This window comes from Schistocerca serialis, chromosome 1 (assembly GCF_023864345.2).
Source record: "Schistocerca serialis cubense isolate TAMUIC-IGC-003099 chromosome 1, iqSchSeri2.2, whole genome shotgun sequence".
NCBI lineage: Eukaryota > Metazoa > Arthropoda > Insecta > Orthoptera > Acrididae > Schistocerca > Schistocerca serialis.
Genome location: NC_064638.1, coordinates 649,754,620 through 649,898,798, shown reverse-complemented (window position 1 = coordinate 649,898,798; position 144,179 = coordinate 649,754,620).

The following is a 144,179-nucleotide window of genomic DNA, read 5'->3' as shown; positions in this document are numbered from 1 at the left end:
GGGCATGCGGGAGGCCGGGTGGACGTACCGACGAATTGCTCAACACGTGGGGCGTGAGGTCTCCACAGTACATCGATGTTGTCGCCAGTGGTCGGCGGAAGGTGCACGTGCCCGTCGACCTGGGACCGGACCGCAGCGACGCACGGATGCACGCCAAGACCATAGGATCCTACGCAGTGCCGTAGGGGACCGCACCGCCACTTCCCAGCAAATTAGGGACACTGTTGCTCCTGGGGTATCGGCGAGGACCATTCGCAACCGTCTCCATGAAGCTGGGCTACGGTCCCGCACACCGTTAGGCCGTCTTCCGCTCACGCCCCAACATCGTGCAGCCCGCCTCCAGTGGTGTCGCGACAGGCGTGAATGGAAGGACGAATGGAGACGTGTCGTCTTCAGCGATGAGAGTCGCTTCTGCCTTGGTGCCAATGATGGTCGTATGCGTGTTTGGCGCCGTGCAGGTGAGCGCCACAATCAGGACTGCATACGACCGAGGCACACAGGGCCAACACCCGGCATCATGGTGTGGGGAGCGATCTCCTACACTGGCCGTACACCACTGGTGATCGTCGAGGGGACACTGAATAGTGCACGGTACATCCAAACCGTCATCGAACCCATCGTTCTACCATTCCTAGACCGGCAAGGGAACTTGCTGTTCCAACAGGACAATGCACGTCCACATGCATCCCGTGCCACCCAACGTGCTCTAGAAGGTGTAAGTCAACTACCCTGGTCAGCAAGATCTCCAGATCTGTCCCCCATTGAGCATGTTTGGGACTGGATGAAGCGTCGTCTCACGCGGTCTGCACGTCCAGCACGAACGCTGATCCAACTGAGGCGCCAGGTGGAAATGGCATGCAAGCCGTTCCACAGGACTACATCCAGCATCTCTACGATCGTCTCCTTGGGAGAATAGCAGCCTGCATTGCTGCGAAAGGTGGATATACACTGTACTAGTGCCGACATTGTGCATGCTCTGTTGCCTGTGTCTATGTGCCTGTGGTTCTGACAGTGTGATCATGTGATGTATCTGACCCCAGGAATGTGTCAATAAAGTTTCCCCTTCCTGGGACAATGAATTCATGGTGTTCTTATTTCAATTTCCAGGAGTGTATTTGTAAATTATATCCTGGTTCCAAACCATATCGTACGCTGCCTTAAAGTTTACAAATGCAACTGAGGTTTTGAGTCTTTTTTGGTAACACGCCTCAATGAACGTTGTAAGAGTCAAAACCTGATCGCAGAATGGTGTGTAAAGATAATTCAGCTGCTTGTGGCGGACTCTCAGTATCGCTAAATGAACTAGCGCCATTGGCGGCCAAACAGTCTTCAATATCTCCTGACCAGGAAAGGAAGTGACATCGACATATTGAAGCCAGAGACCTTATTTTGTTAACAGACTATCTGTGGAAGCTTTCTTACAGGTTACAGGGACTCGATATGTGCTTCTCGACTCATTGGGCAAATGTCGAGACGATATTGATACTCTTCCCAAATCTTGGGCAAATTGTCGGTCGTGATAGAATCTATCAGAGTTACGATTCGCTGCCGTAACTATGGCAGTGGTTATGGCAGGTATGGAACAAACATTTCCACATAACCCCATAAAAATCCCCAGTGGTTAAGTCCGCCGATTATGGTGGTCATCTGTACCACCCATCATCATCAGCACTCGCCCAGCAAAGCCATCGTCCAGATAAATGTGTATTTATGATTCCCATACAGCCAAGCGGAAGTGAGGAGGTGGTGCTCGATCTTATCGCAAGATGAAGGTGTTGGAGTCTACTTGCAATTGAGGTAAAAGCTACAAAGAAAGCTTGTTGAGGTAGCAAATTTCTGCGACGAATTTTCCTATGAGAAAGAAGGGCCCGTAAATCTTCTCTCGTAACAATGCGCAGAAAACATTGACCTTGCGCGATTTTCTGTCATGTTCGATGGAGAAATGAGTGTTTTTTGTGCCCAAACGCGAACATTGTGGCGATTAATTTTATCATTAGGATGAAACTTTGTTTCATCTCTAAAAATCAGCCTATTTGACGTGTCGTTGTGTTTGTCCATCCTTGTCAACGTCTTGGTGCAAAAGTCATATTCTGCATAATCCAGTGGTGTTGAGATCATGGAGCAACTGCAATTTGTACAGCTTCAGGAACAAGCATTTACGCAATGTTTCGAAAACGGTTGTTTGTGGGGTCTTACGCCCACGAATTGCTCGACATCTTAATTTCTATGCGGTTCGCTGGAATGCTGCTCGTACCCAATTACCATTTTGGTACGACACAGGAGGCTGACTAGGACTTTCGCCTTTGTAAAAGCAGCCCTCTTTTTAAAACTGTTTGTACCAGGTATGAATATAGACACTGCTGCATGGGTCCTGATGAAAGCGTGCACGATGTTCTCGTTGAACAACAGTAACAGACTTCCTTTTTGCTAACTGAAGGACATACCAACGTTACTTTTGTATTCTTTAGTAGTGCAGTTGCCATTTGTTACACAAGCATTCATTGGTGACGGCCCACAACAAAATAATTGCGCAAATACGTAGAAAACACCCAGAGATACGAACTCTATTAACAAGTTTAGGTCTGAAGCACAATAGACATGAATAGATGCAGCTGATCAGACAGAATGCTTACGTATATATCATCGGCCTCAGTTGTATCTAGACGTATGAGGGATCCCATAACACTCCAACTGCACACGCACCACGCCATTACAGAACCTCCGTCAACTTGAACAGTCACCTGCTAACATGCGTGGTCCACGGATTCATGAGGTTGTCTCCAGAACCGTAGATGTCCATCCGCTCGATACAATTTGAAACGAGACTCGTCCGACCAGTCACGTTTCCAGTCATCAAAAACTCAACGTCGGAGTTGTCGAGCCCAGGCGATGCGTAAAGCTTTGTGTCGGGCAGTAATCAAGACTACACGAGTGGTCCTTCGGCTCCGAAGGCCCATATCGATAATGTTTCGTTGAACGGTTCTCACTCTGACACTTGTTGATGCCCAGCATTGAAATCTGCAGCAATTTGCGGAAGGATTGCACTTCTGTAACGTTGAAGGATTCTCTTCAGTCGTCGTCGTTGATCCCGTTCTTGCAGGCTCTTTTTCCACCCACAGCGATGCCGGAGATTGACGCTTTACCGGATTGCTGAAACTCACGGTACACTCGTGAAACGGTCGTACGGAAAAATCCTTATTTCGTCGCTACCACGGAGGCACTGTGTCCCAACGCTCATGCGCGGACTGTAACATCACGTTCAAACTCGTTTAAATCTTGATGAACTGCCATTGTAGCAGCAGTAACCGATCTAACAACTGTGTCAGACACTTGTTGTCTTATATAGGTGTTGCAGACTGCAGCGCCGTGTTCTGCCTGTTTACATATCTCTGTATTTGAATAAGTATGCCTATACCAGTTTCTTTATCGCTTCAGTGTAGTGCAGACCAGGGACATATTTAGGATCTACGTTATCTGATCAAAATTATCCGGACCGACTTATGTAATGGCAGTTCAGGAGAGGTGGGGCCGGCAGTATTAAGGGAGGCACGGAATGTTGTATCGTCAGTAGAGAAGAAGTAACAGCAGACTGGGTCAGTGAGGAGAACTCGTTGCATTCAGACGTCAACTGGTCACTGGATGCAACCTGAGTAACAGATCCATCATGAACTTTCCAACCATTCCATATCTACCCAAGTCGACTGTTGGTGCTGTGATTCTGAAGTGTAAACGCGAAGGAACCACCACAATTGAACGAAGCCCAGGAAGACCTCATGTACTGGCGGGCAGAGACCATCTAGAGTAGTTAGAGGGTGGTTGTAAAATATCGTATGAAATAAGCGGAAGAAATCACCCGTGAGCTCCGAAGTTCTGCCAGCAATCTAGCTAGTGTAGGGGGCTAAAAAGAATGGCTCCTCGTAAGCCTCATATGCTAATCGACATTTGAAGTGGTAGAAACAACGTTACCACTGGACACTGGATGACTGTAAACGAGGGATTTAGAGTGAAGAACCCCACTATACCCTATGGCAATCCCAGTTTGTGTTTGGTGAGTGCCTAGAGAACGTTACCTGTCATCATGTATAAGGCGGGGGAGGTGGTGTTCAGTATAGGGTATGTTTCGTGGTGAAAGTGTGGCACCCCTATCGTGCTTACGAAAACGCTAAATGCGAAAGGATATGATCACATTTTTCACTATTGTATACGGCCCAGAGTAGATGGACAGGTCGGAGCATAAAACAGCAACTGTGAGGCAATAGTTTGGGACAATGACATTAATGATATCTACTGGCCTGGTGAGAATTCCCATGGAACCGAGTGGAACACCGTTGGGATAAATTACATCGTCGCCTTGGCTCCAGTCCCCAGCATCCGACATCACCATCTTCCCTGGCTCTCTGGCTTGGGGAGGAATGAGGAAGGATGGACTGCCGTTCCTTCACAGACGTTTAGACGTCTCACTGTAGGTGTCTCTAGCCGCGCTCAAGCCGTCATAAAGGCAAAGGGTGAGCACACTTCATATAGCTGTTCGGATACATTTGATTAGCTAATGTATAGATCATAAGGCTAAACCTGGATGCAGGCACTACCAATGGAAGTTATTTTAATAACTAATTTTCAAAAATAGTATTTTACAGAAAGTTTCGAAATAAAACACAGCAACTAACGTTTATTATTTAATAGTGGAAGATTTTGGTACATATTATAATGTAATGAATTGATATTTGAATATAAATTAGAACGATTAAAATAATAACTATTAACAACGATTAACTCTGCGAACAGCTATATTTAAAAAATAAGAAAAATTGAAGTCTAACTCAACTCACATTATTTCATTTTAAAAAATAACATATTGTTAACTTCATGTTGACATGTTTGTTCGGCAAATGCAAGCAAACAAATACTCGCTATTGCCGACATATTTATCTCAAGAAGGCTCAGTAACTGTACTAATATATTAAACATCCTTACTTCGTTTGTTTTGCGTCTCAGTTGCACATTTAATTTGCATTATGACTGGTTTTGATCAAAGTTGATCATCTTCACATCTACGTAGGTGCTGTCGTGTCCGTACATGAACTACACATCGGAATACAGTCACGATACAAAAAAAATTGGAAGAAGAAGAGATATTTAATAAAAAGCAAATTTTAATTGTATTTAATTTGCTAACAATAACAATACGTTTTCAAACAGTCACTCTTAAAATGAATGTTTCAAGTAATCTTATTGGCTAATTGGTTTACGCCTGCACTTCATACTAATGAAGCTACTGACATGGCCCCGCAGGCGTTAGTTGGGATAAATACCGGGGAAAACATCAGACAATGCCCAAAGGCCAGTACCTTGAGTACGTGGAAGCTGCGGGGGGTACGGGTAGGCACAGTTCCTCTAGTAAAAGGTTTTTTTTTTTAACCTTTAAAATTTTACGACTTAAGTTAAAAAATTCAAATGGCTCTGAGCACTATGGGACTTAACTCTGTGGTCATCAGTCCCCTAAAACTTAAAACTACTTAAACCTAACTAACCTAAGACATCACACACATCCATGCCCGAGGCATGAGTCGAACCTGCGGCCGTAGCGGTCGCGCGGTTCCAGACTGTAGCGCCTAGAACCGCTTGGCCACTCCGGACGGCACGACTGAAGTAACTTGATTTTAAAATAGTAAGTGAGCATTAGGTATCACGAACAACAAGATCCTCAATATAGTTTCTTAATGAAAGTTCCTGAAGCATTATACAACCAACAGTCTCTTGAATAACAACAAATCAAAGAACAGCTCTCATAATCAATTTACTACGCATAAAACTCAAAATTCCTTTTTAAGCAAAGGAAAAAAATTCAAATTGCATAATTCATGGTTAAATAAAAGATTCTAACACCACACGGCTATACCAAAATTTTCCTAGATATCACCTGTGATCTCTAAATGCAATAAAATATTGATCACTAAATGTTAGTTAAAACAACAACTAAAATGCAATAAAATCTGTTACTATCAACGTACACTCAAACCCCGTTGCCTTTACGATGCGCACCGTATCACAAAATATTTTCCTCCCTTTTAAAAAATTTACACCATAAACCTCCCTACATGTGATGTATACTACACCCAACGAATTGTGACAAATAATTAAGCATAGATGATATAATTAACCAGATACTTAATTCTTTTCGTTTCAAAATAAATAAAAAATCACACAAATCAACTCTTAATCTCAATGAATACATTTTTTAAAAAAATTCAATACATATCTTTTGATTTCGTCGTGGTCATGGGCTGATGTGTACCGTGCTCTACTTCAGGATCACATGCGGAACGGGAATGATTTTCCACGACGCACAAAACGTTAACAGGGCGCAACCAACTTACACAAATTGCATACTGAGATTATTCGTCGTTATAGGTGCGGCTCGCAAATATTAAAACAGGTGAGGGAGAAGATGCGGTACTACTGAACATTTCGACTATACCGCACCGCACCAAACAGCAGTACGGTGGAGCCGGCCGCTGTGATCGAGCGGTACTAGGCGCTTCAGTCCGGAACCGCGCTGCTGCTACGGTCGTAGGTTCGAATCCTGCCTCGGGCATGGATGTGTGTGATGTCGTTATGTTAGTTAGGTTTAAGTAGTTCTAAGTCTAGAGGACTGATGACCTCAGATGTTAAGTCCCATAGTGCTTAGACCCATATGAACCATTTGAGCAGTACGGATGGGTTTGGCAAGAGACAAATCAACATGAGTTTCAAGGCAACCTCAGCAAACGCAGTAAGAAAATATCTAGGGCTTTAAACTCTTGGGAGGGCCACACCAAACCACATAATGACATCCAAAGCTAAACTATGAAACTACTATCGGCGATTTCGCCACGACAAGTTGAACCGTAATATACCATAATAAGTGAACTGCAATTAACACGACTGATAAGCTCCACAGTCACTCTTTACATTACTACAGACACTTAACAGTACCTCCAAAGACATTACCAGAGTGCCAAATTACTTGTTACAACTGCAGATAACAGAGTTTAACACGCTGGGGGCCGATTTAGGTTTCGTAAAAAGACAAGCAATGATTCAGTCCCTCACTTGGATCCACCTTCGATCGAAAACAGTCATTTACTTTAAAGCAGCTAAATACATGACAGTCAACGCTCTCCTCCCAAGCAGCGCTGTAACTGGAGACTGCAAGCTTACACCACTCAAAAGTCTGATAATCGCGCCACCAACGCGCATCTTTTTAGAATTCTTATGTTCTCATACACCAAACTTACCGTAATTATTTGTCGGAATTCAAGTGCAGAAGCAAGAAGTCACTTCTAAGCCCTTAATGACCACACGATGGTCGCCATCGGGACAACACCGGCCCTCCACAATAGGATCTTCGAACCCACGGCGTTCAATCGCCAAACGACTGCTTCCGCTAGGCCCAGCGACCAAGCGGCCTTGCCCTCCGACACCGACACAGTCCAGAGCTCAATCCCAGCAACCCCCTTCTTCCTCGTTCTCTCGCCTGGCGGCGCGCGGGAAGCCAACTCACTAAAGATATACGGCGACCAGAGACTCCAACACGATCTCGATATTGGCAACGCGGCGAGTACTGGGAAGGCGTTGATTTCAACACAAAAAATAAATAAATAACTAAATAGCGAGCAGTACCGGCTCAGCTACTTACACTGAAGTGCCAAAGAAATTGGTATAGACATGCGTATTCAAATACAGAGATGCGCAAACAGAAAGAATACGTAGCTGTTGTTGGCAACGCCTATATAGGACAGCAAGTATCTGGCGCAGCTTTTAGATCGGTTACTGCCGCTACAAAGGCAGCTTAGCAAGATTTAAGTGTGGCTGAACGTGGTGATATAGTCGGCGCGCGAGCGATGGGACACAGCATCTCCGGGGTAACCATGAAGGAAGGACTTTCCGTACGACCGTTTCACGAGTGTACCGTGAGTATTAGCAATCCGGTGAAACGTCAAATCTCCGGAATCGCTGCGGACGGAAAAAGATCCTGCAAGAACGGGACCTACGACGACTGAAGAGAATCCTTCAACGTGACAGAAGTGCAACCCTTCTGCAAACTGCTGCAGATTTAAATGCTGGGCCATCAACAACTGACAGCGTGCGAGCCATTCAACGAAACATCATCGATATGTGCTTTCGGAGCCCAGGGTCCACTCACGTACGCTTGATGACTGCACGACACAAAGCTCTACGCCTCGCCTGGGCCCGACAACATCGACATTGGGCTGTTGATGGCTGGAAGCATGTTGCGTGGTCACACGAGTCTCGTTTCAAATTGTATCGAGCTGGATGGACGTTTACGGCTATGGAGACGACCTCATGAATCCATGGACCCTGCACGTTCAAGCTGGTGGAGTCTCTGTAATGGTGTGGGGCACGTGCAGTTGGAGTGATGTGGGACCCCTGATACGTCTGGATACGACAGGTGACACGTTCGTGAGCATTCTGTCTGATCACTTGCATCCATTCAGGTTCATTGTGGATTCCGACGGACTTGGGAAATTAGAGCAGGGTAATGTGGCACCCCACACGTCCAAAATTGCTACCGAGTGACTCCAGAAACACTCTGCTAAGTTTAAACACTTCCACTGGCCACCAAACTCCCCAGACATGAACATTATTGAGCAAATCTGGGATGCCTTGCAACGTGCTGTTCTGAAGAGATCTCCACCGCCACGTACTCTTACGGATTTATTGACAGCCCTGCAGCATTCATGGTGTCAGTTTCCTCCAGCACCATTCGCCTCCAGCACTACTTCAGACGTTAGTCGAGTCCATGCCACGTCGTGTTGCGGCACTTCTGCGTGCTCGCGGGGGCCCCACACGATATTAGGCATTTGTACCAGTTTCTTTGGCTCTTCAGTGTGTAATATCTGTGTGTAAGGAGTGACAAAGGTTTCTGTTCGAAGGCCACGCATCCCCTTACCCACTTGTCAGTGCTTACGTACCACATCGGAGTCGCGTTTTGTTGCACATAAGCTGCAGCAAAGCCTTCGAACGGAAGCTCTTTAGTCGCCCTTACAACTCAGTTGTGGTCGCTTGTTCTTGTTATGTCGACACTAGTCAGTAATCTATCTGTGAGACGATGTTGACCTTAAGACATCTTGTACTTTTTGCTGAGTATGTCCTTAACGAATAAAGTTATCTGAAAACGTTTTCTCCTGATTCAAGAGCTCAAGAATCCATGTCTGGCGAAAGGAAGTGAAAAATTTCGATGCTGATTTATATAAAATGACATATGGAAGGAATCGGCTTTCCACGAAAGCGAACACATTTCAAACCGGCGAAAATCCATTAACCGCTCTCTTCAAAGTCTTTGCAGTTTTGCCAGCTGAAGTTCTACGATTTCGGCCAGACACCATTGGGAATTTGCCGCTAGGGAATGTGAGGTTTAAGAAGTGAATGCTGACGTAATTTGTATCAGCTGCGCACTGAGAACTTAAGCCGAATACGCTCATACAAAACAATTACATTCATATATTGTACAAATCTAAGAGGGCTCTCACCACAGAGCTAAAACAAAGGCATTAATTATTTTCGGTTTTTGCGGTGTTTTCTTCTTGTTGGTGCGAGTCACCAGGCTACAGCGTAAACAGGTTGCACGCAAAAGTGGCCCTGGTTTAGATAACGATTCAAGTTCAAAGTTCACAGCGTGTCATCACCATAATCATAACCATAATCATCATCATCATCAGTATTAGCCAGTTAGATCTCTTGGTGGCGTACCCTCTTTGAGTCGGCGTGCAGCATAGGACCCCTGCAGGTTCTTCCTTTTTTGCTGATCTCTAGCTTCCCGTTTCCCGTTCAGTACGGCTGTCTTTTTTAAGTCTCTGTCCCATCCGTCCGGTGGTCTTCCCCTTGGTTTTTCTTGGCAAATTGGGCTCCAATCCAGTACTTGTTTTGATTAGCTGCCATCTTTTCTACAAACAACATGACCAACTCATCGCCATTTGAAGGTATTCGTTTTTTGCATAATGTCACTGATCTTTGTTGTCTATCTCGTACCAAATGCTTTCTTTCTGTCTTTCTTTGTGAAGCCCAACATTGATATTCCTATTCCTCTTCGGGCTACTATTAGTCTTCTGATAATGAACTCATTTAATTCCAGTTTCACAGGCGTAACTATATATTGCTCAAAAACTGCATTTGTTAGTGCACAATTGTCAATAGAGGTCTCGCAGCTAATCAGTGCTGCGCACACCGCGGAATCGAAAACCGGCAACGCTTGTGGCGCGAAGTCGCTACGCATTGGTGGGCGCCTCACTTTGTCTGGCGGGCAGCTGCTGCGGGGCATTCATTCGGCCCCTTTCGCAGAGCTGGGAAGGCTGAGCTCACAAAGGGAGCGGCCACACGGAGGGCTAATTGCCGCGTAATGCCCTGGATTGCGCTCATCACCGCCTCCCACCTACCTGCGCCGAGAGGGGGATGCAATCCGCAAATGGAACTGTCTGCGCCAAGCGCGCCGAGCGCCACGCGCGGCGCAGTGCGAAACTAATTCCGCAGAGCAGATTCAATAGCACGGCTGCATTTAAAAAGGGACCTCCGTCTTTTGATACAGCATTACGGTAACGTGGAAGCTGATGGCCGATCGTTCCGAATTTGGAAACCAAAGGGGGTACCGCAATCGGATTAACTGTATCAGTTTTTTTTTTTTTTTTTTTTTTTTTTTTTTTTTTTTTTTTTTTTGAAAAGGAGATATTGTTTTACGAAACGGTCTTTCATTTCCTAATTCAGCATTACATCAGGCCGACATGTATAATGAATACATCGACAACGAGGCCATTAGAGACGAGCGTCTGATGTAGCCTTCAAATGTTCGTTAAACCACACATACAAGAAGCGCTCGCGCACGCGTTTATGTATCTGTATGTGCTTTGTTGCGTTGTTGTTAGTGCGGTAGGGCACTGACAAAAGATAGTAGGAAAAAAGTAGAATGATGCACTCAAGTTGCATGAAGTGGGCTGCTTCTATTTCTTAGGTTTCTTTTATTCACGTCAAAACTATTTTGACATATTAAATACTCTTTATCGCCTTTTTAGACCTAACTGGTGTTAATATTTTCATTTAGTCATATTTACTACACTCAACAATCGCAATAATATGGTTTACATCTCTGTGTCAAACCATGTAGTTTTTCTTTTCTATTTTTTCTAGCAAAGTTAAATTGACTATTTCTTGATGCTCTAATAAGTATTCCTTTAAAATTAACTTCCGCAGATGGGGCCTTCCAGTCATTAATACCACGCGATCATTTCATCTTCTTCTTCTTCTCCTTCTCTTATTTTCAGCCTTTTCTTGGCTCAAATGGCTCTGAGCACTATGGGACTTAACTTCTGAGGTCGTCTCAGTCCTCTAGAAGTTAGAACTACTTAAACCTAACTAACCTAAGGACATCACACACATCCATGCCCGAGGCAGGATTCGAACCTGCGACTGTAGCGGTCGCGCGGTTCCAGACCGAAGCGCCTAGAACCTTTTCTTTCTGCTAATGTTTCCTTACGTACGTTACCAGATGACCAATTTTTCCATCGTCCTTCCGCACCATCATATTTCAAATATTCATAGTTCACGTTTCACTAAAGACATGTGCTAAATCTACAGAGGGAGAACCAGCTCGTTTTACCAACTTTTTGTTTATTAAGGAAACTAAAATAAACCACCAATAGTAACATACTCTTAAAAAAAAATAAGGATCCTCTCTGCGAGTCAAGCAAATAACTAGTTCCTATAATCAGAGTTCCCTTCGACTCTATACTCGTAAAACGTCGAAGTCGGCTGTTAGTAGCTGGTAGATAGACTAACAAGACGGACGCGACGTTTCGCAATCGTTGCGGAAGAGAGGATGGTCAAGGTGGCAAACTGCTGGACAGGTTAACCTTCTCCGCACTCAGCGAGTCGAGAACTGCCCGCTGAAAGGCCGGGCGCCGGCTTATCTATCCCCGGGCGGAAGGATACTTCTGGGACTATTTGCACACACGTGATCACCAGGAAATAGTTCGTTGATCGTCGTACCCCGTTCCTCTGTTGCTGCTTGATGCCCTCTGATGGACGTTGGCCACACGTATGTGTTTGTTGTCAATAATGGTACTTGCTTGTAAACACTCTTGCGTTGGCCAGACTTCGCAGCGGATTCGGCAACCCGCATCGCTGCTCTGTCTGCGGCATTGCTGCAGCAGTAGGCGTCTGTGGTGACTGCAGCAAGGTGTGTTTCTAGTAAATCTTCCCCATGATCACTGAAGTTTTTTTGTTGCTTTCATGGGCTATGACCATACGACCTGGAAGATTCACCTGCAACGAAGACAACAGGTCATGAAAGGCTTCATTGTACGAGTAAGAGAGCAGTGGTCCAGATGCCTGAAAAACTTATTCTTTGATTCCATGCTAGTATTTGGTATCAGCAGAGCTGTCACTGAGGAAATATTTCCTCAACTGCTCCTATTTCCTGTTGATGCCTTCACTGTTTGAATACCCTTGCTTCTTTTAATATTGTGTTCTATGTAGGAGAATTAGTTCATTCGTTCTTCTATTCTTTCACGAATTTTTATGTTTTGAAAATTGACATGATTCTTTGCTTTACAACTGTGACCTAGTGATAGGTATCACTCTACTGACTTGGAGGTTCTGAGTTCGTTTTCAATGATAACCTTGGATTTCTCTCGAAATGGAATGAGGGGACGACTTGGCCTTGTGAAGGCAACTGTGAAACTCATTGAATAACTCAACAATATCAAGAGCATCACTTTTATACAGCTAAATTAAAAAATCTGGACACATCATTATAATGTACAACAGATTTGAACAAGTTATTCATATCATTAACATAAATATCACATGTACATTTCCGGTAATATGCTTGAAATTATTAATAAAGAAAGACTGTTAAGAGCGCTATGGTCGCAGGTTCAAATCCTAACTCGGGCATGGATGTGTGTGATGTCCTTAGGTCAGTTAGGTTTAAGTAGTTCTAAGTTTTAGGGGACTGATGACCTCAGAAGTTAAGTCCTATAGTGCTCAGAACCATTTGAACCATTTGACCCATCAGCCACGGAAGTATCTCAAAAGGTAAACATCCCTCTAGGTGGCGAATCGTGCTGTTTTATCACTTTCGACATGATTGTGGCTATTCAGTGTTTAGTTGTTTGACATTCTGTCCAGCGATCCTTTCATTATTGTCAAACAGAAGTCGAAGATAAAGATTTGCACTGGTAAGCGTTTGATGGAGTTCGTGCCCTGAAAACTTGTTTTATCTCCTTCATTGTTTCTTCGATATGTAGTCAAAGTTGCCAATAAGCTGCATTCCTGTTTTAATACTTAATGTGCACAAATATTTTTTGATTTTTCATTTTTACTACAAATGTAAGTTACGTATCTGTCACTGTATCCCCATTCTTTTGTGGTTTTCGAAATATTTTAATCCATTTAGTGAATGGTTATTATTACGGTGTGAAATTTAGAACAGTTCTCTCTTTTCCTTTTTTCTTCCTTCGCTTCTCTTCTCTTGCAGATTTTACATGACATCAACAACAATAATTGTATCCGTAGCGAACCGATTTAGGCAAAGATGGCGAAATGCATTTTTCGTGACCCCACATGAAAGTATTTCAGACACATGTTTGGAGTAAAGTGGCAAATGGCTGAGAATGTTAATCTCGACTTTCGAACCAATACCTAAACGTAGCTGTAACGGGCTGTACTTCTGTAGTCACGCTTGTTGAGTTTACAGACCGGTATTCATGGCAAGGCGTCATAATTCGATGAAACACTAGATAATTAACTTAGATGGCTGTGTTATTACGCAGAGAATATATTCATCAAATATTGATCTGAAAAGTCAGAGCTCTGTTTGTGAATGAGAAAATGAAGACCTCATTGTTTTACACTAGAGTTAGAGGCCATAGCTTATACGAATTTGAAAGGGGTGAATTTTAGAATGTACATTGTCAGACAATATGCTCCGTCGTGGGGGTAATGCCGCTTACAGCATAGCCATTCATTCTTTTCCTCTGAGTCGTATTGTCTGTGGTTACAAGTAGGTGTGTGTGTGTGTGTGTGTGTGTGAGAGAGAGAGAGAGAGAGAGAGAGAGAGAGAGGGAATAGAGTAGCACGGGAGATTTAGTGATCAGTAAATCAACACGAGATTTACGGTTTGTTTTGTGCCCGAGGTTAACTTTCTAGAGAATATATAGGCTCGCTGATCTCGCTCTTTTGAAGAACAGCAGCTGCTGCCTATGTCTAAATACTAACCAACATACTCAGGATTGTTTAAAGGGCGTTATTTCTCGATTACAGCTGCAGAAATTCTTATTCTAGTACTCTAATTTCGCGTTTACCCATTGTCAAGTATCGACAAACATTATATACATCGTATCAGGAAAACAGAATGAGGAAACAGCAATAGCGTGAATGACAAACTCAAAAATCTGTTAACATGGGCGAGCTTACAAAAGTTCGATGCCATGCCACGATGTAAACATAAGTAACCGTAGCCTTGTGACGGTGTGTTCCATTTTATAGCCTGTTAAGAAATCACAGGTACGTTTGTTATAAGTCATGCTACGGACTGCATGTTGTCACGAAGGGTGTCATGGCAGAATACTTACAGAGGAGTCAACTGTCGTCACTGATGCAAGTGACTTAATGCCTATACTTGGGCTGTTCGCATACTGGTTGCTGCTGTACGAAGTGAGTGAACGTAAATAAGAGATAAAACATGGGACATAAGCACCTCACAGTTTTTCAGGATATTTTTGTTCTGTCGTTGCAACTACAAAAATGCGTGATTTTTTCATGAGACGCGTTTCTCTTTATTGAGGTAAAGCATCATCAGTGTTGGTTCATTTCGCTTGATTTCTGCTTACATCGAGAAATGCCATTTGCTAGCACATCGCTGATGTTTTCTGCATTAGACACTGATAATCTTGGTCTAATTTTCAGTTGTTCTGCAGCACTATGAATTTCTTGTGTTTTTCAAAGCACACTTTTACAAAACCACCCACGCACATGTGCACAAAAAATTCAATTAAATGATTCGCATCTCGCTTTCGATGAAACCTCATCGACTGTTGTCAGCTTTCACTGTCCGCGGTGAAATGGGAATTGGAGTGCTTTATTTCCTGTTTCACTAACGCAGACTACGGCGAGAGAAAATGACACTCGTCTTGTAAGGGAAGAATTATTCGAAGCACAAAATAAAAAGAAGCTCTGTATCCTCTTTAGTGCTGTTGGGAATAAGAGAAAAGACAATGCCATTTTAGACATGTGAAGAAAGTTGCGAAGAGAATTTTGAACCATTTCAGTCACAGACGTATTTTTCTGAGCTGTATTTGTGACTTAGGTACGCTCCACTACAGATTCGAGAGATAGGGAGCAACTCCAGTGTAACTTGGTACTGTGACATTCCCACGAATTCTCGACGGGTTTGTATGTGACGTCATGACCGTCGTGAGCTCAGCAACACAAATCCGGTTTTACCCAAGAAAATTCTGGGGAATAAATACTTATCTTTGTTCCTGTTGATTTCATTGATTAGAGTGTACAGTACGTATTCCATCCTTGCGTGAAGGAATTTTGTAAAACAATTAGAAATACTTTTCAAATCACCGCTAGTTTCAGTCAGAAACATTTTCATTATTTATTTCTGACATTTTATTCCACTTGTACACTGTGTACATCATTAATCAGACGTGAGTCATGGTACTACGCACCACGCTAATTTAAAGCGAGAGAATTTATTAGTCCGTCCAATAACATGGCTAACACGTGTCGCGCTTTCACGGAGTCACTATACCGTTCATATGCAAACTCGCTTATTAACTTAACTGATAGCCAACCGTAAACAAAGTTACAGGATAACTTTACTATTTCACTGGAATTTTCTCTGTTTCTGCACAATCACCGCTTTGTGCTTCAAATTAATTTAGCCTTGCTTTTTCCAGTAATGTACATAATTTGATTAGTTGTTACTGAAACCATTTCATTGGAAATTGCAGCTTACTGTTTTCATTTGGAAAATGATATTTTAAGTATATTATTTTGTTTCGGTGCCACAAAAATACAAAAGTGAAGGGAAAACTAGTATTTGTATGACTGAGCTTATTTCGAGATGTTATTACAAAATTTAAGATTTGGATTCTAATCAGTCTTTACAGTTTTGAAATAGTCTGTAATGCATTATACACTGAAGACCCAAAGAAACTGATAACCCCGCCTAATATCATGTAGGGCCCTCGCGGGCACATAGAAGAGCCGCAACACGACGTGGCATGGACTCGACTAGTGTCTGAAGTAGTTCTGGAACGATGAATCCTGCTGGGCTGTCCATAAATACGTAGGAGTACGAAGGGGTGGAGATCTCTTCTGAACAGCACGTTGCAAGGCATCCCTGATTTGCTCAATAACTGTTATGTCTTGGGAGTTTGGTGGCCAGCGGAAGTGTTTAAGCTTGGAAGAGTGTTCCTGGAGCCACTCTGTAGCAATTATGGACGTGTGTGGGGTCTCATTGTCCTGTTGGAATTGCCGAAGTCCATCAGAATGCACAACGAACATGAACGGATGCAGGTGATCAGACAGGATGCTCACGAACGTGTCACCTGTCAGAGCTGTATCTAGACGTATCAGGGATCCCATATCACTCCAACTGCACATGCCCCACACTATTACAGAGCTTGAACAGTCCCCTGCTGACATGCAGGGTCCATGGACTCATGAGGTTGTCTCCATACGCGTACTTGTCCATCCGCTCGATACAATTTGAAACGAGACTCGTCCGATTAGGCATCATGATTCTGATCTTCAACAGTCCAATGTCGATGTTGACGGGACCATGCGAGGCGTAGAGCTTTGTGTCCTGCAGTCATCAAGGGCACACGAGTGGACATTAAGCTCCGAAAGCCTATATCGATAATGTTTCGTTGAATGGTTCGCACGATGTCACTTGTTGATGGCCTAGCATTTAAATCTGCAGCAGTTTGTGGAAGGGTTGCACTTCTGTCACGATGAACGATTCTCTTCAGTCGTCGTTGGTACCGTTCTTGCAGGATCTTTTCCCGGCCGCAGCTGTGTCGGAGATTTGATGTCTTGCCAGATTCCTGATATTCACGGTTTTTTTTTTTGGTCATCAGTCTACTGACTGGTTTGATGCGGCCCGCCACGAATTCCTTTCCTGTGCTAACCTCTTCATCTCAGAGTAGCACTTGCAACCTACGTCCTCAATTATTTGCTTGACGTATTCCAATCTCTGTCTTCCTCTACAGTTTTTGCCCTCTACAGCTCCCTCTAGTACCATGGAAGTCATTCCCTCATGTCTTAGCAGATGTCCTATCATCCTGTCCCTTCTCTTTATCTGTGTTTTCCACATATTCCTTTCCTCTCCGATTCTGCGTAGAGCCTCCTCATTCCTTACCTTATCAGTCCACCTAATTTTCAACATTCGTCTATAGCACCACATCTCAAATGCTTCGATTCTCTTCTGTTCCAGTTTTCCCACAGTCCATGTTTCACTACCATACAATGCTGTACTCCAGACGTACATCCTCAGAAATTTCTTCCTCAAATTAAGGCCGGTATTTGATATTAGTAGACTTCTCTTGGCCAGAAATGCCTTTTTTGCCATAGCTAGTCTTCTTTTGATGTCCTCCTTTCTCCGTCCGTCATTGGTTATTTTACTGCCTACGTAGCAGAATTCCTTAACTTCATTGACTTCGTGACCATCAATCCTGATGTTAAGTTTCTCGCTGTTCTCATTTCTACTACTTCTCATTACCTTCGTCTTTCTCCGATTTACTCTCAAACCATACTGTGTACTCATTAGACTGTTCATTCCGTTCAGCAGATCATTTAATTCTTCTTCACTTTCACTCAGGATAGCAATGTCATCAGCGAATCGTTCATTGATATCCTTTCACCTTGTATTTTAATTCCACTCCTGAATCTTTCTTTTATTTCCATCACTGCTTCCTCGATGTACAGATTGAAGAGTAGGGGCAAAAGGCTACAGCCTTGTCTTACACCCTTCTTAATTCGAGCACTTCGTTCTTGATCGTCCACTCTTATTATTCCCTGTTGGTTGTTGTACATATTGTATATGACCCTATAGCTTACCCCTACTCTTTTCAGAATCTCGACCAGCTTGCACCGTTTTACATTGTCGAACGCTTTTTCCATGTCGACAAATCCTATGAAAGTGTCTTGATTTTTCTTTAGCCTTGCTTCCATTATTAGCCGTAACGTCAGAATTGCCTCTCTCGTCCCTTTACTTTTCCTAAAGCCAAACTGATCGTCACCTAGCGCATTCTCAATTTTCTTTTCCATTCTTCAGTATATTAAACTTGTAAGCAGCTTCGATGCATGAGCTGTTAAGCTGATTGTGCGATAATTCTCGCACTTGTCAGCTCTTGCCGTCTTCGGAATTGTGTGGATGATGCTTTCCCGAAAGTCAGATGGTATGTCGCCAGACTCATATATTCTACACACCAACGTGAATAGTCGTTTTGTTGCCACTTCCCCCAATGATTTTAGAAATCCTGATGGAATGTTATCTATCCCTTCTGCCTTATTTGACCGTAAGTCCTCCAAAGCTCTTTTAAATTCCGATTCTAATACTGGATCCCCTATCTCTTCTAAATCGACTCCTGTTTCTTCTTCTAGCACATCAGACAAATCTGCACCCTCATAGAGGCTTTCAGTGTATTCTTTCCACCTATCTGCTCTCTCCTCCGCATTTAACAGTGGAATTCCCGTTGCACTCTTAATGTTACCACCGTTGCTTTTAACGTCACCAAAGGTTGTTTTGACTTTCCTGTATGCTGAGTCTGTCCTTCCGACAATCATATCTTTTTCGATGTCTTCACATTTTTCCTGCAGGCATTTCGTCTTAGCTTCCCTGCACTTCCTATTTATTTCATTCCTCAGCGACTCGTATTTCTGTATTCCTGATTTTCCCGGAACATGTTTGTACTTCCTCCTTTCATCAATCAACTGAAGTATTTCTTCTGTTACCCATGGTTTCTTCGCAGCTACCTTCTTTGTACCTATGTTTTCCTTCCCAACTTCTATGATGGCTCTTCTTAGAGATATCCATTCCTCTTCAACTGTACTGCATACTACGCTATTCCTTATTGCTGTATCTATAGCGTTAGAGAACTTCAAACGTATCTCGTCATTCATTAGTACTTCCGTATCCCATTTCTTTGCGTATTGATTCTTCCTGACTAATGTCTTGAACTTCAGCGTACTCTTCATCACTACTATATTGTGATCTGAGTCTATATCTGCTCCTGGGTACGCCTTACAATCCAGTATCTGATTTCGGAATCTCTGTCTGACCATGATGTAATCTAATTGAAATCTTCCCGTATCTCCCGGCCTTTTCCAAGTATACCTCCTCCTCTTGTGGTTCTTGAACAGGGTATTCGCTATTACTAGCTGAAACTTGTTACAGAAGTCAATTAGTCGTTCTCCTCTTTCATTCCTTGTCCCAAGCCCATATTCTCCTGTAACCTTTTCTTCTACTCCTTCCCCTACAACTGCATTCCAGTCGCCCATGACTATTAGATTTTCGTCCCCCTTTACATACTGCATTATCCTTTCAATATCCACATACACTTTCTCTATCTGTTCATCTTCAGCTTGCGACGTCGGCATGTATACCTGAACTATCGTTGTCGATGTTGGTCTGCTGTCGATTCTGATTAGAACAACCCGGTCACTGAACTGTTCACAGTAACACACCCTCTGCCCTACCTTCCTATTCATAACGAATCCCACACCTGTTATACCATTTTCTGCTGCTGTTGATATTACCCGATACTCATCTGACCAGAAATCCTTGTCTTCCTTCCACTTCACTTCACTGGCCCCCTACTATATCTAGATTGAGCCTTTGTATTTCCCTTTTCAGATTTTCTAGTTTCCCTACCACGTTCAAGCTTCTGACATTCCACGCCCCGACTCGTAGAACGTTATCCTTTCGTTGATTATTCAATCTTTTTCTCATGGTAACCTCCCCCTTGGCAGTCCCCTCCCGGAGATCCGAATGGGGGACTATTCCGGAATTTTTTGCCAATGGAGAGATCATCATGACACTTCTTCAAATACAGGCCACATGTCCTGTGGATACACGTTACGTGTCTTTAATGCAGTGGTTTCCATTGCCTTCTGCATCCTCATGTCGTTGATCATTGCTGATTCTTCCGCCTTTAGGGGCAATTTCCCACCCCTAGGACAAGAGAGTGCCCTGAACCTCTATCTGCTCCTCCGCCCTCTTTGACAAGGCCGTTGGCAGAATGAGGCTGACTTCTCATGCCAGAAGTCTTCGGCCGCCAATGCTGATTATTTATCAAAATTCAAGCAGTGGCAGGGATCGAACCCGGGACCAAAGACGTTTTGGTAGCCTCTTTGATTCATAATATATACATATATATATATAATATATATATATATATTTTTTTTTTCACGGTACACTCGTGAAATGGTCGTAAGGGAAAGTCCCCTCTTGATTGCTACCTCGGAGATTCTTTGTCCCATTGCTCGGGCGCCGCCTATAACACCACGTTCAAACTCACTTATATCTTGATTACGTGCCATTGTGGCAGCAGTAGCCGATCTAACAGCTGCGCCAGACACTTGTTGTCTTATATAGACGTGGCCGACCGCAGTGCCGTACACTTTAAAGGTAACTGATTTGGACTATCTAATAAACATACATTAGATTCTAATTGATTGAGAATATTGGCTAAATTTAGTGTACTAACAACATTTATTCTCCCAAACAAGACATAAATTATACTAAACAAATTATAAATTGAATACCCTGAACAACTAACAGGTGATGTATTACCCCACTGGTTGGATCCTGGTTGGCAAAGACAGTTTAACTAGGTGATCAGCAAGTCCTCTGGCCCTAAAAATGTGGATAACGCAAGCTGAATTGATCTGACGCTGAGGAGACTTTGACTGATCAAATCTACTGAAGTTTCTCTACATAGGTGCAGCTGAGAGTAAATGGCGACTGAGATATGTAGGCCCTCACAATGCGGGAGCGGCAGTACTTTATCCTGATTACTTCGTGTGGCGATGTGACTTCCAGCTGGCGAGATGTGTGTGGCAGAGGAGGTGAGACGTGGAGGCGGCACCTGTGAATCGATCATGACCACGAAAGAAATGCAAAAATCTCACGGTCTAGCGATCAGGCAGACAGATCGCAATTCACTCTCTACCAGAGCCCTGAAATCACAGTAGATTTCAATGTGTGGCACACCCATTCACTGGGTGTCCCAAGGACCAATTTGGCTCACTTATACAACAGAGTGCACAAGTATACCAAACGTCAATACTGGTAAACTAAAAACGAATAAATGTGCCCTCGGCAAACGAGTAGTCCGAGACATTTGAAGTCACACTGTCGGTACTGTAAGAACTTTACCACAGAATCCTCAATGTAAACTACTCGCAAGTGAAGTCAGTCTCAGGACGGGTCCCAAGTACCAACCACATGTGCCAGACCTTCGACCACAAGTCCGGCACCAGACCAAAGTCCCTCACCCACAGTGCTTCGCACCTTTCCCGCAAAGTGCACGAACAACACCGCCTTCAACCCATCTTGAACCAATTACAAGGCTGTGGAGGCGCTAAATCTCCCCTCCCACACAATAGCACAAACTCATGTCGAACCAGGGTAAGAGTTAAGAAACCTGTGTCTCTAAAAAAAAAAAAAAAAAAGAATTGCCAATAACTGGCTTTGTTTAAGTTTTCGCAGAGGGGGAAGAGATGATTTTCTCCAAAGTCGTGGTGCTTCCCATGGCAACAAGCGAACAATACAATCTCAAAGATCTTTATCTAAATCGCTTGTGTCTTGGAACTTGCTAGTAATAGCTATGAGGTGAAATAAAGATTCTATCTCTAAACATTTCTCAGATGTTGGGATTTTCTTATACAACAGAGGTGTCCGAGGGAAGTCATTCACTGGCCTACTTGCACTATTGGCAAACATGAAAACATGTGAATTTTTATTACACGTGGCTCTGCACATAATGCCTGATTTACAACTCCACTGTGTAGGCATGTTCCTTTAGACTGTCGCCCCTGCCCAGCCTTCTGCTGGCACTGTGGCAGGTATCGCGGCATTGTTCTGCTGCAGCCCTGTCTTGTGGAGGGGCTGTCCTGTCTGCTCTGTACGGTTGTGGATCTGTGTGGCAAGATTTACTGAGGGATGGGCTCACCGCCAATTGCTTTCAACTCCCAAAAAGCCGCTTCTACAAGCTATGATTCCATAAACATACCTCCTGCTTTTAGCGCCCTACCAGCCTCCATGAACGTCTGCTATGGCCGTTAACTTTCTGGAGCCTCGCTCAAGATGCGTCAAGTTGTAATAAAATATTTAATAATTTTCTGTATGCGAAAAATAGGTGAGAGGGTAACTTGTAATTTGTCCTGTCTCATTCTGCCTGTTTACATATCTCTTATTTGAATACGCATGCCTACACCAGTTTCTTTGGCGCTTCAGTGTATATGCCCTGCATTGCAAGGTTTTCAGTGATTTATTGATTATGGAAAGACAACAATTCTTTTAAACACAGATTATTAAAAAGTGTGTTTCGAAAATGCATCTGTTTGTATTCCCTGCCGGCCGGAGTGGCTGAGTGGTTCTAGGCGCTTCAGTTTGGAACCGCGCGACCGCTACGGTCGCAGGTTCGAATCCTGTCTCGGGCATGGATGTGTGTGATGTCCTTAGGTTAGTTAGGTTTAAGTAGTTCTAAGTTCTAGGGGACTGATGACCTCAGCTGTTAAGTCTCATAGTGCACAGAGCCATTTGAACCATTTATAGGCCCTACGAATCTGATAAACGATTCACAAATAAATAAGTTTTCAAGATGTGATACTTAATTATATTTGTGTTGGAAGCGTGGCTGCTACTACTATGGGTAAGAAATATATCTGTGTTTCACAAATGTACGAAAACACATAACATCCTAAGAGCACGAATTTTAAGGATAGTGTTCCGAGAAATATCCATTTATAATTGGCTTTCGTCTGTCGGCATACGAGCACAGAAAACTGTGCTACATTATCCGATACTTGGACCACGGTGTAAGATTTGCCGAAGTTAGGTTGTATTTATTTATTTGATTTTTCGAGTCCAGGACATAAGATAATAGGTTAACTTATTTAAACTCGGCTCTATTTCTGAGGGAAGACGCTGTCGACCCAGATTGCAAACTGGTAAAAGAATTGTAGTGAACAGCTGACTCAGGGAAATGGTGAACTGGAAAAGACGTAAGTGCCGGCGGCGGTGCCGTATAATAGCGTTCCGCTGGCGGCGCCCTGGAACGCGCTGCCGGAGTGCGGGCCAAGTCTAGCGCTGGAGAACCGGCCGCAGAGACAATCTGGCTGTCCGCCGCAACTATGTGTCGCCTCGGAGTTTGGGGCCGGCTGCGCTTCAGCAGTTTATTTGCATTTCAGAGTGTGCGCGGTTTGTCTTCTTGATGGTACTTGGGCTGTATTTCCAGCAGCGCCCTCCGCCGCTGCTGAGGAATGCGCCCCCCACAGCAGATCCACTGTGCGCGCCGCGGCGGCGGCCGACGTATGGCGGCGCCTGACCCGCCCCCAGCCGCGCTCGTTTACCTGAATACCCGATGAGAGCGATCGAATCAGGGGGCTCGAGATCGCTCCAGACGTCAATGGGAGGCTCCCCTTCCAGCTACTGCCCTGGCCTTCTGCGCGCGTAGCCCACGGTACGATACGGTACAGCTGCCGTGTTCAAATAGTTTTCCATGCATTCGTTAATATTTTCTTCTTATCAGTCATGATCAATACGAATAATCCAATAGAGTATTATACAGAACCATTCCTAAAAAACTTAAAACCCCGACTCTTCCAGTACTGTGTGTATAAGAATGTACGTTATCTGAAACCGCACAAGAAATGTTGAGTATCACTTTAGCGGCCTTTTCGTCCCACATGCGTTCAACAATGTCTTTTACACAAGTCTTGATAACCTTTCAGCGACTTAAGGAACTCTATAACTTACCAAGTAAGATGCCATCAATGCCTTTTCTTTGATTGTTTTTGAATTGTATGATATGCTTTTCTGGACTTGTATAAGTTCAGTATATTTCGTTCTAAAAATTCTTGTAAGAATGGTGATACCTTCTTTTTAAAGTTTTGGTAGCTGTGGAAGTGACCTCGGCGTAAGTAGAGCTACGTAACCCGTTGAATATTTCAGGAAGCCGTGTTGCATTGACTGTCACTGACTCCTCCGAAAAACAATCCTATTAGTCGTAGTAACATCTCTGTGTACTCCTCCACTACAATTAAACAGTAATATTAACAAAACCAATAACTGAATAATGCATACCTCTTAGGCGTTGCTGCTTGCATGTCTATTTCAAATGACTTGGCACAAGTTTTGACGTTTTTTAATGTCCCAGTTTTCCGCCAGCGATCCGTTGAAACATTTCAGTATAATCCCATGATACAAATAGATCAAGAAGTAAGGTCTTATAAATTACAAGCGTACCTGGCAACCTTCAAAAACCAAAAATCAGAAGATTCAGTTTTGAGAATCAGGAGACATGAATGACCAAAAACCCGCGGCTCACTTTTGCATGAATCCAAGGTAACTGACTCGAGTCTTTCTCTCTGACGTCAAAAGCTATATAATGGGTGTAAAAACTCAAATAAAATAATGAAAGGGGGCAAATACCTAGCTATATACAGGTCGTGAGCGGCCGGCCGCGGTGGTCTAGCGGTTCTAGGCGCTCAGTCCGGAACCACGCGACTGCTACGGTCACAGGTTCGAATCCTGCCTCGGGCATGGATGTGTGTGATGTTCTTAGGTTAGTTAGGTTTAAGTAGTTCTAAGTTCTAGGGGACTGATGACCACAGCAGTTAAGTCCCATAGTGCTCAGAGCCATTAGAACCATTTGAACAGGTCGTGAGCGACTGCCTGTTTTCTATATACTTCGAAATATATATCGATAAAAATCGACTAATGGCAAACGAATTCCGATCATTGACAAAAAAAATTGGAGTGGCTGGTTCCCAAACAAATATATTAGGCTAGACGATAATTAGTAAAAATCGGGTGAGCTAATGGAATAATCAGGGGGCGGGAGACAAAGTTGAAATTCGGGAATCTCCCCACTTTTTTGTCGGTTCCGGAGTGTTTCTCAATGTCTCGCCTGTGTGTTTGCTGGGAGACAGACACACAAGCGACACATTGAGTCTGACCTCTGTGTCAGTCTGGCAGCGGGACGTATTGTCTGTATGTACTATGTATTGTTCGATATTTTAGTTCCCAGGAGCCGATGGGCGAAAATGTTAAACGGAACGCCAACTAGTCCCTGTACCGTTTCTGTTTCGCACAAAAGGTGCTAAATAGTTTTCTCTACTCTAACCTACCCGATACTTTTCCACCCGCAGCTCAAGGGTGAAAATAATCGCTATATTGAGCTCTTTGCCCCATCTATTTCTTAAAAATCAAAAAATAATAATCTTAATAAAAGAATTCTCACCTTTTCGTGGAGCACATGGAATTGTTTCGAGGAGCAACAAGTGGTCCAGAGCACAGTTTGAGAAACTTTGCTACAGAATATCATTAAATATTATATGTCATGCAAAATTATTCAGAAATAGTAGTTTTCGCCATAATAATTTCATTAATAAATCAGTCATTACGGCAAACTTCCTATATATGTGTATTCCATTTGTTACAAAACACCCTGGGCAGAGAATTAAAGGTTGACTTTCTCGGAACTCCGTAATCCCCACCCGCTGCGCCGCTTAAGTTACAAGTTGCTTACAACCTTCCTCTGTAACGGTGCAAAAGCGTGGCTTCAAGTGACGTCACCCTCGGGCTCGACGACGCTTCAGACAAAAAGGTGTCGACACATGCGACGTGTAAGGTGGGATAATGAGGTCACGTAGACACCAAACTTCATCGCAATTCCGCCCAACGCTACCATGGACGTGTCACACGAGCTGAATATTGTCGTAGCCCCTCTTACTCAAATGTCACTCTTTCCTTTTTGTTGCCTCAGCGATGGAGATCAGAGCCGCGACGCACAGAGTTGAAATCACCCAGTTTTTTGAATGAGATTTTCACTCTGCAGTGGAGTGTGCACTGATATGAAATTTCCTGGCAGATTAAAACTGTGTGCCGGACCGAGACTCGAACTCGAGTTTTATCCACGGATGTACATGTGTCAATGTCGCACTCCCTCCCTCCCCCCCTACACCGCCCCTCCCCCATGCTAATCATACAGGAGGACACGAAATAGGAGAGATGAAAAAGCATCAAATTTCGTTTAATAGTGTTGATGTCCTGGTGATTCCACCCTTCAGATGAGAGCAAAAGGTCGCGTTCGCGCTGCTCTCTAAAGGGATGAGATCACGTTTAATAGGGATGCAGCGGCACAGTGCCCTTAGAGAAGGGCTGAAACGTCAGAGGGAGTGTCAAAGGTGGTCAAAAGCAACTTCCAGTCGCTCATCGCCGTTTTCGACCGCGAGATGTGTGGAAATCAACGCTCCAGGGAAAGGGGTGGTTGCAAGAATACACTGATCATGTGGATTGATTTTGAAAGCTACAGGTGACTGTAAATTTACGCCTTGACAGCAGTCACTTTAACTTGTAAGCCTTACACTTGTCTACCTGGCCATGCATGTCTGAAATTGGTTCTTTCCTCTGACAGTGGTTTTTGTTGCTAGCGTGCATTGGAGGTTATCACTTTTATCAGAATTTAAATAAAACTTGAATGCTGAAATAATTTGATGCAATGGTAGCGCTGTCATTATTGTAGCCAATTATCGCTGGATGGTTAATACATCAACATGGGATTAATCTTTTATAAAAAATTATTGCACAAAATTTATTGATCACAAAATAGGACAAATAACACATGTTAAGCAAGGTGAGAAATAAATCATGAACAGTTGACAACACAAATAGTCACAACAGATATTTAGCACTCCACTGGGTGAGTAGCCACTGGTTAGCAAAGGTTAAGGGTTGTCTGATTAATCTACTTACCCCGGCTCAAAAACTTGGATAACACAATCTGAAATCATCTAACACTGAATAGATTTTGATGGATTTATTCTACGCGGAAGTTATACTACATTGTTGCGCCGGAGAACGAGTGTTGAGACTGTGATTCTGTTTCCCCTAGCCAGCTGGAGCAGCAATACTATACCCCTTTCTCGATGCATAGCACTGTCTCAGGTGACGATTGTTGTGCAAGCGCCTGCAGTGAGGCGATGTACAACACCTATAATTCGTTATCAATGACGCGAAACATGTAAAGATGCAGGCTGTTAGACAAATTGCAGCTACTCCCTGATGTAGCCCAAAATCTCGGCAGATTCCTGTTTGCCGATCATACCATGGACCAATCTGAGTCCCTTATATGGCAGTGCACACAAATAGATCAAATGTCAATGCGGCAGACCTGATATGAATAACATTGCCTCCAGCACAGCGAGCTGTCTGAGATGACTGTCTAAACTGAAGGCACAGATAAGACTTCACTAAAGGCTACCCAGTGAAGACAAATGCCATTGTGAAGTCACACTCAGGTTGTGTGTCCCAAGAGCAACCCACTCATAACAAGACCAGAATCTCTTCTCCAGACCAGAGACTGAATCAGAGGACCCTGTTTCTCCTCTCCTCTCCTTCCAACAAATCTTGGTAAATTAGCAAGAGACACCCATACAATTGCCCTCACAAAGGTTTCATGCCAATCACAAGACTCCACAAGCTCCATGTCTCCCTTCTAATTAGTCTACTATATCCCTTGGACAATCCTAACCAACGTCACTAATATTTCTTTCCCTCGCTGGAGAAACACACAATTCCTAACTCATAAATTCCCTCACAGGGAGGAGAAGACGTTATGCTGGCACTTTATGCAGCATGTTTTGAGTTCCACTTAGGCCTGAACTGAAGAACACATTTTTCACAGAGATCATATCTAGATGGGCCAAACATTACAACGGCTAAAATAAGGGAAGTGCTTTTGTGTCCTAACACAGACCACTTCAGAACCGCCATAAATGTTACATTCCATTCTAAATTTCTTCTGAAGGTATGAGGCATTCCAAAAAACTCGACAGGCAGACAAACGACACCAATCTAACGGCTCCCTCAGTAGCATCCAGTCCATGGTGGACTTCGACCCTTTACACAATGAGCGTTTACGACACTTGGCCAGCGACCTACTTCTCTCATGTGACCCTGCCCCTGCTGTGGCCAGAGGCGGCTAACACGTCGATCCACGTAGGCAGTTTTTTCGCCTCTTCGTCTGAAAGCATTTTCGGCACACTGGTCCGAGAAATTGTTGGTACCAGTATTTTGACCCTGGTAAGTGCTTCGAGATGTTCCTCTCCCTAAAAGTTGCACATGGATTCTAAACCCCCACATATCCATTGCAAGATTTACTATTAAATAACCAACTTGCCTGGTTATTCTCAACCCCAGAAGATAGTATTTGAAGGAGAGCCACCATAAAGATCCCGCTCCCATCAGTGCTTACTCATGTTGATAAAGTCCTATCATCTCACAAAAATTATGTGTTGGTGTAATAACAACATTAAAGAGTGAAATTAGAATTATATTAATACCTTCAGCAGCCAACGGGTGTTGATATATATCAACGGGGACAGGTGAAAATGTGTGCCCCGACCAGGACTCGAACCCAGGATCTCCTGCCGACAGGGCAGCCGCTCGATCCATCTGAGCCAGCAATGCCACAGAGGATAGCGGGACTGCAGGGACTATCTCGCGCACTCCTCCCGCGAGACCCACATTCTCACCTTGTATGTCCACACACTACATTTGTAGTGTCCCACCCCAACACACTCATTACTCGTGAAAGACATTCTTACCAAGTCCTGTAAGAGTTCGGGGAATATGTGTGCATCAGCAAAGAAGAAGAAGGTCATGGCCGGTGTTGACAGAACTATATACTTATATATATATATGGTGTCTGTTCTTTCGGACATGTAATTTTACTGCAGCAGACAGATTCGAGGAAGGTGACTCGTTTAGAGATATGAGAGTGCGTGAAATTTCATTGATTTGTGGGTGTGAGCCTACGCAAGTATGTGTATGAATGGACGTATTTTCTAACATATAGCGTAAGGCCAGAGATCTGAGAAGTTAGTGTATATTTTTCTTCTTAGGACCTCAATGAGCACATCATCTACTACTACTGTCTGTCATCGCCTATAACTCAGCGGATATATAGCGGAACGTCTGATATGGTCTAGAGACAGAATGCGTTGCAAAAATTAATGAATTATGTTGTTGCGAGCGGCGTGATGGAGTCGCAAATAGCACTTGCATACCATGTTCCTTAGCCGAATCACTTTCAAAGTTCATTGAGTTTATCGCGAGGTTGCATCGTTGGCTCTTAATACACACATTTCTATGATCACCGTCAGTGTATTTGTCCGGAAAACACCACCTCATTCAGAGGTAATATCGTATCTCGATTCGTTAAGTGGTTATAGGTTTTGGCATGGATACTTGGGTGCATCTGTAGAAAGAAGAGCGCTTGTGAGAGTAACATGCAGTAGTTGTTGGGATCGGGATTTTTTCTTTAACATCTGCTCGATTACGTCTATGGCATGGTGGTATGACTCGCAGCAAGAACATAAGAGACATGCACACTCGTCGTTGATTTTCGGTCATTATTATTTGGTATCGTATGCATCCAGTTATTGAGGAGGTAATATTATATTTAGTATTAGTGTTGGATGTGTGATATGTTCGCATTTGAGCATCAAGTTTATAAAGTATATCTGTTTGTGTAAAGGAAATGTCTATGTGCTGTTGTAGGGAGGGTATGGATTTGAATTGGAGTTCTGTGATAGCGAAGGGAAGAGTATGTCTAGTGGTAAGGAGGGTACAGGTATTTCCAGAGCCACAGCAGTCAACAGAGTCTATTACCGATACTTCGCTCATTCCCGAATACCGTTCAGTTGAGACCGCGATCGTAAAATTTAATTGTAAGTATAATGATAGAAGATATATGTGAGGGGTTTTCTAGATTGTGTCCGTGTATGCGAAGTCTGTGGTGGTATTGATTTGGGGTTCCCATGTTAATGGTAGCAGTCTTCCGAATGCAGAGGCCTGTTGGAGTGTAGGAATGTAAAAGAGTTAACTTTACCATCTTCTATACGACCGAACAGCGAATTAATAATTAGTATGTGCTGAGCGGCTTTCGTGATCAGGTGTAACTTTGAGAAGATGGTGCACTTACGGTGGAGCGTTATTCCCTCCCATGTAAATTGTTTGGTCGTTTGCTTCTGCACATTTGGTGCCTTTATTTAGTTGAGGAAAGATCGATTGTGGTGTGTTGGACACACGGTTGCCTGTTCTCTAGACGTGTGAAAGACCCTAGTTGGTTTTTAAACAATATTGATCATGTGGAATCTGTTAGATGACCGACTTCGGTATTCGAGAGTGCAAATATCAGTTTACTCTATTTTTTTCCAGTTAGTCAATGGTTTACAGGACGCTACACCTCGCAAGAGTTTGGTGTTTGTGGAGAACTAATTTACAGTCTATATCTTGTGCATTATGTTGCGTTAGCGATCGGGAGGCTACTGCTTTGTCATTGATATCGAGAAGTACGGCGAAAATTGTATAATATTATGGCGAAAATATGGTTGTTCTTTTAATCTACGAGTCTAGAGGTGCCTGCAGAAGCCTGTAGAAATGCGAGCAAGAAAGCGGAAACAGTAACGCGTTTGTGCCGGGGGGGGGGGGGGGAGGGGGGGGACGAGTCTATCTTTGCATATCAGTTCTGAGAGAGTGACTTCAGTTCGCTGATGTAAAGGGGATGATTTGGTATGGCAGAGGATATGAATTGCATGCTTACTAGATCGAGATAGTACTTGATGACATATTGCCTGGTTGGAGATTGGTTTGATGCTCCAATATTCTTGTGAGTGTGGTATGTATTTGATGACCTGTAGACAACTTTGCAATGTTTAGTTGTTGGTGCAAAATGGTGATCAGCGTAAAATAGTTTATTAGCACTGAGTGTAGCGTCTGTAGAAAGAAAGAACAGGTTGGGGGTATATAGATTGACGGAATTGTTGGCAATTTAGCATTCTTTGCAAAATAATGACAGACACCCCCACAGAGAAAATGCTCGATTGATTCAAAAATGTTCAAATATGTGTGAAATCTTATAGGACTTAACTGCTAAGGTCATCAGTCCTAAGCTTATACACTACTTAACCTAAATTATCCTAAGGACAAACACACACACCCATGCCCGAGGGAGGACTCGAACCTCCGCTGGGACCAGCTCGTTTGATTGTAGTGAGATATAGGTGCGGTGAGAACATTTGCGTAGTCCGGAACCGCGTTACAGCTACGGTCGCAGGTTCGAATCCTGCCTCGGGCATGGATGTGTGTGATGTCCTTAGTTAGTTAGGTTTGGGTAGTTCTAAGTTCTAGGGGACTGATGACCACAGCTGTTAAGTCCCATGGTGCTCAGAGCCATTTGAACCATTTTTGAACATTTGCGTATGCTGAGAGCAGTAAGGCTATCACGTTATGTCCAGGAGGAAGACTGGATTCGACGATATTTTGGTAAACAGGTTCTGTTAGGGTAGGAATTTTGGAGCATTCAAGCTGAGACAACAATAAAGCGAGTGTTAACTATTTCTGGTGCATTATAAAATTACGGAAAGCTGGACTTGGATGATTTTTTTTTTCCGCAAAGCCATGTGAGGTAAGAATAACATTGACAATGTTTTAGATGGTGTTGTGTCAGTCACACTGGGGCGGGTACGTGCAGTTGAACTCGTGTGTCAACATGCTGTGTGCCATTCTGCCTTCAGTGGTAAAGACAAGTGGCGCCTGGAGATGCCTCGAATATGAGACTGGCATGAACACGCTTTGGAATGCTATGACAGTACAACGGTGACTGTATAGAGGCATGCAAGTTTCATCGGTGTTCGACGATGCTGGCTCGGAGACTGTGATAGAGCATGCGGGACCCCAAACTGCGGCTGCCTCACTTCGCGGGGGTTGTGGCACACGCGGTCCTAAATGAACGTCTGTGAATGATTTGACAGCTGATGGCCAGGTCGACCGTACGCGCGATCGCATCATCATCGGTGTCTAGTGGATAAGAATTTCTTAGGTATTACGTATGAATGGGGGTGCTGCCACCTCATGCTTGCGGAAGCCGAGCAGGGGCCTGTGCGTGTTTGACATTTGACTGATGCGTCACTTATTGCTACCTCCTGTATACTCTACTGGACAGGGGGCAGTGGACTGTGCTTGCGCACGTTGATTGCATTATTTTGTGAGCGGCTCTGTAGGCCATGGCCGGGCGGTGTGGCCGTGCGGTTCTAAGCGCTTCAGTTTGGAACCGCGTGACCGCTACGGTCGCAGGTTCGAATCCTGCCTCGGGCATGGATGTGTGTGATGTCCTTAGGTTAGTTAGGTTTAAGTAGTTCTAAGTTCTAGGGGACTGATGACCTGAGTAGTTAAATCCCATAGTGCTCAGAGACATTTGAACCATTTTTTTGTAGGCCATGCCATGCGCTATTTGGACAGATTACGAGTACTGAGCGTGTCTGCACATCAGTGTGAAGAATTATTTAGGAGCAGTTTGCTATTGTGTAATGAAATTAAGAGTTAGTTGTGTGTCTGTGGGCTGTGCGACGTGGCCCCAGGAACATCAGGGTGGATCTTTTGTACCAGTGTGATAGATATACTCTATCGTTAAATAAGTTGTTTCAAAATAAATAGAGTGCAGTCAGTCCTAACTCTCCCCCAGAGCAGGCTTAGTCGTTTAGTCACCATTTTCCCATACCATCTTGGTTTACATCAGGAAACGAGGGACAGTGTCCTCTGCTCGTGATACTGAGTACTAGACCTCGTGGAGAACATACTGTTTGCTGGCATAATGGATAACTGTACTTCAATCATCAGTTGGTGTCATGCTGACGTCCTCTGGTGGCGACGAAACGTACTAAGCCAGTTGGGGTCTGGAGCTCGTGGTGAACCCACTAGGTGGCGCCATCTTAAATTACGGTACTTGCGTCGTCACCTGATGTCACTACAGTGTCCTCTAGCGCCATCGATATGAACTGAGTCAGCTGGGCTATGGACTCAGTGGCGAATAAACTTGGTGATGGTAGTGGCTCTAATTGTTTAAATAAAGACTGGTGTATGATTTCGACAGTTGACGATTAACAAGCAGAGTGTTTTAGATGGATTATTATTTTGACAATTTCGGATTTGGCTATTTGGACGTAAATTTGTTTCATTGTTTATGAGTGCTTCACTAGCCTGTAGGTTGCGCAATTCGTTATTTTTGACGGTTTACAATTAGCAAGTGTGTGTGTAGAGCCTTATACACGAGTTATGTAGGAGTAGTTTGCAGGTCTGTATGCTGTGGGGCATGTCAGAGTTTGTGTTCTATGACACATACACCCCATACCTAAATAAATTGCTCTCAAATAAATAAAGTACACTCCTTCCCCCCTCCATCAGCCTAGTGCAGGCTGAGCCCTTTTACCAGCAACCCCTAGGAAGAGGTTGCGCCCTGGAGGCTTAGGTTAGTGGTGCTGAGCTTTGATAGCAACAATTTCCTTAGGTTGGTAGTGAAAGCCCAAGTGATCATTCTTTACTGCCAGAATTGAAACTCGGCGCCAGTTCCTAGGACCTTGAAAAGTAGTTGAAACTAGGTAGTTGAAAGTATAGTGAACACCTTTTCCTACCTATATGAAGTCGAATCACGTGACTAATGCAGTAGCCAATAGGAGTACAGCATTCTAGGGGTGGGGGGTGCTAGGTCATGAATGAACACCACGCTGATAGTGGGAAAATGTGGAACTTCTCATTTTATCATTGAATATTGAAATTGTAAATTGAATTATTGAATATGATTAAAATTGAAATAGAATTAAATACTTAGGTAATTGATAGGTTATATGCGCGATGTGGGTGTTACTTTAGTTAGCAAATTTACAGAAGACTATGTCCAGCATATGCATCGAAGTGGCGGCCGAGGGTGTGTGACGTAAGCGGTCGGACGCCCATGGGCCGGTGGCGGGGCACGTGTCCGGTTATAACGCATGTGCGTGAGAGAGAGCAGACGATCTTGTGTCATCACGCGACTTCATGGTAGCGCACTCTGGTGGGCACGACATGAACAAAGTCTGTTGGGCTATGGAGCTCGCGGTGAACACACTGGGTGCTGTCATCTTGAATATTGGTACTTGCTTCATGATCTGATGTCAGGAGAACGCCCTCCGGTGGCGCTGATATGAACTAAGCCAGTTGGGTACTGAAGCTCGCGGTGAACACACTGGGTGCAGCCATTTTGAATGACGGTACTTGCGTCATCAGCTGACATCAGGAGAGTGCCCTCTGGTGGCACTGATATGAACTAAGCCAGTTGGAGTCCAGAACCAGTGGAGAACACAGTTGCTTGAAATTGGTTAAATAATAAAGATATGTCCTTTTTCCCGCCATTTTCTTTGCTTAGTATAGATAACTGGGGTGTGATGCATTATCATGTTGGAATTTGACCTTAGCGCCACTTTTACTGGGGTGGGCGTTAGGTTAAGGGAGGTAGCCCAGTTGACCTCCTTCCCGCCAAAATTTAAATTTCCCGCCAAAATCAGACATCTTGGATGACGTCATCGCACTATCTTGGATGATGTCATCACCGCCAACTTGGATAACGGTACTTTGGGGCACAATTGGTGTTGCTCCAATACTACAGACACCTGCTCGGATCACTTTTCAGACGCTTTTATTCCCAAAACAATTGATGGTTGGAGTGCTGACACCACAATTACAGATAGACTGGGTAAACCAGTTATGTCGGTCCCCGATGGAGTGTATATATGCATCGTGATAACCCCTTCAGCATCATCTACGGCCTGAATATGGCTCATTGAAGTGCTGAAACTGGTAGCTACACAATAAATAAGATCATAAGAACAGCTGTAGGCTTACATTAAAAAACTCAAAACCCGCCTCGATTTCGAAAAAAGCACCTAGTGTTAAGTGTTGACACAGGTTTCGGCGTAGCTAACTACACCTTCTTCAGAACAACAATAAAACCCACAAGTGCCTAAGAAGACCTTTGTCAATGATTAAAAGAACACCATAGCTATACATTTATAAACGAACAAGGAAAGGAAAACACAAACAGTACATATGTACAAAGTCAAAACCACTACTTAACCTAATGGTGCACGCTCCACCTCACACCAGCCTATGTTCGATGGGCCATGACCCGCCATAAAATGCAACTACAAATGGTTGCTCACTTACAAGCCTGACCCGCTATCTCTGCACATGCGCAAGACAAGGGAAGTTACTTGAATGCACGTGCGCTAGGAATACGAGAAAGTTTATACATGGGTTGGGGCTAAATATCCCAATATTCCCAACCGTGGATCAACGTATATCAAAAAATGGAATGGATAGAACAAGAGACGAGCTAAGTAGGAGATGAAACCTAAAAATAACCGCACACGGTTTGTTGCTTTCCTACCTCCCTTTAGTGATAGGTTAGATATTTTGGGATAGGCATTGACAGGTGCTAGTGCCTGAAGAGATGCAGTACTTTTTATTCTTAGGACACAAGTGGCGATGGCAAGTAGATCTGTTTTTTTGTAGTTTCCCTTTCCTGTCCAGGAAAAAAAGGTGTAGCGCCTTTGATTAGTAATCAAAATGTTCTCGGTCTCGAGTTCGCAACTTGCGACTGCTTAAAGTTTGAATAAAAATAACCAGCAAGGAGTCACCCTCATTCAGCCGACAGCTTTGTCAAAGAGGACGGAGGAATGGATAGAGGTTCAGAGTACTCTCCTGCCGTTGGGGTGGGAAACTGCTCCTAAAGGTGGAAGAATTAGCAGTGATCAAGGCATGAGGATGCAGAAAGCAATGGAAACAACTGCATTAAAGATACAATATGCATCCACGGGACATGTGGCTTGTAGTTAAGAAAGTGTCATGATGACCTCTCCAATGGTGAAACATTCCAGAACAGTCCTCCATTCGTATCTACGGGATGGGACTGCCAAAGCAGAGATGATCATAAGAAGAAGACTGAATAACCAACGAAGGGATAATGTTATACGGTTCGGGGCATGGAATATCAGAAGTTTGAAAGTGGTAGGGAAGCTATAAAATCTGAAAAGGCTCAGTCTAGACATAGTGGCCACCAGTGAGGTGAAATGAAAGAAGACAAAGATTTCTGGTCAGACGAGTATAGGGTAATAGCAGAAAATGGTATAACGGGAGTGGGATTCGTTATGAATGGGAAGATAGGACAGAGGATGAGTTCTTTGAACAGTTCAGTGATAGGGTTGTCCTCTTCATAACTGACAGCAAACCAACACCAACAACAATAGTTCTGGTATACACGTCGATCTCGCAACAGAAGACGAACTGACAGAGAAAGTATATGAGCATACTGAACGGGTAATTCAGTACGTAAAGTCAGATGAAAACCTAATAGTCATGTGGGATTGGAATTCGGTTGTAGGAGAGGGAGTAGAAGAAAGGGTTGTGGTAGAATATGGTCTTGGTATTAGGAACGAAAGAGGAGAAAAACTAATTGAGTTTTACAATAAATATCAGTTAGTAATAGCGAATACTCTGTTTAAGAATCACTGGAGGAAGAGGTATACTTGCAAAAGGGCGGGAGATACGGTAAGATTTCAGTTAGATTACATTATGGTCAGGTAGAGATTCCGAAATCAGATATTGGATTGTAAGGCGTTCCCAGGAACAGCAAGAGACTCAAAGTAATGAGACTAGTCAGGAAGAATCAGTCCGCAAAGAAGTGGGACACGGAAATACTATGGAATGAAGAGAGACGTTTGAAGTTCACTGAGGCTATACACAAAGCGATCAGTAGGCGGTACAGTTGAAGAGGAATGGACATCCCTAAAGAGAGCAATCTGTGAAGTTCAGAAGAAAACAGTAGGTACAAGGAAAACAACTGCGAAGAATCAGTGGATGTCAGATCGAAGTACAAAAGTGTTCAGCGAAATTCAGGAACGAGGTAAATAGGAACTGCAGGGAAGCTAAGGCGAAATGGTTACATGAAAAATGAGAAGAAATCAAAAACGAGATGATTGTCGGAAGGAAAGATTCAGAAATATTCAAAGCAAGAGCCGTAACATTAAGAGTTCAATCGGAATTCCGATACTAAAAGCAGAGGAGAGAGCGGATGGGTGGAAAGAGTACATTGAACGCCTCTATGAGCGGGAAGACTTGTCTGATGACGTAATAGAAGGAGAAACAGGAGTCGTCAGAGAAGAGATGGAGGATCCAGTATTAGAATCAGAATTAAAAGACCTTTGGAAGACTTAAGATCAAATAAGGCAGAAAGGATAGATAACATTCCATCGGAATTTCTAAAATCATTTGGGGACGTAGCAACAAAACGACTATTCTCGTTTGTGTGTGGAATTTATGAGACTGACCATATACTGTCGGACTTTCGGAGAAACATCATCTACACAATTCCGTAAACAGAAGAACTGACTAGTGTGAGATTTACCACACAATCAGTTTAACAGCTCATGCATCCAAGTTGCTACAAGAATAATATGCAGAAACACGGAAAAGAAAATCGTGGTTCTGTTAGTTGACGATCAATTTGGCTTTAGGGAAGGTTAAGGCACCAGAGAGGCAGTTCTGATGTTGCGGTTGATAATGGAAGCAAGACTGAAGAAAAATAGATACACGTTAAAAGGATTTGTCGATCTGTAAAAAGCGTTAGACAATGTAAAATGGTGCAAAGTTTTCGAATATTACGAGGAAAATAGGGGTAAGCTATAGTGAAAGAGGGTAATACACAATATGTACAAGAGGGAAGAATAAGAGTGGACGACCAAGAACGAAGGCTCGGATTAAGAGGGATGTAAGACAGGGATGTAGTCTTTCGCTGTTCAATATATACATGAAAGAAGCAATGACGGAAATAGAAGGACGGTTCAAGAGTGAAATTAAAATTCGAGGTGGAAGGATATCAGTGATAAGAACCGCTGATAAGATTGGTATCCTTAGTGAAAGTGAACGAGAATCACAGGATCTGCTGCATGGAATGAACAGTGTACAGAATATGGGTTGAGAGAAAATCGAAGAAAGACGAAAGTAATGAGAAGTAGCAAAAATGAGAACAGCGAGAAACTTGACATTGCAAATGGGGATTAGGAACTAGAAATAGTTAAGGAATTCTGCTACCTCGGCAGCAAAATAAACAATGACGGATGAGCAAGGAGGACATCAAAAGCAGACTAGCCCTGGCAAAAAGGGCATTCCTGGCCAAGAGAAGTCTACTATTACCTAAATAGGCCTTAATATGAGGAAGAAATATCTGAGAATATGCTTTTGGAGCACAGCATTGTATGATAGTGAGACATGGACTGTGGGGCAACGGTAACTGAAGAGAATCGAAGCCTTTGAGATGTGGTGCTACAGAAGGATGCTGAAATTTAGGTGGACTGATAAGATAAGGAATGGGCAGGCTCTCCGTAGAATTGGTGAGGAAAGGAACGTGTGGAAAACAGCGACAAGAAGAAGGGACAGGATGACAGGACATTTGTTAAAGCATCAGGGAATAAGTTCCATGGTGTAGAAAGACCTGTAGAGGAAGACAGAGACTGGAATATATCCAGCAAATAGTTTGGCACAGGAGAGAAATTCGAGGCGGGCCGCATCAAACCAATCAGAGTAGTGATGACTAAAAAAAAAAAAAAAAATTACAATCCTTTCCCAATAAGCATGTATATACCGTTCTCTTATCCCCTACTCCTCCGTTCTGCCCCTTTGTAAACTATACCTTGCCTGTTTCCTTAAAGATGATGGAGGACAAATGTACCAATTTCAGATAAGGCATCTTGGGTGGGAAATGACGCCTTTAACTCCGAGAGCGAAACAGTGTAACCTACAGTTCGTTGTGTGTAAGATGTACTGTAATAAACTGATTTACTGCTGTGAACGTAGTTGCTAACATTGTAGCTTAGGCAGAACCCACGAACGTGTCTGCTTGTACCTGTTGCATCACAATCAAAAGCTGATACTGACACACGTTGAAGTATTCGGTAATAGAAACATCGACGTTCCAGTAAACATCGATCCTCAAACGAGAAGTTGTAGGTCTTTTAGTCTACAAGATTTATATTTCTTTTCTAAAGCGCTGTTCATCCCGGTAGCACAAGTAACAGTGTTTTGATGAAGTCGTAGGACGAGTAGAAACTACTAAAATACTTTCGACAAAAAATTTTCACTTTCAATAGCTTTCCTCAACTATGTTAATGTAGAACATGTTCCAATTTGAATTCCTAAAACTGACCTCGGCAACTCTAGTTTCATGTTTAAAATGCATTTCACCTAAAAACATAGGACCTACTTTACTCGAGGTAAAGGTGTGGTATGTTAGGTCTGAGAGAGACTGTATTGCAAAATATTGTTGTAAAGTTGCAGCTGTCTGTGCCTCTTTTGTTAATTGAATCATGTTACGCTGATTTTACATTTACTTTGTAAGGGGGGATGGAAAAAAAGTAATGATAATTTTATATATACAAGTTTTGTTTATTATTACCCCTTCTCTGCAAATTATAAAATTATCTATCACAGTTAATGTCCCTATCCTTAATTAACGAGTTTGGACTAGTAAAATGATTTTATAAAAATATTCGTCCTTATAAAATGTTGCGCACTGGAATCTGACTGCATTTCGACAATGTGAATCACAATGATATTAGTGAGGAAGCTACCCAAATCCACTCTAAAACCGACAGCTTCCAATACAGCTAAAGGAGAATGAAACTCGACGTATTTACTTGAATTATGTCCCTAGTCTGCCGTGTAGAGATATCACCGTTTAAGTTGCAATTGTGTATGAGAACGGCTGGCGCATGCAGTCTGGTTGCGGCTGCGCCAGTGCCTGTCGCTGCCGTCACCAGTCTGCCCTACTCAATTGAACTGAAGATTGTCCTGTAAAGCCGGCCGGGGTGGCCGAGCGGTTCTAGGCGCTGCAGTCTGGAAATGCGTGACCGCTACGGTCGCAGGTTCGAATCCTGACTCGGGCATGGATGTGTGTGATGTTCGTAGGTTAGTTAGGTTCAATTAGTTCTAAGTTCTCGGGGACTGATGTCCTTAGAAGTTAAGTCCCATAGTGCTCAGAGCCATTTGAACCATTATTTTTTGTCCTGTAAAACTCTTCTCACGAACTACTCTTGTATCCTTCTGTACGCGAGCGAGATCTACTGCTTGCCCACAGGCCAGATAAAGACTGATTCACTGCGAGTCCTTTGAATGCATCAACTGCTCGTGCAGCTTATTAAATTCGTCACTCTCCACACTGACTGACGAATGAATACCTCTCTGAGACACGCTGGTACATCCGCTAAAATTCAGAGTCAGTTATGGCTGTAATTTGCGCAGCCTGGGACACCACAGAGCCAGAGTTCCTTCTCACTCGGAGAGGACCCAACCCTTACTGCCGCTCGCTTCTGCCCCCAGAGCAAGACCAGGCCCCACGCTCTAAGCTATAGGGTGGAGCTTACTTTAACCGTCCAACAACAGCTCTTGTCTCTGAAATCAGTATCTCCCTCCTACATCACGCCAGACAATCGGCGTCCACGTTATTTATCTGTGCTGTGAAAAATTTCCAACTCAGCTGCTAGTTTTGCGATCGAGCAAGGGCGAGCGGCGTTTTTATATTCAAGCCAGATTCATGTCTCCTCTGTCTCTATCCCTGTCGTCCAGACGCTCTCTCTGTCGCTGCCTCACTCCACTATTGCGTCAGCCCCAAAGGTCACTTCGCTCTGAGCGGGGCGCCGGATCGCCTGTAGCGCCGTGGTCCGCCCAGGTGGCCTACCTAGGCTACGCCTGCTCGGATATGCAGAAAAATTGCTCTCTCTCCTTCGCTCTCCTAGCCTCCAGGCCGCTTCTCGTGTCATTTCAAAACTTTCAGCTCTATTCTGCGCTGCTTATTACCTTATCATGCATTACTGAAGATCACCAATGCCATCCTCATTATCAGTACGTAAATAATTCTCTCATTTCGTTTCGGTCATGAAAATATGCAAATTGATTCTGCTGTTATTAATTTATGCAAGAGTCCATTAAAAACTGTCTTCTTGCAACGTGTAAACAAATTTTGTTTCTTCATGCATGGATGTTATTGCTTCCAAATGCTAACATGTGGTTGGCTTTCAATATGAAAGGAATGTTGAATTAATCTGCGAATATAATGCACAATGTCTCTGATACAAAAAGATTAGAAATGAAAGGATCCGCATGTAAAATGATCTGAATTTCTTAGTTGTATGTCTGTACAAATTATGTGCAATATTCCTTTGCATATCTCACGGTTAGGACAAGAGATGATCACACAAACGATAGTAACTCAAGAGTCTTGATAAAATAAGCTTGCAACAGAGTACCAATTTTTATTTACCAAATTACCATGGGTTCATATATTCTTATGCAGGTCATATGCAGGGCTCCCAGTATGAGAGGCAGGTACTTCCATTGAGTCATTAAAAACTTTCGTCCCAGGTCATAGAACTTTCCAAGAGATGGTTTATACGTGCTTCCAAGATCTACAAGCGGTTGTTAAAATCATTCTGTCCCAAGCATCAGGTGGTCAAATTGGAGTAATAATTGTGATGTACTTCCTTTTTATCTTCCGGTACCTATTTCAGTCCAATAAGTTGGGATCCCCACGAGAAAGGCAGCTACCGGCAAATTAGGGTGATAAACGAACTGCATATATTTTTTATATAAGAATCCACTGGGTTCGCATAAGGGTTTGTATAATTATTTCAAATTTACTACAATATAACCGTTAACTAACAAAATTTATCAAAACACCTCCTTATTATGATCTTCAGCTAACCCCAATCCCTTCAAACCCTATTTATAAACACATTTGTATATGTATGCATGTACGTGTGCGTATACAAGGTTATTCACTTCTCCGGCGTCTCAGAAGACGACTGCACCAAAACTATAAGCCTCACAGAAAAATGCCACAACCCAGTCGATGGAGCATCTCTCCATGCTGCACATAGCAGTTGCCGCATCGGGTTCGAACAGTGAACCAATGCACTTTTAACCAATTCTTTATAATGTGATGGCTCGTCAGTGTTCATCGGAAAGTACGATGGACCAGTATAAAATCCAGCGGAACATTATATTTGATTGATTTTGATTCTGAGTGTCAATTGCTTTGCGGTCGAAGTGAAACTGAAATACACTGCTTCCTGTCACACACGTAAAACAGTGCTATGTCTAGAATTCTAAAATATTTTACCTTTTGCACGTGGATATGATGCTTAAAATAGTCATAAATTCTGGCTACCTGAAAAAAAAGCCCAGTCGTTCTAACCTCTGATTTATTGATTGTAGTGTATCCTCCATCTAGCTAAATGTAGCTTGTTCAGCTGTCAGTCCTTTTTGGGATCCAAGCTGTTTGATCCGAGAATGTTTCTTGGTTCAAATGGCTCTGAGCACTGTGGGACTTAACATCTATGGTCATCAGTCCCCTAGAACTTAGAACTACTTAAACCTAACTAACCTAAGGACATCACACACATCCATGCCCGAGGCAGGATTCGAACCTGCGACCGTAGCAGTCGCGCGGTTCCGGACTGAGCGCCTAGAACCGCTACACCACCGCGGCCGGCAGAATATTTTTTCTGATAAACATTTGTAGATTCTGTTGCATATGAAAATATTTGGCATTAAACAGACATGGTAGTATGTTTGTGTATGTGTAGTTTATCGAGTTTTTGACAACGGCATATATGTCATTCGGGGAGGGGGGGGGGGGGAATACAACTATAAACAGATTCGTTACGTAAGTAAATTAGTGTGTTGAAAAGTTCAGGTTAATTTTTGCTGCTTCACCCACTTTTTACTTATTAACACGACTCGTTGTCTGGCCTGGATGCATGCAGTGATTAGACTGAGGAGGATGCGACAAAGCCGTTGTATTCTTTCCTGTGGAACGCTGGCTCACAACTGCAATAACTCATTCTCGATACCATGGGGACGGAGGTGACGTCCGAGCTAATACCAGACATGTTCTGCCACGGACAGACCTATGGATCTTGCTAGCCACGAGAGTACATCAGCATTATGCAGTCTGTTTATGGAGACACGCGCCATATGTGGACGAGCATTGTTCTATTGAAAAATGGCACCACAATACTGTCGCATGAGAAGTACCACCTGAACAAACAGGTCGGCTGCACGCTAGCCGATGACGATCATCCGCGGTAGTGCAGTGCCGCAGTTCATCGCTGAACACAGTAGGACGCCTTCATCAGCAGTCCATGCTTCATGTTAAGGGCAGCACTGCAAAGGAAGCTGTTTTTGTTGTGGCGTTAATGGCAGCCTACACATGGGACAGTAATTCCCTGATCCGGGTGCTGCTACTATCTGGCCCACGGTGCAGGAGGACACATACCGTTACAGTGAATCTATTGCCGGTTCTCGGGTGGCAGGCGCAGATGCGAAGGTGTTACAATGTGTGTGGTGCACAGTACGGTGGTGCTCCCTTGTGGTAGACAACACCGACCGGAACTTCGACGAAGAGTATGGCTGACCTCACGTTCCTATGAGTGCAACACTGGGTTACTTTCACATCCGAATGACCCACGGATCTTGATATTGCACAATTCGATCAGCCGCCCAAATGATGCTGTCTCTCCCAGTCTAGCATACGTACATAGTAGAACATGTAGGCTAAACTTGGAGAGGCTTCTGAGAGGGTAGAACGAACACACAATTCTGTACCACACGAGCAACTAAGGTCAATCAATAATAGCCACCCTCACTACGATACTGGCCACCAATTACAGGATATCACAAGTGATCATACATTTACGTGCAGTGGATAGGTGACACCAAATGCAGTTTTATGAAGAATTAAAAATTTTCGTTTATGATGCTGTACATGGTACCAGGCTGCTAAGTGTTAAGTATGAAAGTAAAAATGTAAGCTTCTTCAAAAAATTCCCCATTGTGGTATGCTTGTTTTATCAGTATAAAGGTTAACAGAGAAAAATATTGTCTTAACATATTTGGATAACCAAGAGCGAACATATAATCGTACTATTTATGTGCCATGAAATAAATATGCTTATATAAGAATATTATCGTTTTATTGTTTCTATTATCTTAGCAATTGAAGTAAGTTTGTCTTTGAAATGTAAACATCTGAATGTGAAAGTGCTAGGTGATGATGCGATTATTACAGCCCTTTGTGTGCCAGACAAAACAGTTTCTGACAAAAATATAATTAAATACATTAAAAGGTGCCCACCTGTCTTTTTATTAACTGAGTGACAGGATTTAATGTTTATTCCGACCTTAAGCAGTATTGTGTGGAATAGATCTTCTGTATATCAAATAGCGTTGATGAAGCTCTTGTGCTTCCTATCAAGAGTAGGCAGTGCCTCTATATTGCTAAATTCCATTGAGTGCAACGTCGCCTGAAGTCGGCAAGGAAGCACTGTAATATCTGCCCGTTTGATATATCTGATAATGCCCAACGGAATCTGACTAAATGATTACAGTTCAACTAATGAGGGAATAAAATTATCCGAAGATTTAAAACAACATGTCTCAATCAAGGATAGGCGGAAAGACTAGCAAATCATTTATTAAAACGAGGTATCCTCTCCTCGAAGTTTAGCAATAATTTAACGAGCAAGATTCACCTTAACATTATGGTTCCTTTTTAATAACTTCTACGGGCATTATTCTGTCAGCAAAGGATTGTGCTATCAGAGAGATCGGACACAGTTGCTCTTGTGAACACATTTAAAAATTGAAGTTCTCACTACAGCAGTGGGAGGAAAACTCTGGAAGATAAGTTCTTCAACAATTCCTACGAACTGCATGCGCTTGCCATCAAACCTGACTTGGGACCATTCATTCTGCAAAATCTGTAGAACACAGTCATGAAATACTAACGGGGTGGCTAACAAAAAGATTAAGTCGCCCTTTCAAAAACTAATTCGAGAACAAATAAAAATGTACACGCCAGGATGTGGCTACGTAACTCCCTGGATAATTCAAATTAATTACTGCACGGATTACGAACATTACGAAATGAAAACGACTGACCGCACTTTTTTCCTAAGTGTGCTCGGAAGCAGAACACGTTACTCACTGCAGAGTCAGACCTCAGCTTACTGTTACCAACTAATTTCTAAAACGTCCCAGACTCTCTTATCTGGTGCAGCATCTGAGAATGGGGACGGCCATCACCCAGCCGTCACAAGAAATGATCCCGTAGCGACATACGCTTTGCACAGTCAGGCGGAAACTAAATACGCCAGTGCTCGTTACTCAGCCTTCTTGTTGCTGATATTTTAAATTTATGCAGCTTTGGCTATTGAAACGGATTTTTGTGATTACTGAACAGTAGTGATGGCATTCATGATTTCGTTATATACGCACTATGGTAGTTCTGGTGCCGTAGCGTGATTACACAGAGTTCATATTACATTTTCTAGCGTCAGATGAAAGTTCTTCTAGCTTATGTACTACGTGTGTACGTAATCGCTCAAACTGCTAGTCAGAGACTTGTCCTTTATCTGGCATATGTTTTAAAATACCTGTCAGTGATTTGTTCATTATCTGGTACATGCAATCTGAATGTACTTGGCAGTTGTAGTCTTCATGACCAGTCAGTTACCATAACTTTCATTTTGCATTGATAATCGCTTGCGTCACTAATTCAAAGCAAATTACCATCCTCCACACTCAGCTAGACTTTGGACTATGTTGAAAACCACTCTGTCACCACACCCAAGGTTTCGTGGTGATGGTGGTGGTGGGGGGGGGGGGGGGGTTCGGGATCCAATATCACCTTTAATACGTGCTTGGTAATTCATTCACATTTTGGAATAAAGTCGTTGTATCTGCTGCGTTACAGTGGAATGTGTATTGCTTATTCATAATTGTACCCTTATTCAGGACGAAGAACTCATATAGGCAAAGAGGGATATGCAGTGGCTTTGGCCACCTTTGCGAAGGATATGCTTGCGAACACAGCTGGACGTGCAAAAGGAGCAACAAAAATGATAAATTTTGGGCTTATTCAACATGTGAATATTAAACTATGTACTGAAAAACTTGTGGCTAGTCTTTTTAGAGATTGGCACATGATTAAAAACCGAGCGAGGTGGTGCAGTGGTTGCACACTGGACTTACATTCGGGAGGACGACGGTTCAGTTCCGCGTCCGGCCATCCAGATTTGGTTTTCCACGATTTCCCTAAATCACTCCAGGCAAATGCCGGGATAGTTCCTTTGAAAGGGTAGGGTCGACTTCCTTCCCCATCCTTCCCTAATCCGATGAGACTGATGACCTCGCTGTAATCACTTCAGCATTTGTTTATAAACAAGGTACCATTGTAAGTACAGTGAAACAGCACTAATTTCATTGAACTTTCTTACATGTCATCAGAAGAATTTGGAAGGGACAAGCAGTGGGAGGAGAAGATGCTAGAAAATATACAGGCAAAGCATTCAGAAGACACAAGTCAAATGGTGACCACTTTCCTAAGTGGTCTTCAATCAATTTATGGTAGAGACACCCAATCGCAGTTCTTGTCTTACCCCCAATTCTTTCTACAGTCTTGTTTCTTACCACCAAGATCTCCTAATCCAGCTAAGCAGTTCCCCTTCCCCATTAATTTCCAGTGTACCATCCACATCCAGTCTCCCACCCACAACCTATCTCTCATCCATAAATCATCTCCCATCCACAGACCTTCTCCCATCCACAGACCTTCTCCATTCACAGACCTTCTCCCCTCCACATCGAGTCTCCCACCCACATCCAGTGTCCCACCCACTTCCAGTCTCGCATCCACGTCCAGTCTCCCATCCACATCGAGTCTCCCATCCACATCCAATCACCCATCCACATCGAGTCTCCTGTCCACATCCAGTCTCCCGTCCACAACGAGTCTCCTGTCCACATCCAGTCTCCCGTCCACATCCAGCATCCTGTGTGAATCAGTCTCCCATGCACATCCAGTCTCCTGTAAACATCCCAGTTTCAAACCAAAAATTTAAAATTATTGGGTATAAGATCTGCATTTTATGCGAAACACTGTTTGTCTGTTACTCAGACATCTTTCATTGCCTCTGTGCCATCACCAGTGGGTTTGCTTTTTTTATGCTTGATTTTACAAGTTTACACTATTCCAATATACTTTGTCATATTTTGCCTCAGTGTGTCCTCTTTCTTTTGCATTTTCATGAACCACACACAGATAATACACGTTATGATGTTTCTTGTTGTCAAAAATACTTTCAACTTTGCAAAAGAAACTGTGTAAGCACTGTTACTTGGTATCAGAATTTTAATTGTAATATTAAATATAGTACTTTTTGAAAAACTATTTTATTTTATTTAATAGCTGTCCCAAATTTGATCTTATTTACAGGTTGTTAGTACATATTACTTTCAGAGTATAGACTGTAATTTTTAAAATTTTTATCTAGATCTCCTTAATGGATAATTGGTTGCACGATATGTTTTTAGACAGTCTATAATCCTTTCTGCATCATGGTCAGCTTCTGTGCAGGTGTGTTCATTTGGTTTCTGGAACATTTCATTTCCCATTTCCATGTCATTTAGCCACTTTTCAATTAAGTGGTCTTTGTGTGTTTCAATGATGTTGTGTGGTACACAACATACAGAAATAACTTTAGATACATTTGGCAAGGCGCCTCCATTCTCCACAACAATTCTGATAGAGCTCCAAGTAAACATCGAAACTTTCTTCTTCAGCGGAAAGTGTACCTGTATATGGTTTCATAAGCCACGGTAGCATCTCCAGGCAGCAGTAAACAATATTGCGATACTGTTGATTTTCTTTTTTGAGAACCATAAATAAGCAATAACTTAGAGGATAACTGAAATTATCGTGTGTTTGCTTATGAAAAAGAACTGCTTGGCATATACTGACTTATGATTTATTGCTTCCATCTGGAATATGCATATTGTTGGTTTTATACAGTATACTTGAGAAAATGGCTGGTCTACACTGAAATGTTTTTAGTTATATCTCTACAAGGTGTCCCAGCTTACGCACACAGAAGATTCCTAAATTAGTATAACCTTGTTTCCTTGTATGATGATGACATTTACACTAATGATATCTGGAACTGCAAGTGCGTGACATGTAACAAAAACTGTTTGTGTATTCGAGTTTACTATAGGAAGCAAATACACTCCTTGGAAATGGAAAAAAGAACACATTGACACCGGTGTGTCAGACCCACCATACTTGCTCCGGACACTGCGAGAGGGCTGTACAAGCAATGATCACACGCACGGCACAGCGGACACACCAGGAACCGCGGTGTTGGCCGTCGAATGGCGCTAGCTGCGCAGCATTTGTGCACCGCCGCCGTCAGTGTCAGCCAGTTTGCCGTGGCATACGGAGCTCCATCGCAGTCTTTAACACTGGTAGCATGCCGCGACAGCGTGGACGCGAACCGTATGTGCAGTTGACGGACTTTGAGCGAGGGCGTGTAGTGGGCACGCGGGAGGCCGGGTGGACGTACCGCCGAATTGCTCAACACGTGGGGCGTGAGGTCTCCACAGTACATCGATGTTGTCGCCAGTGGTCGGCGGAAGGTGCACGTGCCCGTCGACCTGGGACCGGACCGCAGCGACGCACGGATGCACGCCAAGACCGTAGGATCCTACGCAGTGCCGTAGGGGACCGCACCGCCACTTCCCAGCAAATTAGGGACACTGTTGCTCCTGGGGTATCGGCGACGACCATTCGCAACCGTCTCCATGAAGCTGGGCTACGGTCCCGCACACCGTTAGGCCGTCTTCCGCTCACGCCCCAACATCGTGCAGCCCGCCTCCAGTGGTGTCGCGACAGGTGTGAATGGAGGGACGAATGGAGACGTGTCGTCTTCAGCGATGAGAGTCGCTTCTGCCTTGGTGCCAATGATGGTCGTATGCGTGTTTGGCGCCGTGCAGGTGAGCGCCACAATCAGGACTGCATACGACCGAGGCACACAGGGCCAACACCCGGCATCATGGTGTGGGGAGCGATCTCCTACACTGGCCGTACACCACTGGTGATCGTCGAGGGGACACTGAATAGTGCACGGTACATCCAAACCGTCATCGAACCCATCGTTCTACCATTCCTAGACCGGCAAGGGAACTTGCTGTTCCAACAGGACAATGCACGTCCGCATGTATCCCGTGCCACCCAACGTGCTCTAGAAGGTGTAAGTCAACTACCCTGGCCAGCAAGATCTCCGGATCTGTCCCCCATTGAGCATGTTTGGGACTGGATGAAGCGTAGTCTCACGCGGTCTGCACGTCCAGCACAAACGCTGGTCCAACTGAGGCGCCGGGTGGAAATGGCATGGCAAGCTGTTCCACAGGACTACATCCAGCATCTCTACGATCGTCTCCATGGGAGAATAGCAGCCTGCATTGCTGCGAAAGGTGGATATACACTGTACTAGTGCCGACATTGTGCATGCTCTGTTGCCTGTGTCTATGTGCCTGTGGTTCTGTCAGTGTGATCATGTGATGTATCTGACCCCAGGAATGTGTCAATAAAGTTTCCCCTTCCTGGGACAATGAATTCACGGTGTTCTTATTTCAATTTCCAGGAGTGTAGTTATCTTTATGAGAAACTTGCGTTCCTTTTGGTATTGTAATTTTGAAACAAGCTCTCCTGATATGTGGTTTGGGCAGGTGTCACTTACAGCATTTGTGTAGTCTGCAATACGTGTAACTACACAGGTTTTTACTTAGTATGGGATTTTTTTTATTTTTGAAGACAAAAAATTCATGAAGAGGTGATATTTATGTACTTTTTTGACAACATGGTAGAGGCGATCCTTCTCAGTTTACTGGACAAATGTTGCTATCGAATGAGTGTATGAAACCGCATGTTATAGCCACTCAGAAAACCATATTTATTACATTCAATATTGGGAGCCTAAGAAGCTGCATCTTACGTTTTGCGTTAGCCTGATAGCTATTTTGCAGAGTTCTGAATCTTTCAATACTGTTACATCATGAACATTTCCGTGTGGCTGATGTTAATATTCCTGAAAGTGAGAAATGGGAAATGTATTTATTTCTTTTGGCCAACTGTACTATCACTGTAAATGTGTAAGAAAATATTTCAGATGGCAATAATGACAGTCAACTATTGCCTGAAGAACAATTGATGTCCACCTCTTTCTGTTGATAAAATCTTCATATCCCTCCTGAGCAACTAATAGTGCCATGTATTGCTCTTATGAACTGTGGGAAACCTGTCGTGCTGGAGAACTCATTGCTGATACTCTCTGCTTCCTCAGTGTTTGGCATTTTTATACATTTCATCAGCAATACAGTAGTCACAGCCTTCACGACTGAACACAGACATCTGTGCACAGATCCTTTACGCACACCATACTGATTAGCAATTACTCTGTTCTCTGCGCAGCTCGCCAATTTATAAGGGGCTATTGCCAATCTCTTCTGCCGGCCGGAGTGGCCGAGCGGTTCTGGGCGCTACAGTCTAGAACCGCGCGACCGCTATGGTCACAGGTTCGAATCCTGCCTCGGGCATGGACGTGTGTGATGTCCTTAGGTTAGTTAGATTTAAGCAGTTCTAAGTTCTAGGGGACTGATGACCTAAGAAGTTAAGTCCCATAGTGCTCAGAGCCAATCTCTTCTCTAATGTCAGCGGCTCTCAAATGAAATACATTGTGTGGACATGATGAGGAGGCATCGCTTTTTAAATAAGCTCTCCTGCTCCGCACGAGTTCAGGCACAGTCCATTGATATTCATATTTTCTCTTTATCAGAAACACCACAGAAGCGCCGATTAAATCATTCACCTGCGCTGAAGCTGGCATCTGGCTGATTACAAACAGGAACTGCAACAGCCGATTGTCAGAGGCAATTCGTATAAAACAAGTGACGATCGGAAAACAGATTTTCGATAGGGCCCGCAAAATCGATTAACGCATAACTTGTAAACACGATACGGAAAAACGGTTTACCAAATCCGGTTTTCGTCTTCCGGAAGATGTGTCGCATGTAAAAGTAGTGAACTACAGCCCACTCTGGACCTGCGTGGGTAGGCGCACTTTAATTATAACCACCGTGCACAGTTCACTTAAGGGGTCATAAATGAAACTTTATCTACGGGGTTAAGCTTCGGTACATAACGTCACTGGCGCACCCGGCGAATAATCTTCATCACTCTTCATATTAATGTACGAATAACTGTAATGCAGCTGATGATGGCAGTGTTGTGCTAATAAAGATCAGGAAAAAAGTGACTGAAGTAGTACACTTTCGTTCCTTAAGACTAATTGTTTCGGCCAGCAATGACCATCTTCAGACCTGTTTTACAACATGTTGTAAAATAATGAAGCTATAGTGGCATCGTCTCACAATTATACTACCGATTTATTCGAAACCGTATTGGGACTGGTACGTGGTAATTAGAGAATGCACTAGTCAGTGAAGTGGCCTCTATCCTCTAGGAGCCTGTGCAGACAGCGGGCTGCCGGCTGTTGCGGGTTAAGCTGCAGAGCACAGTGGCTGCCGAGTTACGGCCGCCCCGGAAGCCGAGGCACTGCCTGGCCCCGCCGTGGTTCAGCGGGGCGCAGACGGTGTAAACTGCCGCCCTTGTCGGGCGGCTTCCGCCCTCGCAGCGCTGCCGAGCTGCTGCGTCTCCACAGCATGTGGCAGGGGGAAGGGAGGGAGGGAGGGTAACGATGTGCAGGCAGCAGGCTGCTTGCGCTACGCGTAGCGGAGCGCCCCTGGTGGTCGTCCGGCATAGTCTTGTTGACTTTTCAGAGGCTCTGCTCGCACGCTTGCAAATTCCACTTGTGCCATCACGACAGGGCAGGACCGTATACAGATGAAAGAATGGCACGGAACGTCAGTTGCAAATAATGAAGTGACACCGAAACAGCGCACGTCTGGACACACATATAGCAGGATCAACAATTTTTTTTAAATATTAGCGGGAGTTACAAGTTAACTTTTATCGCAGGCATCATCTCGCTTTGCAGTAATTGCCGCGGACAAGTCTATATATATATATATATATATATATATATATATATATGAAGGCGATAACTAATAAAGCTTGATATGACTAATTCAAGCACTGCATTGTCTTTCACCAGTGGTAACTCACTTACCAGCAAATAGAACCGAGTCTCTTCGGTCGCTGACTAGTAGAAATTTATTTTAAACTACTACAATTCACGCTAAAAAGTGAAATGCCTTGTATTATCTATGCTACTACGTAAGGACAAGTAGTTGTTTAAAGTTGTTACCAAAAATCTCGTAAAGTTCTTTATTGGATTTGCTCCAAATTTTTATGCGATGCTCCAATGAACATTCTGACGGACGTAGGCTACATATACTTTTAATATACATGGTAATAAATATCTATAAAGAGGAACCCTTGTTATCAAAAAATTTCGAGATGGTCTTGATCTGTTTGCCTCAAATTTTTACATGCATTCCAACAGACGTTATGTCGGACATGGCCTATATACGTTTTTAATATGCGTGGTGCATAAATATATATATAGATGGTACGTAAGTGGCGAACGTTGTCAGGAAAAACCTCGAAACGTTCTCATAAGATTACCTCAAATTTTTACGCCATATCCGAGTAATAGTTCGGACAGACATAGGCTAGATACGTTTTAATATATACAATACGCATTAAATATAATACATAAAGGGGACAAGTTGACGGAAAAAACTAAAAAATTTATTGACCAATTTCCTTGGATTTCTTTGGGGATGGGCATAGCCTACGTATTTTTTAATATACGTCGTATATAAATGTATATATCTGTACTACTGTATAAACCTAAGTCCTTGTTTAACATTGTTACTAAATGATTTCGAAAGGTACTTGACCGATTTAATTCAGATTCTTGCAAGATACTCTAATAAACACTCGGATGGAAATAAGCTATAATTTTTTTAAACAAGAATGGACGGGTTTCCCGTTATTACGGACTGCCAGAACGAAAACGCTGTACTGTACTCTAATGTGAAAATATGCAGTCTTTCTTTCTTTCTTATAGACAGTTTTAAATAGAAGGCATTACATTTTTAAACAAAGCTGTATACACAACAATACAGGGTTATTACAAATGATTGAAGCGATTTCACAGCTCTACAATAACTTTATTATTTGAGATATTTTCACAATGCTTTGCACACACATACAAAAACTCAAAAAGTTTTTTTAGGCATTCACAAATGTTCGATATGTGCCCCTTTAGTGATTCGGGGCAGACATCAAGCCGATAATCAAGTTCCTCCCACACTCGGCGCAGCATGTCCTCATCAATGAGTTCGAAAGCATCGTTGATTCGAGCTCGCAGTTCTGGCGCGTTTCTTGGTAGAGGAGGTTTAAACACTGAATCTTTCACATAACCCCACAGAAAGAAATCGCATGGGGTTAAGTCGGGAGAGCGTGGAGGCCATGACTTGAATTGTTGATCATGATCTCCACCACGACCGATCCATCGGTTTTCCAATCTCCTGTTTAAGAAACGCTTCTGCTTTAGCCTTTTCCGTAAGATTTTCCAAACCGTCGGCTGTGGTACGTTTAGCTCCCTGCTTGCTTTATTCGTCGACTTCCGCGGGCTATGCGTGAAACTTGCCCGCACGCGTTCAACCGTTTCTTCGCTCACTGCAGGCCGACCCGTTGATTTCCCCTTACAGAGGCATCCAGAAGCTTTAAACTGCGCATACCATCGCCGAATGCAGTTAGCAGTTGGTGGATCTTTGTTGAACTTCGTCCTGAAGTGTCGTTGCACTGTTATGATTGACTGATGTGAGTGCATTTCAAGCACGACATACGCTTTCTCGGCTCCTGTCGCCATTTTGTCTCACTGCGCTCTCGAGCGCTCTGGCGGCAGAAACCTGAAGTGCGGCTTCAGCCGAACAAAACTTTATGAGTTTTTCTACGTATCTGTAGTGTGTCGTGACCATATGTCAATGAATGGAGCTACAGTGAATTTATGAAATCGCTTCAATCATTTGTAATAGCCCTGTATGTTGTTTTGTTTTCTTCCTTGCAGTCGGAATTCACAGAAAACCAGGTCTAATATCAGAAGGAAGGAGGAAGAGGGCCTGGACAGAGGGCGGGGGGAGTGGGAATGGACATAGAGAGGTGAATTGAGAAAAAAAATGGAAATGAGCGTTTGGCGTCATTGGCAGGGAGGCCCCTTGCGGGACAGGTCTGGCCACCTTGGTACAGGTCTTATTACATTAGACGCCACATTGGGCGACCTGCCCGCCGGGTGGGGATAAAATGATGATGAAGGCACTACGACACCCAGTCCCTAAGCGGCGAAAATCTCCGGCCCAGCCGGGAATCGAACCCGGGCCCGTAGGACGGCAAGCTGTCACGTTGACCACTTTTGTTTTTTTTGCATTTTGTTCGTTGTTAATCGTTGTTGGTCGTTGCGAACGTCACATGACATCCGTTCAAGTTCGTTTGTTGATCCTTCCAGTCAGTTTTTTTATTACAGATGCCAACCAGCTCTCTGACCGAAGACTCTGAGCTACCGTGCCGGCGGCCACTCAGCTATCGGGGCACAAGTGGTTGGAGAAGATGGATGCAAAAGGTGGGGGGGGGGGGGGGGGGCGCAGGAGGGCGTAGAGAGAGGGGGAGGAGAAAATGGATAGAGAGAGATGAGAGGACGTGATGAACAGTGAGAGGTGGGCGTATGAGGAGGTGGACAAAGAGTGGCGAGAAGGTGATGGACAGATACAGGGAAGAGGATGAAGAGTTGGAAAAAGAGAAGGGGAGCAGGTGTTCGATAGAGGGAGAGAGGGGGGGGGGAGAGAGAGAAGGAGACTAAGACGAATGTGCAGTTCCCGCACATATTTAGCAAACTTCGCGGCGCACTTCATAGGACTACACCATACAGTAAAACGCCGCGACGAGCGCCGTACCGAAGGGATACCGGGTCTCCTCCCACCATCTCCCCTCCAAGATGGGAAGCAAAAATTGGCAAAAATGTAAATAAACAAAATAATAAAAAAATCAGCTTACGAATTAAAGGGAGACATACGATAAGAATCGTTTTCCTCGGCCCGCAACTCTTAACTCACGCTTTTCTCACAGTACCATTTCCACAGCGTCATTTCGTCCTAGTAGCATGACAAATAATTGACTACTAGCGAATTGCTGAATTGGTTTATGCGACAACGATGCGCTTGGTTCACATAGCTGCCGCTTATACAACTCACTTGACAACACTGCAGAAACTTGTAATATGGAATAAGCAAAACGTGCAACATAAAACACAGAGAAATAGTTCCCCAGTTCCGCAAAACCGCCACGATGTGTTAGGCGTCAGTACGGGAACAGCTCAGCTTGGCACCGTTGCGCCGATCTTCCAATGCATTCAATGAACCCATACACGAATTGCGTATCGGCCAAATCTTCACAACGTCTGAAAATTTGTCGGTGAAGTTCTCTTTCATCCAGCATATTAAAAAAAAATCTATTGAACCACCCCTGTGTTATTTCGAAGGCTGCACGATCATACACGGATAATATATGTTGTTGTGGTCTTCAGTCCAGAGACTGGTTTGATGCAGCTCTCCACGCCACTCTATCCTGTGCAGGCCTCTTCATCTCCCAGTACCTACTGCAATCTACATCCTTCTGAATCTGTTTAGTGTATTCATCTATTGGTCTGCCTCTACGATTTTTACCCTCCACGCTGTCCTCCAATACTAAATTGGTGATCCATTGATGCCTCAGAATATGTCCTATCAACCGACCCCTTGTTCTAGTCAAGTTGTGCCACAAATGTCTCTTCTCTCCAATCCTATTTAATACCTCCTCATTAGTTATGTGATCTACCCATCTAATCTTAAGCATTCTTCTGTAGCACCGCATTTCGAAAGCTTCTGTTCTCCTCTCGTCTAGACTATTTATCGTCCATGTTTCTCTTCCATACATGGCTACACTCCATACAAATACTTTCAGAAACGACTTCCTGACACTCAAATCTATACTCGATGTTAACAAATTTCTCTTCTTCAGAAACGCTTTCCTTGCCATTGCCAGTCTACATTTTATATCCTCTCTACTTCAACCATCATCAGTTATTTTGGTTCCCAAATAGCAAAACTCCTTTACTACTTTAAGTGTTTCAGTTCCTAAACTAATTCCCGCAGCATCACCCGATTTAATTCGACTACATTCCATTATCCTCGTTTTGCTTTTGTTGTTCATATTATATCCTCCTTTCAAGACACTGTCCATTCTGTTCAGCTGCTCTTCCAGGTCCTTTGTTGTCTCTGACAGAATTACAATGTCATCGGCGAAACTCAAAGTTTTTATTTCTTCTCCATGGATTTTAATTCCTACTCCGAATTATCCTTTTGTTTCCTTTACTTCTTGCTCAATATACAGATTGAATAACATCGGGGATAGGCTACAAGTCTTCCCTTCCAAACCCCTGCTTCCCTTTCACGCCCCTCGACTCTTATAACTGCCTTGTGGTTTCTGTACAAATTGTAAATAGCCTTTCGCTCTCTGTATTTTACCCCTGCCACCTTCATGATTTGAAAGAGAGTATTCCAGTCAAATTTGTCAAAAGCTTTCTCCAAGTCTACAAATGTTAGAAACGTAGGTTTTCCTTTCCTTAATTATTTTTCCAAGATAAGTCGTAAGGTCAGTGTTGCCTCACGTGCTCCAATATTTCTACGGAATCCAAGCTGATCTTCCCCGAGGTCAACTTCTACCAGTTTTTCCATTCGTCTATACAGAATTCGCGTTAGTATTTTGCAGATGTGACTTATTAAACTGATAGTTGGGTAATTTTCACATCTGTCAACACCTGCTTTCTTTGGGATTGGAATTATTATATTGTTCTTGAAGTCTGAGGGTATTTCGCCTGTCTCACACACTCAGACATCTTGCTCACTAGATGGTAGAGTTTTGTTAGGCCTGGCTCTCCCAAGTCTGTCAGTAGTTCTAATGGAATGTTGTCTACTCTCGGGGCCTTGTTTCGACTTAGGTCTTTCTGTGCTCTGTCAAACTCTTCACACAGTATCATATCTCCTATTTCATCTTCATCTACATTCTCTTCCATTTCTATAATATTGTCCTCAAGTACATCGCCCTTGTATAAACCCTCTATATACTCCTTCCACCTTTCTGCATTCCCTTCTTTGCTTAGAACAGGGTTTCCATCTGAGTGCTTTATATTCATGCAAGAGGTTCTGTTTTCTCCAAAGGTCTCTTTAATTTTCCTGTAGGGAGTATCTATCTTACCCCTAGTGATATGCACATCTACATCCTTACATTTGTCCTCTAGCCATCCCTGCTTAGCTATTTTGCACTTCCTGTCGATCTCATTTTTGAGACGTTTGTATTCCTTTTTGCCTGCTTCATTTACTGCGTTTTTATATTTTCTCCTTTCCTCAAGTTAATTTAATATATCTTCCGTTACCCAAGGATTTCTATTAGCCCTTGTCTTTTTACCTACTTGATCCTCTGCTTCCTTCACTATTTCGTCTCTCAAAGCTACCCATTCTTCTTATACTGTATTTCTTTCTCCCATTCTTGTCAATCGATCCCTAATGCTCTCCCTGAAGCTCTCTAAAATCTCTGGTTCTTTCAGTTTATCCAGGTCCCATCTTCTGAAAGTCCCACCTTTTTGCAGTTTCTTCAGTTTTAATCTACTCTTCATAACCAATATATTGTGGTCAGAGTCCATATCTGCCCATGGAAATGTCTTACAATTTAAAACCCGGTTCCTAAATCTCTGTCTTACCATTATATAATCCACCTGATACCTTCTAGTATCTCCAGGCTTCTTCCATGTATACAGCCTTCTTTCATGATTCTTGAACGAAGTGTTAGCTATGATTAAGTTATGCTCTGTGCAAAATTCTACCAGGCGGCTTCCTCTTTCATTTCTTCCCCCCAATCCATATTCACCTGCTACGCTTCCTTTTCTCCCTTTTCCTACTATCGAATTCCAGTCACCCATGACTATTAAAGTTTCGTCTCCCTACACTATCTGAATAATTTCATTTATCTCATCATACATTTCATCAATCTCATCATCATCTGCAGAGCTAGTTGGCATATAAACTTGTACTGCTGTAGTAGGCATGGGCTTCGTATCTATCTTGGCCACAATAATGCGTTCACTATGCTGCTTGTAGTAGCTTACCCACATTCCTATTTTTTTATTCATTATTAAACCAACTCCTACCCCTATTTGATTTTGTATTTATAACCCTGACCAGAAGTCTTGTTCCTCCTGCCACCGAACTTCACTAATTCCCTCTATATCTAACTTTAACCTATCCATTTCCCTTTTTAAATTTTCTAACCTACCTGCCCGATAAAGGGATCTGACATTCCACGCTCCGATCTGTAGAACGCCAGTTTTCTTTCTCCTGAAAACAACGTCCTCCTGTGTAGTTCCCGCCTGGAGATCCGAATGGGGGAGTATTTTACCTCCGGAATATTTTACCCAAGAGGACGCCATCATCATTTAACCATACAGTAAAGCTGCATGCCCTCGGGAAAAATTACGGCTGTAGTTTCCCCTTGCTTTCGACCGTTCGCAGTACCAGCACAGCAAAGCCGTTTTGGTTAGGGTTACAAGGCCAGATCAGTCAATCATCCAGACTGTTGCCCCTGCAACTACTGAAAAGGCTGCTGCCCTCTTCAGGAACCATACGTTTGTCTGGCCTCTGAACAGAACCCCCCCCCCCCCCGCCCCTCCCCCCCACTGTGGTTGCACCTACGGTACGCGTATCTATATTGCTGAGGCACACAAGCCTCCCCACCAACGGCACGGTCCATGGTTCATGGGGATATATACATATATCCCATACATATTAGAGACGTATGCATTCTGTGTTCTTATTTTCCGTTGAAGCAGAGTGAACCACAGAAGAGCACTGCCAGGTACAGGTAGTTGAAAATTATTATATATACATATACATACATACACACACACACACACACACACACATATATATATATATATATATATATATATATATATATATATATATATATATATATATATATATATATATATACCAGCGCTTTTCTGTGGTTCAGTCTGCTTCAATGGAAAAGAAAGAAGAGAGAAAGCATACGTCTCTAACATGTATGGGAACGGATGTACAGTCGCGGACAAAACGAGCGAGACCCCTCGCCTTTTCGTTATGCTGATCCGCACAGCTTTAAAGTCTGCTACACAGCATAACAGGCAAGGCGACGAAGTGCTACCAACATACTATGCACAGGCGTGAAATTGAAAAACTATCCGAAATTTGTCAGACTGTTTTCAATCATGTGTAAGACTATATTAATGCTAATTAGTGTGTTAACCACAACACCTAAATATAAGGTATAAATGAAAGAAGAAACGCTAATTAGTATGAACTGCACTAATAAAAATGAATTTCAGCTTATGGTGATAACATAACTGTTTTAGTAAGACAAAGTACCCCAGATTGTTACGAATTAGCGAAATACTATGCGCATTCGGCCGCGAAATGGTCTGTGTCAACGTTCAGAGAAGTCATACTGGATTACCGTTGCTGACCAACCATGAAAGTGTGCAAATTTAGCAATGCTTGAAGATTCATAACGAAATTCAGTTAAAAATCATGCAGTGCCACATTGAAGTCAATTCAGTTATTGACAGAAGCGGAAAAAGTAGACAGTAACAAGTATGAAATTCTACAAGAATTTCATATCGACATCCACAGGGGCGCCGGTACAGAATAAAGGTAGCAATAAAAAGTATTGGGGGCGCGAGAATTTCTTAAAATTCCTTTACTGATAGACTACCTGCCTCCATAGAGATTAGAACAGAAAACAAACCAGAGCTCCCTTGCAGTAGCAAACACCTTTCACTACGCTAGCAGACAACCCAGGCAGACAGCCCTCTGTTATTACCCCGGACATGAATAAGCCAGCAATTTCGCAATGAAAATGGCAAAATGATCTGCAGTTTTTGTTGCACAGAGCTTTCTGGACTCAAAAACATGAATTGTCTACCTTTATGTCACCGCTTATGTGACAATAATTCGGAATGTTTATCGAAATAACAAAAAACTATTATTAGCGAGTAAATTTAGTAGGATAATTCCTCACCGCCCCAGGAAATAAACGGCGACGTAGTTGCCAAACGTATTCTACAATCTTTCGAATTCTCCATTAGACATGCCACAGCCAGAAAACGTTCATTAGCCGAAGTGTTCCTTAAGGTAGCTAGCAGTGGGAAAGCTCGCACATCTAAAACGCTGTGGCATTAATAGTGGGATCTGAATTACCACGTGTATAGGCAAATGGATTTTATTTGCATTTCTGTAAACGTGATTTTTATCGAAAGCGTAGCTATGAAAAATATGCTGATGTATCGATTGCAACTGGAACATTTCGAATAAAGTGTAGAGGAAATTATTATGCGGCCCTCATTTTCAGTAACTGATTTCGTTTTTAGGATTTCGTCACTTAAATCGGTAAAAATTAAACCCTACTAGTCTCACGTTCTTGACCGTCTATCTGTCTACCCAACCCTTAAAACCCGTTTACCTCGAGTACGGGTGGACATAATAAGCGGAAATGTATCGCACTTCCTGCGGTATACGGTCCCTTGGTGGTGTAAAAAAGTGAGCTATGTCAACGCAATCTAAAGATACGGCCGTTTATGTAAAGAAAATTAACGCGAAAGGTCAAAAAATGGCTGTAAGAACTATGCCACCAAACTGCTTAGGTCATCAGTCCCCTAGATCTAGAAGTACTTCAACCTACTTAAAGTAACACACATCCACGCCCGGGGAAGGATTCGAACTGACGGCGCAAGGAGCCGCGCTGTCCGTGATATGACGCCGTTGAGCGCACGGCTAACCCGCTCCGGCAAGCTGTTAATATCATCTGGTGTTACCAAAAAGTTATTCACTTCTGGTGAATGATTTTCTTGCGCAGTTCATTTAAGAAAGAATAACTAAAATATATTTGATGTTACGGAAGAGGAAAGAAGCCTAATTCATTTCCACTTGTCTTTATTCATGATGTTTGTTTCGCAATCTGAGCATACGTACTATCCATAACACACTTTGGATCCAAGTCATAGTCACAGATATGCGAATACAACACATTGGCTTATACTGGAGGTATTTCGTTTCCCACGAAGTGGTGGCAGACGATGATGTGGCGTCTTTGAAGCGCGAGTTTCGCCAGTGCTAGCTATCTCAGCACATCAGCTGAGCGAAGTTGCATAGCAAGTTGGTAGCACTTCGTCGCCTTGCCTGTTATGCTGTGTAGCAGACTTTAAAGCTGTGCAGATCACCATAACGAAAAGGCGAGGGGTCTCGCTCGTTTTGTCCACGACTGTACGTCCTAATATTCTTGTCTCCCCTGTCTCTGTCCATTTCCCCCTTTGTTCCTCTCCCCCTCCTTCCCCCTCTCTTTGCCTATAACCTCCTCTCCCTCTGTGTCTCCATCTTATCCTCTCCCTTTATTTCTCTCCATATCCTGCTGATCTCTCTTTCTCCCTTTTCTCAGTCAGTCACCCTCCTCCCCATTTCTCCGTCCATCTTCTCCCCCCCCCCCCCCAACCCTTCATCTATTCCCGCCCACTCTCTCTGTCCACCTCCTCCTTTTCGTTTTCTATGTCCATTTCATTCCACCCCTCTGTCCCTCTCCTCTTCCCTCGTCTCTCCGACCTTGAGCCTTGTTCGTTGTTGCTGAAACTTCAGATTCTAGATTCTAATCATAAATCAATAAATGATAAATACAACTTTCCTGCTTGAAGTGTATAGTCTGTATGTATCGTGTAAGTAAATCGGAAAGGTACATTTTGAATTTTTTGATAACAAAGCTTCCCCTTTATATATATTATCTGTATTTATAAAATATACATATATTGAAGAAATAAACAGCTAAAAACATGCCCGTATTAGAAATCAAAGTTGTGTCAAAATTTCAAAACAGTTGGTCAAGAACTTCCTGAGATTAACGATTTTGAACAAACCAACATTCACATTTTTATAACGTTTCCCCTTTTATATACTAGATGGGGTTCCTGTAGATATAAAAATACTCGTGAATATTCGAATGTAATGTGGTGTAAAAATTTCAAAGCAATCCATGAAGAATTTTCAGAGATTTGAGATTCTGAAGAAACGGATATCTACTTTTGTACTTATATATAAACTGTAATTGTTCCTAATCGGAAATCTTCGAACACTTTTGACCGAATACTATGAAATTTTGATACATTGGAACACGTTTGTGTTTTATATACCTTTTTTAACCATATGTAATATATAACTATTTATGAACTTAGTAATAGGCAAACGTTGTTACAAAAACTCTCAAAAAGTTATATATATATATATATATATATATATATATATATATCGATCAATAACTTTCGGAGATACAAGATTTTGAACAAAAGAACATTTACATTTTGATTTATATAGATTCAAGGAGGGTTATTTATCAATTTTTCACGAGAAAACTGGGCAGTACGAGTGTGACGCCACTGACAGCGCGGGGCCCTTACTGCGTGGCACATACTCTGTGTTGATAAACTGGCTCTGAACATTCAATGGAAGCTGTAAAACTTTGCGTCACTTCGAAATCTTTTCAAGATCCAACTGATGTGAATATAAAATTTTCCCGGCGAACTTAGTGTTGAACGAAATATCGAAATCATTGTTCTATCATATTCCACTGAATGTACGGTGGAGATACAGCGTTCGGCAATAGTGAGCTTGTTTGGTTGCAAAAGGCAAGTGCAACGTTGATGATCAGTGGACCATTCTTTCACAAAGCTCGAGATCTTTCCTGTGTACGGCACACGACACTCACAAGGTACTTTGTAAAACAATAATAAGTCGCCTTTCATTGACCCCAAAAGGTCTGCAATCTTAGATGGTCAACGGAAAACAATTTTCAGTTGCAATTTACGGAGAATTCTTGGTATTTTAAAGGAAATGTCGCCCACAAAAGGAAGAAAAGCTAAAGATTTTGCTGGCGTGTCCTCCTCTTTATTCACTTCCTGATTCTTGGTTTTAACTGACAATGTCCTGTTAATATGCTGGGTGGAATATCCACTTTTTTCTGAACACTGTGTTTAGGTGGGCGAGCTCTTCAGATAAACTGTCTAGATCTGAGACAGTGTGAGCTTTGTGTTCGAGTGTTTTAAGCATGCCCGTAGTCTGCAACAGATGATGACAACTTGACGCTTATAAATCCAAATCAACATGAGTGAGGTTACGATACACTGAATGCTCTAGAGGCCCATGATTTTTTCGTGTATTCAAGACATCCAAAGAAGGAAGACAATCATCTTTCTCTATTTCCATACCGAATCGAATGTTATTATGAATGGAGCTGAGATGGTGAAGAAATTCTATCACTTTGTCTTCTCTATGAGGCTACATTGTGGAAGTATCGTCCATATACCACGAAAATATAGTTGGTTTAAGCGCAGCTGATTCAAGTTCTTTCCTCATCTTCCATAAAATGATTGGCCACCAAGGGAGACAAGGGCTGCCCATGATGCTGTCAGTCTGGTCAAAATACTCTTGATTGGACATAAAATAGGTTGAGGATACATTGTGCCGAAAGAAAGCAGTAATATCCATACGAAACCTTTTGCTAGTTAGTGTCCTCCGTAAATTTGAGGTGAATGTGACTTTCCGTCCACCATCTCAGACGGCAGACCTTTTGGGATCAGTGAAGGACGACTTGATATTGTGGAATGTACGAAATACTTTGTCAATGTGGTATGGCTTACATAGGATAGACCATACGCACTGTGAAAGAACATTGCACTGAAAATCGACGTTACACTCGCCTTTTGCAACCAAGGAAGTACACTATTGCCGAACACTGTATTTCCACTGGACAGTTTACGGAGTATGATACAACTGTGATTCTGACCACAGCAACATCTTTTGGGGAGTGCATTACTAATGAACCCTTAGAAATACGCTTAATGAACCGTGATAGCGGCTACCAGTTGGACAGTGTATAGAATGCCATCGTCTACTTGATCTGTTCTACTCAAAGACGACAAAGTGCGCCAACGGCCTCGAAGAGCGGTAATGCAGAGGACAACTGAGTTCCGCGGTTCCACCAGCGAGGGTGCTGCCGCCGTGAAGTGTAGTGCGCCTGTGAGTTTGATTCTAATGCTTGGGCGGAATACTCGCTGCGCACTATATATTGCGTCAGTTCTCCCACGTTGTTCATCGAAACGGCGCAACCTGCCTTGACACGACGCACCCTCCTTCCCCCGCCGCGACCGGATATGGTCGATTTCGCACTACTGAAGGGCATCGAACAGTTCACGAACACCGAAACGTGGAACGTCCAATCATCCGACCATGTCCCAGTCATCTATGAAATGGACGTGATCGGCGCGTTCCTTTCGGATCAGCGCCCAAGTTACAGAAACTTCGACTGCGGAAATGCTAGAGTCTCTAGAAGGCGCGGCTAACCCCGAAATAGTCGGGGCTGACAGAGCCCTAGTTTTCCTCATCCGAAGGATACTACGAGCAGCAAACTCAGCCGTCCCGAGACGACCGAGCGACCACGAGACTTCCCGCGGCAATTACCGGCACAGATCCTGACAGCTATCACCGAGAAGAATCGATTGTTCCGTGAACGGCAGTTCACACGGCAACGCGACACCAAACGTCACGTCAACCGCATGCGACGGGAGATAAAGGCGACAGTCGAAGAACGTAGGAACAGAGAGGGGGCAGACGAGTCCACGCTCAACTCAGACGACGGCAGCGCCTGGATAATCGTGAAGAGCTTCCTGGGGCGCCGACAGCGCGTGCCACTGCTAAAGTCGGCAACAAATATTTCAGAGAGCCAGATGCAAAGCAGGCCGCTGTGGTCGAGCGGTTCTAGGCGCTTCAGTCCGCAACCACGCGGCTGCTACGGTCGCAAGTTCGAATCCTGCCTCGGGCATGGAAGTATGTTATGTCCTTAGATTAGTTAGGTTTAAGTAGTTCTAAGTTCTACGCGACTGATGACCTTAGATATTAAGTCCCATAGTGCTTAGAGCCATTTGAACCATTTGAATCAGATGCAAAAACCATCGTGCTGGCCGACGCATTCGCCTCAAACTTCATCCCAGTGGCCGACGTCGTCGGCGAGGCACACAGCCGTCGGGTCGACGAGCAAGTCCCGAGTTTCCTTGCAGCCAAGAACGAAGAAAACTTAATCGAGCCTATTACAGAGGTAGAAGTTGCGGAGCAAATTTGTTCCCTGAACAGCAGAAATGCAGGAGGCAGCGACGGAGTAAACAACCAACTGCTGAAGACTCTCTCACCAGGAGCACACCATTATTTAGCTGACGTGTTCAACGAGATACTTTGCACAGGCAGCTACCCGGCAACGTAGAAACACGTTTTAGTTGTGGCCATCCCGAAGACCGGCAAAAGATTCATGCCAGCTCACCAGCTACCGACCCATCAGCCTACTCCCGTCCCTGTCGAAAGTTTTCGAGAGGCTGTGCGCGAAAAGGCTGATGGAACACGTCACCCAGGAGGGTGTTATTCCAGACGAGCAGTTTGGTTTTCGTAGCGGTCATTCTACCTCTCACCAGCTTCTGAGATTGGTAGATCCGGCGATAAGAGCACTGGAAACAAGAGAATTCCTTGAGGCAGTGTTCCTCGACATGTCCTGAGCGTTCGATTGCATCTGACACGACGGTCTCGTGTAAAAACTCCTTGTAATCTGGATACCGGAATCACAGGCAGTCCCATACCCTACCTAACGGAGCGAAATTCCTCGTCAGGGCAGACGACGGTACGTCCACAGATTGACAGACACGTTTTGGGATGCCACAGGGGTCGGTGTTCGGCCCCTTCCTGTACTCACTGCACACTGCCGACAGAGCGCGGGTGACACGCGTCGAATTGGCTCTCTACGCCGATGACACAGCGCTGAACACCCGCAGCTTGAACGCCCACGCGATGCAATCCCGTCTTCAACTCGAGTGCGGCGCCCTGGGTTCGTAGGCAACGAAACGGCGGCTGAAATTCAACGAAACGAAGAGTCAGGCTGTGATCTTCACCCGAAGAATGCTGCTGTCAGATTTTCCGCCCGTCGAAATCCTGGGAGCACCTATCCCATGGAGCAAGACGGTGAATTACCTAGGTGGCACCCGAGACCAAAGACTCTCCTGAGCGCCCCATATCCGAGACTCAGAAGCAGAGCCATAGGGCGCCTTCGCGCTCTTTACCCGCTGCTAAATCTGCAGTAGACACTGCCGCCGCAACACGGTATCACGCTGTACCTAACACTGGTCCGAACAGTGTTAGAACACGCAGCTGTGGTGTGTGGAAATGCCGCAGATTCGCTTATCGCAACGCTGCTAAGGATCCATAATAGAGCTCTGAAGACCGCTCTGCGTCTTCCAAGGGAATATTCCACTTGTCTGCTGCACGAGGACACAGGCCTCCCGTTCCTGCAGGACAGATTCAGAATCATCGTGAGATCCTTCTATGAGAAGGCGAAACTATCTCGTAACCGGCTCGTCCGTGGCCTGGGCCACCAACCACACCACAGGCCAACAACACGTTGGTCTGACATGCTGCGAGAATAATTTTTGTCGCAGCAGACACAGGATATCATCACCACATCATCTGGGGACAATTCGTATGGATAAGGTTCTTTTTTTCCATTCCCCCAGGAACAGCAGAAACAACATCTTTATATTTGCACTGCTCAGAATGTCGAGCAAGGAAAGCTCGCCAACGGAGTGACAACGACAGCGACACTCTTCGTCAGCCTTCGATGGCTCACCTGAAGACAACTGGTAGTTACCCAACTGAAATATTTATTGGGTGTATTAAATACCGACCATCTCCAAGCCAGAAATTTGTTTGAACAAGATCTGCTGAATACCTTGTAAGGTGGCTATAATTTCGCACCTTACAAGCACTCATCCACATACTTTGCTGTGAACTACTACCACAATTAGGTATCATTTGATAGGCTGTACATCGTATATATGAATATTTAAAGGAGACTGACATTGTCATGTACGTCTTGAAAATAACTGTTAACGCTTATTGCATGAAAGGTGACGGATTGTCTTTATTATCGGAGCGGGGTAATGAACGATTGCCTATACTAACAGAGGTTGGAACGCCAGTGGAGATGGAACGGCAGGCAGAACTCAAGCTCTGGGTGGACGCCCTGCACAGGTGTTGGTTGTGCTTAAACACAGGAAGTAGCTAGACGGACGTCGTGGCACCTGAGCTCTGGAGCACAGTAGGGTGATGGCCGGCCGCTATTGTAGCAGGACCGGAGGGATAACTGGCAACTCTGCAAATCTTGGACGCAAGTGAGAGGAACAAAGAAGCGGCACCTCGGAAACCATGCAGGCTGGGTTATTTCCAAGGATTTTACTCAGACGCGTACCATCGTACGAGTATAGGTTTTTTCTGGCAAACTTTCCGCGCTGGACGACAAAAGACTAAAATATGACTGGTCGGCATTCGGAAGAACCTGTAGAGAGGGAGAATATTCCGTGGTTTCGGGAATGTGATTCGTTTTCGGAATTACGAGGGTTGGGAGCCGAGCCTTGCTGGGAAGCCAGCGGTGGAGAGACGACGTCTTCCGTTGTGAGCGCCTGTCTGTGACGGTTGCTCGGTATCAGCTTTGTTGGTACACACGGACTTGCTGTCTTTACTCTCGGGAGAGTCTACAGTTAGAACAGTTGGGCACTCTACTGTTGCGAACCTATACGATCCTGGACTTCTCCTCTGGGGTGGAAGTCATCGTTGAGTACTCAGCGTTCAGTAATTGAGAGCACTTCTTCTGCCTACACTTACGTTGAGATGTTATTTGACCTCCGTCCTTGTGGCTGAGAGTTCTCGTTTGTCGTCTGTATAACACAGAGAAGGGAAGACAGTGTTAGAGTATATTAGTCAGAGGACCGCCTTCTGCCGTCCTAGTGTTTGAAAGCGTTTGTTTGTGGCTGGAGTTGTTCCATCGTCGCAGACGAGTGCGAGAACCATCACTTCGGCGCACCGGACGGAGTAAATACGGTGATATCGCAAATTACTTCGGCTTATTAGGGCTATAAAGCTAAACAGCTGTGATCACGTTAGTTTATTTCCACTGAGGTTCCACACCACCGTAGATCATCTTTGAAAGTAGTTTCTTCTAGTGTTTGGTACGTAGATGATGTCAGTCATTTCGCGGTAGTGATATTAGACCGCGCAGTCATAATAAGGGGCTGAGTTTGACAATTGATTAATAATTTTAGTTAGGAAATATAGACAATTGTACTTAAAGGGTTGATTTTAATCTATAATAAATATATATTGAACAACAACGTTTATCATTTAGTACTATTAGTTGCCTTCATCATTCATTTATGTTTAGATTGCAATTTATATGTTAAAAAGAGCACTAAGAGATCCTAAGAGCTGCTTCAGGGGGAAGTTAGACACGGCCAAATCATAATTTTAGCGTTTATTATTTTCCGTTGCGCACATTCATTTTTGCACCCGTCTTGAGTAGCATCATGGAACTTGAACATCGTTTTTTAGACAGTACTTCGTTGCAGATGATTGGATTATCTGCGAAATGTCTGAGGCTACTGTTAATATGTCTGCAAGGTCTTTAATATACGATATGAAAAGCAAGTGTCAGACTACACCTCCCTGGAGCGCACCCGAATTCACTTGTGGTACATCGGTCGATAATTCTCCATCCAAGACAACATGTTGCGTCCTCCCCAACACGAAATCCTCAATCTAGTCACGAATTTCGCTTGATACCCCATATGGTCGCATCTTTGATAATAAGCATAGATATCGTATTGAGTCAAATGCTTTTCTTAAATCTACGTCACTGCTTTGTTACATGAGTTTCAGGATGGCATGTGAGAAAGTGCGAAACGAGTTTCACATGATCGATGTTTCCGGAATTCATGCTGGTGACATGGAATAGGTCACACTGCTCGATTCATATCACTGCGTCTGAGGTCAGAATATGTTCTAACATTGTACAAGAAACAAATGTCAAGGATATTGGACGGTTAGTTTTGTGGGTAACTTCTGCCAGCCTTCCAATAGCCGAGTGTGACCTCAGCTTTCTTCCAGCTAATGGGCACAGGTTTTTTTCGAGGAATCTACCGTAGATTATTCTCAGCCGAAAATTCAGTTCAGTGCTGGAGTTTTGCTGAGTTATAGCGATTTCAGCTGTTTTTCAACATCGCTTCACTAATATCTCTGTCACTCATTTTTGCAGAGATGCGAGAATTGAATTGGGGCAATATCGCTGGATTTGCATTTGTAATGGAACGTTTGATAACAGAGTTCAGCGTTTCTGAGTTAGCTTTGCTACCTCAGTTTCAGTCTCTGTTTCGTTCGTGAGTATCTGGACACTATTTTTGGTGCTTCTAACAGCCATTACATACGCCTAAAAGTTCTCTGGATTGAGAGATGCTTCGATAATATTCCCCTACATTATTCGTTGAGTGCTTCTTGCATTGCCCTCTTGAGAGCCAAACACGTTTTGGTCAGTATTTGAAATGCATCAAGATTAAAAAAAATTAGCTGCTCATCCGATTTCAGTTATATACTCAACAGATTTTTATAGATGATGCTATTATACTGCAAACCAAACAATAATAAGTGATATTTACGTTTACATTTGTATTGTTAAGATTGGTTTCTGTCATGTTTGAAAGTACACCTGTGATGTGGTATGCGTTTAAAAAACAGTACTTCTTTCTTATAAAATTGGCCAGATTCCACTCATTTACATGAGTAGTTTTCAATTATAGTTCCAAAACGCATTTCATCAGAGTAAAGGCACCACCTATCAGTAGCATAGGACCTGTATTAAGGGAAATAATAATTATTATCATTTCACAGATAGTTGTACCCATTATTATTAAATGTGAGGCAGGTAGAAATTGTATTTACTAAGTCATCAAAAGCTATCCCTCTTTATACAGAAGATAAAATTTTATAGTAAAATAGTCAAGGAGGGGGAGAGATAAAACTGTTTCTCTAAATAGAGGATAAAATTTATATCTAAAATAACATTTACTGCACAATAAATGACTACTGAATAATAAAATACTCTTTGTCAAGAAACATGTTTAATGTAAATGAATATTTACTATGATCATAGATGAAATTAGCCTTGATGAATTCAGCATCATGATTACTATGGAGGATGTTACCACGATTTTTCTGATAGGTAAAGTAAAATATGTGGTGAGAATGAATGTGTAGCAGCAGTGCCCTGCAACCTTTACTTCGAATATAAGTTTCTTCATAATGAGCTTTGCAGATCAATGATTTGTTAGTATGAGGTTAAGAGTTACTCATATATTTTGTTGATATCGTAAATATATCAAACTTCCTACAGTCATTAGCAACCACAATTAATAAATTTATAGTCTGAATATTATATGCATATGGAAAACAATTTTGTGTATTTACTGACTTCTATGATAGGGTTTTGGCTGAATGTTCATACTCAAATGTTTTCATTCGAGTTTATTTCGTACAGTAACAATAACAATGACTGTTATAAAAACAATAAAAAAACGAGGGCATCAATAGGGAGATCAACCAGGAGAAGTTAAAGCATACGAAGTAAAAAGATAATTTTTAAAAAAATGTTCTTACTATCATAGTGAGATGTATACGAGCAAATGTAAGATAAAAAATTCAGAAAAATAAGTAAAAATAGTGATTCACAGAATTAAAAAATTTTTCAAATAACTTTACCGATATTTGAGGAGAACCTACTATCAGTTGTTAAAGCAGAGATTTCCTAGGGAAGAAGCTTCTTTTCGTTTAACATACTTTCGCTTCTTCCTTTGCCTAAGACGGTTGTAGGTATGTGTGCAAATCTTGTCATTTGATTTATTCTGAATAATAATCAGTTATTTGAAAAACATGCCTACAATTAATATAGTCTGCTATAGATTTCTCACATATGTTTTCATGTTATGTATTTTCTGTACTATAAAAGATGTTTAATAGAGGCAAAGCGGTGGCTATTTTCTTTTTAAGAGGCAAAGCGGTGGCTATTTTCTTTTTAAGAAAACAAGTCATTAACTTACAGAATAATTAAATAATTCAAGTGTGGATTTAAATTCAGTACGACACGCCATCGCTTTTGTGATGCATCCTTTACACGGCAAACCTTTACTTATGCACTGCACACTGTTTAGCGGATTCAGTATCTTCTTCGTTTTCATTTACTCTTTGCTGCCAGACAAACGATAGATTAAATGGTGCAGAACTTTAAGCGTAGCAAAACACGGGTGTGCACTCTCTCTCTCTCTCTCTCTCTCTCTCTTTCTCTTTCTCTCTCTCTCTCTCTCTCTCTCACACACACACATTTACGTAAGTACGTAACGTACATATACTGTGAGCTGTCGGACCAAAATTCTCTGATGTTTCGGCAGATATTTGCAGATTCGATTTTGCGATGGACAGTTTGAGTCAGCCTGTACAAATAGCACGCATCGCATGTTTTACGCAACGTCCGGCGTCAACGGGAAACGTTTGTTTGTCTGTTGATCACAAACAAGACGTCTTTAAAGTGAAGTTTATGTTGCCGTTGGATAGAACGGTCACACATTACACTAGTGCAATTTTCTGTTTAACGGTGTGGGCCAACAGGGGTACAAAAACGTGACAAATACCCGGTACTCCAGTATTGACTGGCTTGTGCCTCTTGTGACTTTAGCAGACAACGCGGCTCGAGCTACCATACGAAACCCGGCGGTCGCGCAAAGAACAGTGGCAAATACGTGTACCGATGTTTCAGTGTCAGTCGTCGTTATCGAATGCATAAGAAAGTGAACTAGAGCTAACCGCGAAGCCACAAATACGACCACCTACATTATCTCTCTCAAGATATCTTTGCAGAATGATGTAGTACTTTTTTGTTTCCATACTCCTAACAAGATAACATCTCCTGCATTTTGCCATACTTTGAAATAGAATAAAAACGTTTATTTGCAATGTTCTCTGGCATCATAGCTAACAGTGCACTTAGCCGCTCAATCGCTGCTGACGTACTTCTTATTCTTCGTGTTTTGCTGTCCCTGTTAACACGTACCACTAAATCGAACTTCGCAATAGACTGACTTTGGGACCGCGGGTATACTCGTTGTTGCTGTCAATACTTTTTAACAGCAGCTAACAGTCAAAATTTGTTGAACTCCTTAATTAAGAGGTCCAGCCACATTAATGTCATAACCGCCTATGTTCGACGTCACCATGCAATAACTACTCACAGGCGGCAGGTGGCAGCACTGGATGTGGAGGGTATAAAATTCGTGTCAGGGGCAGGGAGGGATTGAGGGGGGGGGGGCGAGAAAATAGAGGAGTGTTGTCGTAACACAGAAACTGAGCGAATTATCTAACGTCGAAAAGGGTATGATCATTGGCTTTCGGGCCAAGGGTGGAAGCTTTTCCGAAACGGCTAACTTTGTAAACTGTTCGCGTGCCGTCTCGGTTAAGGTATATCGTACATGCCAAAATAATGCTATCCAAAACCGGCGCCCATGCAACTGGTGCACCACAGGCAGTAGATAACAGGGGCGAACGACGGCTGCGGGGAAGTGTACGGGCGAATAGACGCGCAACTGTTCAGCAGGTGACCACCTAGATGAAGCAAGGGGTTGCGAACAGTCTCTCCTCAACGAACGATCAGCGAACATCGTTGTGTACAAGCCTCTTCAGCAGGGATGTTCCTAGGAAATCTCTCTAATCTTAGCTTAGGTGTCAGATCTAAAATCTGGGTTCACGTGATGAATTTTACATACTCAGTGTCACATGTCAAATGGAAGCCATTTCGAGATGATAGGAAAGTACGGTGTTAGAAATGAAACCCTGGCACCGGCCGGCCACCTCAGACTCGAGGTCCGAGTCGTTTACTTACTGTGGCCAACATTCCCGGCTGCCCCTCAGAATTCTAAGTTCGACATTATGGAGGATCTCGAAACACTGTTGGTTGCGGAAACGTGCGCTGGAACTTCTGGTAGTCTATTGGAGGTGTTATGGAACCGCGTCTGCTTGTGGTGTAGTGGTAAACTTTGTGCCTTCTGAACATAAAATCGCTCATTCCAGTCCACTCTACTCCCTAGTTTCTTTAAATCGCATGTGGAATATCCACTAAAGTTAACAGTCCCTTGGAACCTCATACACAATTGGTTTCATTTTCTTATCCACCTGCAACAGCAAAAAGTTATAGAAGCATTTCCGCCAAACAGCTCGTGGCTGCGTCGAGATCCGAACAGTTTACGCTCGAGAGTTTCCTTCGCCCCGCAGCAGCTGTCGGCTGCTGCTCATACGCTGCCTGCCGCCATCGTCAGGCGGCTCCAACTAGGTGGACGTAGCGCGGCGCTATGAGTGTATTTATCAACGTTCATTTCCTTACTGGAATTTCTCGCATTTATCTCGCAGTTACGAACTGGATTTTGCATTCCTGTAACATATGAATGTTATTCAACTGTGACGAAATATAGCCGCAAGTGGAAAAGGGGCTAACATTTCCGACATATTATTCGCTTTGGGTTTCGTAGAGGGGTGAAAGCAACAGAGGTAGCTCTAAACCTGGCTCTGTGTGTGGGGTGAGTACTTTTGGGCAAAGCATGTCAGAGAAAGACTTCTTGCTTCAAGAAACTTCGTTCTGGAACGAATCATTTTGCACATTCAGGAAGCCTCTATAACAGATATACGTGATGGAGTGCGACTATGTAAGTGTTGTGTGATATTTGCGTTCAATAGTCAAAGTTCAAAAGTTGGGAGCAGTAGCACTGCAAGTTCTAATTTAGAACAACAAGAATCAAAATGGTGACTATTCATGCATTTTTGCTTGATTGTCATCAGTTAGCTCATTGAGCATTCCAATGCAGAATTCTTACTGGCGACTAGTTATGATGTCCTTATATTAAATCCTTAAGAAGAATGAATATTTTGTCTATGGTGGCTCAGAAAGACTGTTGTGCTTTACGAAAATCTTCCTAGAGGAGAGTATACCGCAGCTGCCATTTTTTTCCAACAACTAAGACTAGTTTCGGTCGCAGTATAAGAAAAACAACCTAAAAACTTCATCACGTAATGCTACTATACAATAATGCATTCCCCCCATTTCACTAACAAAACTTTTGTAGAATTTGAAGAGTCATGCATCACGCACTTCTTCTTGTCAACTTACGCACTCAAATGTTTACATTTCACGCTCCTTATCGAAAATCAGTCAAAAAATTCATCTCTGGACGAAAATGCTTTCAAACTTGATTTGACGATTTCTTTAACTGAGATCCAGTAGGTTCCTGCAGGCGTGGAATCCGTATACTATCATGATCGTTGGCAGACTGTTTTAGATAATGTGAGAGAATATACTGTGAATTTCTCTGACTTATACTGTTGTGTTCAATAACATTACGGACGACGCTATTAAAATACGCAGTGTACTAATTCAAATGAAATTCAGATTACCTTGTAACGACATTCTGTTTTGTTGGAACACAACATTTCTGTAACTTGAGCGAGCCTACATCAGCACAAATTAGTAATAAAATATTTCACTTAAAACTGTCTTGACCGTATAAATATTTTATTTAAACTGGTGACAACTTTCGATCTATTGTACTTAGATCATATGCAGACACTGTACTCTACAAAGAGAGTAGTAAAGCAGTATAGAGGTGACAAAGTCATTATAATAATGAAAAGAAATAGTAATAAATCATAATTACTACGAACAGTACATCCATGACGGTGACAGGTGCTGGACTGGTTGAGCAGTCTGCTCTAGAGAGATGTGATCAACCGATGACTGTAGCCCAGCTGCTCGTGATGAAATAATGATAGCCCCCTCTGCCTCCAGCATGGTGTCAATACTGGTCAGTGATTACGACTCGTCAATATAAGTAATAAAAACTACTTCTAACGCACACTACTTTTGTCTATTGACTGAAAAACGAGAACAGTTACTCACTTTAAACTAAAACTTCATATATAACAGTTATAATGTGGATAAAATGTGCGTATTTATATCGTTGGTATGACATACAATTAAGATACAGAGTACATTGCCAGGGAAAGAGCTGCGTGTACAAACAACATACACTAACGTCAGTTATTACGTAAAAGGTCCCTACGTGACGACGAAAAAATAAAAAAACAGCTGGCTAAAATGTATTCTAGTGCAGATAGTGAAAACGGCGAGAAGCAATTTGCCTAACGTATTTTAATCATAGTAGTGTTGCGGAATAAATACAGAATCCCAGTAACTTGTTTACATGCTACCTGCTTAATTTTCATTGTTTCTGTAGGCGTTGTTAAGAACAGTCGATGTAAAATGCGTAGAATTGCAGTGATTACCTAGCCACTATAGGCCTGAGTAAAAACACAAGCATTACTACTGCGATACAGGCATACAACTGAAACCATACTTGACATGAATAAAAAAGTTGCAAAACAATCTGTAACTTCTAACAACTATAGACAGAGGCTGTAGTAATTACATTTAAATCTGAGTATGTATTCGCTTAAGTCAAATAATGATCCTTCTGCACAAGGGAAGTTGGAAGATGACCACTGAGAACGGGGAGAGTTGTGGATATTTCAGAGTAGTTCATCGAATAAATCTATCAAAAATTATTCTCTATAATCCAACTGTTCGTTAAGAAGCGCTTTCGGCTCCTTTATTCGATCAGTGTAGTTTCAAGTTCCTATAAAGTATTAAGCAGAATACCTTTCGAGCTGTGTGCAGAATTTTGAGGTATTTTCGATGGTTCCCTCGGAATACTTGTTCTGAATAATATGTTGACTAAAGACAGATTTACTACTAGACGTTACAGCAGTATGCTCATGATATCTAATTCGGAAATTCCTTCCTGTTTGGCCCATATGATGATTGTCACATCGATCACAGATTATTTCGTAAACCCCAGAGCTTAGATATTTACTATTATAGTTAGCAATAGTGTGTCGTAATTAATTTTACAGACAGATATTTGTTAAAAAGGGCTAAAACTTCTTTAATCTTATCAGAAATATTACCTAGATAGGTTAATTCTGCAAATCTATATTTACCTTGATATGTGGCTTGACCTGAATTTTGCTAACCATTTTTTATTTCAGTGATTAAAGCATCAACATATTGACTGTAGCTGTCTCAACATGTCAAGTTCTTTCTGAACTGCATCCGTTTCTAATGGAAACATTAGAATCCTGTAAATCATTCACTGAAAAAATGCCTTTGTATCTATTTGGATGGCAAGATATTGCGCTAATAATAACATAGGAACTTGTTGGCATTCTAAAGACATCGAACTGATGTTTGCCGTTATTATTAGTAACAGTAATATCCAGAAAACCGATGCTTTTATGAACCTCATGTTCACCTGTAAAAGCCAAATTAGGGTGCGTAGTATTCAACTTAACTGACAGAGAATCAATTTCTTCTTGAGAGCCATTGAAAAGGAATAGCGTATCATCTACGTATCTTTTGTGGTAGATGGCATTACTACCATAATAGGTTTACCTTTAGAAAGTTCTGTTTCAATGTGATTAACGAAAATATCCGCAACTGGATCTGCTCGGGTGTTGGCCATGGCAAGACTATATCTCTGTAGGAAAATTTTACAGTTAAACGAAAGCAGTTGAAGGAAAGACTATTCTCGAGTAATTCAGTGAATTCAGAAATTTCCTCAATATTCATGGTTTTGTGTTTGATGAGATTGTCTTTTATGTTATCTATAGTTTCTGCAACAGGAATGTTTGTGTAGTGGTTGGCAATATCCAAAGATGGAAACCTTGCACCATATATGTGGCTTGTGGCTAGACAGTGAAAATTTGCTAAGATAAATGAAACGTGTACTTAACACTGAAATTTTCTTCGTAGATGTAAAACTTTTTTTAAAAAAGCATTTCATTTCGTATTTCATTTATATGATGGACAAAGTCTGTTATTATCTATAGGATGTACAGGTAAGTTTTCTTTGTGTACCTTTACCTGAGACCTTAATTTAGGTAACTGAGGATTCATGACCTTGAGACAACTTTTCTCATTGGGCTGGAGTTAAGTATTTTAGAGATGTTTGCGAGTTAGGCATTGGATCTTTATTGACCTTTGTAATATTATTGTCGTAAAAAATTTAAAGTTTTGGAAATATAAGTCTGTTCATCTATTATAATTAAGGTGTTTCCTTTGTCAGCCTATACAACTATAGCATTATTCGTCACCAATTTTTCATTAATTCCTTGAAGTATTTTCAATTCAAGGTTTATTTTATGTTCGTTTTTGTGTTTCTCATTTATAATGAGATCTTTGACTTTAAGTGCTATCCTACAAGTTTATTTGATGAGGTGCTCTGAAATATCCTCAATTCTTCCTGTTCTTAGTGATGATCGTCCATTTTCTCTTATACAGAGGGATTATTATTTTACTCAGGCCAATACATATTTAAACCTAAATGCAATTGATACTGCTATTGTCTGTATTTGTTAATATCTTAGAAGTTACGGATTGTTTTGCAACTTTTTTCTCCATATCCATTATGCTTTTAGTTATATACTAAATGCTTGTGTGGTAATGCTTGTGTTTCTACTCAGGCCTGTACTGGTAAGATAATCATTGCAATTCCAGGCATCGTGCATCAATTGCTCTCAACAACACGTACAGAAACTATGGAAATAAGAAGACAGCATTTAAATAAGCTTCTGGGATTATGTATCTATTCTCTTATACTAGTACGTTTAAAATGCACTAAGCAAATTGCTTCTCTTCGTTTTCACAGTCTACTCTAGAATACATTTTAGGCAGCTGTTTTGTTATTTTTTCGTCGTCACGTAGCGACTTTTTATGTAATAACTGATGTTAGTGTATGTTGTTCGTATACGCAGCTCTTTTACTGGCATTGTACTCTGTATTTTAATTTTATTTCGCTTGAACAATGTAAACGCGCATGTTTTGCCCACATTTTAATAGTTATGTATGCAGCTGTTTTGTCATCTTATTCGTCGTTATTCAGCGACCTTTTATGTAATAAATGATGTTAGTGTTTGTAAGTGCATGTCATTTACTGGAAATGTACTCAGTACTTTAATTTTAATTTTTGTTTTAACCATGTAATTATACATATTTTATGACAGAGCCAGTACATAATTTCACGCGTATAACCGCATTTTGGCTACGTATTACAGCATGTTCTTTAAATTTAATGAATGATGCATGTTCGATGGATTCTTATATCGTCTTCATGGTTACTGTATGGTGTCCTTTGCAACATCTTCATCTCCATCTATGTCTACACTGTGCGACCACCGTGAGGTCTGACAGAAGGTGCATCCTATTGTACCAATTATTAGGTTTCTTCCTGTTCCACTCACGTGTTGAGCGTGGAAAGAGTGATTGTTTGAATGCCTCTGTGCGCAATTATTCTAATCTTATCCTCACGATCCCTGTGTGAGTGATACGTATTATACCGCTAGAGTAATCATTTAAAGCCGGTTCTTGAAACTTTCTTAATAGACTTTCTCGGGATAGTTTACGTCTGTCTTCAAGAGCCTGCCATTTCAGTTCCTTCAGTATCTCTTTGACACTCTCTCACGTATTAAACAAACCTGTGACCATTCGTGCTGTCCTTCTCTGTATACGTTCAATATCTTCTGTTATTCCTATTTGGTACGGTTCTCACACACTTGAGAAATATTCTAGGATGGGTCGCACGAGTGATTAGTAAGCGCGCTCTGTTATAGACTGACTGCACTTCCCCGGTAATCTACCAATAAACCGAAGTCTACCACCTGCTTTACCCACGACTGAACCTATGTGTTCCTTCCATTTCATATCCCTACAGAGTGTTACATCCAGTTATTTGCATGAGTTGGCCGATTACAACAGTGACGCATTGATATTATGGTCAAAGGATGCGACGATTTTCGTTTTGTGAAGTTCATAATTTTCATTTCTGAACATTTAGAGCAAGTTGCCTGTCTCTGCATCATGTTGAAAACTTATCAGGATCTGACTGAATATTTACGCGGCTTCTCTCAGATAATACTTCATCATAGACAATTGTGTCATCTGCAAAAAGCCTGATTTTACTATTAATATTGCCTGCAAGGTCATTAATACACAACAAGAACATCAAGAGTCAGAACACACTTCCGTGGTGCTCGCCCGAAGTTACTTCTACATCTGATGATGACTCTCCGTCCATGCTGTGTCCTCCCTACCAAAAAGTCCTCAGTTCAGTTACAAATTTCACTTGATAATATGTGATCGTACTGATGACCATCAGTGTAAGTGTCATACTGAGTCAACTGCTTTTCGGAAATGATGAAACAGTGCACCTACCTGGTTGCCTTGATCCAGAGCTTTCACTATGTCATATGAGAAAAGTGCGTTTTGGGTTTCACATGATCGATGTTTTCGAAAACCATGCTGGGTGGCACTTAGGTCATTCTGTTAAAGATACCTCATTATGTTTGAGCTCAGAGTGTGTTCTAAGATTCTACAACAAATCGATGCCAAAGACACTGGGCGGTAATGATGTGGACCACTTCTAGTACCCGTCTTGTGGACGGGTGTGTCCTGTGCCTTTTTCCAAGCATTGGGAATGGTTTTTTGTTCGAGGGATCTACGACAGGCTATAGGTAGAAAAGGGGCTAACTAAGCCAAAAATTCAGTATAGAATCTTACAGGGATTCCATCGAGATATGGAGCTTTGCTCAGTTTTAGCGATTTCAGCTGTTTCTCATCACCACTAACGCTAATATCTCATTCATCTTTTCAGTGGCACGGGGATTAAATTGGGGCAATTCTCCTGTGTGTTTTCTCCTGGGTTTTCCTTTGTAAAGGAACATTTGAAAACGGAGTTAAGCATTTAGCTTTTGCTTTGCTATCCTCAATTTCAGTTCCTGTCTCATTCACTAGGCACTGGATATTAAAATTAGTGCCACCAACGATCTTTATATACGACCAGAATTTCTTTGGATTTTGTGAAATGTCATAGACAATTATCTGCTACGGTAGTCATTGAAGGCATCATACATTGGTCTCTGACAGCCAAGAACGTTTCTTTCAGTATCTCTCTATCTGTAGCCCTATGCTTTGTTCCACACCTGTTATGCAGTGACCTCTGTTTCTTTAGAAGATTCTTTACAGTGGCTGTATATAATGGAGGTTCCCTCCTATTATGAACTGTTCTACAGTGCACATATTTATCCAGTGCGTGGTTAACTATTCATTTAAACTTGAGCCAGAGTTCCTTTACAAGCTCCTGCCCTATACTGGAAGCTTCAAGCTCCTCATTGAGATATGACAACACTGTTTTTTATCTAGTTTACTGAATATATATCTATATCTTTCTGCTTGTTTTACTTGTCCTTTGTACTTTGATAATCATCGTTGTCACAACCGTTACATGGTTATTGATATCAGTTCTGGGGTGGACATCCTCAAAGAGGTCAGGTCTATTTGTTGCCATTAGATCTAATATATTTACAACATGAGTGGGGCTCCTAACTATGTGTTTAAGGCAGTTTATAGAGAATTCATTTAGTAATATTTTACAGGTTGTGTTATCACGTTCACCAGTATAAAACTGTAATTTTCCCAATTAGTTGTTGGATTATTAAAGTCTGCCCCGATGATTACAGTATGACTGGGGAAATTACGCACAAGTGAATTGCGGTTTTCTCTGAAGTTTTCGTTTTATGTCCACCCCTGATACTCAGTCCTGCCCAAACAATCTCACATGCAGCTTTAATTTCTATCTCGGTGGATTTGAGTTTTTTGTCTAATGCGGCAAATGCACCACCTCCAATTCTCGTTTGCCTATCCTTTCGATATACACTTATACTTTCGCCAAAATCTCCCTGCTACTGATCTGAGGCTTCAACCGGCTTTCTGTTCCTTGCATTATGTGAGCTTCATTGCTTTTAATGAGCGCTTCAAACTCTGGCACTTTGTTGCGAATGCTTCGGTAGTTTACCGTTGGGATTCGAACACTCTCACCTGTGGGAGGTATTTATTTCGATCTTACATTGATGCCTCTACGTTTGCTACAGCTATTGTTATCTGGATTGGATCGAGAATCGCCTAATCTAAAAGCCCTTTGTGTGCACCCCACACTCAGCCAGCTACTTGAGTATCAGTCTCTGATGTGTAGTGAACACCTGAACTATTTAGGGAGACCGTAAAGTTCTCAACCCTATGGAGCAAGTCCTGTCACAGAACTTTCGAAGTGTCTGGTTCAATCCTTCCACTCGATTCGGAACCAAGGGGAAACGATTAGTTCTGAGAACAATGCTACAGACTGTGAGCTTCATTGAAACTCCACATGCAAGGCTGGTCTTCTCAACCTCTCTGCCAGTCGCTGGAATGACCCAAGAACGACTTCGGAGCCCAGACGACAGGTATATTTGTTCCGACGTGCACCACAATCTGCAGTTGGTTGCACCCTGTTCCCTCAGTGGCTTCTGAAATAACCTCTTCAACATGTTGAATGAGGCTCTCAGGCATACACACTGAGTGCACTTGCTGTCCTTTCCTGTCCCTTGCTGCATTTCCGTAAGGGGTGCCACCATTTGGCAGCGTTTGAATTCCCGACGATTAAGGGACCCACTACCCTTTTGCGTTTGTCTCCTCCTGAGAACGGACAAAACAGGTTTCCCCAAAACAGGTGAAGTTGGTCCCACTGGATCAGTTTCAGTTTCAGTGAAATACAGCATCTCAAACATGTTGGTTATGGGGATCGGTACAACACCCTGAGTCGTCCCTGGTCCGCGTCTACCCTGTTCACTGTGCACAGGACACCTAGACCTACCACTGACACTCCACTCGCAGTCAAGTGGTTGAATAATGACAGATACTGTCCTTTCTGCAGAGGGGACAGGATCCACAGTAGATAATAGTACTTGAGACACATCTAGTACAAGTACACGACTCTCGGGAGATCTTCCAACACACGGATTCACAACAGTTGTCAATCGTTTGACAGTCGTCAATGCGATTTCCAGCTGCTTACGAACGTCAATCAACTCATCCAATGTTCGAGAACAGCTTCACAATGGGGCTGCATTTTGGCTGGCGGTATGTATTACAAGCAACGAATAAATGACTTTAAATTAAACCGGCTGATTATCTTTTAATCTGTTGAGCTAAGGCCAAACAATTGTACCATAAGAATTGAAGCAGAAAGATAAAAGAGATTTCTATTAAGGCAACACAAAAATCTTTGGTAAGAATTACTAATTTTCTAATACGTTTTTATGTTAATTAGAGTTGCAAATACACTTCTTGTGTTTGCTGCCGAATCGTATTGTGTAACTCGCACACTATTTCATCGATGCAACTGCTCGACATCATCAGGTGGTGGTAGCTGCTGCTGTCACTGCTGCAAGACGCGACTGATGATAATCGCGCGGCGGCGTCGAAATTTATCATGCCGGGAGCAGGCAATACGCGTGCGGGGGAAGAAGCTCGTAGTTGGAGAAAAGCGGTGCCATCGGCGCGTGCGCTATGGGCAATGACTTTGCTGCCGGACTCTCCTGCGGTTAAAGGCTGAACTAAATCTCAGTTGCGCGTTGCGTCACTTGATGAATCGGAAGTTCTTCTTTTCCCTGTTTTGGTTTAATGGCAGCCAGTGCTGGTTTCCAGGCGGCGCTTAGTTGAAAACTTGCATCCCTGTTGATGAGATTGTCCGTCTTATGGATATGTATGGCCTCCTTAACAACACAGTCCCAGAAAGGTGACGCTGAGAATAAAATTTCCATCTGTTCGTAAAGCATACGATGTCCCGTGCCCAGGCAATTATAGTTGTTAGCAACGCCGAAAATCGACTTAATTTACTATAAATGCAGATAAGGCCTATTCTTCTTTAAGGGAAAACTAGATGTAACACAAAATATTAGTTAGAAAATCTGCTACGGTAATGAAATCACAAGAAACCCAGATTTGTTACAAATTGCTCGTAAATTATGCAATGGACAATGGCAGCTTCCGAAAATGATCAAAAACGCCCTTTTATTTGCGTTGATGTACAATGAAATTCAGGGGTTGCATATTTCGGCTGAAATGACATGAGAACCACAAACGCTGCTTTGCTACGAATTAAATTACATTCCAAGACGTTCATACCAATAACTTACGAAAGCATAGTTTTGTAAGCTTCCGAAAATCCTGAAACTAAATTTTTTCTCACGTAATTATACACTGAAATTAGAGAAAGATTGTTTTGAACTAGGATAGACCTACTGTCATTAAAAATTTTTAAAGAGCACAATTTAGTTCAAGTCTTAAACTGAAGATAACAATACTAGATAACAATACTAGTTTATCGCGGCACTCGAGAGTGTTTGAAATTTTAAAATAAATCACAATACAAAAGTATACTGGTACAACCAACGGAAGATTACGCAGAAGAAAGCACTGAACAGTAAAATATGCGAATATAGAACTTTAAATTGACTCACGGTCTTGTATAACCGGTCTCACAGAAAGGAAAATTTAGCCGGCTTTTATAAAATGTTCAAATGTGAGTGAAATCTTATGGAACTTAACTGCTAAGGTCATCAGTCCCTAAGCTTACACACTACTTAACCTAAATTATCCTAAGGACAAACACACATACCCACGCCCGAGGGAGGACTCGAACCTCCGCCGGGACCAGCCGCACAGTCCGTGACTGCAGCGCCAATGACCGCTCGGCTAATCCCGCGCGGCCCGGCTTTTATATATACATAAAAGTGCGTATTGCCCGGAATTTCACATAGATGATTCTGTACACACTCCGACACTGGTGTGCTAGAGAAGACAGCTGCAGCGTAAGTTTATCTCGATGAAAATCACTAAAATGTGCAGCACCAATAAAGCACGTCTTCTGCCTGTTGCAGCTAACATTGCTAACTGAAGACAATGGTTATGAATCACCAGTATAAGTAATGCAAGGTACTCCTAAAATACACTGATTTCGTCCATTGGAGTAAACAACGAGAACAGTTATTCATTTTAAACTAAAACTTCTCAACATCTTTGAGAGGAATCGGTGTAAACTGCCGTTTTCGTAGTTACTAAGCTGTCGTCCCACCATCTTACCAAGTTGTCGTCCCACCATCTTTCTGTCACCTGCAGAGGGTAGCCAACGCTCGCACAACCAGTATCATGGTTAACGAAGTTTTTATCCACATTTTAACTGTTAAATATGAAGTTTTAGTAGTAGTTTAAAATGAATAACTGCTCTTATTTTTTATTTCAATGGACGAAATCAGCGTATGTTAGGAGTAGCTTTTATTACTTACAATGGCGATTCATAGACACTGGCCAGTAATGAAGCCATGCTGGAGGCAGGGGAGAGGGCTATCACTATTTAACCACGAGCAACTGAGCCACAGTCATCAGCTGATCACATCTCTCTAGAGCAGCCTGGTCACGCAGCCCATCTCCTGTGACCATCATGGGTATACTATTCGTAGTAATTGTATTTTATAACTATTATACTGATTTTGTTGCCTCTAAACTGGTTTACTAGTCTCTTTGCAGAGTACGGGGTCTAAAGATAATCTAAATACAATAGATAAAAACAGATCACCAGAATAAATAAAATATTTATCCAGTCAAGACTGTTTTTAAGAAAAATAAAATTACTTTTATACCTGAAATCGCTCTTACCTAAGCCAGTGTTTCAGAAAATACAAATTAATAAGACTTCGAAGCCTGTCCGATGGGCCGTGCGGTCTAATGCACGGCTTTCCGGGCGGGAAGGAGCGCCGGTCTCCGGCACGAATCCGCCCTGCAGATTTGTGTCGAGGTCCGGTGAGCCGGCCAGTCTGTGGATGGTTTTTAGGCGGTTTTCCATCTGCCTCGGCAAATGCGAGCTGGTCCCCCTTATTCCGCCTCAGCTTCACTATGTCGGCGATTGCTGCGCAAACAAGTTCTCCATGTACGCGTACAACGCAACGGAGCCTCTCCGTCGCTTCTAGGTCCCCGGTTAACATAACATAACATAAGACTTCGAAACAGTCTGTGTTTACCTGTTGCTGTGTCACAATGAAGCAGTAAGGAAATATGACATTTCTTAAACAAAATAAATAAAATTTCCTTATTCTGTGACACAACGGCTAAAAATAAATCCTTTATCGAGACAGTAACTGGGAACCAAAACATCCCTCTCTTCACATACAACGACGTTACCTCACAGCTAGTGAAACACTGCAGTGTTGTGTTCTCCCTTATTGCTCCAGTGTTCGCTAGGAAAGATAAGCTCACGATGTATAAGACGAGATTAATTGCAGTTTCCACGTCAAATGACCTTCCTGCGCTCAAAACAATAAATTGATAACTTCATTTCACACCTTATGTGAAAGTCACTCGGATTATTTAATGGGTATGCTACGAATATATCAAGCGAATTTTGTAGGGCAATGCTGTGTCATCCAGCAAGTAACTTGTCGGTCACAGGGTTGTCAAACATGTCCTGCATTGTTATAATTCCAGCAGGAAATACCATCCTTGAGCAGTCTACGAAGTGTCTACAGTTAGTGTCTCAAGGACGTGGCAGAGGAGCGCCGAAATACCCAAAGTATATGCCAATGAGCCTTATTTGCGTTTCTGTGACTGAGTTTAGGGACTACAGCATTGTCACTAATATTCAGATACGCCGGATGTAAAGTAAACAACAGAAATCATTAACTGTCACAAATATTTATGTATTTCAGTCTTAAGCATATTGAAACTAAAAAGCACTTTTCAAAAATTTTTCACATTTTTAGAGCATCTTGAGTAATTGTAACGTAAATGTTATGAGTAGGCAACACCTCTTTTTATGATAATAGACTTGGAAAATATTTTTCTTGAGATCGATGTTAACGGTACTATTCATAAAAGTCAAGCACACAAATGAATAGACAGGTTCACATGATCGATTGCAGAACGTAACATCCACAGGGAGACTTCATAAGCTAGGAATAAAATGAAGTTACAGATGATCTGTGCAGGAAACTGTAAGAAGTGACAGAAAATGCAGGTTTAAGATCTCGTTGAAAAGTAAACTTTTGGATGTACGCGAATAATATGCAGTGAAACTTCGAGTCCAGCTTCTGCTAACGCGAAAAGAGAAGAGTTGTTATCAGAATATGGAAAAAGGAACACAAAACGCTGATAGTAGTATCTAAAATAAGTCATCCTCGAATAAACTGTCATCGAGTTCATAAGTACTAAAAGAAAGGTAAGTATCGTCTATTCGCTATGATTAAAATGTATCGGCTGCTGATGCATTGTCAATAAAAGCGAAAGCGCCTATGTTGAAGAGCTTTTCAACGCGCAGAGAACCCGAAATAACAACACATTCATCAAGCAGAGCGTGATGCTGAGATTCTATGAATCGTTTGCGCAGAGTGTTATTGTTTTAGCCCCTAACATTTCAATATTAACGAAGCCTCTTGGCTACCACAATAGTCATACGAGAATTATCGAGTTCTTTTGCGGCGGCACAGATAGGCAGACAGTTTTAGAATTTGCAGAAAGTATCCATAAGCTGCTGAATTATAATGCCATACTATCACTACATCAGATTATAGGCCATACTTAATTTCTCCCTTTGAAAGAAGTGCTCAAGAGAGCGCGAATAGCATCAACACCACTAACCCCTTACCCTGCACGTAGCACACTCCCGGTACAGGTAAGTCCATCACTGGATAATGCTCCAGGCTCACATCGTTCTGCCAACGACGTAATTTCCATCGCAAGCCTGTCACCCCTTTACCGAGGCGATAAACAAGTTTTACGGTCTACCACACCATCGTTCACGCCCACTCTTTCTCCCCGCCCACCACACCCATTTTGGATGTCTCATAAATTATGACACCAAACACAGATTACACCTAAATCAACCAGCATCTTATCTACTTTTGAAACTGGGTATTCTGCCGTTGATCTGAAGAGAAATACTGAATATAAATACGAATATTTTATATGGCAATCATCCAATGTTTCCGGTCTCCCAGACCCATTATTCGAAAAACTGTGAAAACAAACGACAGAGAGGCATCTACGAATTAATAAGTAATAATCAGTGATATGTGGCACACTCCCTGAGTCATATGATGATTATGAAAAACTAGTTTTCTACCTACACGGCACTATAGTGCAAACTTAAAAATTTCATGGGAATCTTTTACTTAAATTTTTTGCTGTCTTTATTAAGACAGAGGAGGAGGAAAAAGTCTGTCTTTAAATATACTATTCAAGCGATGTTTGAGACTATGGCTACAGTTCTAATAGCACTCAGCTACTGAGGAATCTAGAATATGAAGAACATTCTCTCATTAGTATAGTACAGGTTAAGGCAGAGAGACGCGGTTTAATTATTTATTTTATGATTAATGTAACATATTACAGTGCACTTCAAGCATGTTTTGCTCATCTTCAGGTGCTTATGCATACAGTAAACTATTACGTAAAGATAAGTTGTCTTCATATAACATAACATAGAACTGTTTTGTTCACTGTTCGCTCCTGGAGCGGGGGGAGGGGGAGGGGGAGGGGGGGGGGCAGAAATCAACGTCCAGAGGTGTCTGTTGCTGGCGTGGAGCTCTGTATCTCGTTGTAACTGTCACCATAGCAACCACAGCCTCTGTGGGAAACATAGTTTTGCAGCAGTTATTGTGGTGCGGTGTCGTGTGATATACGTTTTATAAGTCAGTTGTTCGCTTACGATTTAGGCTTCCCAAAATTCATTTACTTTTTTGTTGCTCTAATGGAGATGTGTTATAACATTACACTGTTTGCAGTGCTTAATCGGACACTGATTTGGACGTAATTATTCCACAGATTCCCGGATCCTAAACGTAGCAAGCGTGGCAACAGTTAACGAAGAAAGCAGCAGGTTTCTCACAATGTAACTGACGGGAGCCGTTGTAATTTTCCCGTTAAATAACCGTCTTGCCGTCCAAAACTTAAAATTTCCAGCCCATGTTACGTATTACGCACGAATTGTTCAGAAAATCGCATCAAAATTACAAGTAAATATCTGGTGAACTGATCAGGATAATTTAGTTCCAATCCTAGAAGACCATCGACTGTCACTGATGGGTCAAAAATTTTTCGTGTGGCGTTTTATATGTAACTATTTTTGCTATTTAACAGCATACTTTCCTTAATCACTATTTTGTGTTGACGCTAGAATATATGTGATCCAGAGTATACCGACTATCTATTCAGATAACAAATGGTTAGTATATTTAAGAATGCAACATCGCAGCAAGATGATTATTCAGCTAACTGTAACACATAGAACCTGTGTAGTGGCTGTCATTTCATTTGCATAGCAGACGGCAGTATTGGGACAATGGCGGTATCAGCGCACTCTACATTGTTACCAGATGTATCCAAGATGGCGGCGATGACATCATCCAAGACAACAGCATGTAGACTTGGCAACAGCGCACGACATCATCCAATATGGAGGACATGACGTCACTGATGATGCAAGTACCATTACCCAAGATGGTGGCTATATGCGGGAAAGTGCCGCGCCCCCTCCCCCAGAAAAATAGCGGGAAGTTAAAATTCCAACAAGATAATGCATCACACCACGGTTATCTCTACTAACCTAAGAAAATCGCCAGAAGATAGGTCACTTGGACTACCCACACTAACCTAAGTCACCCGACCGCCACCTCTTCGTAGGAACTGACGCCAAGTTTGAATTTTGACAATACAGAAAGGTCACTAGGGGTTTCTCTACCAACCTAATAAAATTGTGGGAAACAAAGCTCACCTCCACTAACCTAAGTCACCTGACCGCCACCTCTTCCAAGGGATTGGTGGGAAATGGACTCATCCTGCACTTGGCTGCTGGAGAGAGGAAGGAGTGTACTTTATTTATTTTGGAACAATTTATTTATCGATGGAGTATATTTATCACAGTGATACAGAACACACGCCCTGACATGCCACACAGCATACAGACCTGCAAACTACTCCTAAATAACTCATGTATAACGCTGTACGCACGTGCTTGCTAATTGTAAGCTGTCAAAATAACGCATTGCACAGCTCACAGACATGCAAACCACTCGTAAGTAATGCAATACATTTATGTCCAGAGAGCCAAACAATTTTTTTTTTTGGTCATCAGTCTACTGACTGGTTTGATGCGGCCCGCCACGAATTCCGTTCCTGTGCTAACCTCTTCATCTCAGAGTAGCACTTGCAACCTACGTCCCCAATTATTTGCTTGACGTATTCCAATCTCTGTCTTCCTCTACAGTTTTTGCCCTCTACAGCTCCCTCTAGTACCATGGAAGTCATTCCATCATGTCTTAGCAGATGTCCTATCATCCTGTCCCTTCTCTTTATCAGTGTTTTCCACATATACCTTTCCTCTCCGATTCTGCGTAGAACCTCCTCATTCCTTACCTTATCAGTCCACCTAATTTTCAACATTCGTCTGTAGCACCACATCTCAAATGCTTCGATTCTCTTCTGTTCCGGTTTTCCCACAGTCCATGTTTCACTACCATACAATGCTGTACTCCAGACGTACATCCTCAGAAATTTCTTCCTCAAATTAAGGCCGGTATTTGATATTAGTAGACTTCTCTTGGCCAGAAATGCCTTTTTTGCCATAGCTAGTCTTCTTTTGATGTCCTCCTTGCTCCGTCCGTCATTGGTTATTTTACTGCCTAGGTAGCAGAATTCCTTAACTTCATTGACTTCGTGACCATCAATCCTGATGTTAAGTTTCTCGCTGTTCTCATTTCTACTACTTCTCATTACCTTCGTCTTTCTCCGATTTACTCTCAAACCATACTGTGTACTCATTAGACTGTTCATTCTGTTCAGCAGATCATTTAATTCTTCTTCACTTTCACTCAGGATAGCCATGTCATCAGCGAATCGTACCATTGATATCCTTTCACCTTGTATTTTAATTCCACCCTGAACCTTTCTTTTATTTCCATCATTGCTTCCTCGATGTACAGATTGAAGAGTAGGGGCGAAAGGCTACAGCCTTGTCTTACACCCTTCTTAATACGAGCGCTTCGTTCTTGATCGTCCACTCTCATTATTCCCTCTTGGTTGTTGTACATATTGTATATGACCCGTCTCTCCCTATAGCTTACCCCTACTTTTTTCAGAATCTCGAACAGCTTGCACCATTTTATATTGTCGATCGCTTTTTCCAGGTCGACAAATCCTATGAAAGTGTCTTGATTTTTCTTTAGCCTTGCTTCCATTATTAGCCGTAACGTCAGAATTGCCTCTCTCGTCTCTTTACTTTTCCTAAAGCCAAACTGATCGTCACCTAGCGCATTCTCAATTTTGTTTTCCATTCTTCTGTATATTATTCTTGTAAGCTGCTTCGATGCATGAGCTGTTAAGCTGATTGTGCGATAATTCTCGCACTTGTCAGCTCTTGCCGTCTTCGGAATTGTGTGGATGATGCTTTTCCGAAAGTCAGATGGTATGTCGCCAGACTCATATATTCTACACACCAATGTGAATAGTCGTTTTGTTGCCACTTCCCCCAGTGATTTTAGAAATTCTGATGGAATGTTATCTATTCCTTCTGCCTTATAGTCATCCAAAGCTCTTTTAAATTCCGATTCTAATACTGGATCCCCTATCTCTTCTAAATCGACTCCTGTTTCCTCTTCTATCACATCAGACAAATCTTCACCTTCAAAGAGGCTTTCAATGTATTCTTTCCACCTATCTGCTCTCTCCTCTGCATTTAACAGTGGAATTCCCGTTGCACTCTTAATGTTACCACCGTTGCTTTTAATGTCACCAAAGGTTGTTTTGACTTCCCTGTATGCTGAGTCTGTCCTTCCGACAATCATATCTTTTTCGATGTCTTCACATTTTTCCTGCAGCCATTTCGTCTTAGCTTCCCTGCACTTCCTATTTATTTCATTCCTCAGCGACTTGTATTTCTGTATTCCTGATTTTCCCGGAACATGTTTGTACTTCCTCCTATCATCAATCAACTGAAGTATTTCTTCTGTAGCCGGCCGGAGTGGCCGAGCGGTTAAAGGCGCTACAGTCTGGAACCGCACGACCGCTACGGTCGCAGGTTCGAATCCTGCCTCGGGCATGGATGTGTGTGATGTCCTTAGGTTAGTTAGGTTTAAGTAGTTCTAAGTTCTAGGGGACTTATGACCACAGCAGTTGAGTCCCATAGTGCTCAGAGCCATATTTCTTCTGTTACCCATGGTTTCTTCGCAGCTACCTTCTTTGTACCTATGTTTTCCTTCCCAACTTTTGTGATTGCCCTTTTTACTAATGTCCATTCCTCTTCAACTGTACTGCCTACTGCGCTATTCCTTATTGCTGTATCTACAGCGTTAGAGAACTTCAAACGTATCTCGTCATTCATTAGTACTTCCGTATCCCACTTCTGTGCGTATTGATTCTTCCTGACTAATGTCTTGAACTTCAGCCTACTCTTCATCACTACTATATTGTGATCTGAGTCTATATCTGCTCCTGGGTACGCCTTACAGTCCAGTATCTGATTTCGGAATCTCTGTCTGACCACGATGTAATCTAATTGAAATCTTCCCGTATCTCCCGGCCTTTTCCAAGTATACCTCCTCCTCCTGCGATTCTTGAACAGGGTATTCGCTATTACTAGCTGAAACTTGTTACAGAACTCAATTAGTCTTTCTCCTCTTTCATTCCTTGTCCCAAGCCCATATTCTCCTGTAACCTTTTCTTCTACTCCTTCCCCTACAACTGCATTCCAGTCGCCCATGACTATTAGATTTTCGTCCCACTTTACATACTGCATTACCCTTTCAGCATCCTCATACACTTTCTCTATCTGTTCATCTTCAGCTTGCGATATCGGTATGTATACCTGAACTATCGTTGTCGGTGTTGGTCTGCTGTCGATTCTGATTAGAACAACCCGGTCACTGAACTATTCACAGTAACACACCCTCTGCCCTACCTTCCTATTCATAACTAATCCTACGCCTGTTATACCATTTTCTGCTGCTGTTGATATTACCCGATACTCATCTGACCAGAAATCCTTGTCTTCCTTCCACTTCACTTCACTGACCCCTACTATATCTAGATTGAGCCTTTGCATTTCCCTTTTCAGATTTCCTAGTTTCCCTACCACGTTCAAGCTTCTGACATTCCACGCCCCGACTCGTAGAACGTTATCCTTATTGAATCTTTTTCTCATGGTAACCTCCCCCTTGGCAGTCCCCTCCCGGAGATCTGAATGGGGGACTATTCCGGAATCTTTTGCCAATGGAGAGATCATCACGACACTTCTTCAATTACAGGCCACATGTCCTGTGGATACACGTTACGTGTCTTTAATGCAGTGGTTTCCATTGGCTTCTGCATCCTCATGTCGTTGATCATTGCTGATTCTTCCGCCTTTAGGGACAATTTCCCACCCCTAGGACAAGAGAGTGCCCTCTTTGACAAGGCCGTTGGCAGAATGAGGCTGACTTCTTATGCCGGAAGTCTTCGGCCGCCAATGCTGATTATTTATCAAAATTTGGGCAGTGGCGGGGATAGAACCCGGGACTGAAGACGTTTTGATTATGAATCAAAGACGCTACCCCTAGACCAAGGGTACATGCCCCAAACAACTTGTGAAATGTAAAAATAATAATCCATCTAAAATACTCTGCAAACATGCTTGCTAATTGTCAACTATCAAAATCATACACCAGTCTCTATTTAAACAATTGGAGACAGCACCACCATCCAGTGTGTTCGCAAGGAGGTCTGCACTCCAACTAACCTAGTACACACAACCACCAGAAGAGGGTGCTGTCGTCCAAGATGACAGCCATGACATCATCTGATGATGCAAGTACAGTTATCCAAGATGGCTTCAAACAGTGTGTTCACCACAAGGTCTGGACCTAGTACACAGTACCACTACCAGAGATCGCTGTTGTCCGTTTCATGACATAACCCAAGATGGTGAGGGTAAATGGTGGGAAAACGACTCTGCCTGTGCTGGACATGAGTCTTTATTTTGCAGGCAATGTCTCCACCACGAGATCTACACTCCAACTCACCTAGTACACATTACTGACACCAGAGGGTACTATCATCTCTCCTGTGACCTAATCCCAGATGTTCTCTGGAGGGGGAAAATGGCGCGAAAGTGACTCAGCCTGAGCTGGGCTGCTTGGGAAAGTAAGGATCGAGTATATTTATCACACTGGTACAAAACACATGCTGAGGTCACGCCACACAGACCACAGACCTGTAAACTACTCCTAAATAACGCTCTGCAAACACGCAAACAACTCCAAATTTTCTGAAAAAAATTTCAGTACAGACCTACAAACTGCTCCTAAATAATGCAGCACAGTGATGTGTAGACACGCTCGGTACTCGTAAACTGTCCAGATAGTGCATGGCACACCCTAGAGTCCCGCTCGCAAAATAATGCTATCAACACGCGCAAGCACCCCCCTCCCCTCCTCACCCTGTTCAATGGACCGGACAGGAGGTTAGCAGCTTCAACCGCGAAGGAATGCCATTGTCAGGTGTGAAAACATGCAAGGATGCCTGCATGCATGAGGTGGGGACATCCCTTTCATTCTTGATTTCTGAGAAATTCCTATCCAAATACATGTCCACCTAGACGTAAGTGCTGATGTGATCGGGTGGGAGCGCAGCCGCGAGCCGCAACTGAACGGATGTGTAACTTGCATCTATTTTCAGGTATACAGCCACTGTTATTCTGATGTCAAAGAACTCCAAGGCGCAGCCTCCATATGCGAGACTTCAGCATCATAACTAAGTTAGTGATAGAAGCTTGTGAGGCACTGCAATCCCCGTGTATACCTTTGCCTGGCAATGTGTTGTTTATAGAGTTAGTGGTGGAATGAGTTGTAATTTTCACGTCTCGGACACTGCTGCTATGCGTTTATCTGTTTCCTTGTAGGATGTATCCCCCACTACTAACGATCATTTTATATAGGCCTGATGCAGGCATCGTATAATTTGTGAATGGTGATCGGATGTGAACAGTGGACACTATACGTCTCTGGAAAGCTATATTGTGCTCGTATCACGCAGAGCAAGTGTTTTACGGAAGTAATTTTTAAGTAATTTTTTCCATTTTTATGAGCGGTCTTCTTCTCGTCGGTTGCAGATAAATTCACTAACAGTGCTGCAGGGCGGGTAGGTCAATGGCAGTGTGAGGAGGGTCTTTCACTCCCTAATTTTACCCTAAGACAGCGAGAATGCTCTGTGACTCCCATACGCAGAGAGATAAGTCGTAAATAAAACACTATGTACGAGGTGATAGAAATATGTGGAGCGCTGTCTAGTGTACTTTCATGATTTATGTATTCGAGAATTAACACTGAATGGACGTACTGCACAGTCATCTATCCATGTTCACAATAATGCTCGCAAAGTGGAGAGGGGGTGGTTTAGCTGACATACTGAAAATGGAGAAACATGCTGTCACATTGGCCGGTGTTGAAGTTACTGCAAAATCGGTAAAAAATTGCTCACGCTATCAGCTGTGATGCCCATTATTAGAGTACATAGGTGGTATCTTTTCCATCCCATCCATGCACTGGCACGCTGTTGGTCACCACATAATGACTGACTGACATCGCTTGTTTGAGTTGGAGAGAAAGTTTTGGTGGATGGACAGCACCTTCTGGGGTGGATAGCACCGAAACACTGATCGCGTACATGAGTTCAATATGAGGAATCAGTCGCAACGGAACATAGAGTTATCAACTGGTCTGTCAGTGTGAGAGACGAGTCTAAATGTAGAGCTCTTGAATCACATTCGGACTGTAGTTTGGAAACTCTACACAGCAAGAACAAACTCTTCCAGTTTCCTTATATTGTAAGTGTGTTTTATTTAAAATCAGCCGATGTGTTGCGTGTTATGGTATCCGCCGTAAGAACAAAAATTACACTGTGCAACGTCTAGTTTCCAGCGAAAGGCCGTTGATCAGAACTTCTTAATGTCAGTTTAGAACCTGGCACAGTCCTCGAAGTTGTGGCAGAAAAACGAAGTGTTTGACATTGTACAAAAGCGTGTTAGAAAACAGTGTTTCAAACAACTAAACAGGACCAGAGGGAGCGTCTTTTGCGTCTTAGTATAGTCTGTGGTATACGATCATTCGCCTAGAGTATAGGTGATCAAACTTTAAAGTGGCCTCTGCAGTGCCTGTATATTTAATAGGATCGTGCCACACAGGAGGCAGTAGCAGCAGCAGTCTTAGGTGTAATTTCGGCGATGGACTATGTATACCGTTAGGAATGCTTGGATGGCTGCATGCTACGCTATTCTGGGGAGCATTGCGAAATTTCTTTCTCTGTGCTGGAGCCCCACCGCTATTTAGCATCATCGTGCCACCATCGATGCCTAGGTGACTTCTGTGTCGGATGAAGTTAGTTGAGCTTTTATAGTTCGCAATTTTTCTCTGTTGGGGGGGGGGGGGGGTAGAAAATTACGATGATAGCTTGTTGGGCTGACTGATTTGAAAGGACACGGATCTGCTTCGGGCTGTAGTATCTATATCTAGTTTGGAGACGTACCACATTGCGCATTTCCACCGAATGGTCAAAAAACGGTCCTGTTGCAGTAACTCAGGTCGTTCTGTTTCTACTTGGGTTGCTGAAGGTGGTGGATATGTCTTTCTCCGACTTCTGCTCAGTTCCGACTTAAATTGGAACAATTACATGCGGAAATCTGTAGAAATGGGAGCAGTTGCAAGATGCGTAGGGGGTGACTGAAACCACGTTGGAGTTTTACTGTGGTAGCTAGGTTTGGGAAAGGTGAATCGTTTCGAGATATGAGAGTGCCAGAAATATGATTGAGTAGTCGTTGTAATCATTAAAGGAATTGTCAATAGGATCCAACTCATGTATGTGATTGAATGAAAAGACCTGATTCCAAATCATGGATATCATTTCTAGCGAATAGCGTAAAAGTAGAGATCTGAGAAGTTAGTGTACATTTTCTTACGAACTCAATTGGCATATCATCTACTACTACTACAGTTTGTGTTCCTTCTCAATCAGCCATCGCCTATAACTCAGTGGATAAATCGCAAAACCTCTGATATGCTCTCGAGACAGAATGCCCTAAAAAATACTATAGAATTATCTAGGTGGTGGCGGTTTGAGGGAGTCGCAAATACCGCTTACATACCACGTTCCTTGGCCGAATCACTTTCAAAGTTCAGTGATTTTATCACGAGGTTGCATTGTGGGCTGATAATACACATTCCTATGATCACCATCATGGTATTTGTCCAAAAAAACCCACCTCATTCAGAGGTAATGTCATACCTCGATTCGTAAAGCGGGTATAGATTTTAACATGTATAGTTGTGTGCACCTGTAGAACCAAGACCGCTTGTGACAGTAACATGCAGTAGTTGTCGGGATCGTTTTTTTTTAACATCTCCCAGATTACGTCTAAGAAAAACATATGAGACATGCACACCCATCGTTGATTTTCGGTCAGTATTATTTCGTATCATAGGCAATCAGTTATTGACAAAGTATTATACTTAGTAATAGTGGTGAGTGCGTGATATGTTCGCATTTGAGCATTAGGTTTATAAAGTATGTGTTTGTGGAATGGAAATGACTATGTCCAGTCGTAAGGAAGGTACATATATTTCCATTTAAAGAGCCACAGCCTTCAGCAGGGTGTATTTTCGATACTTCGCTCATTGTCGAATGCCACGATTGTAACATTTAGTTGTAAGTATAATGATAAAAGATATATGTGACCGGTTTTCTAGAATGATTCCGTGTATGTATGGTCTGTGCTGGGAATGATTCACGATTCCTGTTAACGGCAGCATCCGAAGGCCTGTTGGATTGTAGGAATGTATTTGAGCTAACTTTGTCATCCTCTAGACGACCGAACAGCGAACTATTAATTAGTATGTGTTGGATAGCTTTCGTGATCAAGTGGAAATTTTCGTATGAATATGGAGGTGCGATTGCATTGGACTGTTATTCCCTCTCATGTGAATTGTTCGGTTGACTACTTCTGCACATTTTGCGCCTTTATTTAGTTGAGAGAAGATCGATTGTGGGATGTGCATCTAGCAAGTGAAAGAGACGTTTCCTTGTTCGCTGGAGATGAGAAACACCTTCGTTGGCTTGTAAATTATATGTATGATTTGGAATCTCTTTCATCAACGAGGTCGGTATTCGCAGGTGGAAATATCATTTTTCATATGTTTGTTTCTAGTTACTCAGTGGTAAACGATGCAAAAATACTTGTGTTCTTGTATTCAAGGTCCTGTCATCAGTGGGAGAGCAGTGTAATTGAGTAAGACTCTTTACGTATTTGACGATGTGTATGACACTTTGCGAGGCTTAGTTATCGCTGCAATATGGCAATCAGTGTAAAATAGTTTATTGCTGCTCAAAGTCTTGTCTGTAGAAAGAAAGAAAAGGTGGATGGTGCTTCCCTAGGGCTGAGGAGCATGGTGACGTATAGCCGGTGTGATTTTGGGTATACCATAATTTTGTTGGGTGCTGTGCAAATATAAAAGATAACTGCACTGTTTGTGTAATATATGTGTATATTGCATTGTAAAGTTATTGTGGCTTATGTTGTGGCATGACTAGAGAGGATGACTGTGTCTCCTAATGTGAGGGACGTATAGATTCAGCACAGCGATAACTGCGAGAGATTTCTTACATGGAAAATTATGTGGGCTATAGATACTGAGATTCATTGCAAAAGCACAGACGTCAAGAGCAGACATTACCTGTACATGGATCGGTGTCAGTCTGTAGCAATTGTAATATTTAATTGTAGTTACACTGGTAAATATGTTCCTGGCTTCCAATATCGTTGTGAGTCTCATATGTATTTGATGATCTATAGACAACTTTAAGGGTTTAACCGTCAATGCACTTCAGCGATCTGTGTAAAATAATTTTACCGCTGAAAGTCCAGTCTGCAGAAAGAAGGAAAAGGTGGATGGCGCTTCGATACCGATGACAACAGTAATTCGGCGGGTAAATTCGATAAGAGCCAATCATAATGCTCGATTCATTCAGATTCTTTGTGCTGGGATATAGAAGTCTCTACATAGTGCTGAGAACATATGCGTATGTTGAGAGCAGGAAGGGTAGCACGTGATAGCGTGGGTACCACGTTAGGCCCACGAGGATGACTGCATTCGATGTTATTCTGCGTTATTTTCGTAAACAGGTTCTGTTGGGGCAGGAATTTTTATGCATACAAGCTGAGACATCAAGAAAGCGACCATTAACTTTTTCTGGGACACTATACAATTTCCGCGAGGTTGACTCAGTTCTTGTTTTTTACATAGTCACGTGACATGAGTATAAGATTGAGAACGTTGTTAGATGGGTTTATGAAGATTTGTAGCTACTCTGTCATCAATGGTAAAGACAAGTGCTGTCCGGAGGTGCCTCGCATATGGGGTCTGCGCCTTGTTGTTCTGTGACATTAGTGTAACAGTGGCTGTATACCTGAAAATAGATGCAACTTTCACCTGCGTTCAGCGGCGGCTCGTGGCTGCGCTCCTGCCTGATCACATCAGCACCTGTGTCTAGGTGAACACGTATTTGGATAGGAATTTCTCAGAAATCAAGAATGAAAGGGACGTCCCCGCCTCATGCATGCAGTCATCTGTGCGTGGTTTGACATCTGACGACGGCGTTACTTCGCAGAGGATGCCGCTAGTGCACTTTGATTGCACTATTTTGTGAGCGGCACTCTAGGCTGTGCCATGTGCTATTTCGACAGTTTATGAGTGCTGAGCATGTCTACACGTCACTGTGCTGCATTATTTAGGAGAAGTTTGCTGGTCTGTACTGAAATTATTTCAGGAAATTATGAGTTGTTTGCGTGGCTGCAGGCGTTGTTTAGGAGTAGTTTACAGGTCTGTGGGCTGTGTGGCGTGACCCCAGCATGTGTTTTGTACCAGTGTGATAAATAAACTTTTTCCCACCATTTACCCCCACCATCACGGGTTACATCATGAAACGGACGACAATGCTCTCTGGTAGTGGTACTGAGCGCTAGGTTATAGCGTCCCCAGTGCTATATTACGAAAAGACTTAAAAAACAGTATTTATAAAGAAGAGACATTTAAAAATTGAATAATATATTTTTATCATGTAGCTGTAAAATAGTAATTTCTCTATATAGGTTTCGAGTGCAAAGAATTATAACTAAATGATCTAAAGAGACGACAAGATACACTCTTTTGTTAATTTTTTAGTCCTTTTCACTTCTTCTCTTGTCTTGATTGCGTGTAGACGGACATCTTTCGAGTGCTGGCAAATGTAAGCATATTTGTATGAATTAAGCAGATAATTCATTGATTTAATATCATTGTGCACTTTAGTTTGTAAGAGGTGATCCCGATTTCATGTCCGCCTTCCTTGAATTAACCTGCATTCGAGTAATTTACAGTTTACCAATCGCAGCGGCCGATGTAGCCAACGACGCCATTACGTGGCGATATTAACTTATGAAAAATTAGCGGAAGCGAAATACTCGCCCGCCATTAACATAATATTAATTTTTCTCCACAGCCGCATGAAGTTGCAGAAATACGTAGCTTTAAGATTCTTATTTTCAGTACCATAGCCGACAGTCAGAGCCAGGACTCCGACTACAATGCAATGGTTAACGGAAGTAAGAAAAAATACTCTCGCGCGTGTGTGGGCCGCAATTGTAATTAATAACTAAAGATCTTTTGCTTTAAAGTGAACTGACTAGCCGAGGAAATTAATATGAAAAGTTTATTCCAATGTTCAACATGTATGCTCATGTCTTAAGATTCAGCGAGTCTAACATTCATTAATGTAACAAATAATTTAAGATTAATATTGTTAAAAAGGAGAACTTCAGGAAAGCATTTAACCGTAAATCAAAATTGAATGAAATATCATTTTTATTAAGGCCCACCACGTAAGTCGGCAACAATCAAAATAATAATAATAACAATAATAATATATTAAATTACGACAGCCAACGGATGCGAGAAGGTCCAGAACTTGTGGTGAACACACTGTAGAAGCCATTTTGGATAACTGTACTTGCATCATCAGATGATGTCATGGCTGTCATCTTGGACGACAGCACCCTCTGCTGGTGGTTGTGTGTACTAGGTTAGTTGGAGTGCGGACCTCCTGGTGAACACACTGGATGGTGGTGCTGTCTCTAATTTTTAAAGAGAGACTGGTGTATGATTTTGATAGCTGACAATTAGTAAGCATGTTTGTAGAGTATTTTAGATGGATTATTATTTTTACGTTTCACGAGTTGTTTGGCTCTCTGTACATAAATGTATCGCATTATTTACGAGTGGTTTGCATGTCTGTGAGCTGTAAAATGCGTTATTTTGACAGTTTACAAATAGCAAGCGTGGGTGTACAGCACTATACACGAGTTATTTAGGAGTAGTTTGCAGGTCTGTATGCTGTGAGGTATGTCAGTGCATGTATCACTGTGGTAATTATACTCCATCGATAAATAAATTGTTCCAAAATAAATGAAGTACACTCCTTCCTCTCTCCAGCAGCCAAGTGCAGGCTGAGTCGATTTCCCACCAGTTCCTGGGAAGAAGTGGCTGTCGGGTGACTTATGTTAGTGGAGGTGAACTTTGTTTCCCATAATTTTATTAGGTTGGTAGAGAAAATCCAAGTGACCTTTCTTTACCAGCAAAATTCAAACTTGGCATCAGTTTCTAGGAAGAGGTTGCAGTCGGTTGACTTATGTTAGTGCGGGTAGCCCAAGTGACCTATCTTCTGTCGATTTTCTTGGGTTAATACAGATAACCGTGGTGTGATGCATTATCCTGTTGGAATTTGAACTTACCACCGTTTTTCTGGTGGAGGGGGGGGGTGGCACTTTCCCGCCAAAAGCCGCCATCTTGGATAATGGTACTTGCGACATCAGTGACGTCGTGGCCGCCATATTTTATGATATCGTGCGCTGTTACCAAGTCTACACACAGTCATCTTAGATGATATCATCGCCGCCGTCTTGGATACATCTGGCAACAATGTAGAGTGTGTTGATACCATCCTTGTCCCAATACTGACTGTTGTTTCTTTAGCAAATATTTGCAGAATTTATGTACTTACCACAAGAATCAATTCTGTGCCTTCTTGGTGCTAATGAGATAGGTGCTAGTATATTAGATTGAGCAGATTGACAGGTGTTTCCCTTCTAATGGTAGGAGTTTTTCGTAGCTGCTTGTTCTTGAGGATAACATGAAACGGCATATCAGCGAAGATGTTCGCAGTCACATATCAGTGCATAGTCTATGCTAGCTTGCGGAGCAGGAAGATGTAGGCAGAGCTTAATCAGAGTTATTGGTCATAGGAAGCTACAACAGCTCCACACCATGTTTTGTTACGTAGGCAGCGTTGGATTAAGTGCACAACAACTAATGTCATTCAGAACAGTGGACCGCAGACCCTTGCCACATCTTCTGAGCGCCCATACCATTCTTATCATACAGTTGTAACTACCATCTACGGCTTTCGAATGAGAATTTCCACTTGCAAAACGCCTTGAGTTCTTAGACTTTGATTTTAGTTAATGCCTGATAGTTTCACACACTAACTGGTCCTTTCGGCCGTGAGAATAATCGTATGGGAATTATCAAAGTGTAATTGCTGGAACATGCGACTACCTTCAGTAATATTCCATTATCAGTTGAATATGACACGGAAAGCGGCGTTAATTTGACTTACTCTCCTAACGACTTACTGAAATATGTCTGGAATGCTCTGATAATGGTGTTCCCTGTCGCATCAGTTCTGTAAAGGGTTGTGACAGCTGTCAGTCAGTGCTGAATGCAGACATACACAAATATCTTCACTGCTGCAGGAGCTACTCTCCTGTCCTACGTGTTCCCTATACCGTAAATAGTAACATAACATAGGACTGATCCTGCTACAAAACTTTCTGTCCGCAAGTCCATCAATAGGAATCTGAGATTTATAGTAATGCGTGAAAGAAAGGAGATTATCGACTTTTGTGACACTTCAGGTAAGGCATTATGATAAGTACCTCGTGTCACATTACGTGTCATAATCCTAAAATATTTATTTTCTCATTTCATGTTAAAATACGTACAGTGACGTGAGAGGCAGAAATGAATTGTATGCCTCTGAGAAAAAGTGTTTATTATCTACTACTACCAAGTGCAGGAAAATTCCTTAGTTCTTTTTCTGTATTGGATAAATTTTGGTGTCGACTCACCTTACTTGTAAGAAGGTTCTGTTTTTCTTGGGAACAAAAGAGAGTGGCCATCATCGCTCGTTAATTTTCTGATGTCAGATGAGATGATACTGGTTTCACTTGCTCCGTTGCATATGCGAATAGAGTTTTACTGTGGCTACTTGAAGAACGAGGAGAATTCTGTGGGAAACCTGATTCTTTCTTCATCAATTGTTGCAACGCTTGCTCAGTTTAGAAACCAGGACCCTGTGGAATAATTATGTCCAAATTAGTGTCATATTAAGCAGTGTAATGTTGCAACACAACTCCTCCAGAGTACCAAAAAAACAAATGAAGTTTGGGGAGCCTAAATCGTAAGTGAACAACTGACGTATAAAAAGTGTATCACAAGATATCGTGCCGCAAAACCATGTTTCCCACAGAGGGTGTGGTGTCAGTTGCAACGAGATACAGCTGCACGCCAGCACAAGGCAGCACCACTGAACGTTGATATCTGACCCATCTCCCCGTGCTCCAGGAGCAAATAGCAAACAAAACAGTTCTATGTTGAATTAGATTAAGATAAATTATCTATGTGTAATGGTTTTCAGTATGCATAAGCACCTGATGATGAGCAAAACATGCTTGAAGTGCAGTGCATTATGTTAAATTAAACAGAAAATAAATAATTAAACCACATCTCTCTGCCTTGGACTGTAAACGCTAATGAGAGAATGTTATTCACATTCTAGATTGCTCAACAGCTGAGTGCTACTGGAACTGTAGCCATAGACTTAAATCCCGCTGGAATAATATATTTAAAGATAGAGTTTCTCCTCTTCCTCTATTTTTATTGATAAAGACCGCAAAGAGTTTAAAGATTTCTATGAAAGTTTTCTATGAAGTTTGTACTGCAGTACCGCGTAGGTCAAAAAATAGTTTTTCATAATCGTCAGATGACTGATGGAGTATGCCACATTTAATGCCGGCGTCCACGTTCTGATAACAACTGCTTCTCCTTTTCCGTCAGCAGAAGCTGGAATCGAAGTTCCGCTGCATACATACAGTAGTTTAATTTTCAACCGACCTTGAGACTGCGTTTTCTGTCATTTCTACGGTTTCCTGCGTAGCACCCTTTTTTGATCTGGAACGTCACATTATTTGTAGCTTACGATATTGATATTACGTTTTGCAATCGATGCTTTGTTGTTGTCTCTTCATTTGTGTGCTTCTCTTTCATGGACAGTGCCGTTAACATCGATCTCAAGAAAAATATTTTCCAAGTCATGTTATTATAAAAGATGTGTTACTTACTCATAACATTTACAGTATAACTACTGAAGAAGTTTTAAAAATGTGAAAAGCGTCTGGCAATGAGATTTTTAGTTTCAGCATGCTTGAGACTGAAAAACATAAATATTTGTGACAGTTAATGATTTGTGTTGTTTAGTTTGCAATCGGCGCATCTGAGTATTATTAGTGACGACACTGCAGTCCGTAAACCCAGTTACGCAAACATAATGACACTCACTGATAATATACTGTCGCTATTTCGGTGCTTGGCGACCACGTCTTTGCTACACAAACTGTAGTCACTTCGTAGACCACTGATTGCTGGTATTTCCTGCTGGAGTATAACTGAACCTTGGCAACAACGCAGGATGTGTTCGGAAAATATGTGACCAACGAATTAGTTATTGGATGATACAGAATTAGCCTACAAAAGTCCCCTCATATATTCATATCATTTCCACTAAATAGTCTGAGTGATTTTCACATGAGGTGTAAAATATAGTCATAAATTTATAATTTTGAGTCCAGGAAAGTAATTCGAGGTGGAAACCGCAATTAATCTCGTATTTTACCTTTCGTGTTCTAGCCAGAACTGGAGAAATAAAGGAGAAGACAACGCCGCAGTATTCTGGTAATTGTGAGGTAATGTAATTTCCTGTGAAGTCTGGGCTGCTTTGATTCTTGGTTCCAGTCTCACTAATAGACAGAGATGACCGAGCTGCAAGCAGATCGAAAATTTTATTTATTTTATTTATGAAATGTCACATTTCCATAAAGACAAAAAATTCTCCATACAGGAGAGCAAGTAAACACAGAGCATTTCGAAATCTAGAATGAGCAATAGCCTACTAATTTGTACTGATATAGGGTCGCTCTTGTTAGAGATACTTTATGTTCCGTTAAAACAGAATGTCATTGTAAGGATATCGTGGTAACCTGAATTTCATTTGAATTAGTACAGTGCATGCTTAAATAGCATTGTGCATAATTTTAGTGACACAACAGTATACATAAGAGAAATTCACGGTATATTCTCTCCCATTATCTAAAACAGTCTGACAACGATCATTATAGTTTACCGATTCCATGCCTGTAGAAACCTACTGGATCTGAGTTAAAGATATCGTCATATCAGGTTTGAAGTGCATTTTCGTCCAGAGAGGAATTTTTTGTCTGATTTTCGATAAGGAGCTTGAAAGGTAAACATCTGAGGGCATGAGTCGAGAAGAAGAAGTGCGTGATAGATGACTTTTCAAATTCCTAAAAAAAAAAAAAATGGTTCAAATGGCCCTGAGCGGTATGGGACTTAACATGTGAGGTCATCAGTCCCCTAGAACTTAGAACTACTTAAACCTAACTAACCTAAGGACATCACACACATCCATGCCAGAGGCAGGATTCGAACCTGCGACCATAGCGGTCGCGCAATTCCAGACTGAAGCGCTTAGAGCCGCTCGTCCACCACGACCGGCTCAAATTCCTCGATAGTTCTGTTAGTGAAATCGGCAGAATGCTTTATCGAATCGTATCATTAAGTGATAAAGTTTTTTAGGTTGTTTTTCTTATAATGCGACCGAAACGAGTGTTAGTTGTTGGAAAAAAATACCAGCTGCGGTATATTCTTCCGAGGGGAAATTTTCGTAATGCACAACACTCTTTCCGAGCCACCATAGACAAAATACACTCCTGGAAATTGAAATAAGAACACCGTGAATTCATTGTCCCAGGAAGGGGAAACTTTATTGACACATTCCTGGGGTCAGATACATCACATGATCACACTGACAGAACCACAGGCACATAGACACAGGCAACAGAGCATACACAATGTCGGCACTAGTACAGTGTATATCCACCTTTCGCAGCAATGTAGGCTGCTATTCTCCCATGTAGACGATCGTAGAGATGCTGGATGTAGTCCTGTGGAACAGCTTGACATGCCATTTCCACCTGGCGCCTCAGTTAGACCAGCGTTCGTGCTGGACGTGCAGACCGCGTGAGACGACGCTTCATCCAGTCCCAAACATGCTCAATAGGGGACAGATCCGGAAATCTTGCTGGCCAGGGTAGTTGACGTACACCTTCTAGAGCACGTTGTGTGGCACGGGATACATGCGGACGTGCATTGTCCTGTTGGAACAGCAAGTTCCCTTGCCGGTCTAGGAATGGTAGAACGATGGGTTCGATGACGGTTTGGATGTACCGTGCACTATTCAGTGTCCCCTCGACGATCACCAGTGGTGTACGGCCAGTGTAGGAGATCGCTCCCCACACCATGATGCCGGGTGTTGGCCCTGTGTGCCTCGGTCGTATGCAGTCCTGATTGTGGCGCTCACCTGCACGGCGCCAAACACGCATACGACCATCATTGGCACCAAGGCAGAAGCGACTCTCATCGCTGAAGACGGCACGTCTTCATTCGTCCCTCCATTCACGCCTGTCGCGACACCACTGGAGGCGGGCTGCACGATGTTGGGGCGTGAGCGGAAGACGGCCTAACGGTGTGCGGGACCGTAGCCCAGCTTCATGGAGACGGTTGTGAATGGTCTTCGCCGATACCCCAGGAGCAACAGTGTCCCTAATTTGCTGGGAAGTGGCGGTGCGGTCCCCTACGGCACTGCGTAGGATCCTACGGTCTTGGCGTGCATCCGTGCGTCGCTGCGGTCCGGTCCCAGGTCGACGGGCACGTGCACCTTCCACCGACCACTGGCGACAACATCGATGTACTGTGGAGACCTCACGCCCCACGTGTTGAGCAATTCGGCGGTACGTCCACCACTATACGCCCTCGCTCAAAGTCCGTCAACTGCATATACGGTTCACGTCCACGCTGTCGCGGCATGCTACCAGTGTTAAAGACTGCGATGGAGCTCCGTATGCCACGACAAACTGGCTGACACTGACGGCGGCGGTGCACAAATGCTGCGCAGCTAGCGCCATTCGACGGCCAACACCGCGGTTTCTGGTGTGTCCGCTGTGCCGTGCGTGTGATCATTGCTTGTACAGCCCTCTCGCAGTGTCCGGAGCAAGTATGGTGGGTCTGACACACCGGTGTCAATGTGTTCTTTTTTCCATTTCCAGGAGTGTATTATGTTCATAATGCCCTTCGCTCGATTACATTTCTTTTATTAGAGCCCAGCTATTCATTCTTCTTAAGAAGTTAGTATAAAGACATCATAATTAGTCACCAGTAGGAATATTGGACTGGAATTCTCAATGAGCTAACTGGTGACGATCAAGCAAAACTGCATTAATAGTTACAACTTTGATTCTTGTTGCTTTAAATTAGAACTTGCAGTACTAGTGTTTCCAACTTCGGAACCTTGACTATTGAATGCATCAATACAAACAATATTATGACAAATATACTGATACTCGCAAACTCACTCGTCAGTACCTATAGGTTACTTGCCGTCGACCTAGAATCCCGAAATCTGGCAAGAAGCCAAATTTCATAGTATAAGTAAAGGAAAAAATCCAAATATTATTAATTTGGAATTATAATACCCAACAAAAATTTCTTCTGCTGTTTATTGTCCGTCTGTCTGTCTGCTCGTCTGTTAAAACCAATTTTTTTCAGAAACAGGTGATGATATCAAGCTGAAATTCCAAACTCTGCGGTCTCTTGGCGGCGTAAAAAATGTAAACTTCAAAGTCAATGCAATCAAAAGATATGGCCATCTGTAAACACCTCTTTTTCACAGGAACAGGTAGAGGTTTTGTGTGGAAATTTATGTCAAATATTAAAGTCTACGGTCCCTTGGTAGAGTAAACAATTTAAGCATCTAAGTCAATAAGAGAAAGTGCAGTCGTGTGACGTCCGCCCAGACCAAATGACGAGAACAATTACGGACAAAATGAGAGCGGGAAAAAAGCGGTAAAGCGCGTGGCTGGAAACTGGGAGGTCGCGGGATCGAATTTCAGGTGTACTATGGACTTTTTTTATACTCGTTTTATCCTAGCCTTAACCTATCAGTGCTGCGAGGGGTCGCCAGAAACGACACGTGATTCGGATTCCACGTGAAGATGTAGGTACCCATTCCCCAGTTGGATAACTGTGATAGCTTAACGTCACGCAAGTCGTCCAATAGAAAGACTGGCCCAAGGCCATTGAGCCACACAAAATTTTATATATACACGGAACACTCAGAGCGCGAGTCACACTTACCCGGTTTTATGTGGTGTAAGGAATCCGCCCCCTAAGGTAATAAAACTATTTTTGAATCACCCTGCTATACAGTAAAACAACTGGCAGTAATAGGACGGCCATGAACTACCCACTGTGCGCACAGTACAGCCACGCCTCGCGCGGCGTCGTTGCATGGCAACCTGCTGAGCGGCGTGTTTTGCGCGCACGTTCCGCGGTCGGACATTAGCGCTCGCCCTGGGTGTGCGCCGTTTTGTGGGCAGGGCGGGCCGTCCTCGGCCGCGTCTGCGCCTGAGCCGGCGCCGGCACCAGTGGTTAATTAGGCCTAGCGCGGGCTAATTATCAGCCAGAACGGCAGCTGCAATTACCGTAGAAGCGGCAGGGGCCGCGGAAACGTATCGGAGTGGAGGCTGCTGCTCGCCCGTAAAAGCGGCCGCGCTGCGGAGCGTGTCTGTGAATGCGTAATTCGGCTCGGCCCGCAGGCGTGTCGAGCAGCCAGACTGCGGTGGCGGTGTTAACTCCCTGCGCCAAGGCTGCAGCTGCCAGGGGAATCCCCGTCTCACCTGTGCTGCTGTTTTTTTTAGTCACTGCGGACACTGGTCCGACGCAGTTCTCCATGTTAGTCTATCTTATGCAGTGTACATTTTCAGGCTGAAGCGTCGAAAGAAAATTTGTGCCACGGTTGGGATTCGAACCCAGGGCTCCTCCTTAGTAAGCAGATGCGGTAAGCACTGCGCCACCATGTCACAGTGGCTTTGCCCCACTGCGCAGACTACCCTAGCACGCCTCCCTTCTCAGTCCAAAGTCCCGTTCACACCTCAGCCCACTAGGCATTCCCCTAAACTCAAACAACGTAGCAGAGGCTCTCCTACTGTATTAGTCATTTCGGTCTGCATATACGCATCATAGATGTTTCAGACTTGAAAAGTTCTCTGGAACCATTTAGTTTCACATAGCAAAGCACCTATATCTGGGTTTCAGGCGGCATTTCCCGTTTCATACGATGTGAGGTGCTATTCCAATGCAGCTCGAGAACCTCTACAATGCTGTTTCAGTTTAGGAAGAATATCAACCAAACAGGCTGAGGCGTCAATGGGAATTTGTAGTGAGGACAGAGGCTTGCTAAAGTAGTCCGTGCAGTTGTGCAAAGCCACTGTGCCAGGGTGGCGTAGTGATTAGCGCAATGAACGTGAGCAGGACACTTGAGTTCGAATCCTGACCTTGGTACAAATTTTCATTCGCCTCTTCAGTCTGCGTCTGTATATCATTGATGTTTGGGACTTGAAATCATCTCTCGAACCATACAGTTTCATTTGATATCTTAAAAAGGTCTTTCCATCTCTGCAAAACTCTCACTGTTCCTGTTGTGATCTTCAGTCCGAACACTGGTTTGATGCAGCTCTCACTGCCCTCCGACTGTACTCGCAACTTCAGTCTGCATATATACACATTATTGATGTTTGAGACTTGAAAAGGTCTCTGGAACCGTATAGTTTCATGTAGTAAAGCACCTGTGCATGGGTTTCACGCAGTATTAACTGCCCTGACTGCTACTCTGACCTGTGCAAATCTCTTCATCTCCGAAGAACTATTGCAAACAACACCCATTTGAACCTACTTATTGTTCTTGTCTCTTTGTAGCCTTCTGATATTTTTACCGCCCGCACGTCCAATACTTAACTGACGATTACCTGCTATCTTATCAACCGATCCGTTCTTTTGGTCAAGTCATACCACAAGTTCCTTTCCTCCCAACTTCTATTCGGTACCTCCGCATCAGTTACACGGTCTACCCAAGTAATAGTCAGCATACTTCTGTAGCATCACATTTCAGAAGCTTCTGTTCTCTTCTTGTCTGAACTGCTTATAGTCCACGTTTCACTCCAGTACAATGCTACAATCCAGACGAATTCCCTTCAGAAGTGACTAGAAGAAGAGATTGGTTGATAGGGTGCAGTATGAGTCATCAAGGGGTCACCAATTTAGTGTTGGAAGGAGGTGTGCGGGGAGTGGAAGGGGGAAGGGGGAGAGGGTGGAGGGGGTATAATTGCAGAGGAAGACCAAGAGATGAATACAGTAAGCAGATTCAGAAGGATGTAGATTGCAGCAGTTACTTGGAGATGAAGAGGCTTGGAGTAACATGGAGAACTGCGTAAAACGAGTCTTCATACTGAAACCCAGAACAACACTCCGGCCTTCATAAGTTATTTTATGCCAGAACAACAAAATTCACCTACTACTTTTAGTGTCTAAGTTCCGAATCTAATTCCCTTAGCGTCGGCTGATTTGATTCGACTAACTCCATTAGCCTTGTTTTGCTTTTGTTAATGTTCACCGCGTTTCGAGACTGTCCATTCCGTTCAACTGCACTTCCAAGTCGTTTTCTATGTCAGACAGAATTACAGTATGATCAGCAAGCTGTTAAGTTCCTTAGTTCTTCTCCTTGAATATTAATTCACTTCTCAAATTTCTGTATGCCTTCCTTCAAGCCTTGCTCAATGTGGAGATTGAATAACATAGGGGCAGGCTACAATTCTGTCTCACTCAATTCTTTACCACAGCTCCCCTTTAGTGCCCTATGACTCTCATGCACAATGTGATCGAAAGTATCCGGACACCTGGTTGAAAATGACTTACAAGTTCGTGGCGCCCTCCATCGGTAATGTTGGAATCAAATATGGTGTTGGCCCACCCTTAGCCTTGATGGCAGCTTCCGCTCTCGCACGCATACGTTCAGTCACTCGCGGTAAGGTATATTGCGGAATGGCAGCCCATTCTTCACGCAGTGCTGCACTGAGGAGAAGTATCGATGTCGGTCGGCGAGGCCTGGCACGAAGTCGGCGTTCCAAAACATCCCAAAGGTGTTCTGTAGGATTCAGGTCAGGACTCTGTGCAGGCCAGTCCATCACATGGGTGTTATTGTCGCGTAACCACTCCGCCACAGGCAGTGCAATATGAACAGGTGCTCGATCGTGTTGAAAGATGCAGTGGCCATCCCCGAATTGGTCTTCAACAGTGGGAAGCAAGAAGGTGCTTAAAACATCAATATAGGCCTTTACTGTGATAGTGCCACGCAAAACAACAAGAGGTGCAAGTCCCCTCCATGAAAACACGACCACATCATAACACCATCGCTTCCGAATTTTACTGTTGGCACTACACACGCTGGCAGATGACGTTCACCGGGCATTCGCCATACCCACACCATGCCAACTGATCGCTACTGTTCCGTGATTCATCACTCCACACAACGGTTTTCCACTGCTCAATCGTCCAATGTTTACGCTCCTTACACCAAGCGAGGCGTCATTTGGCATTTACCGGCATGATGTGTGGCTTATGAACAGCCGCTCAACCATGAAATCCATGTTTTCTCACCTCCCTCCTAACTGTCATAGTACTTGCAGTGGATCCTGATGCTGTATGGAATTCCTGTGTGATGGTCTGGATAGATGTCTGCCTATTACACATTACGACCTTCTTCAACTGTCGGCGGTCTCTGTCAGTCAACAGATAAGATCGGCCTGTACGCCTTTGTGCTGTACGTGCCACTTCACATTTCCACTTCACTAGCACATCGGAAACAGTGGACCCAGGGATGTTTAGAAGTGTGAAAATGTCATGTACAGAAGTATGATACAGGTGACACCAATCACCTGGCCACGCTCCAAGTTCGCGAGTTCCGCGGAGCATCCCATTTTCCTCTCTCACGATGTCTAATGACTACTAAGGTCGCTGATATGGACTACCTGGCAATAGGTGATAGCACAATGCACCTAATATGAAAAACGTATATTTTGGCTTGTGTACGGATACTTTTGATCACATAGTGTAGCTGCCGTCTGATTTCTATAAAAGTTGTAAATAACCTTTCACTCCCTGTACTTTATACCTGTTACAGTCAGGAATTTAAAGATTGTATCGCACTCAACACTGTCAAAAGCTCCCTTCATGTGTACAAATGGTATAAATGTAGGTTTGCCTTTCCGTAGCCTCTCTTCTAAGATAAGTCGTAGGGTTAAAATTTCTCCGTGCGGCTCTAGGCGCTACAGTCTGGAGCCGGGCGACCACTACGGTCGCAGGTTCGAATCCTGCCTCGGGCATGGATGTGTGTGATGTCCTTAGGTTAGTTAGGTTTAATTAGTTCTAAGTTCTAGGCGACTGATGACCTCAGAAGTTAAGTCGCATAGTGCTCAGAGCCATTTGAACCAACTCAAACTGATCTTTTACGAGGTCGGCTGATACTGTTTTTTCCATTCTTGTGTAAATAATTCGTGCCAGTCTTTTGCAACCATTATTTATTAGTAGCGTAATATTAATTTCTATCAACAACTGCTATCTTTGGAACTGTAATTATTACGTTCACTTATAGTCTGATGTTACATCTCCTGTCTCATATATCTTGCACACGAAATGGAACAGTTTAGTCGTGGCTGGCTCTCCCAAGAATATCAGCAGTCCTGAGGGAATGTCATCTACTCCAGGGGCCTTGTTTCGACTTAGGTCCTTCCATGCTCTGTCAGTCTCTTCTCGCAATGACGTATCTCCCATCTCATCTCCATCCATTTCCTCTTTTCTGTCTATAAATACGCATAGTAGTTCATTTCGCTTGTGTAGCCCCACACCCTATCTATTCCTTCCACCTTCCGGCTTCCTCTTCTTTGCTTAGTACTGGTTTTACATCTGAATTCTTGATATTCATATAGCTGCTTCTCTTGTCTCCAGACGACCCTTTAATTTTTCTGGAAGTGGCATCTATTTTTCCCCTCGTTATACGTGCTTCTATATACTTACATTTGTGCTCTGCCTATTCTTGCTTTGCTATTTTGCACTTTCCTTCAAACTCAGTTTTACACGTTTTTCTTATCTCGCCTGCTTCAATTGCTGTTTTTTATATTTTCTAATTTCATAAAATAAATTAAATACATCTTGTGATATCGAAGGATTTCTACTAGGCCTTGTCTTTTATCTACTTGTCGTCTGCTGCCATCTCTCAAAGCTACCCGTTCGTCTCGTACTGTTTTCTTTTCCTTTGTTTCAATCAATCGTAGCCTAGTGCCCCATTACAACTGTCGTATATATGGTAAACTGGTGTACATACACCGTCTGTCCAAAAGATACGAAACTGGTTTTGTTGCTGGCGTATAAGTAACGCCAACGCAGTAACTACGATGTCTCAGAAAATGGTTCAAATGGCTCTGAGCACTATGGGACTTAACATCTGAGGTCATCAGTTCCATAAAACTTAGAACTACTTAAACCTAAGTAACCTAAGGACATCACTCACATCCATGCCCCAGGCAGTATTCGAATCTGCTACCGTAGCGGTCGCTCGGTTCCAGACTGAAGCGCCTAGAACTGCTCGGCCACAACGACCGGCAACTACGATGGCATCTTTAACTAAAAACAGATGTGCATTCGATCAATCAGTTGTGAACAGGCTGTTTTAAGTTGTATACGTGGGGCCGTAGTGGGTCAGCGTTGTCGTGTCACAAATGGCAATGGTGGAACGTACTGAACAACTCTAAATCAAGCGTTAGCGTCATTCTCCAGAATGTTATAACGACGAGAGAAGTGTGTGGAAAGTTTGTTCCTCACATCATGATCCCTAAACAGTAGCAACAACTCATGGACGCCTGCCACGGTGAAATGCAAAACATGGATTGTTTTGTTTTGAAAAAAATCATCATGGATGCGAGACGTAGTGTTCTGAATACAAACGTACCGAAAAACGGAAAAATGCAGAAGTTTTGCGCAAATCTTCCATGTGGCCAGGTCTTCCGATACAGTCATGAACAATCGTTTCCGGTAAGTTGAATGATTCCGGCACCAAGCGAGCACTCATACCATCGTCTGAATTCAGTAATTGACTTACGCGAGTCACATTGCCGTCCGTCCCCGATGTTGACGGGTGTCCTGCTGGAGTTTCGTCGGTGATCTCCTCCCGACTTTCTCTAAACATGTTCTCGACTGCGACCTGGAAAGGCGATCGTTCTCGAAATCTTTCTTAAACATTCCAAAAGTTTCTAGCTTCGTCTTGTTGAGCTTCGTGCAACCTTTATTGTATAGCGTTGCTGCAGGTTTTTCTCCCTCGTGAGTTCGACGGGACCACTACGTAGAAGTTCATGGAAGAAACCGTCCTAACCTTCCAAGAGCACGGAGGCAATTGAGCGATCTACCTCTGGAAAATTAAGGGTCTCCCACCCCCCCCCCCCCCAAACCCTCATCCTCGTCCCACCCTCCCTAGCCGATCCGACCTCTCTGCTACATATAATCGCGCTACAAAAAATGCGACGCGTTACTTTCCGGACACATCCTCCATGACCACAAAGGATAATCTTCCTCTTTCTCAATGCACCTTAGATGTTGGTAGAGTTCTTTCTTGTATCTGAGTTTCTAAATTCGTTTAAACCATGGTCTTTCATAGGGACCAACATTTTTTTGAGAATCTTACTGTCCTTTAGTTCTAGTTTCCTGAGTTTATTTCTGACCATGATCAGGCATTCTGTGACACACAGCACTGAAGGTCTCACTACAGTGCCATTGTGTCGGAATTTTGCATTGAGGAAAATGGATTTAGAGCCGTAAATGTTCTTACAGAGATGGTAGGCTTTGTCCAGTTTTGTTCATTGTTGTTCACGGAAAATTCCTCACTGATTTTCACGGTTATCCATTCTCCGAGGCATCTGAAAGAGCTAGTCTCCTGTATTTATATACTTTTGGTAGTATCGTGTCAGATGCATCTCCGATGTTTGTGATTTACTATGACTGCCGGCCGGAGTGGCCGAGCGGTTCTAGGCGCTACAGTCTGGAACAGCGAGACCGCTACGGTCGCAGATTCGAATCCTGCCTCGGGCATGTATGTGTGTGATGTCCCTAGGTTAATTAGTTTTAAGTAGTTCTAAGTTTTAGGGGACTGATGACCTCTGAAGTTAAGTCCCATAGTGCTCAGTGTTGATGACGATTTTCAATCCAAGTTTAGACGTTATGTCGTTGAGGGACGTGAGTCCCTAAGTAGCTTCTTTTGCACTGACTGTTTACAGTTTTGGGGTTACCAACGTAGGCTAGTCACTTGCTTACTAACTTGTCCTTCTGATAACCAGTTCTTAATGCAGAGTCGATCTGTAAGTGTATCCATCCATTCACCAATAATTTTTCCCTAGCAAGTAGTTTAAGAGAATTGTGAACTTCTTGGTTAGATTCGGTACGCGGAATAGTATACGATGATAGTATAGGATGATGCATATGGACAACAAAACATACTCAGACCAAAGATATACACTGGTGTCCAAAATTGAACAGCATTTTGAAAAGGAAAGGTCCAGACTAGTTGCAATAAGTTTAATATTCTTTACGACAGCCGTTTCGATTTTATTGCAAGTCTCAAGTAATCTCCGAATACAATACTGGTGAGACTATCTACATGAATGGTGGTTGTCCATGAGAATAATTATGTGTTTGTTTTATACATTGACACTTACGTACAGTTTGATTTGATGTCCATATTCCGTCTACAGTATACTGTCATTGTCTGTTTCGTAGTTATTCCGTGATACGTAGTAATTATAAAAATCGGCCAAACAGGATGAAATATCAGTATTGGACTCAAAGAACACATTAGAAGTAGAGATAGTAAACAATCTAGATTTTTCGGCCTAAAAATCCAACACCACACGGCTAATAAAACTGAAACTGCAGTACAGATACTGCACAGAATACCGAAAGGACTCACTATGAACATACTTGAAGGACTGGAGATATATATAAATACGAGAGGCTATCCACACTAAATACTAAACACACACACAGACTTTAAAGAGAAATGTTATCTGGAAAACCTTATTGATATACTGGAATACGAAAAGGGATGATACATATGGATAACAAAACATACTCAGACCAAAGATATAGACCGGTGTCCAAAATTAAACCAACAAACGGAAATTTTGCAAGATTGCGTTTATTTTGTCACAAAACAATATAAGCAGGTGATAGTTAAGTAGAAACAATGTAAAGAATACTGAACGTAATCAACTGCGACATGCATAACGGTAGGCAAAAATGTTCTTCGTTTTTTTTCCAACTTAACGGATTTGCACACACATTCTGACAACTGGTTTGCCGGCCGGCGTGGCCGTGCGGTTATAGGCGCTACAGTCTGGAACCGCGTGACCGCTACGGTCGCAGGTTCGAATCCTGCCTCGGGCATGGATGTGTGTGATGTCCTTAGGTTAGTTAGGTTTAAGTAGTTCTAAGTTCTAGGGGACTGATGACCACAGTAGTTAAGTCCCATAGTGTTCAGAGCCATTTGAACCATTTTGAACAACTGGTTAATGTACTCAATTTGGGGTGTGACCACCTCTGGCACCAACACAAGCCTGACAACGACGGAACATGCTGTGAATGATGTCATCAATCACATGTTGAGGCAATAAAGCAGAGCAGAGCTGCTCACAAGTCTTGGAGAGTGGTTGGTGAACGCTGACGTGATGCAATCCGTCTCCGCTGACGTGATGCAATCCGTCTCCCTAGTGCATCCCAGACATGCTCTTTGGGACTGAAATCGGAAGATTTACCGTACAATTTCATGAAGAGGTGTTCGATTTGCCAACATAATCCCTACCCACACCATTAATAATCCTCCTGGGTATCGCTCTCTTTCCACAACGTTTGGGTCCCGAAATCGTGTTCCATGTGCGCTCCAGATGCGAATCCGTCGAGGATCACTCTCCAGACCAAATAGCGACTCATCTATGAAAAGAACATTGGCTCACCGTTCGACCGTCCAGGTGGCATGTTGACGGCTCCACTCTAGACGTTCTCTTCTGTGAAGACATGTCAGCGGTAAACAGACAGTAGGTTTCCAACAATAAAAGCCACTCTGCTGAAGCCTTCTGTATACCATTTGCCCTGATACAACACGTCCAGAGGAAGCCGCGAGGTCAGATGCTAGTTGCAGTGCAGTAGTAAGGCGGTACCGTCGTGCTCTTACAGCCAAATAACGGTCCACTCTTTCTGATGTCACGTGTGGTCGGCCCTGTTCTGGTGTCCAAGATACAGTTTCGGTTCCTACAAACTGTCGCATCATCCGAGAAACAACAGAACCATTCTCATTAAGCCAACGGGCCACATCAGTTTGCGACTCTCCTGCTTCCATTCTGCCTATGGCCCTCCACAGCGAAGAGTTTCTGGGCGCCTTCTCTGTGCCATACTGCACCGTCTGTGACTGTCTACACAGCGATTGTGGATGTGGGATTATCCTGCAATCACTACCCTACTTGATAGGTGTCCTGACGTCACTGCTGGCTTGGTCGTCCGTTGATCGGAATTCTATCGTCCGTGTAGAACACGATCGTAACGACATCTGTTGGCAGTTTGTATTATTATATCATGAATTAGACACAGGACGGGGAAACAGCAGCTTATTTCATTAATTTTGGACACCAGTGTAATTCACAGCAAAAGCCAATTAGTGAAATGTAACTTTATCGTTTCTTAGCTAAATATACTTTGTAAACATATAGTACATAGTAGACGAACGGTCAAATAAATGTCAAATCATATTTAAAGTAAATCAACTATCAAGTGTGTCAAAACGTATTCCATACGTTTATAATTACTACATATCACGGAATCATTAGAATTAGATAGTGACAGTTTGTTACAGATGGAACATGGACGCCAAATCAAACTAAACGAACTACCAATGTATTATGTGGAATCAGATAGAACCAAACATTTACTTCCACATTAACACGTATGGAACAGCTTAGAAGTATCAGAACGTAAGAACCACGGTGATGAGAAGCATGGAATAATCTAGAACTCTCAAGTCAAAGAGGAACTAATATAATATTTCGAAAATGTAGGGATAACCCTCTTTTCGCAAAACTTTCCGCAAACGTGACGTGATTTTGACGTCACGCGCAATACCGACGACCGCATTATCGGATATCGAAATTGTGACAAGAAAGAATATGAATATTATTGCTCCTCGTTTCATTCGCAGGAATTTAAGCTCACCTCTTGGGTTTCTGCCTAAGTACACCCTCGGAAATCGCCACATATTCGGAAATAGAACCTAATATTTGTGAAAAGGAAGGGAAATGAATTTTATCGTTTCTCATTTCAGACGCAGCAATTTAAGCTGTCCTCTTAGGTTTTTGCCTAACCACACATTCGTAAATCGCTAAGTATTTATTTCATCCTTCGTTCTCAAATCAGACGGAACGTAAATAACATCGAGTATTACAGAAGACGCTTGTATTACATTCTTACGGATGTCCCAGAACGTATCAAAGCGCTAATATGAGAAAAAATATTAGCATGTGATGGGATGCGAACCCCCAACTTAAGAATCCTGAAGCCACAGCGTTATTCCATTATGCTCTTTTCTTTTTTCGTCGACAGGTATCACAAAACTTTTACACTGAATCTAAATACAACGTTTAAATTGGATGTATAAATGATAAGAACTTTTTTCTTTTTCATTTATTGTGCAGTGTTTCTTGTTTTTAGTTCTTCAGGTGTTGTTTCCGGTCATGTATAGACTCTCCTTCCCCGTTGCAGATGCAGTGTATAAAACAACATATGAACCTCGTGAGTGTTCTTGTCTTGGTGCTGGAAATGTTTTTACGTTCAAATACATTATTTTCTTGGTGTTTTATCTCGTTAACATTGGTTGACAGCAAACTTGATGATTTAAACTTCATTCATTTCCAGAAACCCGGAATTATGGAGCAACCTACTTTTCGATGCATGACAGTGTCAACCATTCCACAGTACTGACAGTACGGATGACTGGTTAGTTTTATTCTGTAGCGTCGAGCAGTTGTAGGGATTAAATTGTAGGGATAAAATCATTAATAAACATGTCTACAAAATTTGACCACACCGTCTTCCAGTTTAAGTAATTGTGTTTCATCTGGTTTGTTGGGGGACGTGGAGCTTTTTCCCCTTTAGTTCAGATTTTTGATTATTTTCTCTGTCGTATGGAATCTTACGTTTGGAGTCTGCTCTATAACATATGTTGCAGTTTGCAAGGCAAGAATTATATTTGCTGGCACCTTTCTATCATCTCTATTTTGTGACACGATACCTCAGCCAGCCTTTGGTAAGTCCGACTGATCAGATGTTAATTTGAGGGTACGTATGAGATTTTTCACTATAAGAGCTGCACATTTTGTCTCACAATCTGTTAAAGATGGCCCGCCTTGGTTAAGAAATATCGTCAGTTGATCCCTGGCTAACCTAAACAACATACCTTTTCAAATAAAGCAGCCAATGTACTTTTTAATTTGCGCGATACATTTTCTGTCGATGGCAATGATTTGTGCAATACATGACATTTTGGAAAGGGCCAGTATTTTACACATTCAGTCCTTTGAATTATGTTTAATGCTATCAGGGTACCTCTTACTTTTTCTGCCACCCCTTTGGAACTGGCGTCAGTTAACTCGTTTAGATTTTCCCTTAATTTCATTCCCAGCACTTCCATTTCAACACATTCGAAGATGGGTTATGGCATGGGATGAGCACTTTCATTTAACCTCAATAACTTTGATGGAAGTGGGGTCCACCAGTCATGCAAAACACTGTTTTTCTCAGTACCCAAATATGTTTCGGCACCACTGTGCCATCATCAGCGGGTTTTCGTTTTTACTTATTCTTTACATTTGGTGTGCATGAATTTTCTGGATCACTTGTGTGTTAATTACCACAGGTAGCTTGACATGTTTCCGTGTGGCAAGTACTTCCATTCTCCGTGTTCTGGTGAAATGAAAAGTATTTTACTACGTTATTTGTGAAAAATACTTGTTATAGTTACGTGTGCATCATAACACTTCAGCACTATGCGGAGAATGGAAGAAGTACTTGCCACACGAGCACATGACAAGCTACCGGTAGCTTTTGATAACATCTTCAATTTCTTTCTTAGATATTGGTTCTGACAACATAACGATACTCTCTTTAGGTAGATGTCACGTACAATTTTGTAGTAGCTGCGCTGTTTTTAGAGGATCAGATGGTTGTTCTCTATACAGGGTGTTACAAAAAGGTACGGCCAAACGTTCAGGAAACATTCCTCACACACAAATAAAGAAAATATATTATGTGGACATATGCCCGGAAACGCTTAATTTCCATGTTACAGCTCATTTTAGTTTCGTCAGTATGTTCTTCCACCGACGCTCATTGGAGCACGTTATCATGATTTCATACGGGATGCTCTACCTGTGCTGCTAGAACATGTGCCTTTACAAGTACGACACAACATGTGGTTCATGCACGATGGAGCTCCTGCACATTTCAGTCGAAGTGTTCGTACGCTTCTCAACAATAGATGCGGTGACCGATGGATTGGTAGAGGCGGACCAATTCCATGGCCTCCACGCTCTCCTGACCTCAACCCTCTTGACTTTCATTTATGGGGGCACTTGAAAGCTCTTGTCTACGCAACACCGGTACCAAATGTAGAGACTCTTCGTGCTCGTATTGTGGACGGCTGTGATACAATACGCCATTCTCCAGGGCTGTATCAGCGCATCAGGGATTCCATGCGACGGAGGGTGGATGCATGTATCCTCGCTAACGGAGGACATTTTGAATATTTCCTGTAACAAAGTGTTTGAAGTCACGCTGGTACGTTCTGTTGCTGTGTGTTTCCATTCCATGATCAATGTGATTTGAAGAGAAGTAATAAAATGAGCTCTAACATGGAAAGTAAGCGTTTCCGGACACATGTCCACATAACATATTTTCTTTCTTTGTGTGTGAGGAATGTTTCCTGAAAGTTTGGCCGTACCTTTTTGTAACACCCTGTATAGTCCTCGGAAATGTTCTTTGATCTCTTCCGGAGTAATACATTCGTTCCCATCAGTAGACAGTATGTTATTAGTATGTCACTGTTTGCACCTCTTTCGTTCTTTTGTGAGACGATAAATACTCCACTTTTCATCTGATGTATGCCTATAATCCTTGCAGGTGATAGTTTTCCCTTCTAGTTCACTTTCCTGCATTTCTAGAATTTTGTATCTGAATTTTTTTTAAATCGCTTGCTCTGTCTTCCCCGTTGTCTACTTTTGCTTGCACTTCACTAGTGATACTGTAATAATACTCGATGTTATTTCTCCTGGTTACATCAATCTTTTGCTTTAACAATTACAGTGTGATGGTAGGGAAAACTGGCAGGGATTACGGCATAATCTTGCGCAGTTACTCCCGTTGTGATGAAGAATATGTCAAGCCTTGATGCTGCCATTGCCGAGACATACGTATAGTTCGTACGTGCAATGGCAAGCCAATCAACTACGTCTTCCATGTTCAGATCTCCAATCATATTTTGTGGGTTACCACAGAAGGGTATTGTTGTATCTTTTGAATCTCTTGCTCTTAAAATGCATTTAAAAATCCCATGCGATGACGATGTCGCCTTTTGCGTGGCTCAGACATTACAGGACTTCATCGATGAAAAACTTTTCCCTTGCAGCTCTGTTACGTGATCTGGTGGGAGCGTAAAGGCTTAAAAAGGTTACCACATTCAGAACGCATTAACAATGCGTCCTCCTGGCTCTTTCTCTATAACCTTTAATTCTAATTCATTTCTGGTAACAATATGGCAGCTTCACCCACCGTAGCCTACATTGTTATATACATTACATGTTTGAAAGAAATCTACCTCTTCACAGACGACTTCTTGCAAGAAGGTGGTAGTAGTAAAGTAATGGGGATCCCGCCACAACTTTAATATCGAACTGATATGCGAAGTAATTAAATTGATCAATTAATCCCCCCCCCCTTCCCGATCAAGCCCACCCCCACTCCTGGATGACGTCACGTGTTTTCGTTAGCCTGCTGTCAATTCTGAAGCATTATGCCTCTGTCTGGACTCAGTACCAGAAAGGTACCAGCATGAGAGGAATGATCATAGAGCACACACACACACACACACACACACACACTCCTGTGGTTAAACGGTTCTGTCCCTAAATATGCTACATTGTAAATGTCATACAGCTTCCAAAGCATTAGTGGTGCGGAATGCAACGCTCTAATACTCTAATGCTTGGATTTATATGTCCAACATCAGACATACAGCCACCCGGCAAGTTTCCTACCCCAATAACTACGGTGACAAACTTTAAAATGATAAATAACTTCGTTCTTGTCCTAGGACGGATCAAAAGTGTACGTCCACCGCTCTAGCTGCTTATAAACCATCTAAATCTACATCTACATTGATACTCTGCAAATCACATTTAAGTGCCTGGCAGAGGGTTCATCGAACCACCTGCACAATTCTCTATTATTCCAATCTCGAATAGCGCACGGAAAGAACGAACACCTATATCTTTCCGTACGAGCTCTGATTTTCCTTACTTTATCTTGGTGATCGTTTCTCCTTATGTAGGTCGGTACCAACAAAATATTTTCGCATTCGGAGGAGAAAATTGGTGATTGGAATTTCGTGAGAAGATTCCGCCGCAACGATAAACGACTTTCTTTTAATGATGTTCAGACCGAATCCTATATCATTTCATTAACACTCTCTCCCATATTTCCCATATCCTTTGAACTTTTTAGATGTACTCAGTCAGTCCTATCTGGTAAGGAGCCCACACCGCTCAGCAGTATTCCAAAGGAGGACGGACAAGCGTACTGTAGGCAGTCTCCTTAGTAGATTTGTTACATTTTCTAAGTGTCCTGCCAATAAAACGTAGTCTTGGGTTAGGCTTCCCCAAAACATTTTCTATGTGCTCCTTCCAATTTAAGTTGTTCGTAATTTTAATTCCTAGGTGTTTAGTTGAATTTATGGCCTTTAGATTTTAATGATTTATCGCGTAACCGAGGTTTATCGAATTCATTTCAGCACTCATGTGGATGACCTCACACTTTTCGTTATTTAGGGTCAACTACCAATTTTCGCAACAATTCAGACATCTTTTCTAAATCGTTTTGCAATTTGTTTTGGTCTTATGAGGACTTTATTAGTCGATAAACGACAGCGTCATCTGCAAACAACCTAAGATGGCTGCTCATATTGTCTCCCCGTAGTTTATGTAGATAAGGAGCAGCAAAAGGCCTATAACGCTAACTTTAGGAACGCCAGAAATCACTTCTGTTTTACTCTATGACTTTCCGTCAATTACTACGAACTGTGATCTTTCTGACAGGAAATCATAAATCCAGTCACATAACTAAGACGATATTCCACAAGCATGCAATTTTACTACAAGCCGCTTGTGTGGTACAGTGTGAAAAGCCTTCCAAAAATCCAGAAATACGAAATCTATCTGAAATCCCTTGTCAATAGCAATCAACAAATGGTTCAAATGGCTCTGAGCACTATGGGACTTAACTGCTGAGGTCATCAGTCCCCTACAACTTAGAACTACTTAAACCTAACTAACCTAAGGACATCACACACATCCATGCCCGTGGCAGGATTCGAACCTGCGACCGTAGCGGTCGCGTGGTTCCAGACTGAAGCGCCTAGAACCGCTCGGCCACTCCGGCGGGCAGCACTCAACATGTCATGCGAATAAAGAGATAGTTGTGTTTCACAAGTACGATTTTTTCTAAACCCATGTTGACTGTGTGTCAATAGATCGTTTTCTTCGAGGTAATTCATAATGTTCGAACACAGTATATGTTCCAAAATACTGCTGCATATCGACGTTAATGATATGGGCCTGTAATTAAGTGGATTACATCTACTACCTTTCTTGACTATTGGTGTGACCTATGCAACTTTCCAGACTTTGGGAACGGATCTTTCGTCGAGCGAAAGGTTGTATAGGATTGTTCAGTATGTGGCTAATGCATCAGCATACTCTGAAAGGAACCTAATTGGTATACAGTCTGGACCAGAAGAGTTGCTTTTATTAAGTGATTTAAGTTGCTTCAGTATTCCGAGGATATTTACTTTTACTTTACTCATGTTGGCAGCTGTTCTTTATCCGAATTCTAATATTTACTTCGTCTTCTTTTGTGAAGGCATTTCGGAAGGCTGCTTTGGCAGCACTGTCTTCGATAGTACGTCCATTGTTATAGCGCAGAGAAGGCATAGACTGTTCCTTGCCGCTAACGTACTTCACATACGACCAAAATCTCATTGGATTTTCTGCCAGGTTTTTGGAAACTGTTATAAGCATCTCGCATTGAAGTCCGCGCTAAATTTCGAGCTTCTGTATAAGATCGCCAATCTTGGGAATTTTGCGTCTGTTTGAGTTTGGCATGTTTCCCTGAAGACTGCTGTTCTGCCTTTTAGGAAATTTTATACGTGTTTTTAAGTTGGAAACGTACGTACCCTCAATGAAACTTAACACATCAGTTGTGCTTATAATTAGTAGTAGTATCGGTTTTGATGAATGCGGCTATGTCACACGAGGAAATAGAGCGAAGAAAAACCGACATGAATATTTTCGCTAGCTGATACACTGAGGTACCACCCACACTCTGCTGCACCAAAATGCCCACGAAGAAGCGGCAACTTCTTATGAGGGAGTAAGCAGCACGATCAGTAGCCAAAGGAGATATAACAGTCTTACTGCTGCGTACAGTAGCACCACCACAGCTTTGGTAGCATTCCTCTTGCACGGGGAAGTCCTGGTTTGATGTTATACAGTTTTGCTCAGGTGTAAGATAATATAGCAATTTAGTCCTAATACCACTTGTCTCAAGTACAACCCCCCACATTATTTAAGGTGATACATGTGAAAATGGTCCACTTTCCTGCAGAACACTCTAGGGAATGACGTAAGTCTGATAAATGTTTGTGAGAAATGGTTGTAATTCGGTAATATCTACGAGAATTGGAATTTTAATAGTGGCACCTACACTACTGACCATTAAAATTGCTACACTACGAAGATGACGTGCTGGAGACGCGAAATTTAACCGACAGGAAGAAGATGCTGTGACATGCAAATGATTCGCTTTTCAGAGCATTCACATAAGGTTGGCGCCGGTGGCGACACCTACAACGTGCTGACATGAAGAAAGTTTCCAACCGATTTCTCATACACAAACAGCAGTTGACCGGCGTTGCCTGGTGAAACGTTGTTGTGATGCCTCGTCTAAGGAGCAGAAATGCGTACCATCGCGTTTCCGACTTTGATGAAGGTCGGATTATAACCTATCGCGATTGCGGTTTATCGTATCGCGAAATGGCTGCTCGCGTTGGTCGAGATCCAATGACTGTTAGCAGAATATGGAATCGGTGAGTTCAGGAGAGAATGCGGAACGCCGTGCTGGATCCCAACGGCCTCGTATCACTAGCAGTCGAGATGACAGGCATCTTATCATCATGGTTGTAACGGATCGTGCAGCCACGTCTCGATCCCTGAGTCAACAGATGGGGACGTTTGCAAGACAACAACCATCTGCACGAACAGTTCGACGACGTTTGCAGCAGCATGGACTATCAGCTCGGAGACCGTGGCTGCGGTTACCTTTGACGATGCATCACAGACAGGAGCGCCTGCGATGGTGTACTCAACGACGAACCTGGGTGCACGAATGACAAAACGTCATTTTTTCGGATGAATCCAGGTTGTGTTTACAGCATCATGATGGTCGTATCCGTGTTTGGCGATATCGCGGTGAACGCACATTGGAAGCGTGTATTCGTCACCGCCGTACTGGCGTGTCACCCGGCGTGATGGTATGGGGTGCCATTGGTTACACGTCTCGGTCACCTCTTGTTCGCATTGACGGGACTTTGAACAGTGGACGTCACATTTCAGATGTGTTACGACCCGTGGCTCTACCCTTCATTCGATTCCTGCGGAACCCTACATTTCAGCAGGATACTGCACGACCGCATGTTGCAGGTCCTGTACCGGCCTTTCTGGATACAGAAAATGTTCGACTGCTGACCTGGCCAGCACATTCTCCAGATCTCTCACCAATTGAAAACGTCTGGTCAATGGTGGCCCAGCAACTGGCTCGTCACAATACGCCAGTCTCTACACTTGATGAACTGTGCTATCATGTTGAAGCTGCATGGGCAGCTGTACCTGAAAACGCCATCCAAGCTCTGTTTGACTCAATGCCCAGGCGTATCAAGGCCGTTATTACCGCCAGAGGTGGTTTTCTGGGTACTGATTTCTCAGGGTCTACGCACCCAAATTGTGTGAAAATGTAATCACATGTCAGTTCTAGTATAATATATTTGTCCAATGAATACCCGTTTATCATCTGCATTTCTTCTTGGTGTAGCAATTTTAATGGCCAAGAGTGTATTTATTTACGGGTCTTACAAAACAGATACGTCTTTAAAAGTTTCACTGCCTTCAAAGTAGTCACCAGCATTGTGTATAACCCGTTGCCAGCGATGTGGACGTCTTAGGATACTCTTCGCAGTGCCAGTTGTGTTGACAGTTCGAGCGGTGGGGTCTATTTCCCGACGAATTTGTAGTAGCTTTGAAGCGAATGCCGCGAAGTGTTTCCTTCAGTTTAGAAATCGAGTTGAATTCACAAAGGGTTAAGTAAGGCGAGTGCAGTAGGTGGTATAGCACTTAGCAGCCCCATCAGTCAAACAAATCAGTAACAGCTTCCACTGTACGTGCTTGAACATTGTCCTGCAAAATGATGGTGAAGTCCTGCAGAAAGTGTCATCACTTCAGTCTCATTTTTGAAACACAGCCTACGACCAGCTCGTATATTCGACTGCATGTGTGACAATACTCTTATGGACTGTAATACATATATCTTGCCTGCTTTAGTATAGCGCCTTTGTGTAATACTGTTGGAGTGTGTGTTACGAAAACAGGTGGCGGGGTGTGTGTTAAACCTGAATGCAGCCAGAGAATAATTTTTTAAGCTTTTCTAGGTCTTGAGTGGGTGGGTACCCATAACCCACCTCAACTCCCTGCATTTCGTGGTACTTTTTCTGTAATTTTATGTATTCTCAGTCAGCTTACGTAATTTTGCAATTTTTTTCGTGGTTTTACATATTTCGTCGTATTTCCCTCAATTTTACGTATTTCCCATCAATTTGTCTTAATTGTATCAGGTTTTCCTCGATTTTTGCCAATTTTATGTCATTTTTCGTGTTTTTTTGATATTTTCCGTATCTATGTGGCCATATTGCTGGCATACCCATTCGCTGTTTGATTTTATACGAGGGTATTTGCAGATCTGCAACAGGGAGTTGATGTGTGTACAGAGCTGATTGCTGCTGCTGCTCTGATATTTTTTCCTTTAAATATGCGCTCTTATTGCTTACCAGATGAGCTTCGCTACTTTGTGTTTACCTCATCCAACACTGATGTGTCCCAACAGTCATGTCAGTACACCTACAAACTGTAATCAATTATTCGTTAGTTGACAGTGTGTCGACTGCACTTAGCATCCTGGATTATTAGAGTTTCCCGTCGCCATACCTACAGAGTGCACACCCCTGGCAGTGTAATGTATAGACAAACAGCTAGCAAGTTATGCCTTCGAACAGAAAGCGTCCACCGCTGATTGATTCACACACATACATATAGGGACTATATGTCTAGATTGCAACCGCTTGTATGTCATTTTCGACAGTGCTATAGCCCCGTAAATAGCGAAAAACTGGTCACTAAACGCTTCTGTAGGGGATGCAGGTACATTTAAATTCACCCTGCTAATGAGCATAATATCTTCGATGCAAGTTATATTACCGATATTTCGTATCAATATTGTCGAGATTCTCCAGTAATAACGAAAAACCATTACGTTCTGCTGCACCTATCACGCCGCCTTTTGTACTCGTAAAGGTCCACGATGGCGGAACATAATCGTCCCTGTTCTGCTATTTTGTGTGCTAAATGTCCGTCGGAAGGATGGAGACAGTCTTTCGTGGGTATTATTCTCACTACGGTACAGAACAATACATTAGTCGGACGTATAGCACTATATTCAAATGCACCCATTCACTTACAACCAAATATTCAGGATACCTACAAACTGTAGATTTCGAGGAAATGCTCTATTTTTCTGTGTGTCTATGTCCACATGTGTGTTGTTGGTAGCTCCAATAAACCCGACTTATTCCTATCGCTGGTGGATCCTCCACGCATTATATACCGAACGGGGTCTAGAGGATGACCTACAGTGCAGTATGTCCGGGATAGGTTTCGAAGGTAGATCCACCAGCGAGAGGACTGGGTGAGGCTTATGGCAGCCATCCATCCATGACGCTCTTGTCACTGTGGAGCATGGAACTAAATGTAGAGGTCATCACCTTCAGACAGCTGTTTGGAAGCGTTCCTCAACGCTGGAGACTCGTTCTGTTTCCAATTGCTTTTATGCACTCCAAATGTTTTTAGTTTATTTTTATTTTTGTTATTTTTGCACCAATAAGATAACAGTACCTCTTTTTTCTTGTACTACATTGTGCTTGTTGTCAACAGCACCTCCCGGCGATTGTCAGCATCGCAACAGTAATCATGTACGTGACTGCAAAATAAAGAAACAATGCTCTTCGATACGGGACACCGAGACATCCGCTACCTTATCGCTGTGGAAGATGAGATTAAGTATATAGCTCATCACCTTCGGATGTCCGCCCCCGGTAGCTGAGTGGTCAGCGTACGGAATGTCATACCTAACGGCCCGGGTTCGATTCCTAGCTGTGTCAGGGGCTTTCTCTGCTCAGGAACTGGGTGTTGTGTTATCCATATCATCATTTCATCCCCATCGGCACGCAAGTCACAGAAGTGGCGTCAACTCGAAAGACTTGCACCAGGCGAACGGTCTACCCGACGGAAGGCCCTAGCCACACAGCATCTCCACCTTCGGATAGCTCTTTGAAATGCTCTACAATGCCGCAAACTCTTCCAGTTTCCATATGGTGCGATGTCTTTCCCATTTTTGTCTATGAGAAACATTGCCTCTGTATTTTATTTTTACCAGCCTGTGAAACGTCCCCTTTGAACAATTATACAGGACTGTGCTTAACCTGACACACAATATTTTTAGCGCAACGCAATCTGACTTTCAAAATTCCCTACTAAAGAATGGCCCTGACAAACATTAAACTATACCTTTCACAAATCACTTACCTCACAAAAATCTTCGCTGCTCAAGCTACTGCAATACAGCGAGCGCCACTACTGCCAGCTATATAAAAGATTCAAACTACTGAAGGCACTAACTACTGATAGGGATAGTTAGCAAATGAAAGATATTAATAGAGAGCAGACAATGTATTTACCTTAATATCATCACAAGTCATAATATATATATCAGTTCATGACAAATTACAAACCTCCGCCATCTCTCTCCCCACATCCACCACTACCTCCGCCATCTCTCTCCCCACATCCACCACTGCTGGCGGCTCACCTCCAACTGCGCAACGCTACGCGCTGTTCACATCCAGCTGCCGCTGCCCAACACTACAATGGCAGACAACAATGCAAAGCAGCCACAGACTGCACACAGCACAGCCAGTGATTTTCATATTGAGCGCTACGTAACGTTGCCAATAAGAAAACATAAACAGCCTACTTACATAGAGAAAACATAAACAGCCTACTTACATAGCCCCCATGCTCCCCACAAAAAATTTTTACAAATGGTGTTGGGCACTGGCCAATACAGATTTGACAAAAATTTTTCACAATTACAGTAACAAAGATATAAAATGCACACACTTATTGATATTATGTTGGTCAAAAGCTAAAATTGTCTCACAGTCCATAAAGACAGTCCTAATCGTTCATCATAATAGTAAATACAGTTTCTCATTTATAAAAGAAATTGCACACAGAAGTAGTGGATTTCCATGCAGTCTTGAAGAAGTAGTGTTGTCCTTCCAACGGAAAGACAGTGCTGACTCTTGACATGCTGACAGGTAATGGGCCACAATGGAGCAAACCCACAACAGAGTCATTCGACGTTTTGAAGAATATTGGTAGGTAGGTCATCACTGAGCAGACCCACTGTAGTCCTGGTAGAGATTACGATATTGGTGGGCCACCAGAGGTGCAAACCCACTGCAGTCCTTGTAGAAATAATGGTATTGATGGATCATCAAAGATGTAGACCCACTGTAGTCCATGAAGAGATGGCCAGCAGCCATCTGTTGTGACTGTGCAGGTGCACAATCACCATTGAAGAGTCTTGCGGATAATATAGCAAGTCCATAAACCACCACTTGTGCACTCACAAAGTTTTTGAAATTGTCCTTAGAACCAGCAATGCTGTTATCCAGTCCCTTGCTGAGTTATTAACACACGTGCAAACACTAACAGTCTCTACTTCTCACATATTGTCCACATACTATGACCAACAGAAACGTGTGCAGTGAAATGTAACTAACAAGTTAATAATGTCATGAACTGGTGACAATTACAATTTTAGAACATAAGAATACAATTACAAAGGTACAAAATACATCATTAAAAACATAATAATACAGAACACATTTGTAGTACAGGCTTTACAAAAGAATAGAAATAAACATATACATCAGTGTTACAAAAATAGTGACATAAGTACATACATAAAATAATGAGAATAGTTTTCGAAACATTAATTTCACACATGAACATTGAAACAGAACAGAATTGTAAACAACTTTACAAAGAAAATAACATATTATTAATGCAACTTATATTTGAGGATAACAGTATTCCTCCTCATAGTGAATATAGCTTAGTATTAGAAGAGAAAAAAATTCTATGAAACAGTACACAGAGACAGGAAGAAAACAAATACTCAAGGGTACACAAACACATAGTGGGATAACACAAAAAGAAAGGACAGGGTTTGTGGTACTGCAGTATTTTGCATTATTTCTCGGAGATCTCCCTTCATTCGTCATTATTCCCAAAAAGTCCTATCTGTACCTGCTTTCTGGATTCTATTCATATTTCTTTCAAAATAAATATGGCTCATTGTACAATACTCATTTAGGCCCAAACCGTTTTCATGTAACTATCAAAGCATTCTTCCCCTATTCTCCATAGTTCGTTTCTTATATAGTCTACCCCCTCTTAAGCTAACTTAAATCTACTGAGCTCAGATATTAAACTAAGGGACGAGGCAATGCAGCAGCACAAAACAATTAATACAAACAGCAATGATAAAAAATACAAAAGGCAAAGCAAGCAGCATAAATTACAACTAATATAAGGCAATGAGCAGCAAACAAAACAAAAAAAAATAAATCTGGCTTAGCAGAGTAACACAAATTAAAGTTCAGTAGCACTATGCCTGGCAAACAGCAGCTTATATCTAAATATGACATAGCTCAAGCAGAAAAAATAGTACACTAAAGATAACAATGCAGATAAGGGAAATGTATAATCACATCTCAATGTCTAAGTAATTAAAGTGGTGCACCACCAGAAGTTATTCTACCAAAAAGTTACCAATTACTTGAAAAGAAAATTATGAATGCAGTTACTAGTTCCTTCTTATTGTTCTTTCCTTTCCAAGTGCTCCTTTTTTTTAAAGAATGTGGATCATAAAATAATTATTTAATAGATCTGTCGACAGAAAGTGTTCACATTAGCAAATGCATTTCATTTTATAAAAGCAATGCTGCAACACAGCTGGAAACCAGATATCAAATGAAATAAGCAATTACGCAAACCAAAGCATAAAAATATCATTCAATAGTCATGTGACATTTCATAAGTTAGTAGAAACTCTCTCACCTCTCATAGAAAGACGCTTGTCGTAATCAGGTGTGCAGATGTAAAAATATTTCTCGTCATTTCATTAGGTATTTCAGTAAATATCGTAAATTAAGAGCTAGTGTAATCATATGTTTTCAAGTTCGACCGTGTCGTTTTTGCGATGCTTTCTCTAAAGGAATGACAATGGCCAGGATAATGGCCTTCCCTTTCTTTTTTTTTTCTTTCTTCCTGTGCTCTGAAAGGCACGCGCTAATGACTTTTTCTCCAGGCGTCTGACACAGCTGGGTGCCCGCGACGCATTACGTGCAGGTGGTCACTTAACTTTCGTACGGAAATATTTACGACAGCAATTTTCGCTAAAGTGACAGTCTCACATAAAAATACTTCACAGGTCAAGAATTAGCGTTGCAAATCTGTAGAAACAAAATCCTATGAATATAACAGTGTCCAAAAAATGTTCAGTGGCATTGTGATACATTCACACATGATTCACACATGTCATAACTCTTAAAGTACGATTCTTGGTTTCCAACATCCTTTTTCACAAGTCAGGAGTCCCTACCCACTATTCATTACTCCTTACCTTATTACACATATATGTATCCATCGACACTCGTCAACATTTCGTCATTATAAATATGAAGCATAATCAAATAACTCATATAGCGTCAGCCTATTAATCGTAAACATACCTCAGCAGCATAATACACATCGTCGTCGTAAAAATAACATCATAACACCTCAGTCAAATCTCAAAATCGTAGTAGCTTCCTCCAATAATTAAAAAAATTCTCTGCTCATGTCAAAAGTGTCATCTGCCTCAAACGTACTTTAAAAATCATAATCCCTTTACCAAATACATCATTCAAAGCTCTCATAGTATCACAATGGTTCCGAAAAAATATGAACAGTTTACAATGCACAGACAAAATACAGTTTCATAAGTGTGAAGTTATCCAGCTGTGTAATTACGTAAACATCTGTCACTGACGTAGTAAAAAAATGTTTATCTCTCAGTTAAATGATCAGATAGCTGTGTAATTTGTGTGTTAGAGAAATATGGTACCGATGTGTAAAGTTGTATAAGAAAATACCATATTAGCTAGGGTTCCTTGTGGTTGCCACACACATGGTACACAAAGTAAGCGTGTACCCCCCTGAGGATAAATGTAATTATGCCCTCAGGTGTTACAAATTACAGCAATGGAATGAAATGTATCACGGAAAACTTTCTTTGTAATTAAAAAATCTTTAAAAATAAATGTTTCAAGTACAAAATTAATCACTCAAATACGTGTACTGTAGCGCTAAATGTGCGTCTTGTTGCAACATAATCTGTGTGGAAGTGTCGTAGTTATCGTCCTCCGAAAGCTAAGTTCTGCAGAAGCCAATGTACTTACCTCATGATAAACAAAAGTGAAATGCTTTGCGTATAGATATCATACTTATTACGCTTATTGCCGTGATGAAGAAAGTACTGTGCTGTAACGTATTGTTGTGCTACAGAAAAGGCTGTCTCCTTGTAGCTATACCACAAAAGTTACTACTAAAACATGTTTTACTTTCCAGAATAATACAGAAAAACTGTGCAGATATAAAACAAAAACACCGCAAAAACAACATTGTACAATGTCACTCATTAGTAGCGTCGTGATAAAAATCGTGTAGCTATCACATAAACTAACCACTGTGTCGTCTGGTATCTCACAGAAAGTACTTTAAACCCAGAATGTATTTTCAAGTAAACCAAAATGTTGCATTAAAATCTCATTAGCAGTACCAGTATGTGTCCTAAGTATGTAACCCTGATAGTCGTTACGTAATCGTGCAACTAACAAGCAAGAATGTACAAATACAACACTGTGTCGTCTGTTCACTATAACAATGCATTCGTAATTTCTGTTTTAAAAATGTTCCCTAGGTTCTAGACTGGATATTTAACTTCAAACATTGTTGCATGTTAACAGTTTCTTAAGTCTGACAAAGCATACTAAAAATGTGAAGTGAAAAGTTATATGACAAAGACAAAGTTAAAAAGCAGATTATCTTTCAATAAATGGTTTTACATGTGAAATGTGGTGTAAACCTTTACTCTTCCTAATACGCAGAGTTTCAACTTCAACGCAATTATCATGTGGTATACGTCGGATTCTGTATGGTCCATTGTAAACTAGAAAGAATTTGTGACTCAAGTGTTTCTTCTTATGTGACAATGAATGAGCTTTAATGAGAACTTTCTGACCAATATACAATTTCTTTGCATTTGCTTTACCTTGTAGTTTTCTCCTTTTGTCTGCTGCAGATTTTATATTTTTAAGAGCCAAATCAATTATGTCTTTGTGTCGAAGTTTACGTGTATTCGGGAAAGGTACAAGCTCTCTGATTCTGTTCGGTGGTTCTTCATTCTTCAGTACAAGAGTAGGTGGTAAAGCAGTGGAATCATGAGGCATTTCATTCAGCACGTTTTGAAATAAGTGTAAATATCTGTCCCAATGCTGATGCTTTGTGTGACAATAAAGCCTGCAAAGCTTATTGATTTCTTTCATAATCCGTTCGGAGGGGTTACAATGTGGTGAGTACAATGAAATAAAAACAGGTTTGATTTTATGGTTGCGAAGCATGCGTGACCAAACAGCAGATCTAAATTGCGGTCCGTTATCTGAAATGACTTTAGCAACGTGGCCAACTTCACGTAAGAAATTTTTAACAAAGGCGTTGGATACAGACCGTCCAGTGGCTTTACGTAACGGAGTGAAAGAAACAAATTTTGAAGTAAGTTCAACAGCGACTAGAACGTACGAAAATCCATTAGATGTTCTGATAAGCGGTCCCAAGAGATCAACAGCAGCAAATTCTTTTAATTTAGAAGGAATAATAGGAAACAACGGAGCACGATGTGAGACAGTAGATGGTTTCGCCTTTTGACAAAGTTTACAAATAGATAAGACTCTTCGAATTCTTTTTTCCATATTGTTAAAATAACAAGTCGTTCGAAGAATATGATAACATTTTCGTGGACCAAAATGTGCGTAGCTGAAATGAATGTACCAAATGAGCTTATTAACAAAATCGTCTGGAATGCAAAGTACCCATAGCTTGTCATCAACAGTGCAGCGTTTGAAGAGTATGTTGTTTCTAACCAGGTAATAATGCCGAATCTGTGTGTGTGTCTTTTCATGGCATTTGCTCTTGATGTCTTTCCAAATCGGATCTTTATCTTGTTCATGAGCAATGTCCTTTAAAGATGTGGTGATGAAGTTTTCAAAGGCGACTTTCTGAATGTAAAGAATACTGAAATTTTTCTCGAGGTTGCCTTCTGTGGTACTTTTCTCAAGCCCAGCCGGTGCGCGTGACAGTGCGTCCGCAACAATGTTCTCCTTGCCGGGAATGTAGACTATTGTGAAGCGGAATTCTTGCAGAAACAATGCCCAACGTTTTAACCTGTCATGATTTAATTTTGAAGACATAAGAAATTGTAATGCACGATGATCACTGTATACTTTTACGTGCTTACCAGAAAGAAAGAAACGGAATTTGTTAAATGCCCAAACGATAGCTAAAGCTTCTAATTCAGTAACGGAATAATTTTTTTCAGATTTTGTTAGCACTCGGCTAGCAAAAGCAATGGTTTTCTGAACAGTAGTGTCATTTTCTGTGGCTTCTTGAAATAAATGGGCACCAAGACCGACTTTAGAAGAATCCGTGCTAAGGCAGAAATCTTGTGACAGATCTGGATGAGCTAAGATTGGCGCGTGAAGTAACGCTTCTTTCAAAGAATTGAATTCCAACTGTGCTTGTTCGTCCCAGTTCCAAATAGTATTTTTTCCAGTGAGAGAACAAAGTTTTGGTGTAACAAGAATTTGCATATTCAGAAAACGACGGTAAAAATTTACGAGACCTAGAAAACTGCGGACTTGTCTTTTTGTGGATGGAACTGGAATGGCTCTGATTGCTTCTAACTTTTCAGGATCCGGCTGAATGCCTTCAGAAGAAATAATATGTCCCAAAAACTTCACCTTTGTCCTACCGAATTCAGACTTTTCCAAGTTAACTGTAATTCCAGATTCTGCAAAAATACGTAACAAACTGTTGAGGATGCGATTATGTAGTTCCCATGAAGCTTCTGCTATTAGAATATCGTCCACATATAAGGTGATGTGACGTTTTAAGAACTCAGGTAATATCGAATTTAGCCCGCGAATGAATGCTGCTGAAGAAATGTTCAAACCAAAGGGAAGTTTCCGAAACTGATAACAAACGCCGAAACAAAGGAAAGCTGTGTATTTTCTACATTCTGGATGAAGTTCGATCTGATAAAAGCTGGATCTGAGATCAATGGAAGACAACACTTTTACACCATTAAAATTTTGAAGAAGTTCTTCCATCGTCTGCGGCCTGTCTGTTTCAGGAATAATGATAGTATTGATTTGTCTCGAATCTAAGACAAGCCTGATCGATCCATTTTTCTTCTCAACAACATGTAACGGATTGTTGTATGAGCTTACTGCAGGCTCAATAATGCCCTCGTCAAGCATAGATTGTATTTCTGTTCTAACACGGTCCCTATAATGCGCCGGAATTACGTATGGTCTGACACAAAATTTAGTATGCTCACGAACACGAAATTGGTATTGAAATCCCTTGATTGTTCCTGTTTTATGAGTAAAAACTGTGGGATGTTCTTGTAAAATCTCAAAAAGGTCCTGCCTATTAGTGTCATTACAATTCTCAATTGCTTGAATTTTATTCTGAATTAACTCATTAATTTCAAATATGCCGTCGATGTCATCCCTGTCAGTACTTGCAGAGTGATTGTTAGTGTCAAGTTCCGTCGAAAATTCCGAACTGTGGTCTAACAGAAGGTAAAGCCGATTAATTTCCTCGTCATGGTTTGAGAGCCAATCTTCAAATTTCAAAGCTACTGACTTACCTTCTTTTTCTAAACTTATTTCAGCATCGTGAAAGTTTAAGATTGCTTTGTATTCATTCAAAAAGTCTACTCCCAGTATAATTTCCGTCGACAATAATGGAACAATAAGAAAGTTCATAGAGAAGCTGTGGCTTTGACAAAAGAATTCTAAGTTGGTTTGTTGGCGTACATCTACACTTTTTCCAAAGATTGCACCTTGTAATTTAATCTTACGTAACGGAAGTGTGGGGCAATCGTTCGATTTGTTGCATTTGCTAAAGGCTGTTTCACTGATTACTGAAATGGGACTGCCAGAGTCAAGTACTGCCGTAAATTTTATGTCATTTACTGTAATGTGAATCACAGGATATGCAATGTTGTTATGTTTTATGTCGTGTTCCTGGAGTAAGATGTCCCTAATGTCTTCCATTTTTACGTAATTACTAGCTACGGCAGCTGCGTCGTCAGTTTCATAAGTATGTTTTGTGGCTGCCAGCGGTGTGAGTCATTGCCTATTGTCTCTTTGTTGGCGCGCGTCGTTATTGGGATTTGGAGACCTAACTTCTACAAATTCACCTCCTCGAGAGGGCCCTGCCCTGTTTAAATCCCGCCAGTTCTGATGCAATTCAGGTCTGTCGTTACGATCACATCGTCTGTCGTCATGTCGATAGCTCCTGTAGTTTCTTTCTTGTCGGTTAAGTGGTGGAGAATTTCTCCCTGAATCGTAACTGCGCGCTGGACCGTTGCGTCTAAAGTTATTCTGTCTCCCTTGATAATAATTGTTTTGGTTCCCATATTGTCTGTTTCTCTGATTGTCTCTGTGATAGTCATTACCACGGAGAGGTGATCTTTCCCTGTAATTATTACTACTCTGCCAACGGTTGTCATACGGGTGGTGTCTGTTTTGGTCACGATATGTGTTGTGAGAATAGCCTTGTCGTGTCCAGTTATTATTTCTTTCATCGTGGAATTGTGACAGATGTGACTTGTAATTGTTGTGCTCCTGTTTCCGCGTTCCCCGATTGTCAGTGTCAATTTCCAATTCTTGTAACAGACCCTGAAATGCTTCAATGTCATCTTTGCAACGTCCTGCTAAAATAATATGTCGTAAATGTTCAGGCAATTTGAGTAAGCAAATGCGGATGAGTTCTGAGGGGCTGTATGGGTTTGAAAGATATTGATTCTTATGCAACATGTCTTCAAAATATTTGACAAGACTGGAAAATTCAGATTGTTCAAAGTGTTTCATCATCATGATGCTATGTTTTACACGGTCTTGTGTAGCTTGAGACCAATATGCTGAGAGGAAGGCATGGTAAAACTCTCCTTCACTGTGGCAATCGTGAATTACCGATCGCATTCTTACAGCTGGTTCATTCTCTAAGTAGCCACACATAAATTCTAATCTGTGTTCCAACGACCAGTTGGGAGGAAAACAATGAGAGAATTGATGGAGCCATGCTTGTGGATGAATGTCGTTGCCAGAATTCTTAAATGTTTTGAATTTACGTGTAGTAATGAACAGCTTATAGTCAAAATCATCGTGTCGGCGAGTAGCATCTCGGTCATAGTTACGTCGTGTCGGCGGTTCCATCTCAAAATTCGGTGTACCTTGCCAATTTCTTTCATAATTACCGAAATGCCCGGTGTTGTTATTTTGTGGCTTTTGCGTATTTCTAAGTTCCTCTTCCCGTGTTGGAGCGCGAGTGTCTTCTGAAATACGTAATTCTTGTATTACCTGTGTCAGCTGATCTTGTACTTCCCGGATTTCTCTTTGGTGTTGCGTATCAATTTGATTCAGATTTTGTTTCAGTTTCCTAATTTGTTCGCTCTGTTCTGTGTCATTAAAGACTACCGGTTTTGCGTCATTCAGATTATCATCTACCTTCGTAGATAAATTATTTAGCTGAACCGAAAGTTCAACTACTTTCTCTGATAATGAACACATTTCCTCAGTGTGTTTTTCTGAACCAAGTTTCAGAGTGTCCATTTGTGTTGAAATCGTATCTACTGTGTCTTTTAAGTTTTCTTGACTTTTTGCAAGTTGCGTAACCGAATCGGTAGATGCAACTGCGTCAATTTTAGCTTGCAAGGTGTTGTGATTTTCATGAACAATAGTTTGCAGTTCTTTTATGGCTGCTTCGTGATTCTGTAATGCATTTTCATGACGCGAAAAAATAGGTTGAAAATGCTCACAAATTTGAGTTTTTACGTCATTACAGACTTTTTGACATTTCGATTCAATGTTATGTAACTCAGCAGTTAAATCCTCACGTGTTTGTTCGAGAGTTTGTTCCAATGAGTCTAACTTTTTGAGATTTTGTTCCACTGTGTCTAACTGTTGCTGTGTTTGTCTCTGGTGTTGTTCCATTGTGTCTAACTTTTGAAGCTTTTGCTGTGTCTGTCCCATTTGTTGTATTAATTGTAATAACAATGCATTGGTGTCTGAAACATGTTCCTCAGTGCTTTTCGGCAGTGAATTTACACCGGAAACATTCACATTTTGACAAGCAGAAAATGTGTCTTGACTTATTCGAGAAAACGGTGAGGATCCAAAACCTGAATCTACAGTATTTGCGAGATCGTGTCGTGTCATTTCGGCTTCCTGAGGCGAGCTATTGCCGACCGGTCGATCGATAATGCTTCCCTCTTCACTAATTGTTTCACTGTCCACGCCATTGTTTGACGCCCGCTCCATTTCCCTGTGCACAGTTACCAAATTACTACTTTGAACATTAGTAAATTCATTACTCGGCGGCGCTGATAAGCTACGCTCGTCATCACTATTATTTCTCAGTTTAGTTTGGAGCCTAGTATCAGTTCATGACAAATTACAAACCTCCGCCATCTCTCTCCCCACATCCACCACTACCTCCGCCATCTCTCTCCCCACATCCACCACTGCTGGCGGCTCACCTCCAACTGCGCAACGCTACGCGCTGTTCACATCCAGCTGCCGCTGCCCAACACTACAATGGCAGACAACAATGCAAAGCAGCCACAGACTGCACACAGCACAGCCAGTGATTTTCATATTGAGCGCTACGTAACGTTGCCAATAAGAAAACATAAACAGCCTACTTACATAGAGAAAACATAAACAGCCTACTTACACCTGTGTTTTGTGGAAGTTGCATTGTTTTCATCATGCGATGTTCAGCTTACTGCGAGAGCCAAATGATCCTAACGTGTTAATGTCGGTTTAGCAGCTGACACAGACCTGGAAGTCATGCTAGAAAAACAAAATGTGTGGCGGTGCACACAGCTGTAGTCGTACAATTCTTGGATATGTTACAGTCGAAAAAACAACGTATTAAACTGCTTATGAAGGAACACTACAGGTACCCTCTCTTGTGTTTGATAGTCTTGTTGGATATGGTCGTCCTCCATTACAGCCGACAAAACTTTGTGCAGATCTGTGCAAGCGAATTCGAGCACTGGCCTGCAGCTCCATTGGGTTGATACGTGTATATGTAAAATGCTCGATGTCAACACGTAGGCGGTATCTGTTTTTCGATATATCGGAAAAGAGACGTGGTAAAATCTTATAGGAGGTTCTGCTACAAGGAGTGGTATAACTACTTAAAGTCTGGATGCATATACTTTTCTCAAAACTACACCGATTTTGCTCATAAACTAACAGAAATCGGCTGTATCTATTCTCGTGGCATCGTGATTGTTTTTATTATTATCGTCACGACTTCTTCCTCTTCAGCAGTGCTACAGCCCTTGGTAAGCCTTGGCTTCTTCAACGACCTTCCTCCACACTTCTCGGTTATTTGCTGCTCTTTTCCACCCCCTGACTCCCATACTTGTGAGATACACTATTACGTCGTCAATCCATTTTCTTCTAGGTCTCTCTTTTCACCTAGCTGAATGGATCACACCTTTCATCATTTTCTTTGGAATTATATCCTCTGGCATTCTCTCCAAGTGTCCTAGACATCGTATTCTCTGTGATATCACAGATTTTACTATGTCCCTACCTTGTATTAACTCTTGTAATTCGGCATTTTAGTGTATTCTCCAGCCAGCTTCCTCTCTTATTAGGCTATAGATTTTGCGTAGTATTTTCCGCTGAAAGGTTCTTAGTGCATTTTTATCATGTTCTGTCAATGTCCATACCTCTGACTCATATGTGATAACTGAGCGGACTAGGGAATTATATATTAGCAGTCTTGTTTTTCTTGTAACAAGACTATGTCTGAAAAGTTGCATATTTGCAAAGTAAGCTCTGTTTCCTGCTTGTCTTCTTTCCCTTATAGCCTTTCCAATACTGTTATCATTTGTTTTAGGGCTCCCAAGTGGTAAAAAGAGGACACTCCTTTGAAGCATTTCTCATTGATGTTTAGGTTTTTGGGGGTTCTTATGACCTCAGATTGTGACACTACTATATATTTTATTTTGTTTTCATTTACTATGAAGCCAATTTTTAAGGCTTCGGTTTCCACATCTCGGTATGTTTCTTGGAGTGTATTGATATTTCTTCCTACTATAGCTCTGTCATCAGCGTATGCACTTATCTGGCTAGATTTCATAAATACGATGCCTCTTTTGTTGATTTTTTTTTACTGCACTATGCAGGGGTATATTGAATAGGGCAGTGGAGAGACTATCACCTTGCTTCACGTCTTTATTAAAGTCAAAGATTTCACTTGTACTGCCAAGGACTTTTACTTTCGCTCTTGTCTCTGTCATTATCATTCTGATTAATATTATTAGTTTAGCGCTTATACCAACTTCTTCGAGTACTCTGTATAGTTATTGCCGGTTTATGATGTCAAAGGCTTGTCTGAAGTCGGTGAAGAGGAAAGGCAGATTTATATCACATTCATAGAACTTTTCCATCAATTGTCTCATCACAAATATTTGATCAGTTTTCCTCTGTCTGGTCGAAAGCCACACTGATATTCCCATAGTATGCCTTCTGCACACTTCTGTATCCATTCGTTTAATATGCTTGTGAGGAGCTTATAAGCTGTGCTTAGGAGTATAGTTTTCACATGCTGTTCTGTCCCCTTTCTTACAAATGGGGATTATTATTCCAGTTTTCCAATTATCTGGCATAGTTTATGTTTCCCATATATCTGATATTAATGTGTGCAGTTCCTTTATTACAACCTCAACACCAGTTTTTATTAATTCAGGGACTATGCTGTCTTTTCCAGGGGCTCGATTGTTTTTTGACTTGTGCGCAGCCTGGGAGACCTCTTGTAGTGTTGGCTTTCTTGTCTCATTGGTATCATTCTCTACTTACAGCCCCACTCTTTACTCCTGTGCAGCTGTCTCTTCATCTTCTAGGCTGGTGCTTAGTGTATGTTTGAAATACTTTGCACATCTTCCCATTATCTCTTCTTCCTCCCTTATCATTTTCTCATCTTTACTGGAACAGGCCATTGTTTTTCGGTGGAATCTATTCTTAATTTTGCCTACAGCATGAAAGAACTTTCTTATTTCACTCTGTTCCTTTAACTCTTCTAGTTCATGAAATTTCTTCTTAGTCCTCTCTCTTTTCTTTTCTTGCAGAGTCTGTTAGCTCTTCTCCTTCATTCTCTATATTGTTCCACATTATTTCTGGTTTCTCTCTGTAGTACTTATGTTCTCGATCCGCAGTCTTCATCAAACCATTTCTTGGTTCCCTTGTTCCTTTTTATGCCTATTATTTGGCCTGCAGCATCTTTAATGGCTTTTTCAATCTTGTTCCACCTTTCGTCTACTGCTACTGCGGTCTCTTCATTGCTCAACTTTCTACTTAGTGTTACATGGTACTTTTTTGCTTCATCAGGGATTTTCAGTTCGTCTGTTTTCCATTTCATCATCTTTCCTATCCTGTGTCATTTGTTAGTGACAGTTTCTCTCTCAAGACTGATTTTATCACAAATTTGTCTGAGTCACAGTTTGGCTATCTGCAGCTCCATACATCCATAACTGACGTGGAGTGGTGGGCAATCACTAAAAAATGGTAAATCTGACAGACTACTCCATTGACTGGAGACTTCCAAGTGCCCAGATGGATCCTTTTGTGTATGAAGCAGGTACTTTTAATAATCATATTTTTCCTTGCTGCAAACTGGCATAGTAAGTCTCCATTCTCGTTGTTTTCTTCATGTAGTGAACATTTTCCGGAAACTCCATGTGGATGTTCATTACTCCCTATTTTTGCATTAAAATCTCCTATTACTAACATCAGGTCATATTTAGGTACTGCGCAGCATACTTTTTCCAAGTCTTTGTAGAAGTGTTCTTTAATTATATCCTCTTTTTCCTCTGTTGGTCCATGTGGATTCCCTCTTAGTCTGACTCAGCACATCCTTTCATTCATGGGTTAATTCTAACAGACTTTTCCTAACTTCCCTAGTTATTATAAAACCTGTTCCAAGTTGGCCTGTTTTCTTCTGGTCCACTATACACCAATGAGTACTCAGATTTATCTATCTGTCCATTCTCATGTCATCTTATTTCCTGTAGCCATACGACATCATTTTTAAATTTTAAAATTTCATTGGCTATTTCTTTCATTTTTCCAGGCTGAAGTATTGCCATCACATTCCATGATGCTGCTGTCAGATCCTTTATCCGTTTCCTTTGCCTAGGTCGTGATACACGTTTTCCATCCAGTTCCCGGGGCTCCTGTTGAATTTCCGTAACATTCTCCTTTTTGCAGCATGGGATTATTAGTTCCATGCCCAACTCCTATAGGGAGGCTGGCTTCAATACGGCTCTAGAGCCCTTCCTGCCCTGTGTTGTGGGACACACTTCGTCTGGCTCCTCAGTCGAGATCTGTCCTGCTTGGGTGACCCTGCCAGTAGCTACGCTACCACCAGCACAGCTCTGGACTTCAACGAAGTACACAAACTGAAGGTGCCTACTATAAGGCGGTGTTCCCTGGGAGGGTTATCATCACGATGCGTGTTTAAAAGCAGGTGTTACCGCAAGTCCTCTGTTATTTCATACTTCATAGCCTCTAATTATAAAGTAGACACCATGTGAATTATAGTTCATTGTGGAACTTAAAAATGACAATGGTTCCTCCCCCCCCCTCCCCTCCTGACATGTGAGTATATTGTGTGAAACATGCTGTGATGATCAAATTGCATATAAAACTGGAAGACAAGAATCTAATGTATGATAGAAAGTTTACAGACGTGTCGGCAGAGGGAAAAAATGTTAAATTTAAGCACGCACACGGTAATTCGTTTCAATACAACGGTAAAGAGAGAGAGAGAGAGAGAGAGAGAGTAAAATCTTGTAGGAGGTTCTATGAAAGACAGCCTCTCACGATTTATTTCGTAAATGACAGTGTGATATAGCATAGCATTGGTAAAATGGGATTTGCCATAGTGTACAAAACAGCAATGTCCTCTTGAATTACAATGTATTGTTGCTGAACCTAAAAATACTGTCTTTTTTTACAACATGTGAGCTAATGGTACGAAATATTGCATTCTCTAATGTTATTTCATGTGTCTGAGTTGTCTGTAATACACGCATGCATTTCACTTTATTTATAGACACTGACTTGAAAGCGAGAGACGCTCTCAGGAGGTGTAAGTTGTTCATCAAGCCGAAAGAAATTGCTTAACACATATGTTTTTTCTCTGGAATTTAAATTCACGCCTTTTCTTTACTTTGATGGCGGTTTCGAAATAATGAGGACATCCTGTGGTGATCGGTAATTTTTGCATCAAAATTTTAGAAGATTTTTTCCCGGTTGTACGTAGGGTGAACATCTCTCTGCTGGTCGCTGAATGCCACAGAATAATGTGATGAGAATTGTATCCTGCAGTTGAACGTAAAAACTATACCGATTTTACTCCTAAAACTAAAAGAAAATGGACTGTGCCTATTTTCTTGGAAAGAGGACATTTATTGTCATGGC